Source organism: Lontra canadensis, unplaced genomic scaffold (assembly GCF_010015895.1).
Source record: "Lontra canadensis isolate GAN:19392208 unplaced genomic scaffold, GSC_riverotter_1.0 scaffold53, whole genome shotgun sequence".
Lineage (NCBI taxonomy): Eukaryota > Metazoa > Chordata > Mammalia > Carnivora > Mustelidae > Lontra > Lontra canadensis.
In genome coordinates this window covers 3238724-3382902 of record NW_022631047.1, presented here as the reverse complement: position 1 = coordinate 3382902, position 144179 = coordinate 3238724, and the positions used below count along the sequence as shown (strand labels likewise).

The 144179-nt window shown below is 37.7% G+C and overlaps 1 protein-coding gene across 2 annotated transcripts; it reads left to right on the top strand.

The window, feature by feature from the left end:
- The first annotated feature begins 76284 nt into the window (after positions 1-76284).
- LRIG3 (leucine rich repeats and immunoglobulin like domains 3) lies at positions 76285-124788 on the top strand. 2 transcript variants are annotated; one of them, XM_032874621.1, is made up of 19 exons: positions 76285-76659; positions 82309-82380; positions 82598-82672; positions 105677-105808; positions 106364-106507; positions 107522-107665; positions 107981-108124; positions 108533-108676; positions 109615-109695; positions 110641-110712; positions 113176-113247; positions 113730-113893; positions 115919-116239; positions 117747-118028; positions 119168-119620; positions 120409-120567; positions 122392-122535; positions 122635-122910; positions 124130-124788. In XM_032874621.1, exons 1-19 carry the CDS (start codon positions 76412-76414, stop codon positions 124372-124374), a joined length of 3372 nt encoding a protein of 1123 aa, XP_032730512.1. In that variant the 5' UTR covers positions 76285-76411; the 3' UTR covers positions 124375-124788. The 2 variants fall into 2 exon arrangements, with proteins under 2 accessions (XP_032730512.1, XP_032730513.1); XM_032874622.1 differs by lacking the exon at positions 82598-82672.
- Positions 124789-144179: the final 19391 nt, after the last annotated feature.

The following is a 144179-nucleotide window of genomic DNA, read 5'->3' as shown; positions in this document are numbered from 1 at the left end:
TCCACATAAGAATTAACTTATTATTGGATCAAAGTGGATAAAAGAGTGTTCACAGAAAATATCGTTGTGTTACTAAAACATTCTTCAAAATATGTTAAATGTAGATGATAATACAAGCACGAATAGATGAAACTGTGCTTGATGGTTACTATGTAAAGATATGTAGAGGAAAGGAAATTAGGGGAGTGTTAGCAAGTAAGAGGTTTATTATCCCAACACCACACATTTGCTTTATGCACTGGAAAGTCACAGACAAAAAGCAAGCAGCTGTAGAAGCCCATCATGCTGATTTAATTAGCTTTGAAGATGTGTTCTACGATCTCCATGTTGTGCAACTGTGGAACTTCACTCAGATGAATGGCTGAAAATATACAGCCACGCATGCTGCTCTAATTCAACAAAATTGAAATTTGTAAAAAAAAAAAAAAAAAAAAAAAAAAAAAAAAAGAGGGAGCCACCCTTTCTGTGACTACCAGCCATCTTCTTTCTCTCTTTTAAATGGGTTTAAAATAAATGTTCTCATAGAGAACAACAATAATAACTGGTGAGACCAATTTTCATTGATAGGGTGGGCTCAAAGCTATCTTGTTCTGAGGATTATTTAAGCAAATTCATTCAATTAAATATGGTATCATCACATTCAATTTTGATCTTCCATTTTTCCAACATTTCAAAAAGAATTATTGATAATTTGTTCCTTAAATATAAATGAGGGGAATCTTTGCTACTAAAAACATGACCCACAAAGCCAGATTGAGAGCCTCCACAGCCCCCCCCCACCCCACTTTCTGGCCAGCACCAGCCTATTACCAAAACTGTCCTTTTGTTTTTTAATTTGAGAATATTTTTGCAATTTAACACTGTCATGATCACACTTTTGAATTGGCTATTGCATCTGTAAGTCAGATAATCAGAACCGAGCATGAATATACATATATATATATATATATATATATATATATATATACTTGGAAAAACTGTCTGTATTAACTGCCTATTTTTTTTCTAAATTCAGCCTAACATTATAAATTTATTTAAAGAATATTTTGCATTGTATTTAACTAACCTGCCAATGCTTATACATCTTCCTTCAAGCTTAACTTGTTACCCAGATGTTTTTTGTGCCATTTATTGGTCTAAAATAAATAATAAATACATAAAGTCAAGGAATGTCAATAGCAAACTTATAGACAAATACGAAATTTGAAAAATGGTACAATGGAACAGCGCAGAGCTTCTAAAGAGGATATATACCAAAGTCATAGAAGAACCATAAGTTTTTTCTGATGATCTCAAATTTCAAAATGACTCTAGATGAGAAATGATCTCCCTAGAAAACATAGATGCTAGTATATATGTCAACATGTCCTCTTTGAAGTTTCAAGTTGAGGAACCTCAGTGATCCCTAACAAGTCACATACTGGGATGTGATTCACCCTGAATGGATTCACCCTGGATGCATACTTGAGGTTATTTTTCACTTAAAAATTGAAGCATCATAAAACTTGGTTTAAAATATTTAGAAATTGTGCAGCGGTTGATGCCAAAATGAAGTCCCCCTTTGCAAACGTTCCCAGGAGAGCTTTCCATTAACAGAAGATACCCCCTACCTAGACAAGTCTCTATAGCTTCTGAAGGATTGACACACCCATATCATAGTACATTTTCAACTCGTTTGTTTACAAATGATGGAACTATACAAGTTGCACTTTCTTCACTGTATTTCTTTTAGAGAAAAAAAAAATGAGAAAAAAAGAGAGACTCTAGACCAAGATGGTGACATGGGAGGCTCCTGAATTTCCCCCCTCGCATGGATACACCAAATGTACAGCTACACACAGAGCATGTTCCTCTGAGAAAAATCCAAAAACTAGTTGAATGACTCCTACACATCCAGCAACAGAGAAAATATCTACATTAAAATGGGTAAGAAAGGCTGAGACACAGTATCACCATAAAGCCCATCCCTAGCACAGCAGCACACTATCAGGAGAAAAACCCCATCTTCCAGCTTCTCCCTGAGGGGTGAAGGGTTTGAACCACATATCTAGCACCCCTGCCTTAAAGGTTGTTCCCTAAGAGACCTGAACCTCAATCATCTAGGTCTGATAGACCACAAGGCATTCTTGTATTTTTGTAATCCCACAGGATTACAAAAAACCAAAAAAAATGAAAACAAAACAAAACAAAAAAAAACCTGCTTAAAAAAACAAAACCCTGCAGAACTATAAACCCAGACTCGAAGCACAGAGGAAGCAGACAAAAATGCCCATCTCCCAGTTCCTCCCTGGAAGGGGTTTGATTACATACTTTCCCAGCTGCTGCCTGAGGGTCAAGCTTCCAATCTCCCTGCATCTAGGTGCTGACTGCCATCCTCATTTTGGGACACTGACAGGTCTTGGCACACCCTTAACTACAGGGCTACACTAAGAAGAAAGACAACGGCTTGGATAATCACCAAGATTTGAAAGGCAGCTGGAAGTTTGGGCCAAGTTGATTGACGACGTTCGTCTCCCATGTTTATCTAATGTGCAGAAACCAAGAGAGTCAAGAAAATCAAAGAAACAAGGAAATATTTTCCAAAAAGGGAACAAGATATATCTCCAGCAAGCAATCTTAAAGAAACAGAGATAAGTGATTTATCCAATAAAGTGGTATGGTATATGATTGATATCTATCTATCTATCTATCTATCTATCTATCTATATCTCCTGAAGGGCATTCTGCTAAGTGAAATAAGCCAATCAGAGAAAGATAAATACTGCATGGTATCACTTATATGTGGAATCTAAAACAAACAAACAACACACACACACACACACACACACACACACACACACACACACACGAGAAAGCTGTATTCAGAAACAGAGGGTAGAATGGTGGATGCCAGGAAGAGCCGGGGGTGGAGGAAATAGGGAGAGGCTGGTAAAAGGATAAAAACTTTCAGTTACAAGATAAGATCTGAGGATTTAATATGTAATATGGTGACTAATGTTGAGAATATTGTACCGTATAATTGAAATTGGCTAAGAGGGTAGATCTTAAGTGGTCTTATCACCACCAGCAACAAAAAGAAAGGTAAATATGTGAGGCAATGGATGTGTTAATTAACTCAAAGGTAGGAATCCTTACACAATATATGCATATATCAAAAATCACATTGTATACACACTGTATAATTTATTACAATTTAATTTGTCAATTATACCTCAATTAAAAAGATAAAATATGCTGAATTCATTATTACTCTCTGAAGTCATATTCCATATGATTTTCTATATAAACTTTAACATTTTTATGCCATACATCCAATTTTTGCAAGAGGTATACACATTACCTTTGCGAGTTAAAAAAGAAAAATCTACTTCCCATTCTTTAATTTCAAAGATTCCCAAAAGTGTTAATGCTTTTTCAAGCCACTTTAAAAATGACCTCAAATCCCCAATTTTTTACTCTTTTAATTGTAAGAATCAAGGTCAACATCATGAATTATTTTAGTAAGGAGTTGTAGAGATTCCTACCTAGTATCTAAATAAATATTGTAAGAGTACTTGGGTGGCTCAGTCATTAAGCACCTGCCTTCGGCTCAGGTCATGATCCCAGGGTCCTGGGATTGAGCCCCACATGAAGGGGGGTCCCCTGCTCAGCAGGAAGCCTGCTTCTCTCTCTCCCACTCCCCCTATTTGTATTCCCTCTCTTGTTTTGTCTCCTTCTAAGTAAATGAAATCTTTTTAAAAAATAAATAAATATTGTAAGTTAAGTATTGTATTTAAAAAAATATTTATGCAAATGAAATCATCTGGCACAGTATGTACAGTATATGCAGTGTCTACTCTTTCTTACCTCATTTCATTGACTCATCACAATTATTTTGAGATTCATCCATGTTCTTGTATTTGTCAACTACTCATAACATTTTATTGCTGAGCAGTATTTATTATATGACTATTCTACAACTTGCTTATCCATTTATCTGTCAATGGACATTTAGGTTGTTCCTAGTTTTTGTCATTTAGAAATAAAATTGGTTAAAAAAATACTCAAGTAGATATTTGGACATATGTTTTCTTTCCTATGGGGTACAATTCTTAAGTATTGTCTGAATCATATGGTAGCTATATATTTTAACTTTTTAACTGCCAAATTCTTTCTCACCATGCATTCCTACCACATCCTGACCAATACTTGTTAAGGTCAGTGTTTTTATTTTTGGCCATTCTAATATGCCTGTACTGTAGTCTTTTTGTGATTTTAATTTGCATTTTAATTTGCATGACAGCAAATGTTTTATCATGCCCTTGTGTGTAACAGATATTTTATTTGGTAAAGTATCTTCAAATCATTTGCCGACTTTCATCTGATTGCGTGTTTTCTTACTACTGAATATTGAGATTTCTTTTGCATATTCTGAATCAAAGTCCTTTATCAGAAATATGCTTAGAAAATATGTTATCCAAGTGCATGGCTATCTATTCGTTAAATCTCTTAATGGTCATTCAAAAATCAGAAACTTCTAATTTTATGACGTCCAATTTCTCAATGTTTTGTTTTATAAATTTTGCCTTAACTATCATATCCTGGATATCTTCGCCTAATCCAAAGTCACAAAATTTTTCTCCTACATTTTCTTTCAGGAATTTTATAGTTTCAGATTTTACATTTTGAACTATATTCCATTTTGAGTTTTTTGTTTGGTGCCAGGTATGGATCAAGTATTTTTTTGCATATGTATATCCAATGGCTCCAATGCCATTTGTTAAAAAAGATTATCCTTTCTTATCCTTCAAAAGCACTGGTTTGCCTTTACCTACTTTACCTTGACAGCAGTACCACACTGTCTTGATTACCACATCTCTATAATGAGTTTTAAAATCAGGTAGTTTAAATCCACCAACTCTGTTCTTCTTTTTCAAAATTGTTGGAGCAATCTTGAGATCCTTCCATTTACACATAAATCTTAGAATTGGCTTGTCAATTTATTTTAAAAAGAAGTCTGTCAGAGTTCTGATTGGAATTCACTTCTATCTACAGGTCAATTTGAGGAAAATGTGACAACAGCGAGTCTTCCAGCCTATTCGCATGGTTTATCTCTGCATTTGTCTCTTTTCCCTTTTTATCATTAGTTTGTCGTTCTTAGCATACAGTGTACAGATCTTGTACATTATTGTTAGATTTATGCCTAACTGTTTCACATTTTATGTTATTATAAATGACAGTGTTTTCTTGATTTCAAGTTCTGATATTAGATACAAGTTTATAGAAATATAATTTGGTTTTGTATATTGATCTTGTATCCTACAATTTTATTAAATTTATTTATTAATTCTAGTAGCTTTTCTTGGTAGGCTTCTTCAAACTATCTATATAGAGAGTCAAGTAATCCATGAATAAAGATAGTTTTACCTCCTTCTTTACAATCTATCTTTTATTTCATTATGATGTGTCTTGGTGTAGTTTTCTTCATACTTCTTTGCTAAGGATTTTTTGTGCTTTATGGATCTATACAGTTATAGTTTTCATCAAATTTGGAAACTTTTCAGCCATTATCTCAACAAATATTTGTTCTGCCTTCCTGCTATCAGGGATTCCAATTACAGATACATCAAGATGTCTGAAGTTGTCCCATACCTTAATGATTCAATTATTTTGTTCATATTTATTCCCATGTCTCATTTTGGATAGTTTCTATTGTTACAGCTTCAAATTCAGTACTCCTTCTTCTGATCTGATCTACAAGTTAATTTTATCCAGTATATTTTTCATCTTAGAAACTGTAGTTTTCTTTTCTAGAAGTTTGATTTGGGTAATTTTGTGCTGGGTAGTATTAGAACAGCATTTAGTATAAGGTTGATTATTCCTAACTAATGAGGCAAGACCCTTCCGAGTTCTCTAACTTGTGCCCTGTGAATTGTGAGGTTTTCCCACCTGACTGGTTAGACCATCTATAGCCCTATGTGACTGCCAGTCACTCTTCCCTCTGATACTCTCAGATGGTTCTTCCTAAGTCTCAGGTATTTTCCTCATACCCTTGTGCCCACCAATACTCTGCTGAATATTCAAATGGAACTCTCCTCAGATCTGTGAACTCTCTCTCCCCATGCAGCTCTCTCTCCTTTGGCACCCTGTCCCCTGAACTCCAGCTTTTTTGATCCCTTCATATCCCAGCTCCATCTCTCCAACACAGGGAGTCCACTAAGTTCTGCCTGAGTTCCTCTATCTGTACAACTGGCCTCAAAATTCTCTTAAGGCAGATGAGCTGAGACCATCCCAAGACTCAGACTGTGAGTTTTCCATCTCTCAAGGAACACTGCCCATCACTGTCTGAGACTCTATGTTTCTCATATATTTCATCTTGTTTTCTTGTTTCACATACAACTGTTAATTCATCCCTGGTTACTCTATCTTGGTTGGGAGCAGAAGTTTTGAAAGTATAATTAATTTGTTAAAGCTTCCAACTATTTTTTAATTATGTATATGTATTTATGAACTTAGATATCCTTTTATCTATAGGAAGGTATACTATCTCTAAGTATGAAAAAAATTTCTTATAGGAAAACTTACTTAATTCAACAATGTATAAGGACCACATTATAAAATTATCTAACACTCCTTCTCCACCAATTCTTTCTTTAATGAAGTTGTGCAAAAATTATTCATTCAATATTTACTCAGTTTTCTTAAGCTAAGCCCTTCACTAAAGATTGGAGAGAATGAAACCATACAAATTGGCCCCCCTCCCCATGGGGTCCTATCCTTTGTTTTCAGGAGAACAAAAGAATTGCTCTTGTTAAGAACATATTAAAGCACAGTTTTAACTATTTCCTGCCAACAAGATATACCCGTACAGCCCCTACATTATTCTCTTAGGGAGAAGAAAAGTAAAGCAGCCTTCCATATATATCACTAGCCATGTCACTTGAAAGTTTCTCATATATTTTTATTATAAAGAAAAGCTTCAAGTGGACATAAGAAGTGTAAGTTAGGAAATTCTTAAGGCAAGCAAATGACTGTGAAAACTCTAGTGTCTCTATGTATTTTCAAGACTCAAGAACAAAATAGAGAGAGAGAAATCTACCTCACCAAGCTAAGAAAGCATGTGAGCAAAGGGTGTCACCTTTTTCTTCCAGAAGAGTAGAATTTCAAAGCCTTAATGTGGTAGGGAGGAGTAGGGAAGGAGAGGAGTCAAATGATACCACTGAAGTTAAGTGGAGATGTGAGAGGGTGTGAATAAGAAAACTCATTTTGTATTACTTTTCCCTACATTTCCTTCTTCCTTTCTTTCTTTTTTTACCAAAAGTTTCATTTTTGTGTTCTAAGATATTATAACTTGCATAATAAATAAGATGATGTGAGCAGGAATTAACAAGTCTATTTTTACTCATTATGTATATACATACACACACATGTATGTGTGTGTACATATGCACATACACTTTTCTGATATTTTAATTTCATACTTGGAATTACAATGATCAGATACATCATTTATACCTGAAATGAGATTATTTTTATAGAAATTTCCCATTATTTTTGGCAAACTTAAGTTTGAAATTTAGTAACATCACTTGGATACACCCTAGAAATTAGTATGTTTAGTTTTCTTAAGAGTAAAACAGGGCAGTATCAGTGAATGGTGTGTACAGAATCATATATAACATCAGTAACACAAATAACTCTAGGTAGGGAATATTTGCTTCCAGTGATGGGAGCATCAGCCACAGCTGCAGTGTGTTTGAAACCAGAGCACCGGATATCAAAGGACACAGCATCATGCTTGATTTGTTTAGAAAACATATTACTTTTTCAGCAGTTCAATTAGAAAATGAAGTTAATACATTCAACCCAAATCTGAATCATTTGAAATCCCTTCCTTCCTTACCTCATCTCCCATCTAGGAGTTAAAAACAAATAAACAAACAAACCACAATTTCAATCATAATAAATGTATACTAAGAATTTTAATATGAACTACTAGGTAAAATCAATATTAACCAGAGAGCAGGGCTATATTACCCGAATCCCACAAGGTGAAACTTATAAAAATGGTTTAAATTTACGGAACTCCTCCTCAGTGCCTACTAATTTGTTTTGCACCTAGAATGCATGACCATATGATTTTAGACAAAATGCCTTCACAACCACACCATGGATGATCTTCTTTTATTAAGCAAATCACAATGCTGAGGATTGGAAAATTAAAGAATTTGTGTGAGTCACTTAAATTTTTTGAGTCGTTTACCTGCTGGACCTTAATGAACTTATTAACATATTGAAATACTTGGAATTACATAATTATATGTAGTCTTACAGTAATCTTCAAGGTTTATGGTAACATCTTAGAATCCTTTCTAATTCTGAAAAGATGGATTATGTGTAAGTGTCTGGCATACTGTAGGCATTTACTCAATGTCGAACATTCTGATGATTCAGTGAATGAATACCCTTTAAGAGCAGTGACTGTGGCTTTCAGGCTCTAGCCCTTTACATCTGCTAGGCAGGTGATATTCCTAGCATTGTTATATAGAATCTAAGTACTGGAAGATCTTTTAGAAGCAGAGAAAAATCACACAACTTCCTCCTTCTTATTATCTTAACAAAATCCATAAAGAGTTCCAGACATTCCATACTCATTGACATGTTCATTTATTTGCCAAATATTATGGAGCTTCCACTAAATGTTAGACATTACACTAAGTCCAATAAATATAGAATTAATGAAGTGGTTCTTAGCAGTAAAAAATTCACCATTGATTGAGGAGACACAAATCTAAGCTAATAATTATGATACCAATGTGTATCAGGCCGGAAAGAACACATGTAGTAGATTCAAACAGGAAGAAGTGATTAAGTCCAGATAGGGAAATCAGAGACTCAATTATGTAGGAGTGGAAAAGGGGGAGGCGATACTTGAGCTGGGGCTTAAAAAAGGAATATAATTCTGTTCATTTAAAAAAAGTATGATGTAAAAATTATGCAATATTATAAAAATAATTTAAATCTAAAATTTTGTATTATATGAAAAAAGGTAGAGGGAAGAGATCAAAGAAAGTAAAAGCATATTAAACACCATCCCTTAACTATGGTTACACAAATATATGATTTTATTCAACTTTGAAAACTAGCAGAATAGAGATTAAACATAACTTTGAATAATTTAAAGGAAACCACTTTACAGAGATTATACTTTCCAAAAAGAGCAGAGGATATAAAAGCAAAGAAAACACAGACCAGACAGAAAAAACACAAAAATTTACAAGCAGCAACAGAGGAGAGATAAATAGAAAAATATAAAGCAAAGAACAACATGACAGGAATATATTCATTCAAAACTTTACAAGCATTAGCTGTATAATCAGACCATGCTAAAAGATTTGTGAATTGAATCAAAAAATAAAATCCAACTAGATGCTGTTTACAAGAACCAAACCTAAAAAATAAAGTCACAAAAATCCAAAAGGAATGAACATATACCTTTTAGGCAAATGCAGAATAAGTCTAGGTGTTCCAAAATTAACACCAGGAAAAAAAAAAAGTAAAAATCAAAACCATTTAGAAGAGTGAAATTTTAATATATAAAGGGTAAATTTACTGTGTGTGCATATAGAAGTGATACATGATTTTATGCTATAAATGATCATTCCTTAAATATTGTTAAACACAAGGAGAAATTACCAAATCACAATAGTACAGGAGATTTAGCATTGACAGTTATTCTTTTTTAAAGTTATTCTTTTTTAAATCTGTTTTAAAGATTTTATTTATTTATTTGACAGACAGAGATCACAGGTAGGCAGAGAGGCAGGCAGAGAGAGATGGGGAAGCAGGCTCCCCGCTGAGTAGAGAGCCTGATGCGGGGCTTGATCCCAGGACCCTGAGATCATGATCTGAGCCAAAGGCAGAGGCTTAACCCACTGAGCCACCCAGGTGCCCCAACGATTATTCTTGAACAGATCAAAGTTCAGGAACATTAAGTTTATGTTTCAATATGCCATAATGAAATTAACACATATTAAAAATTCAAGTCCTTATAAAAAGTAGGAAAACTATCTTTGAGGGAAGAAAAGTGTTATTGCATTTAGGGAGGATTAATTAAAATTTCAAAAGGCAAACCTCTAATAGTCAAAACCAAACATGAATATAGCGGATAATATAATTAAAAAGGTTGATCTCACATACATGCACACATATCAGACTGTGTACTGCATCATGTACAGAATATCTGTAAAGAGTAATAATATGTTAAGTCACCCATGCTCTAGATTAAACCACTGATAAAATCACCCATACTTACATACACTTTAGCAAAGTTTTTGGAATGCAAAGACATGAGAATATTTCAAAAATAACCAAAACTAAAGAAATAGGTGTCTTACAACGGAAAATGAATTTGCGGGGCACCTGGGTAGCTAAATAGGTTAAGCCTCTGCCTTTGGCTCTGGTCGTGATCCCAGGGTCCTGGGATCGAGCCCTGCATCGGGCTCTCTACTCAGGAGGGAGCCTGCTTCTTCCTCTCTCTCTCTACCTGCCTCTCTGCCTACTTGTGATTTCTGTCTGTCAAATAAATAAATAAAAATCTTAAAAAAAATAAATTCTATAAAAAAAAGAAAATGAATTTTCTGTCACTCATGTTTCCCTGCAGCTGTGAATTTCTCAAACAGGAGGAAAATGGCAAGACTAACTGAATTCTATATGCAGTGAAGAGGATATATAGACAACAGACACTATCAGATAAATGAAAGAGAATTGAAACATACAGCTTTCTTAAAAAGGATCACCTGGTAAGCAATAAACAGTTTGCATATATTATTTCATTTCATCCTCATACCATCCTTACAAGACAGGTCTTTGGTGCCAGTTATAAAAGAAGAAACTGAAGCTTGGCTTAAGCAGCTTCTTCAAGATCACACATCTAATACGAGGTAGAGTCAGGATTTCAACCCAAGTCTGTTTGATGCCAAAGTCCTTGATCTATTTGCTAGTTTATATAATTCCCCATAGTAGTTATGAGGATATTTTTCCATGAAAACTTTAACCAACGAAATATGACATTTCATGATAATCCAAGGGCTCCCTCACCACCCTCATAATTTTCTAACTGCGTGTCTCTCAGGGCACCCATCACCATTCTTCTTCCTTTTATTGTTCTTCTTTTGAGCATCAGGGGGGTAGAATTGAACATGGCACGTATCACCATTAGATCATACGTGTCCTTCTGATTCATATTATCTTTTCATCATATACTATCCCCAGTCCCATTCCTTTCCCTCCTACATGAACATCACTTTCTTTTGTTAATCCTTCCCTCCAATCTACCTTGCGGATGACTACATATGGTTTCTACAAATGCCTTGTCTCTTATGAAGACTTCTTGCTTTGTTTTTTGTTTGTTTTACTCAAATACATGGTTCCTATTAGCCTAGAAAATCTTTTTCTTGTTCCATTACTTTCATTTTAGTTAACAAGTTAATAATTGAAAAGGTATTCTGATAGCAAACACTAAACCCTAGACCTCTAATGCTCCTTACCAGTGGGAAAGAAAAGCCAGAAGACAAATACAAGTGAGTTTCTGAACAGGGACTTTTCAGCCTACTGGCTACTTTGAGAGTAATGGTATTGGTCATATAGTCTAGCAAAACAAGACCATACATATATATACATACACACACATACATATATACACATATACATATATATATGTACACATACACACGTGTGTGTGTGTGTGTGTGTGTGTGTGTGTGAACCGGGGGGGGACTTTCTTTGCAGTGTTTAATAATATTGTCTTGTAATATTTGAAGATTATTAGGAAGAATAGGAGGTGGTGAGTAGAACGCAATATGCTAACATATTTCTAATAAGTTTCTAACTTCCTTACATTCATTTATCAGAAGTCTACTTCATTTCTCTCCTCAAAATCCTCTCAGCTTCACGAGACCTTTTCCATAACATCAATTAATCTATTCTTTGCTTACTGTCCTTCATTAAAGCATATATTAGACTTAGTTGTGTTGGAACTATCTCCCAACTAGACTATAAATCATCTTGGCCATTTCTAACACAGGGCCTTATACATAGGTGCCCTATAAACACTTGTGTAATTGAATAAATTAGTACTTAAAAGTATCTTAATGTATTTTATTATTTTAAAATATTGAGAATGTGACCACCATCATAGGAAAAACATCAAGATAACATACTAATACATTGTGAGATCATTCAAAGATAGGTGTTATATATAACATTATATTAGTACATTATATATATTTTTTAAGATTTTATTTATTTATTTGAAACAGAGAGAGAGAGATCACAAGTATGCAGAGAGGCAGGCATAGAGAGAGAGAGGAGAAAGCAGGCTCCCCGCTGAGCGGAGAGCCCGATGCAGGCCTCGATCCCAGGACCCCGAGATCATGACCTGAGCCGAAGGCAGAGGCTTTAACCCACTGAGCCACCCAGGCGCCCCAAAAGTATCTTAATGTATTTTATTATTTTAAAATATTGAGAATGTGACCACCATCATAGGAAAAACATCAAGATAACATACTAATACACTGTGAGATCATTCAAAGATAGGTGTTATATATAACATTATATTAGTACATTATATATTTATAACTGCCATGATTTTAATAACTCAATACTGCCTCTAGTTTCTATGGAATTCCCTTGCTTTGAAAGTATTTATCTTTTTAGCACACTAATGCCTTTGTTCCTTTTGGTGCTAGTTTTTATAATCCTGTGTATTATAATATTACTATAGACTAGATGTTGATATCCCCCCAAAATTCATATGTTGAAATCTAATCTTCAATATGATAGTATTTGAAAGTGGGGCTTTCAAAAATGAGGGCAGAGCCCTTATGAATGTGATTAGTGCCCTTATAAAAGATACCCAAAAGGTGCCCTTAGCCCTTCTGCCATGTGAAGACACAACCAGAAGACAGCAGTCTATCAGCCAGGAAGCAATTCCTTACCAGACATCAAATCTGACAGCACCTTGACCTTGGACTTTCCAGCCTCCAGAACTATGAGACATAAAAGTTTGTTGTTTAAGCTATCCAGGATTTTCATCATAGCATCCCAAATGGGCTAAGAGAAGTGTATAAAATACTTGTATCACCCATTCTAAATATTTAATAGCTGGAATTTTAAATGGTATGAAACTTAACTTTGTATTTCCATGAATTTTATAGAGCTTTCCCATCATGATTTCTTCTAAAAATAAACATTTTTATTACATAGACAAAGATAGGTAATACTTCAAAATATTCATTCTATTTGATTGAATATTTTATTGTAAAAAATATTTCATTAGAACATTGAGTCGATTTCCTTGCTGTAAAGTTATCTTTTGATATCTGTAGTACATTTTAAAGAGAGATTCTCATGTTCAAGTTATTAAATCCTTTCTTAACCACAGATTGCAGATAAAATGCTTGTACAGATTTATCTCAGAGAAACAGAGCTGCTTTCCTCAAATTTTTTAAATTACCAGATGAACCAGATGTTTAAATAAACATATGTGTCTTGAGACATTGCCCAAAGTTCAAGACAACCTGGTCTGTGTAGCATTGTAGGAATGTATACTCTTCATCAACAAATGCCACTACATCTGGTTCTGCAAAGAACTTGTCTCTGGGGATACATGGAAAGAATTTTTTTGAAATAAAATATTGAAGGAGAAAAGGAAAAAAAATAACATCAGAGAAGTTTGCCTTTGCAATTTGAATCCCTAGTCATTCTGAGCTTTACTAGAACAAACCAAGGTCTTTATCGTCACAGAGCAATTACAAAGTTAGTGTAGACTGTTGGTTAGTGTAGACCTTTTAGAGCCCTCGATGAGTAACAACAGCTAAATACACCTAAGAGACTGGTAGCTGAGTCTTTCTACTGAAGCCAGTCAGTACCGTCCAGGACAGCCCTTAAGGAGAGTTTGAGCTTAGAAACTATAAAGGCCAGGCAATGCTCACGTATACTTCTATTCACAATTTTGACTTCTTTGAATTACTCAGGCATTTTAGGTCTCTTTACTACAGTCCCTCCCTAAGAATGCTCTTGATGGGGGCTGAATCAAAATTCTCACACTGCATGTTTCAGTTCACCCTCCTCTCCGCCTCACTGTGAAGAATTTGTTTTAAAAATTAAAGCCTGAAAAAGTTTGTTCTCCTGAAGCACGGTTATACTCTGTCCAATTTGATCATGGAAATTAACAAACTGACCAAGATTCCCTTTCCATCAGAGCCAAATCTGAGGCTGAATAATCGTAACTATTTAGAGTCTAATCACCTGCAAATATTTTTCCTACCCCGCACGTGACTTTCTACTTCTGCTTATATTCCTCTTCATCCTTATTTTCTATGGCTATTTTATCATTATTATATTATTTATAAATATGTTAAATAGCATTAATATTAAATATATTAACTATTATAAATTATAGATCTGTATTATAAATTTATTAATTTATAATATATTATATATCATTGATGGTATTAAATATAATTATTATAAATAAATATGTTACCACTATAAGATGATTAAAATACTTTATGGGTCAACATGGCAAATAAGTAAGAAACTAAGTGCTTATAATTGATCTCTTTATCCACTGATTAACCCTGATCCTCTGATTAATTTCATTATCCTCTGTCCCTTCCCAAGACTTCCTCACCTCAGTAAATGGCTCCATTGTTTACCCATATCTTGTACCAAAAACCTAGGAATCATCTCTATTTCTTCTCTTTTTATCATCACCATGTACAATTCATCAGTAAATTCTACTGGCTCTTCCTCAAATGATATCCTGCTTGGATTTTTTTTTTTTTTTTGAATTCTCCTCTCCATCTCTATCCCTTCTGCCCTGGAATACATTTTATCATTTCTATTCTGGATTACTACAAGAGCTTACTAACCTCTCTCCACTATTCTCCACTTATTTTACTCCAATTACTTTTTCTTTTTAAGACTTTATATTTTTAGAGTAGTTTTAGGTTTAAAGTGAAGTTGAGAGAAAGGTACAGAGGTATCCCTTTTACCTCCTATCCGCACATATGCATAGCTTCCACTATTTTGAACAACCTCCACAAGAGGGGTACATTTATTACAATTGATGAGTCTACATTAACACACACTGCGATCCCCTAAAGCCCATGGTTTTTGTTGTTGTTGTTGTTTTAAAGGTTGTATTTATTTGAGAGAGAGAGAGAGAGCAAGAGAGATGGAGAGAAGAGAGTATGAATGGGGAGGAGAGGGAGAGCACGTTCCCGCTGAGCAGAGAGCTCGATGTGGGGCTCAATCCAAGGACCCTGGGATCATGACCTGAGCTGAAGGCAGACGTTGTAGCAACTTAGCCACCCAGGTGCTCCAAGCCATGGTTTACGTGAGGGTTTCCTTTTGGTGTTGTACATTTTCTGGGTTTGAACAAATGTATAATGACATATCCAGAGAATTTTCACTTCTCTAAAAATCTTTGTGCTCCATCTTTTCATCCTTCCCTCCATCCACAATTCCTGGCAACCAAAGATCTTTCTCTCCATAATTTTGTCTATTCTAGGATGTCACATAGTTGGAATCAAACAGGAGTATAACCTTTGCAGATTGATTTCTTTCACTTACTAATACACATCTGAGATACTCCTATGCTATTTCATAGCTCAATAGCTCATTTCCTTTTAGTGCTGAATAATATTCCATTAACAGAATGTACCAGAGTTTACCCATTCACCTACTGAAGGATATTTGGTTTCTTCCAGGTTTGGGCAATTATGAATAAACCTAGCCATAAACAACTGTGTGTAGGTTTTTGGGCAAACATAAGTTTTCAGCTCCCTTGGACAAATACCAAGGGCTGTGATGGCTGGATGATATGGTAAGCATATGCTTAGCTCTATAAAAATTGCCAAACTATTTTCCAAAGTGGAATATTTTGCATTCTAATCAGCAATGAATGAGAGTTCCTGTTGTTACACAATTATCTTTTAATTAAAATGATCTTTTAAAACACAAAGCAAATCTTTATCTTTGCTGTTTAACATCATTCTGTGGGGTTCCACTGCACTTTATATAAATTCAAAGCCTCTTTCTCTAGCCCACAAGATGTCACATATCTAGCCACTGCCTATGTCTGTCCCTCCTATCACCATGACCCAACCATATAGGAAATCCTTTCTTCCTCAGACATGTCAAGCTTATTCTTATTTTTCTACTCACTGTTGCCTCTAGCCAGAGCACTCTGACCCAGATTCTCTTACAGCTGTCCCTTTTTCTCAGATCTCACCAGCCTACCTTAAGTGCTATCTCCTCAGAGACACTTTTCCTCACCTATTCCCTACCCCCACATCACCACCATCAAATATTGCCTGTTCCCATAACTTGCCAGTTCTTTCCTCAGTTCTATTTTCCTCACTGCATTTATCTTCATCTCTGTCTTAATATATGTATTTATTTACTTTTTGCCTTCTGATATAAGTTTCTTGAAAATAATAGCATGGTCTTTCAGGAGAACTGCCTCATCTCCGTATCCAAAAACACACATACGAGGTGCTCAATAAATATTCACTGAATTAATGAATATTTAATTTTCTTTTTTTTATTCTTTTTTTTTAAAGATTTTTTTTTTATTTATTTGACAGACAGATCACAAGTAGGCAGGGAGGCAGGCAGAGAGAGAGAGGAGGAGGAGGCAGGCTCCCTGCTGAGCAGAGAGCCCGATGCGGGACTCGATCCCAGGATCCTGGGATCATGATCTGAGGCAAAGGCCGAGGCTTTAACCACTGAGCCACCCAGGTGCCCCTGAATATTTAATTTTCTTAAGTGTAAAGCTCAACTATTGGAACTGGACCACTGAGAAATAATAAAGAATAGTAAAACACACTACCTTCTAAGAACTAAAATCCATTTCAAGGAACAATGTCAATACATACAACAGAATTAAATAAAAATACAAGGACAATCTAGGGAGGGCAAACACTTTGCCGCTGTAAGTAAGCATGGCAAGTTCAATGAACAAGTGAGAAAAGCAGCCTGTCTGAAACTTGCGGTGGAGCAGAATTTGCTGCTCCTTGAATGCTAGGCTGAAAAGTGTGGCATTTAATCTTTAGGCTGTCCAAGAGGTGGACAGACTATACATGTTAAAAATCTGGCTCTACATTTCATTTTCTGTGTTATTTTCTCTGTTTCTTACTTTCCTTATTTACAAAACAGTAATGATAATACCTAATTCATTCACCCAATGTTTTGAGAGTGTTAATCGGGTATTAATCTGGAAAGAGTTTTATTTCTGACTTAAAAAGACAAGGATCTTACCCTCATTGAGTTTCCCTTCTAATAGGATATCATTATAATAAACATATTACGTGTGTTTATCCAGTGAGATACACATGGAAGGGCTTAGCACAGTACCCAGTACCAAATAACTGCTCAAAAATTTAGCTATTATAATTGTATCTACAATTGTATTAGAAAACACTGTAAGCTATGGAGCAGGAAAAAAAAATGTTGAAAGCAGTGTTTTAGAAAGAATCATCTATTGGAAAGAAGTAGAAATGATTAGAAAGAACTGAGATTAAAGGCAGGGAGATCAGTTATGATTTTTGGAATTTGTATGACCTCCTATCATTCTGCCAAAAGTAAGTATAATTTCAAAACTATATCCTCGATTTTAGTAGGATTCTGGTAACTTTCTTTAAGTTAGTTCAGTTGTCTTGTTCTTACCAGTAATGGATTCTGGCAATGAACTTCATGTTGCTAGCACACTTAGGAGCAAAAATAGATAATATATATTGAAAAGACCATGCTGTATCTCAGCGAACTCTCAATTTTTACTTACCTACTAATCACAGGTGTCTAATATACTAAGTACTGTACTGGGTATTGTCCCCAAATTAAATAATTTCTGATATCTGAGAGTTCAAATGTTAGTGGAGAAGAAAAATATAAAAGCATATTCTTGGAAAGTGGAGGGGAATTTAATACCACAGTCCCAAGGAGGAGTGAATGGCTGTCAGAGAAGACTTCATAGGAGGGATAACGGGATATCCAAGAATAAGAGCTTGCCAGTCATAAATGGAAGAAAATAATGGCATACTTTATTGGCAATAATGGTTATCATTAACATTTGTTGAGGGCTTACTATGTGTCAGTTACTATTCTAAGTGTTTTACAAGGATTAACTGCTAATCCTGATAATAAACCATGAAATGGCTACTATAGTTATTCCTCTTTTGTAGATGAGGAAACTAAAGCCCAGAGTTAATAAGTAACTTGCTTGTGAATACATAGCTATGATGCAATAAGAGGTGCATTTGAATCCAAGGAATCCAGTTCTAGAACCCAGGCTCATAATCATGCCATACTCTTTCTCTACAGCACAGACTACATTCCACTAACCTCATATCTAATTAGTGTTCTACAAACAAAAGTAGGAGAAACAGACAATCCTCCTTTCAACCTCTATATCCAGCCACCCCCAGTGTGGACGGTTCCTCTAACACTGATTTCCCACATGTTGTGAAAGCAGTGGGTATAATCTCCTTACCTCTCCCTTGGTCATGGGACAAACACATAAAAGGCTTTTGTGCCACAATCAATTAGATCTGGAACAGGATATCCATCCCTAGGAATCACCTGCTACTTCATCTATCAATGTCACCAAAAGTATTGGTGACCTGAAAGAGCAATGTCAGGCAAATAAATACTTCAAGAATTTGGGAGAAGCCCAGTTTCATCAACAGTTTTCCTTTTCAAATTGGTACAAAGCAGAAGTTAGAAACTCAGTCATTCACAGTAGGGGTGTTGCCTGACTGGGCGTATTGGAATGTCAGACATGAGAAGGGGACTTAAGGCAAACTATGACTACCTTGGTTTTTATTGGGGAAGTAAACCCTCTAACAATCAAGGGATAAAAACCAATCTTTCAGGCTGTAGAATATAATTTCTATGTTATTAAAAAATGGTCCTTCTAATTTTTCTTCTAAGGGGGTGCACATGCACGTGCGCGCAGACACACACACATACACACACGAGGAAAATTTTTTTATAGCTAAATCCAAGTACAAGGACTTCCTAATATTGCACAAAACACCTGCAATGTAATCTAGACTTCACAGTTACTAATATTTAGATCTATCCTAATGTGGGTCTAATATCGAATTTGTTGAACTTAGACTAAAATAATCAAGTAAATTTAAACTTCAAAAATCAATTAAATGTTGCCTATTTCTAGCAATTCCATTTCCATGAGAAATACATCATTTTGTAATACACTCCATGAATAGGATACTTTATATTTGTATGTATGTTTCCAGAGTAGCAGTAAAGCATAGGGGTTACAAGAACAGATTTTTGAGAGAGAGTGACTACATGTGAATCAGAGTTCTTCCACCAGCTAGCCACACAACTCTGAACTAGTCAGTTGGCCCTCCCGAGCTTCAGTTTTCCCTTCTGTCACCTGGTGAATATCCTATGCCACACAGAACTGTTGTGAAGACATATAAATTAGTGAGCACATGTAAAGCTTATAGAGCACAGGCCAGCACACAGTGATTCTCATTTAGTGTCCACTATCACTTGCTAAATTTTTTTTCACACAGTGTAACATTGCTCTTCGTATTAGCCAAGATATTTTAAGCAAAACAGATACAAGCCGTCCTAGTTGTTTTTTTTTTTTTTTAATGCACTATGTGCTTATGGACTACATTTTATGTTTGTGTGTATATGTTTTAAAAGCCTGATTACACACATGCTTTCTATCCTGATTGTGAATTTGATAATGATGTACATACACCAGACTTTTATGACGCATATTATAGCAATATGGATGAAAACAATACTGATGAATTGGTGAATCAGTTTGCTGGATATTGGTAGAAACTTGCAAATAAGTAGGTAAAAATATAACAATCAAAAATACAATATGTTACTAGGCAATAATAACAAACAAAAATGCATAGATAAATTCAGATTGAAAACACAGCTTCTGCCTGTACTATTATTTAATAGTTGGAGAAATGCAATCCTGTGAGTCTAAATGGTTTGCCTATTATGACTGTCCCCCTTCTAAAGAGTTAAAACAACTTGCTCAAACTGTCAGTATTTATTTATATAAAGTACATATGTATCTTTTTTTTTTTGCATTACTTGAAATACAAGTCATACTACAAACACTGTGCAGTCACTGGCACCCCCTGGTCCCCTTCCTGGGCCCACTGGCTAACCTCGAGAGCTCCGCTTCAGTTGTACTCTCCCTTGGCATTGGACCCAGCACCCATTTCATCACTCAGCTCTAGAGCTCAGCCTCCAAGGGATTCTACTCCACTATTTGTTCCAACAAGGAAAATAACCCTATTTGTCATAGACAAATTGAAGAGTATTAATAACAACATAACCAAAATGTTGGAGAACTTGTAATCATATCAGAGAAGCCCAGATAAAGACACAGGGTTGCTTAGTGTGAAAAAATGAGGGGTTAGGTATGCCTGTTCGCTTCCTTGGACTCTGTGAAAGTCTGAGATAAGGAAGAGGAATTAGGCTCACTGTTATATTACTCCCAGATCTAGACCTACACTGGTGACTAAACCCTCGACGTAGAAGAACTTGCTTATAATCAGAAGTTGAAATAGGCTCTTTGAATGGTTCTGAGACTCCTGTCCTGAAGCTGTATCAGCAGGGGCTAGACAACAGCTTGTCAGAGATGCTTTAGAACCTATTCCAAAGCTAGTTGGATGGGGTAGCTGCTTCTATAAACCATGGAACATAAATAAACAGGAATAAACTAAGGCTCACAGAAATTGATTTCCATGAGATCAAAGAGAAGCTCCCCAATAGCAAGATAAGTTTTTCACATATCTAACCTTGAAAATTTAATAGGCTCCCAAATGAGCATATATAGAGCGTACAAAGCATTTTATATACTGTTGTGGTTCACTGTGTCCCCAAAAAGCTGTATAGAAATTCTAGTCCCCAGTACCCATGTTTGTGACTTTAATTTCAAATAAGGGCTTTACACATATATTCAGGTTAAGATGTGGTTATACTGGATTAGGGTGGGCTCTAAGTCCAATGACTGGTATCCTTATAAGCAGAGAAACATCTGAGAAACACAGATGCAGAGGGAAGAAAGCCATATAAAGACAGAGGCAGAGACTGATATTACATAACCACAAGACAAGGAATGCCAAGGATTGCTGGTAACCACCAGAATCTAGAAGAGGCAAGGAAAGATTCTTCCCTAGAAGCAGCATGGCCCTGTCAGCACCTTGATTTTGGACGTCTAGCCTACAGAACTATGAGGGAATTCATTTCTGCTATTTTAAGCCACCTAGTTTGTGGTAATTTGCTATGGCAGCCCTAAGAAACTAATACACCTGCTTTAATTTATTCTTTATGGCAATACTATGAAAGGTATTATGATCTGCAATGATGGATAAGGAAATTAAGATTGGAGAGGTTAGAAAACTTGGCCAAGGTCCTACATTAGAAAACAGCAGGAACGGAACTCCACCCAGATCTACACTTCTCTCACTCCTGTTCCCTGCTCCAGGCTACTAACTCCAACAATGCACACTCACCCAGAGAATATCACACACAGTATTGAGGGCATGGGTGCTATCTGAGTTATGCAACATAGCCCCAGTTTCTACTTCAGTATTCTCACCCATCCCAGAGGAACCTTTTGGCTACCATCTGGAGTGAGCTAGAAGTTCTTTCTGTACCTGATTTGAGAGGGAGAGGTAAGGTCTAGGAATAAAAACAAAGTGCAGATCCACTGTGGGCTTCACACCAGTTACATTCCTGTAGTTGCTTCCTGGGCAGCCATACCTTTCCTCTCATCTCACATTTAATCACATACAAGATATTTTATTTGCTGAATTCTGATTTATCGGAAAGAAAATATAATCAAAAGTTCCATAATGAAAACTTCCAATAAGGAGATACAAAATAGTAGCTTGTGCAAATAAATATTCACAGCCGTTAGCTTAAAAATTCAGGAAACAAGGCTGAGAGAGCAATTTGAACAATTCTGAACAATTCTGAAACCACTGCTCGTTTCCATTGGAGTCAAAGAGCTGGTCTAAAAGTGTCAGAACTCTTTGTTACATCTTTAAACAGATTTCTTAAACCATGCAGAGAGAAAGCAACAAATAAAAATAGAATTATGCATGAACTTCTGAGGAAGTTTGATGGAGGCTGACACGCCACCTCTCCCATGTGGCTATCATCTGGATGCTCATCTGCTCCTTTGCCAAGAGAAGGAGCTTTTGGCATGAGAATTTGTTGACTGGTGGTAAGCAGCTGCCAGGCAAGCCTCCAAGTGGTTACCTGCCCTACTCGAGCGGAACTTTTAAAATGTTTATACATACATGCTAATAAAAACTAAAAAGTACAACGCACCCAGGTACTTTTAAAAGTCATGGAAATACTGTGTCATTGTACTCAGGGAATTGCTAAATTTTATTTTTGAAAAAACAATACTTCATTAGCAGTCATGCTGAAAGAATTTATGTGTACAGATATACAAAAATCGGATTTGTCCCTAACAGTAAATTACTAATATGGTCTCAAATCTCTAGAATACAGTTGTGAAGAAAGATATATGTAGAAAGAGTCACTCAGCCCCAAAAGGAACCACCTCAACTCCTAGGAGAAAGTGGGATGGTTTGTTTCAAAGGTGACTCCCCTAAGCTGGAGGTGACTTCTGCTAGGGTTCAATTTCCCCATCATTTATTGGGTAGATACCTGGTGTCTTGAAGCAGCTGGGGTTATAATGGTGATCAAACAGCAATGGTGTAGTGAGTGGAGAAAACCCCAGCTTTGGAATCAATTTCCAAACCCCAAAGTTCGCAAGCTGCCCTGTCCCGGCAACTCAGCTTTAGCGTCCATTTCCTCATCTGTGCACTCAGTCATCACACTAACCTTACGGGCTGTGCTGAGCATTATTCCCAGATGACACATGAATGTAAAGCACCTAGCCAGACCCTGCATGCATCAAGCTTCCTCTTTTCCTTCTCCAGTTCTCAATCCCTCCTCGATAGTAACCTCGGTTTTACATGCGTCTTCCTCTACTCCCAGCGCCTCCACATATCAGACACACTCCACTTAAGCAAGTCTTGTGTCCTGTCTGCTGGTCCCTGGGGCAGAAGGCTACATACAGGACACATCTAATTCCTTGACCCGAGCATAAAGAGGGAACTCCTGAGAAAAAACTGCTTGTAAGATGGTTGACATTTGTAGGTCATGTTTAAGATTTTGTGCTTTCTCATAGTAGTGACGGGAGACATGAAAGGCTTTGAATGCACTTTCATTTTCAAGTCTCACTCTACCATTGGAGACTGAACTGCAGAGACAGGAGGGGATGCATGGAGACTTTTGCGATAGTTCATTCAAGAGACAGTGAAGTCCTGGGTTGAGGGAAGAGGCAAGTGTCAATGGAGAGAAAAAGAATTAGACAGCTTTAAGGGAAGATTGCTCATAAAATGGTGGACTGGGGACTGATTAGAAATGAGGCAGAGGGAGAGGGAAAAAAGCAGCAGCACATCTATAATTGACAAGAGCATACAACAATGTGTGGCACATAATGGACATTAAATAAATGTTAGCCATTATTATCCTTGTTATTATACTTACTATAACAATATGTTAAAATACACTCAAATCATACATAAGCTTGTTTTGCTGGTAGAAAATTATGAAAGGATTTTTATAGTTTTGCTTCTGAAATTCTTTGGTGAGGCATCTCAGTAAACATAATTGGTTATATTTTATGATAAACATCTTGCTTATTCAGGAATTCTTACAAAAAGGGAAGTCTAAACTACAGATTGTTTCCAAATGTCATGAAAATTTTATGAATAGTAATTTTAACAATTAATGAAGTTGATTTAATATTATAGTCTGCAGACATTTAATTAAACATTGATCAATGTGAGTTTTATGGTTTTCTTTGGCAGATTTTGGAGCACATCATTTGTTTCTAGGACTCAAATATTTTCAAAGGGACTTAAAATAGCTCTCAGGTCCTAAGTCACGTGCCTTTTTTGTGACTAATTAACAGAAAAGCCTGAAATGGTGGACAACTGAGAGAGAATAAAGTGAAGCCCGGATCATAATATGCAGGATTCTGCTAAAGGGAACAATTTGGAGAAAATGGTATCACGTGATCTAATTTTCCTCAACTGTTATTAACTGGCTCCCAGGCTATCTTGTCCTTAACCTGGGGAGCTTACCAAATATCACTGTAGTCTGACAAAAACCATTTACCCTTTTCATCTTATTTATGTGTAAATAAGGGCTTATAAAATATGTATTTTGTTAGACTGCTTAGGAATCAAAAAACCCTACATATTAATGATTATCCTGTGAAAGTATTAAGTTTTCAAAAAGACATTAAACACTAGCTCTATAGGATAGCATTGTTGACCATGAAAAAACATTAAAAATCATATAATTGGAAAAAGAGAAATGACTTGCCCAAGAATCATGTAGCAGCTACTGACAGCACCAAGGGAGGCACTTCCTGCAAGAGTCTGACTAGCTCTTACAGGTACTGGTGGCTTCAAGAGCAGATGCCAGTCAGGGACTTATAGCCTAGAATCTCTTTATCAACTCACAAGGCCCTCAAAGTGCTCACACTCTTGTTCCATGTGTAAAGGGAAAGCCTTTAGAACTCACTCTGAGAACAAGCTAGAGAGCTAGAAATGATTGAAACAATATGTCAGGAAATTGTTTATTTACCATGAATTCTATTCAAGGAACTCAAATTCATTTAAGAATTTGTATGAAATGTAAAATACTAAAAAAAAATACTCTGCCTTTTCCATCTTTTCCCATGGCAATCATTACCACTAATGGCATTTTCTCAAGGGATTCCCTTGATCATTCATCAGGAATGGCAAACTGATCCTTGATTTATAGAAAGCATAACTATTGTTCTGGGAAGGTCCTACTTGGTACTGCTAGTGAAAGATATTGTAAGAAAAGTGACCTCTGTCTTGATTTTCCGTAGGATGACACCAGTCCTACAGTGTTGGAAAATGAAATACTTTCAATAGCATAATAAAAGAGTTCTAACTACCAGAATAATTTTTCCTTTTCCTTTCAGCTATCACTCATTAACAGTTACTATGTGTCACACACAAAACAAGATCATTTACTCTTTTCAACAATCTCAATAATTATTGTTGTATCACTTTTATAGATAAAGTCTCAGAGAACTTAAAACAATGTATCCGAAGTTACAAAACCTGTAGGTTTCAAATCTTTGTCTATATAATAGCATGGTCTTGCTTTTAAGACTATTCAGTTTAACATTTGAATTACAGGGAATCAGCCAGTTCTCAGGCATCCCTAAAACCACCCCTGTAGTTGGTTTTAAGAATTTAAACATCAAGCTAGAGTTCTGACAAGAGATCCTTGAGTCCCTGGTGTGTTGGTAGTAATCAAAGGAAAGGATATATTTTTTAAATCCTTTGAAGTTTAAATTTAAGATCAATTTCATTCTGAAAATATTGAGAGAATATCTATCAGACCAGACACCATTCTAGATGCTTGGGATATATCAGTGAACAAAACAGACAAAATGATCTCTGCCTTCTTGGTGCTTATCTTCCTGGAAAGAGTGGAGGAAACACAGATAAAGACATAATAAATAAGTAAATTAAACAGTATGTTAGGAGGTGAATAGTAATACTGTTTAAGATGAGACTATGAGGGAAGAAGCAGGGAAAATAGTTGGCCTTACAGAAAATTCCTAATGATTCCCTTAGTGGACACACCAATTACAAGTAAATTTTATGTTTGCTTTAGTGCTAAGGTCATCTGGGTATAGGAGGGACAAGGATAGTTTTGGAAACCACTGACCAAATACTCCTTTGGAAGCACTCTCTTAAGTACATCTCAACACTCCATCACCCTGAACTACCCTGGGGGGGCACAGGAAACCCTACAGCCCAATAATATATAATTCCAAGTACAACACTAGCTACAACCAGCCCATGCCCATCCTCAGTTGTAAAGAAAAAACCCAAAACATGGCATCTGGGTTGGTTGGTCTTATCACCATATCTCCCCCACCAATTTCTCCTTGCTTTGAAATCATGCGGTAGGAAGAACCATTTTTCAGGGACGAGTCCAGGGCTTCTCATAGTCTGGAGTCATTATAGTTCCTCACTCCTGGTTTTTCCCACCCAGCCAGCAACAGTGCAAGGCAGCCAGGATAAGCCCTTCCCATGTATGAAATACAGAGCAATAATGAATTGTGATTTCAGAGGAAGGAAATGGTTTCCTGCCCAAACGCACAAAACAATGCATTTGGCAAGGAACAACATCTACAAGTTATAAAGTACTCAACCATAAAATGAAAGAAAGAATTAAAGCAGACAAAGTTTCATATCACGTATCACAAATTACATCTTTAATTAACTTATTTTAGCTAGCTTGAATTAAAATTTTATGTGCCCAGACAGAGGCTCAAAAATACATCCACAGTACCTTACGGGAATTTTAAAAGCTGTATCTCGAAATTCTTTTTAATGTGAATATTCACAGTACAATGAATACCTTTGTTTTTGAGATTTGTTGCTTTTTTAAATCTTAGTAAAGACCACATTAACATAAAATTTACCATCTTAACCATTTTTGAGTGTACAATAGTTTTAACTATATGCACACTGTTCAGCAACAGATCCATACAGCGTCCTCATCTCGCAAACCTGAAACATTATACCCATTGAACAACCATTCCCTCTTTCATCCCTCCTTCTGACCTCTGGCACAGCCAACTTACTTCCTAGCACTAAGAGTCTGACTGCTTTAGATACCTCATTTAAGTGGAATTATGTATTTTTTGGTTTTTGTGACTGTCTTATTTCATCTAGCATCATGTCCTAAAAGGTTCATCCATGTTGTAGCATTTGACAGGATTGCCTGGTTTTTAAGATTGAATCATATTCTATATTTTTATAAACAATTTTTCTACACTGTAATATAGGTTAAATGTTTAAACTTCCCACAGAAAGTTATATTTCTGTAGGAAACTTCTAATTGTCCAGCGACATACTCTTCAGCGATATCCCACTTCACTTCCTAAACCAAAAATCCCACTCTGTGCTATTTTAAGTTTTAAAATATAAGCATTTCAAAAGAGATTTTGACATTTCCCTTTCCAGATGCCCCAAGGGTGAAAGAAATAGGCCTATAGAATGTGGGGAGCGTAACTGAGCATCTCTTACGTGCCAACCTCCAATTAAGATGGCACATTAACTTACTAGTATTTGAATAAATTGTATTTCAATGGAGAAACACATGAGACAAAGTATTATAAATACTAACTGTGGTAGATCAAAATAAAACAAAACAAAAAAACTGAGATAGAACAGTCTTTTCCCCTCACAGTCAAGATTTACTGAAACCCAATTTTATCAATGACTGGTTGTTTTCTTTAAAACCAGCTAGAAATGTTGACTTTACATAAATGAAGAAATTCCTGTATTGTCATCAAATATGAACTTATCAAAGTCATTATTTCAGATACTTTTAAAAAGACCAGGTAAACATTAATAATTGCATACATGCATAAAGAATTCATATGAGCAGACATTAGCAGTAGTGGAAGAATTAGACATTGTGGTCATGAGGTAATGCTTGGAGACTCCACCATTTGGGTTTAGAATTGCTGTATTTTTTACTCTTCTGTTCTAAAATACTTTCAATTATTTACATTTGGAGGACATTGAACACAAGTGTCAACCTGCTCCCTCATCAACTTTCCATCAGAGCAGCTAATAAGTAAAAACTAGGCAGAGAGAACTTACACTGTTTGATTCCTTTCTTTCTCTTCCACACGCCAGCTCTTCCCAGACGGATCATGATTTTCACTCCTGGATGAATTTTTCAACTTCTCCCTTTACCTGCAATATTCTTCTTTGCCCTGCTTTTACCAAACCCTTACTCATCACTCAGAACTCAATTCAAAAGCTACCTCTTCAGGGAGCTTGACTCAAAAACCTCAGAAAAAATTAGCCTCTGTTTCAGATCTGTCCCTTTCTATTAGAATTATTGACTTGAAAATCTATCATTCCATCACACTAAATAATTCTTAGAAACAGGGACTATTGCCTTCCTTATTTTTTAGTTCCAGCAGTTATTACAGTATCTAGCTGATGTACGCCAAATGGTCTCACACACATACACAGATTCTGCTCATTCTTACCATACCATATCCAGTCTCTAGCTGCAGTTTATTTTACCATCTGCAAGGTAGAGTAATAAATATTTACAGTAAAATCCTTTGAAAGCCATACACATATTTTGAAAATATTCGTTAAGGTACATTAACGGGGAATACTATAGGAAAAAGTCTGGATCTTTCAAAATATATGTAGATGTTGACAATAATTATCTGATATTTGATAAATACCCCTTGGGCACTAGGCACTTACAGAAGAGCTCTCTCTTGTATATTATAGGAATTTCCCTAGCTCTTTGAGATGTAGCTAGTTAATATTGCTCATGACTAGAATGTGGAGATGACAGAAGTGATAAGGCTGATGGCATTTATTCCATTCAAGAAGTGATGTGCATCACTACTTAAAGACAGGAAAAGGTAATACTAATATAAGAAGGGTATTATGTAACAAAACTCTTTCAAATTCCAAAGGAGTTCCCATGTTAACAGCTATTGCTTAATGTGGTTAAAAGAAATAGTTCAAAATAAATAGTGCCAACCACGTGCTTCCCACGTTCACAAAACTTCCACTTCTTGCAGATGCCTCAGTTTGTCTCTTTTGATCTGATAAAAGTTAAACTCCTTCAACAGTCTTTCCCACTTCAAATATCTTACACAAATCAGCCAGAACAAACAAAAATAAAAAACATAAAAACCACCACCACTGTGACCACGACACCCCCCACCCGCAGGAAACATTAACACATTACCAGAACCATGCTTTGAAAATAAAAAGACCTCAGTTTGGAACTGGAAAAGGGCCAAGAGAGAATGTTCTTAATACCTCTCTCTTCCCCGAAATTGAAGAGAGCACTTTGACTCACTAGCTAATTCGATACAGAAAAGCTAATAATTAGTCCAATCATTTCTTTAACTTGCAGACCAGGAGCTTGATTTCTAGCGATGGTTTGATTTTAACAAAATACCATTGCAACAAAACAATGTGGAATTTTCATGGAGTTCATGAAATGACATTACATCTCCTCTTCAACTTTTCTCTCCTCCCCCTTTCCTTTCTTCTTTCTTTCCCTTCGCCACGTTTGAAAGGAACCTAACCACCCTTAAGCTTGCTTTCCTCAACAAGACCATTTCTAATTTTTTTTCCTTGATAGAACTAAGTTGAAAAAAAATAATGCATTACCATGGGTGTCTCCCCCATGATTTGTCCACACTACCTCACCGCCACAGTGCAGGGATACCAGCAGTGAAGTCGTACCAGGGACTGCCAACACCCCTGAAATATCAATACAGTAAACGAGCAGGCATCAAAGGGATCCCTAAATCACACCGAGGACAGTTTTATTACCCATAAAGTAGAAAACCCACACAGAAGAGAAACTGTCCTGGCTTTACTGTTTATTGGCCAGGTGGAACTGATTAAGAATGTGAGAATCTGTGGTCCCAATAATCATGGGCTTCTTGTGTTCAACGTAAGAAAGGGTTTCATATAACCCAGCAACAGCACAGAGCATTAGGCATTAGTGCTCAAGAAATGCAAACTTGGAGCTATTTATACTCAGGACTGGGCTAGACAGGCTGGCTCAGGGAAAACAGTATTAAGAGTGTAGGAGACAGAGAAGTGACTCTCAGAAAACACAAATAATGCACAACAGATTACAATTCCCTTGCAAATGAATGTAAAGATTACCCCAGGTGAGATTGGCAAAGGCTACGTTGAAATGATGGGTAGCTCTTAACCAAGCCTGGCTTCATCTGAAGTCCTCACTACAAAGAAGGAGGCCCAAAACTGCATTCCCTGCAGAAGATACCTTCTTGTCCAGAGGCTGCTTTACCAGATGTGGACTGGGGAAAGGTGCTGCGCGGGAAGAGCCACAGCTTGTAGTGAGATTGGAGAGGAGCGGCAGTTTCCTACTCCTTTCCTGGAAGAAAACAGCCCTGTTTTATGAAAATCCTGAAGTAGAAGAATCCAGAAAGACAAAACAAATACAACAGGTGGTCAATATACATTGTGTTCTTTACTTTGCATAAGGTTCTACGGCAGCATTGATTGGAGTGTGTTCCTAGTACATTTTACAAATGGTTTTATATTTGAAAATGATATGTACTTCTGCTACCAAAGGCATCCATTGAATAATCTAAAAACATATGTGAAGATAATGTGAAAAATGTATATATGTTTATTATACAAAGCAAAGCATGACTAATGAAGATCAAAAATCACAATAAAATTCCCAGACAGCTTGATAGTTTTAACTAAATTAAGATACAAAGAGAATAAAGCCGGTTTACAGATTTAAGTAGAAATTTGCTTTTCATGAAATAATTCATCCTATAGCAGGTAAAAATTCTTATTAAGGTTCCAATTTCAAAACTCCAGTAATATCAATTGATATTTGACTAAAGACTTTACAACTTACTTCATTAATTATAAATGATTATGAGAGAGAATCTCTAAACTCTACCCTAAATATGCAGATATAATTTAAAATAAAATTTAAAATAAAAATAACTCTCTTACTGAAAGAATTAAAGCTAAAACTCTAAAGGAAATATGAGCACATAATATATGCAGAAAAAAAGCACACATGTTCATAAATCATGTACCAGTTATCAATAAAATAAATGTGGAAACACAGCAACTACAATTAGAGCTAACAATTTGATTACTCTGGTATGTCTTGTGCCAAAGGAAAAAAAAAAAAAGCCAAATCTAACTGTATCAGTATGCATGAGAAACCATTCTCTCACAGTACATGTGTGATTACTTACAGTGTAATTCTTCGTGACTCTGAGTATCAAAGATCATCAAAAGAACGATAAAGCAAAGCAAGAACTTTTCAAGCATTTAAGTAGACTCTCAATGATGAGTCCTAAGTCGGACTTTACATTTAGAGTTGAATTTCAGAATATCCAAATTCTATTCCATTTTAAGCAACTCATTTCTCTCAATGATCACTTTCAACTTTAAGGATTAGGACATTCCTGGAACGAAGTAGCCATCTGCTCCCTTCATATTATTTTTCCACTGTGCACATATAGAGGATTAGGCATGAAGTCATGCAACAGCTGTCTAGTCATGCATGTGCTATAATCTAGAGGAAATGCATTGCCCACCTGCAATGCAGCAGTTAACCTGCAGTTAACAAATGGTGTCTAACCAGGTTCAGTGACAACATAATGAAGAGCTTAAAAGGTATGCATACATTTGAAAATGGGGGTGGCAATGGAATAACAACTGAGACTAATTTAATTTATTAATGTCTAGATTTCTACTTCAATAGACAAGTTGTTTTGGGTTTTATTTTAAATAACTTTCTCTCAAGATTTTCTGAGATACATAGCAATTTGTCGATACCTTTAAAATCCTAAAGCTTCATTTAGAAAGTTGATTTAAGAGAGGAAATTTTCTACAATTGGCAAATGGGTAGTAAACCTGCTCAGATACTGGGGGATCATGAGCCAAAGCAGCAAAACGGGAGGCAAAGCCTCCTATGGAAAAACAGTTATGTTTGTCGAGTCAAGGTCTAAGCTGATCACAAGTCAAAACACAGACAAATCAGGAAGGGCACACTACTGGCAGGGAGAACAGTCAGGAGCTCCTAACACCTGATCACTTTGCACCCAGAGAGGAGGGTCTTCTCCATCTTACCCGCCTAGCAATGAGCCAACAACACTCCATAGACCTGAATTTAGGAAGGCCTGACAACCATCCTGCTTGCTACACTCCCATATGCATACTCAGTACTAGAATGTATTTCCAGAGGCCCTGAAGTATTTGCACCTGCTGGGAAGGATCTGAGCTTCTAGAAGACTGCCACCAAAGAGCTAGGAAGGGGTCATCTTGCATGACCCCATCCCCAAGCCCAATTTGTTCTCCACAGGACGATCTGTCTTACCAAGTGCAAATCTGACCAAGTTCTGTCGATTTTTAGGAGCTTTCAAAGCTAACATTTTAAAACTCAAATTTTTTTCAGGGCACCTGGGTGGTTCAGTTGGTGGGCATCCGACTCTTTATTTTGGCTCAGGATACGCTCTCAGGGTCCTGAGGTAGAGCCCTACATCAGGCTCCATGCTCAGCGGGGGGTCTGCTTAAGATTCTCTCTCCCCCTCTGCCTGTGCCCTTCCCCCCACTCTCCCTCCCTCCCTCTCTCTCTCTCTCTCTCAAATAAATAAATAAAATCTTAAAAAGAAAATAAAATTTTTCCCAGTTAGGTTTTTCATCTTTGCCTGTACTAAGGTGCCCTGCATACAATCCTATAAATATTGGTTACAATCCATTATTATTATTGTTAATATTGTTATTAATATTATCATTATTATTTCCTACCTTCCCCTGTTAAACTGTCAGTTTTATAAAGATGCTACTTGCTCAAGGGCATCTGGGTGGTCCAGTCAGTTGAGTGTCCAACTTGTGATTTCAGCTCAGATCATGCTCTCAGCAGTCCCCTTCAGTGGACCCCACATCAGGCTCTGTGCTCAGTGGGAGTCTGCTTGAGATTCTCTCCCCTGCCCCTTTCTCTATTCACTCACTCTCCCTCTTAAATAAATAAATAAATAAATAAATCTCTTTTTAATTTTTTTTAAAGATAGATTTATTTATTTATTTATTTATTTATTTGACAGAGATCACAAGTAGGCAGAGAAGCAGGCAGAGAGAGAGGAGGAAGCAGGCTCCCTGCTGAGCAGAGAGCCCGATGCGAGACTGGATCCCAGGATGCTGGGATAATGACCTGAGCTGAAGGCAGAGGCTTTAACCCACTGAGCCACCCAGGTGCCCCTCTTTTTTTTTTTTTTTTTTTTAAAGATACTGCTTGTTCAATGCTACTTCCCTAGTATAGTATCTAGCATATAGTAGACACCCAAAAATAGTTGTTGCATGAATGAAACATGTAGCACTTGGCTACTATTGCTCATCTCTATGTTATAAAAGTTATATTTGGAAGAGGAACATTTGCCCTGGAAAATTCAAGAACAATACTTTAAAGGCTATTTTCTTTCACATTTATACATAATATAGATAATGAGTTATATTACATATAAGTACATACATATGTCATACTTAGAAAGATTCAAGACTGCTGGGGCTTTTGCCCTTTGTACGTACATAAGAAATCAAAGCCTTCCCCTTCTTGCCTGTGTGACCTTATGAACTTGGCATAGTGACATAACCTTCATGTCGTGTTAATTAGGCAAATGAAGCTGCTAGGATTGCCACAAATTACTCCTGGTGAGTGAATGTTCACATCAGTGAGGTCTTTATACCAACAAGAAATAAGGAGCACTAGAAGAACAGCATAAAAATACCCTTGTTTAGATCATTCTTCAAAAGATTGCAAGATTCAAAACACCAACTTAGAGACAAATGCCAATTATTGGCATTTGTTAGCTTTGCATTCCCACTTTCCCCTTTCCCATTACAATTTTAAACTAAATCTGTTTATATTCTTTAGGTTTCTCTCTATACCACCACCACCCTCCTTTTTGTAGTACAAATCGATTTCCATGTGCTACATGTAGCCAGGACAGGAAGACCTTCAGCTTCCCTCAGCTTTCTGTGTTCTGATTATTACAAACTACTCCAGTGAACTGGATTCCCTTGACCTTTAACTTCCCTCTTCCTAGTCTCCAAAATAGAATGACTTACAGATGAAGCAAGGCTGAAAAATTGCAAACATTTGGGTGCTAAGATGGCTGAAGCTTCCCCCAGAGTAGTTCAGTGCATTGTGTTTTCCTGTCATCCATTTGATTTCCAGCCCCTGATCTGGCCCAAAAGACAAAAGGAAGCCAAGGAACTTAACAATAAAAGCTGATTTCTTTTGTTTTTATAAAAGAAAAAGATGCTAATACATCAAAGTTTTATTTTTGGAAAATTAATTCACAAGCACCTTGGATTTCAGGTCAATAAAATTTATTCTTATTTAAAAAAAAAACCCTCAATAATTAAATGAAACAAACATTTAAAGAGTACTTAATTTGTGCAAATCACTACACTGAGTACTGCGGGAAGAATGCCAAATAAATAATACATAGTTAATGCTATTTTCAAGATTTTACTCCAGTGGTAGGGAGAAACACACACATGAAAAAAAATTCATATACTACCACTGAACAAATTTACCTATAATAGAGTACTGTGCATTGTAAACACAAGAATATACATACATGTGTATGCACATTTGCACACATATGTGTATGCATTAGTGCATGAGGAAATTTTTCTATAATTATCACAAAGTCCCTACAATACTCCACATTACTATAAAATAAGAAACTCAAGAATAATTTGCTCAGGGTCACACAAGTAAACTAATGTGTGTCAGGGATGGGCTTTGAAATTCAGCCTCCCTAATACCAAAGTCCATGCTCTTCCCACACAGTATCCAGTCATCAATACTGAACATTATAAAAGCCCAAGCAAAGTCAGATGAAATTGTAGGAGAAAAAAAAAAAGACAAAACAGAAATAAGCTACTGTTAACATAAAAATGAGGAAATAACTAATGTTTATGATAATTCAAAACACACACACACAAATCTATTTATTCCCAAGTTTTTAACATTTACCAAGCCAAATAGAATGCTAAAGAAACAAGAGGGGGACTATTCTCACCTTGCACATTTCAGTTCACACTAAACAGAAACTGGCCCCTCAGAATTGTGGTGCCAGTCATTCACTGTCCCATTCTTAATAAGTTATTTGAAATTTTACCATAATTAAGTATCCCTAACATAATAAATAACTTTGACCTAATATAAATTATAATGGATGCTCATGTAATATTATTTTGTGTACTAAAATACTAATATTCCAATGAATATAATGTTGCTCATCTCTCTCATAGGGGTACTGAGGACTCCAAAGTTAAACAGTATCATTTTTTTATATTTTAAATAGGCCCACCAATCAATAAGGGAGGCCATAACGTTTCCTACCACAAAAATCAGGTCTCTGTTAACACAGAAAAGTTAGGAATTGAAGTCCTTACCTGGAAAATTCAAAAGAGTCTAGGGAAGAACACATCAGAGAGACTATGAACCCTGACAGGTTCTCAGGGTTCATCTCAGCCACAAGTGTACATAGGTCAGACACTCAAGACTTTCAACACTCACATGGATTCTCAATAGAGAAATCTCCATGTGGCCATTCCATCAATGATTCCAAATAAACATCTATATATACCTCTTCCCAAGTAATTACAACAACCTGATCAACTTAAGGACAGAATAAAAAGCCAGCACATTTAAGAAGTTTGAAAATAATCTTCTAAGACCAGACCATGGCTATTTGGCTCCCTAAGACTAAGCTTCAAATGTTGATTCTCCCACTATCTAAGGCTAGAAATTTTATATATAGTGTTCAATGGCTCAGAATGCTAGGAACCAGAGTGGATGTTTCCAAAGCAACGATTTGGCCACAAAGAATGACAAGGCAAAGGGAGGGGGAAAAATAAGTTCTCCATGCCCCAAAATTCACTTTCAAAGCAAGGATTCCCTTCAGAGATACATCAATAAACATAAGAGCAAATCCATGTTTTAACCCTAAGCATGTGGCATTATCTCATGTTTAAGCTTCCCCAAAATACCTAGTTTCATGTTAACACTAGTTTTCCTTAAATGAAAAGCCTCCTCAGAGGAGTTGGAGCATGGCAGCCACCCAGTCTCACAAGAAGATCCCTTAGTGGAGGAACTATATTAGGTTGTTTCCTGACATCTCTTGTAGCAAAGGTTAGAGCGCAAGACATATTCCACGCTGGGGCTTCTACCAAGTTGACTTGCCATTACATGCATCTACTGATAACAAGGAGGACCTACAGCTTTGAACTGAGCAGCGAAAGTACAAGTGCAAAGATAAACTTTTATGGACATATCATAGCCTAGTGCTAGAACCCGTGTTTCAGAAAAATGAGAGGATTTGTTTTGATAAAGGCTGAACATTTACCTTCCCACTCCAAGGCACATCCCCTTAGACAGCCAAGTTACCAGTTTGGTATAGATCCTTTCAAAGTATTCTTCTAGACATTTGCATACAAATATGAAAGCACCAAGTATGTGTGATTTTTAATAAATATCGTATCATTTATTCTTATTTAAATGTCCTCTTCTTACTCAATGACATATCATAGGTGCATTTACATGTCTCCAGGACATTATAGTTTCTTTATGTTTAAACACTCCTACTGATAAAACAAATTAAGTTTCTCAGTCTTTCAATTAACCGCTCAGTGAATATCTTTGCAAATGCTTCCTTGTTCAAATCTCTCTGATGTCTACTGAGAAGTAAACGGGTGGCTCAAAGGTTATGTGCAATTAAATGTTAATAAAATGGAGCCACATTGCTCTCTTGACTGTGTGTGTGAGTGCCTATTTCCCCACACCCTTCTCAGGATATGCTATTAGCAAATATTTAAAGCCTGCCCATCTGGCGGTTTAAAAGTAGCAGCTAATTTCTCTTTTATATTTTCTTGATTATTAATGAAGTAAAACATAATTCTATACATTTTTTGTCTATCTATACTTCTTTTTCTACACATTGACTACTTGTATACCTGTCCCATTTTTCTACTGGCTGGTCTTTTTCTTAGTGAACTTTTATAGTTTTTAAAATTTAAAATACAGAGAGCACAACCCTTTGTTATATTTTACAGATAGTTATCCAAACTTTCACTTGTTTTTCTTTTAACTTTAGGATTTATTTTTTTTTTTAAGATTTTATTTATTTATTTGACAGAGAGAGATCACAAGCAGGCAGAGAGGCAGGCAGAGAGAGAGGAGGAAGCAGGCTCCCTGCTGAGCAGAGAGCCCGATGCAGGGCTCGATTCCAGGACCCTGAGATCATGACCTGAGCCGAAGGCAGCGGCTTAACCCACTGAGCCACCCAGGAGCCCCTAGGATTTATTTTTTAAATTGATTTTCAACTTATTTATGAAAGCCTTCACCAGCTCAAGATATTAAAGATATTATTCTATATTTTTTTCTTGAATTTTTAATACATTTTATTTTCATTCTTTAAATGTGGGGAATAGAAACACAGTTTGTATTCTCAAAATAGAGTTATCCCATAATGCTTGAAGTGCCATATTTATCATATGTCAAATTTTAATTAGATATTATCCATTTTTGGAGATTCTATTGTATCTCCCTGATTCATTAGTCTAGCCCCACACTGTTTTAATTACTATTAACTCTTTTTATTCCGTATACAGTAGAGCAAGTGTTTCTTTCGTCTTCTTTTAAAAAAATGTCAATTATTGAACATTTTTCCCTATCAGATTTGGCTTGTCAATTTCCATGGGGAAAAAAAAACAACTGTGAAATTGTAATATAAATAGAATTTATTTTAGAATGTACTTAGGAAGAATGTTTCATGATTGAGACTCTATATCTATGATCATTATGATAATGATATATCATATCATTATATGGTTCTGTATATTTAGATCTACCTCTCTAAGCCTTTATAAAATTTAATTAGTTGAACTTAGTTTATTGATTTCTCATTATTAACATCTGATAATATGGTTAATACTAGGCTATCTCTTACTACTGTTCCATTACTATTCTTTTTCAAAAATTTTCTACCTGTTCTTATCCACTTACTTTACTAAATAATATTTAGCATACTTAAGCTCTAAAATAAAAACTGTATTTTATCTTCCTCATTATGAAAAGCACACATATTTCAAATGGAAGTAAGAAAAGACACTGGGAGAGTACATCTCAGTAATCCAGGAAAAGTTTGTGCAGAGACAGAAGATTAGTATGTGACATTGTTTGGTGATTAACTGTGATGTTGGGAGCACAGGTTTAAGGGTGGTAGATAACGACAGGTGGTCAGACTACACAAATGCTCCCAGATGACTTGCATGTTCTAGAGGATTTGACCAAACACTATGTCAAATCCAGAGTATTTGACTATGTGATGGCACAAATTTAAACTTAGAGTTCTATCACTAGCATAAAGTCACCCTAAGTTTAGATGTGATTTCAAATTTAGAGATTCCTAGAATAGATGTGGGATGCATGCTCACTGCAGGTTAGGAGTGTGCTGGGTTAAAGGATCTGTCTTAGGAAGGATGTGCCAAATTAGTAAATGAGCATCATCAGAGAATGAATCAAGTCAGGTGGATGGGCTTTTCTCCTTAGTTATAGAAATTAGAGAAATAAATGCCCCAAGGATTAGCAAATAAATCTTATCCTGAGTAGCAAAAGCAAATGAATTTTGAAGAAAGGGAAGGGTGAAGAATAGAAAGATCAGGGAATTGGGATAAGAGCAGAGGTTTCTGAGAACCACGGGGCAGTCAGAAAAGTCAAGTGTGCCCAGGTAGTCTCTTGCTTTTCCTACTTCCCTCACCCTTCTTTAGGTAATTACTTCTACCTGTATCTAGCCTCTCTTTTCTTCTGCCTCCCATTGCTGTTTGCTCTGACACTGCTCAAGAAAAACACCTTTTTAATTTAATTCTTCTAGAAAAAAAATTCCTGGTCCTTTGTTATGGACCATGTTCTCTGCTAGATGGCAATAAGTGGTAATCTATCTATTAGATGAAGAGATCTTACTAATGAAGGATTTAGTTCTCTGATGCTGCTTCTTGAGACTTTGCAGTTTATCTCAGATCAAATGTCCACATTCAGGGACTCCAGAAGACAATTTTATCTTAGGGAGGCTTTTAGCATTGCTGCAATCAAAATAAGCCACTCAGCAGAGCAGCCCTGGTAGGAATGTTCCTGCAGAAATACTGTCATGAGGGGAAAAAAAAAAAAAACACCCTGAAATCTAAGATACTGTCTTGCCTAATGTAGGACATCTGGTTACCTTATACTAATGTGGTCAGCACATCAGAAAAATAAAAAATGCAGCACACTGATAGCCAAGTTAACTTTGCCATATGAAGCTTAGCCCTGGAATTTCCTGTATTTGTATTTCAATTGCAATTCATTTTCTAGGTTTATTCTTCTCATTCTCATTCTCCCTGAAAAGAGATGAGGGAGGGGCTGAGAGGGAGGAAGGGTGGGGAGGACGGAAAGGAGAGAGTGGGAAAGAAGGAAAGGAAACAGGAGAAAAAGAAAAAGTGTTTAAAAGATTTGTAAAGCAGGTGACACAGCTGATTGAGCATCTGACTCAGTTTCCGCTCAGGTCATGATCTTATGGGTTGTGGGATCTAGCCCTGCTTCAGGCTCCTCACTCAGTAGGGAGTCTGCTTGAAAGATTCTCTCCCTCTGCTGCTCCCCACACTTTCTGTCCTTCTCTCTCTCTCTCTCTCTCTCTCAAAATAAACAAATAAGTATTTTTTAAAAATTGTGAAGCTAACATTTAAAGTTCATTCCCCCTCACAAATGGGGCGGGGTGGGGAGGGGGGAGAAGGTCCTTAACTTGAAGAAGAGCTATTTTAAGCAGTCACTTAAGGAATACCAGCAATCCAAAAGAGTTTATAAGTGTTTTGATTACAGCAAACACCATAAAACACTTCAAAAAAACTCTCATAAATAAGACTCTTAAGTCACCATTATCAGCTTCATCTTCAGAGTCTTTCCTGTCAAATGCTAAGATAGTAGTTTTAGCTCCTCTTTGGTCACACACATAGAAATAAGGCTCAATTTGGACCAAGAGTAAGAAAGAGGGTTTGACGATGCTAAAACATTACCCCAAAAGGCACCAACATCACACTGCACAGTCCATAAGAGCAAAGTCCTAGCTCCCAAATTTCTGTTCTTCAGAACATTTATAAGAAGCTGAACTGTCTGAGATCTACAGAGTTGTGTTCATTCAGAAGTCGAACAGCAGGACACTCACTATTCACTTGTGGTTTCTCCTGTTTGGAATGCAAAATAGCACAAGACTACTTTCTAATTTCATAAAGGGAAGTACTTTAACTACATAATTTTGGATGAAAAACATAATTCTTAAGAATCTAATTTATAAAACAGTGGTAAAAAGTCTTATGGAAAAAGAATTACATCTTGATTTTAATCTATTTTTATAAAGAAGGTTGTTCTTAATTTTCTGAAGTAGACAGGGATGTCTGTGAAATTGCTGGGTTTGGCTGACTGAACCTGGAAACATGCCTTTTCCTGTTTATTAATCCGTGGCCCTAACTCTGCCTCCTTGTTCTTCCTTTTTCTCCATTCGTGTAACAGGCATAATCAGTGTTGTGATAAAGCTTGCTAGTCCTGGCTCCTGAAAACTGACCTTGCCAGAGCTCTTCCTAATTCCATATACAGTAATCTTAGTAGCTTGAAATTGGCCCTTGAGGAAATATTTACACCACCAACATGGGCAAACAATACAAAAATCATAGCTATTCTCCAGAGAGCCAGCTCTTAAATATTTATCACACAACTGACAATGAAGTATGGTCCTTATTCACAGTGTGCTGACAAGTTTAAGATATATTGTTGAAAATGTTTGACTTTGCTATTTCCTATATAGACTGCAACTATTCTGACTTTGACAGTGATCACCGAAGCAGTCCACATGTTTATTTTGTTTATTATAAACCATTAAGACCATTATAGAATACCATTAATGAAGAACTTGATTCCCCATTATTTTTTAAAGCAAATAACTTTAAAATTGGGATTGATCACAGAATAGAATTTAATGTGAAGTGACAAGTGTACTTATTCATGAGACATCTGACCCACCACAAAGTTCCATTTGCCTCTCAGTGTCATGGGGGATTTACTGAAGGTGTCATTAAAGATCCTCAAAATGTTTCTCACCCTATGCCTTCAAGTGTTAGTCAGACCTGGCAAAAGTTCCAGAAGGAGGAGCTAGTAAGTTTGTAGTACAGTTTTGAGTTGGTTGGGTAATTTGCTTCTCCCTCTTTGGTAAAGCAAGGATAACAGAATGGAACAGACCACAGTGGAATGATCCCACCTTTGTGCAGAGCTACACAGTACTCCTATGATCAGGACAAATCTGTCAAGAGGGACTCCTAGAAGGAACTGTATACTTGCAAAACCACAAACCATGGATTTGAGTCTGTTTCTATTAGAGAATTCTCTCCCAGACATTATGTCATTTTATTTTTCTTTTAATGTTGTTTATGAACAGGTCTCTAACTACAGTACAGGAAATGTGTTGATTATACTTATCACAATGAAACTGTTTTCCAAACACTTAGCCATTTTCCTGCCAATAAAAAAACTTGGAAAATCTTGGGGAGATAGACAATATATTCATAAATTGTTCATATATTCATGTATAAGATTATTTTCTACTTCCAATATTTAAATCTCATGACAAAACTATTCTCTCCCTTGAGATTGAAACATTTTATCTAGTTAAGAAACACAAAGACAGAAATGTATCATTTTTTCAAATAAATTATTAAACTGTGTGAGGATACTTACAAGTTATTTTTTTAATATGGAAAAGTATATGATCAAGTATTTCCTGAATATTAAAGGAACTTAAGTATAATATATTTATATACAGTATACTAGCAATACAGAATCATCAGCTTCATCAATATAAAGGATGAAGTCTCAAAAAACTTTTAAAAATATAGAATTTAGAAACTGGATCTTAGAAATCATGTCTGATTTCTTAATGTAATAGACGAAGAAGCCAAATGGTGAGATTTTTTTGGGGGGTGCATACATCTGGTAGGTGGCTGCACCCTTGGTCCTAAATCAAGCATTCTGATTTCCAAGAGAATTTTCCTTGGCACCACAGTCTTTCCAAGGATATATGCTAAACATTCCAACATGGCATCTGCAGGGTCACAGTTGTTCCCCACTTCTCCAAAGGAACTTTAGTCCATTTAAAATAAATCAGTTTATTTGGTATCTTCATTCTTTAAAAAAAAAAAAAAAGATGTTATTTATTTATTTATTTTAGAGAGAGAGTATTCACACGAGAGAGAGAGAGAGAGAGAGAGAGAGAGAGGGAGAGTGTGTGTAGGGGGAGGAGCAGAGAGAGAGGACAAGCAGACTCCACCCTGAGTGTGGGGCCCAACTCGGGGCTCGATTTCACAACCCTAAGATCATGACCTGAGCCAAAAGCAAGAGTTGGATGCTTAATTGACTGAGCCACCCAGAGCCCCTGGTGTCTTCATTCTTTAAATTATCATGAAGCACCTTTATAATACACATGTTGAAATATGAAATCATTCCATTTGCCAGGGGTAGGCATTGTATTTCTGGAGATTTGTTTTGTTTTCCATGCTACAGTATTTATCTTTCACAGTTGCCTTGCAAGAGCTAATAACTGCATTCACTTCTAGTGAACCAAGAGCAGAAACACTGGTTTAAAAAAGAATGAATACATCTAAAGGGTGCCTGTCTATGTATCCTGAAGTTATGACAATAAAGCTCCTTACAGTTTGGTCACTGCCTCAGGCCAGAAGGTAGTTCTATACCTTCAAATATCAACATTTCTCAAAAATTCTGAGGCATTTTCTCCTGCTAGCATTTCTTCACCCTATCCTTTTAGTTAGAGCTGGCAAAAACTCCAGAAGGAAGGAGAATGGAAGTTTGCACCATTGTATACATACCTTTGCCTTCCCAACCTGAGCCTATCAAACAACTACAAAGTAGCTTCCTTTCACTGGGCAGTCCAAACAAACCAAGCTCAAATTGGAAAGGAGACATGAAAGCTTGTGTTTATAGGTTAAATCCCAATCATCACTTCCAATCACCTGTCCACAGCTTCTGCTCTTGGAGATATGTTCTGAGTCCAGTATAAGACAATATGTTTCTGTAAGAATTAGGATTCACAGAGAAATTAAGCAAAAAAGGTAACTTAACATATCCAAACCACAGTCATAGTTAGAATCACATCACTGCTTTCTCTCAAATTAGATTGCTTTCCACTTAACTACACATCAATTTAATTTTTAGCAACACGAGGAAAAACACAAGAGCAACCCAGTGGCTTTAATTACACACAGCAAAGATTTATTTACAGATGCCTCTTCAGGGACTCTAATAAAGCCTTCACATGGGGGAAAGCCCCCAATATAATGGAGATATCACATTCCAAATTCAGTCCCCATGTCGGAAAACCCTACTACTCTCTAAGTTGGAGGTTATTCTTTGGAGAGCTGGTTTTTTCTAGTCTTTGAATTCTACCCAAATTCAAATTGGGTAATAATTTGAATAATCATCTCATATGTGTGACTTTTTATTTGTGATGTTCACTTATTAGTTTTAGACTTTTAGAGTTGGAAAAGGTCTCAAAGATCCTGCCTAATGCAAGGATTATTTGAGCATTGCAAATAGTCATATAGTGTCTTCTTAAATATCTTTATTGAGAGGGAATATTGTAAAAAATCTTACAAGGGGCCTATTGCAATGGAACAAGAAAATGTGCAGCCCACTGGTACTTGAGCCAAGAGGTGGGCAGGCAGAGCCAATAGTTTGCAGAACAAAGCCAGTGTCCCTGTTCAGTCAGGACATTTGGGGTATAGGTCAGCTTGAGTTAACACAGCAAACAAAGAGCTTTACCAGCTTTAGAGATGCTTCTCCCACTGCCTCTGGGCAGGAACCCTAATTCATAGTCCCACTCATCTCTAATAAAGCCTTCAGCCTTTCTGGTTAGGGAACCTAACCAGAGTACATATCTCATTAAAAAGCCATTCATATACACATACATACATACACACATAATGGTATCTGAACAAAGAGCAACAGCTCATGGGTTTTCCTCATCTTCAAAGCAAAACCAGTGGCTTCACATGACCAGGGAATTCAGGGCACACCCTGGCCTGATTTGTATCCCCTAACAATGAGCTGTACAGGGCTTGAGTACTGAACTGATGACCTGCCAAGACAGGGAAGTTAATTCATAGCCCCACGTACTACTGAATACAGTACCCTGGCCCATATAGTAAGCCTGATCAGAGAACTATAGAGCTCATCCTACAGACTCACTCACAGACTCAAGCCAGCTGTCTTATCTGACTATCCTCAGCCAGTGGTACAGCCCCTATCCTTATCCTTAACCGGGAACAGTTGCCTTGACCAAAAACAGACCATGATAGGAGGCCTCATCTCCTAAAGACATTACCAGCAGACACAACTGGAAACCCAGACTGAGCAAACTGGTGAAGAACTGTTCCTGCCAAAGCAAATCTGCTTAGAAGAGGAGACCAATTATTCAAATGTATAGATCCCAATATAAGGATCACAAAAGTCAGGTAAATATGACACCACCAAAGGAAACTAATAAAACTGCAAAAAGTGACCTTAAAGAAATGGAGATCTATTAACTGTCAGACAAAGAATTTAGAATAATCCCCTTAAGGAAGTTTAATGGATTACAAGAAAATACAGATAACCAAGTGAAATTGAGAAAATAATGTGTGAACAAAATGAGAAGTTTGACAAGGAAATAGCCACCATTTAAAAAAAAAAAATCCACAAAGAAACCCAGAAATCCTAGACCTGAAAAAATATAAAAACTGAACTGAAGGATTCAATAGAGCTTCAAAAGTAGAGTCAACCATGTGGTAGAAAAAAATCAGCAACTTAAAAGATAGGACATTGGAAATTACCCAATTAGAGCAGCAAAAAGAATAAAAAAGAGAGAAGAAGGCCTATGGGAATTGTGGAGCACAATGAAAAAGAAACAATATTCACATCATGGGAATTCCAGAAGGAGAAATAAAAATGAGAAGGAAATAAATCATATTTAAAGCATTGATAGCTGAAAATTTCCTAAAACTAGGGAGAGATATGGATCTAGATATCCCGATCCATGAGGTCCAGAGGCCAAAAAAAAAAAAAAAAAGGATTTTTAAGAGCAGCAAGAGAAAAGAGAGTAGTAGTCATATACAAGGGAAGCCTCAGATTATGGGCAGATTTCTCAACAGAAAATTTTCAGGCCAGGAGAGAGTGGGATGACATATTCAAAATATTGTAAGAAAAGAACTCTTAACTAAGAATTCTATATCCAGCAAAGCTGTCCTTTCAGAAACAAACCAGGGAGAAAAACTTCTCTGAACAAACAAAAGGTTAGGGAGTTCATTATTACCAGATTTGCTACAAGGAGTTCTTTAAGTGGAATTAAACAAACACTAATTAACATCATAAAAATATAAAAAGATATATAAAAATATATTAAATATATGAAAATATAAAATAAAATTTTATAATAAAATAAAAACAATAAAAAGATACCAGTAATGGTAAATATATAGTCACAGATCCTTCAATATGGTAATATTATTGAAAAATTCACTTATAAAGCTAGTTTAAAATCAAAAGGAAAAAATGTAGTATAAATAGCCATAAGGACAATAACATATTATTAGTTATACTATATAAAAATGTAAATTATAACAGAAACAACTTAAGATGTGAGGGGGAGAAGAAGTAAAAGTGTAGTTTGGAAATTATGTTGAAGTTATTATCAGTTTAAAATAAGGTATTGTAAGTTTAAGGAATTTTTTGTAAGTTTACCAGGAACCACAAGGAAAAATCCTGTAGTAATTACACAAAAAACCATGATAAAGAAGTCAAAGCATATAAACAGCAAAATATAAAAAAGACGGAAGGATAAGAAACCAGGACCTACAAAATAATCAGTAAATAATTAGCAAAACAGCAATAATAAGTCCTTACCTATCAAGAATTACTTTAAACATTAGGGTGTAAAATTCTCTAATTAAAAGACATAGAATAGCTAATGGATTTAAAAAAAGAAGAACCACAAGATTCAACAATATACTGCCTACAACAGACGCAGTTCAGCCTTGAAGACACACATAGATTGAGAGTAAAGAGATGGAAAAAGACATTTCAAGCAAATGGTAACCAAAAAAAAAAAAAAAAAAAAAAACAAACAAAACAAAAGAAAACACACACACACACAAAAGCAGGGGTAGCTATACTTATATCAGACAAAATAGACTTTAAAGTAAAAATGGTAAAAAGTGACAAAGAAGGTCATTATAAAATGAAAAAGTGTCAATACATCAAGAAGTTATAAGAATTATAAATATTTAAGCACCTAATATCAGAGCATCTAAAAATATAAAGCAAAAACTAACAGAACTAAAAGGAGATATGAAAAGAAACACAGTAACAGTTGGGAACTTTAATACTCAACTTTCTACAATGGATAGATCATCCACAGAATCAATAATAGTGGATATGAACAACACCATACACCAAATGGATCTAACTGACATATACGAACATTCTATCCAACAATAGCAGAATAAAAATCCTTCTCCAGAACACATGGAAAATTTTCTCAGATAGACCTTATGATAGACAACAAAACAAGTCTTAACAAATTCAAGAATATGGAAATCATACCAAGTATCTTCTCTAACTACAGTGGCATGAAACTAGTAATCAATAATAAGAATAAAACTGGAAAATTCACAAACACAGAGAAATTAAACACAACTCTTCTGAACAACCAAAGAATAAAAGAAGAAATTAAAGGGTAAATTAAAAAGTTTTTTGATACAAACAAAAGTGGAAACACAACATACCAGAACTTCTGGAATGTAGCAAAAGTAATTCTAAGAGGGAAGTTCATAGCAATAAACACCTATAGGAAGAAGCAAGAAAGATCACTAAAGATCATTAAGATCACTAAAATAAACACACTAACTCTACACCCTAAAGAACTAGAACTGGACAATGTAGAAGGAGTACAAAAATTCTTAGAAATATACAACTTACCAGGACTGAATCAGGAAGAAATAGAAAATGTGAATAGACCAATTACTAGTAAGGAGATAAAATCAGTAACCAAAAATCTCTCACCAAGGAAAAGTCCAAGGCCAGACAGCTTCACTGGTGAATTTTATTAAACATGTAAAGAAGAATTAACACCAATACCTATCAAACTCTTCCAAAAAAATCCAAGAGGAGGGAACACTACCGAACTCATTTTACAAAGCCTGTATAATCCTGATGCCAAACCAGAAAAGCACACTACTAGGAAAGGAACTACAGGCCAATATCACTGAAGAACATGCAAAAATTCTCAATAAAATACAGCAAACTAAATTCAGCAGCACATTAAAAGCACCCTGAAATGCAAAGAAGGTTTGATATGAGCAAATTAATCAATGTGATACATCACATTAACAGAATGAAAGAAAAGAATCATATGATCATCTCAGTAGATGCAGAAAAATCACTTGATAAAATTCAACATCTATTGAGAATAATAAATCTTAACAAACTAGGCAGGAAAGGAACATATCTCAACATAATAAAGGCCATATATGACAAGCCCACAGCCAATGAAAGACTTGTTATACTTGACAGTGAAAGGTTGAAAACTTTTCCTCTAAGATCAAGAACAAGATGGGGCGAGAGGGGCATTCTCAACACACCTATTTAACATAGTAGTAGAAATCCTCCTAGAACAATCAGGCAAGGAAAAAAAGGTATAAGAATTGTAAGAAAAAAAAAAAGACATAAAATTGTATGTGTAGATGACATGACTATATATAAGAAAATCCTAAAAACTCAACCAAAAAACTATTTGATCTAATCCAAAAATTCAGGATACAAATTTAACACACAAAAATCAGTAGCATTTCCATATGCTCACAATGAATTTTCTGAAAAAAGAAATAAATCAATTATGTTTAAAATAGCATCATCCTGGATGCTTGGGTGGCTCAGTTAAGCGTCTGCCTTCGGCTCAGGTCATGATCCCAGGGTCCTGGGATCAAGTCCTGCACCAGACTCTTTGCTCAGCTGGGAGCCTGCTTCTCCCTCTGCTTGTCTGCTCTCTCTCTCTCACTCTCTCTCTCTCCTCTCTGACAAATAAATAAATAAAATCTTTAAAAAAATATATTGAGAAAAAATGCATTAAGGGGAAACCTGGGGAAATTCAAATGTGAATTTCTTAGGTTTGATGAATATACCATGGTTCTATATAATGTTTATATGAGATATTACGTTATATAAGACGCTAACATTAGGGGCATCTGCGTGGCTCAGTGGGTTAAGCCTCTGCCTTTGGCTTAGGTCATGGTCTCAGGGTCCTGGGATCGAGCCCAGAGTCTGGCTCTCTGCTCATTGGGGAGCCTGCTTCCCTTCCTTTCTCTCTGCCTGCCTCTGCCTACTTGTGATCTCTCTTTGTCAAATAAATAAAATCTTTGAAAAAAAAAAAAAAAAACGCTAACATTAGAGGAAGCTGGGTGAAGGGTACATAGAAAAGACTGTACCGGATTTGCAAAAACTTCTCAAAAGTATAGAATTACATTAGAATAACGTAGGTAAAAATTATCATATAAAGATAGTATTTCCATTTCATGGTGAAGAATCTGACTTAGGAGAGAGTTAAAGAGTGAATTTTTTAACATCAGCCTATCCTTACCTCTTTTTTTATCTTAGTCACCAACATTTTGTTGAGAGACTACCAGGGAATGAGTGGGCAGAGTCTTGTTTTGACCTTTTTGACCAGTTTCTGCCACTTAGAAACTTGGGCAAATTTCCTAGGATATAAAATGTCAGGGTGATTGGCACAACACGTGAGCTCAACAACTGTTAGCCACCTACTGCATACCCACTGAAATCACAGAAGCTGACATAGCTAATATCCAAGCAGCCACTTAAACAGCAGTTCCCAAACCTGGCTAAGCATCAGAATCAGCTGGAGAACTTTCGAAAAATATAAATTCGTAGGCCCCATCACATGTTTATAAATCTCTCCAGGTGATTCAAGTGTGCAGCCAAATTCGGGAGCCATTGCTTTTTAGTATTTAGATTCACCAAAGGGAGTTCTTTAATAGTGTTCAAGAATTTAAATCTAAAGCTTCTGAATAAAGAACTGCTAGATCCTTTATAATAGGTAACATTATACATAGTTCTACCCTCTCTGAAGGGAGCATTGGAAAGGGGGCATTTCTTTGTTATTTAAGGAAAGGTGCAACTGCAGGAACTTAATCTCCTAATGAATCCTAAGTGCATACTGATGTATTCTCATTGTAATCACTTTGTATTTAATCCTCTCATTTTCATTTTTCAGTTTACCAGAGCCAGGAACATGTCCTTTCATCTAGCTTGAATTTGCTTATTCAATTACTTAGCTGCTGTCATTTTTCAGAAAATGGCCGTGACAAATTTGGGCCCAGGTAGGAAAACCTGCCCGTGACACAGGACAGTAAGAAAACACTGAAGGAATTAAGAGAAAGAATAAAGACAGAACACTGAATAATGACTCACATTTTCAGCTGGGGGTCAATCCTTTGGTTAGTGAAGATGAATATATTTAAAATATCCATACACTTATCTATATACACACATCTCCATACACTAAAATATACATGCATTACTACTTATATTGTGTACACATGTGTGTATGCATGTCTATACATATAAACCATGCACAGATGCACACACATGTACACATGTGTACATGAATATGTAAATGTATTTATGTATATAAAAACCTAGGTAGACCCAAATAAATGGTTCTCTAACTTTTAAAGTGCAGGGAACGAAAGCAAAATAGGAAATATAGGAGAATTTACTAGTGGACAAGAAGAAAGCAGCAAGTTGGTTCAGTAAGACTGGGTCAGGGGATGGGACTGATAAAGCCAGGAGGAACAACAGAAAAGAAGTACTGTATGCAAGAAGACAGCAACAGCAGGTGAGTAACCAAAGGAAGCCGGCCACATTTTCAGCTACTGAGTCTCACCAAGACAATCTTAGACCTACTCACTTTACTGGAACTTGCGTCTGCTGTGAAAATACAGATGTTTGTAGAGAGCTCATCATGCCTTTATTTCATAATGTACCTCCAAATTCCCATATTCGTGCTAAATGCTACTTTAGAACAGAGTTCTGCTTTGTTATTTTATTTTCATGTTATAAAGAGGTCTTTGTGAATTGTGATTAAAAACAACACTGCATGTTGTGACTTTTAAGCATCTATAGAAGCTTTGCAATCTCTGGCCTAATTTCTTTTCCTTCTGTGTGTCCCTAAAAAGCTGCTCTAAGACAGCTTATTCAAAATCAATGGGCAATCCATGTGTGGATTAGCTCCAGGGGCTTCGTACAAAGATAAGGCTGTGGCTTATTAATGAGCAAAGGTCAGGCTGGAGTTAGAGAATGGTTTCCCATTGCTTGGACCCCTGCCTTCTCTCATCACATCATAAAAGCTTCTAAAACATTGGTATTCCCATTAATTAACTTTTAAAGAAGACTTGGAGTTTATTTGTAGATGTGGTAATTCTTTTCCAAAATTAACTTATACTCATTGTAATTTTAAATAGCGTGACATTAAAATGTCTTCATAGCAAGCAATAATTCTAGACTTACGGAAATCTATCCTAAGAAAATGATAAGAAATGCTAAGATTTATGTAAAAGTAATTTAATCATATCATTATTTATAACAACAACAATCTGTAAATAACCTAAATGCAATTTACAATAATCTGTAAATAACTTTAAAGAGAATAACTACATATAACTGGATGCAGTCATATAATGATCCACTGGATGACTAAATTATGTTTATGAATTATTAACATGGGAAATCCCTGTTATAATACATTTGCATAAAAAAGCAGATAGTACATTGCTTCTGCAGTATGATTTAAATTAAATATAAATGAGCATGTATGTGAGACAGCAAAGGGTAATGGTTAAACGTTCAGACCCAGGGGTAAGACTGCTTAAATTTGAATTCAATACTCCACCATTTTACTCTACGTGCTCTTCAGCAAGTTACTCAACCTCTCTGTATTTTAGTCTCCTGTAATATGGGAAGAGTAGTATCACCTACCCTATAATATGCTTGTGAGGATCAAATGAAGAAACCTCCAGAAAGCACCTACAATATATAAAGCACTACTCTATGTGCTTATATTAATTTCTTCATTTGATAAATTCAATAAAGAAACTATTTATTGGTTCATAGTTCTCAATAAATGTTATTATAACTATTGGCATGGTTAGTATTATTATGTTATGATAATGATTAACTTATTTTAAATCTAGGAGAAAAGAAGAGCCAAATGTTTACAGTGGTTACTTCTACACAGTAGGTTTAATATGGGACTATAATTTTCTATTCATATTTTTGTTTTTTTATAAATTTAGGACAAGATGCATACAATCTTTTAAATTTTTTTAAATTTTTAAAAATTATTAAATTAAAAAAAATTATAATTTATTTTTTTAATTTTTAAAAATTTTCTGTTTTTTATAAATTTAGGACAAGATGCATACAAGTCTTTTAAAATCAAAGAAAAAAACATTAAAAAATAAAAATGATATAAACATTAAAAAAATATTGCTGTGATAATTTTCAGACCTTGAAATGCCAAAGTGCATGCACTATAGTGATACTCATTGCAAATAAGACTTACATATAAGAACTTCTAATACACTAGTGTTATTTCTAAGTTAGATATCAGCCATAGAGTAAGAAGGGTTTCCCCAACAGCTAAACTATAATTTAAGCCTGTTCCTGCCCATCTAATTGTTAAAGTTAGACCAACCCATTCCTAATTGATACACTTTATGTCTTCTCTTTGAAGGAATACCCTTAAATACAACACAGTCAGCAAATTGGTTTGTTTTGCTTAGTTGTGCTCAATCTCTAGCATCAAAAAATATAATTACAATGAAAGACAAAAGTCCAAGGAATAGAAAAGAACTCCTAATTCTGAAACAAAATGACATCAACCCAAACTAAGCAAGATTATTACTCCAGGAAAGTGTTGACAAACTATCATGGGATTTAGATACCAACAGTGACACATCTTAATTTGTTTTACACACTGCCACCCCCAAAAGTGTAAATAAGATTTGATAAGACCTATAAGCTTTCCAAGTCTGATTTATTTGTCCCTTTAGTCTAACTGCCTAGCACTCTCTGAAAGGCTTAAATTTCCACTCTGGGAATCCAATGTCATGTTTAATTCAATTGACACATGCAGAACCACCTCCTCGAAGAAAATCTTAAAGTCTCAATTTTCAAAAGAATCTTTTCATATGTTTTATATTTAAATCTATAAAACTAGAACCAATCAAATTCTGGGACAAACAACATACCAGTTCTAAAATAGGTTTATTTTCATTTTTCTTTTCTTTTCTTTTTTTAAGATTTTATTTTTTTAACTAATCGCTACACTCAATGTGGGGTTTGAACTTACAACTCAGATCAAGAGTGACATGTTTTGTCAACTGAGTCATCCAGGCACCCCTCATCTTCATTTATGTATGACTCAGGATACAGTACATCGTGCCATGCAAATGTTAAAGCCGAAGAAGTCCTCCAAGTCAATTCTCCCGACGAAGGGGATAATTAGGAACCAGACTGCTCCCAGCTGGTTTAGAAGATCCCCCGTAAGGCAGGCGGAAATTGTATTTCTGGCAGCCAGCTCCTCTCACATACATTGGTAAGAGAACTTTCAAACAGACCTAAATTAGATCATCCAGAGTAGTAAGAGGATGTTCTTACTGCTGAGGCCCCTACAATGAAGTACAGATATCCTTTTAGAGGAAAAGGGTGAAGAACAAAAAAGCATCCACATGTTTCTCGTAAAGTGCTAACTGTATGCCACAGGATAAAGCACTAGAATTCAGCTCAGGAAGCCTCATTCATAGATCCTGTTGCGTTACCAACCAGCACTAGGACCCTAAACAAGTTACCTCATCCCTCCAGATCTCTTAGTTTTTTCTTCATTCTGAAAATGAAGGTTTGGGGCAATAGATGAAAAATATGTAATATATGCCTTAAATACATATAAGTGAAATTGATTTTTTTCTCTCTACTTCTGTCTCATGGATTTTCACTAAATTTGGAGGATGTTTTGGGGTGATCTGACTTAAGATATAAGCTCCACAGATTATTCACACTGAAGGCCTAGTGGCATCTCAAACGTAAAACATTCTCCACTGCCAAAGGACTGAGAGAAAATAGACTGTGATTTCAAAGTCAAAAGGACAGACAATCTGAATATCAGGAGATGATTATTAATAGAGCTACTTCTTACTTGGGTAATTCCAATAGCTAGCTCAAGGGTGAAAAGTGGTGAGAACTTATTAGCTTGAAGATTGCTAATTATTTTTCTGGAATAATGCCAGTCTATTTGTAACACAGATTTAAGTTGGCATAGAGAGAAAGGGAGAGAACTATTGTTTTAATATGTGTTTGCAAAGCACTTCAAGGTGGTCTGCTCAGAAAAGTAGGTATCACTATTTTGTTCATGGCAACTCCATTCCTACTCTACCCCCAACACCATCTCTAGAGAGCCTACTTTATCAATTACCTCTGTATTAAAGTACTTTCAACCATCTTCCTTCTCCAACTCCTTTTCAAATCTTAAACACATGCCATGCCTCTCTCCCTCAGTCTAAAAGACTCGACACCTTATATCTACCAACATTCTTGAGAAAGTTGTCTGTCTTTACTGTTGCTGCTCCCACTCACTTTTAACCCAACACAACTGGACTTTTGGTCTTATACCCTGACCAAAGTACCAAATCCCACAGCCAAATCAATTATAACATTTCAGTCCTTGTCCTGGCCCTTTCAGCAGCATTTGACGCTGTTTGACCTACTCTTCCTGGAACGTTGTACCTACGACCATGATTTTCACCACCATCTCCACACTGGTCTTTATCGCTGTCCCTGACTTCACTCATATCAGATCTATCTGCTGATTGTCTATTTCTCCCTGGATGGACCATGGACATTTGACACTCAAAATCTAGATTCATGAATTTTTGCTAAATCTTCTTAGCCTCTTTATCCCATCAATCAGTTGTGACAACACCCTTCATTTAGTCACTCAAATTGTGAAGTTATACTGATTTCCTTTCTTCAGCACCTTTCTAACACAGTTCTGCACCTAAATTGTTTTTACTTTCCACATTGACTTCCATTCTCAATGTTCTCAATAACTCACAGGGCCAATAATAACTGAAATGGTCTCCTTGCCCCCAATCTCACCTGCTCAAATCCATGGCTCATACTCAAGTCTCTCAAGGTTCTGTCCTTGGCTCTGTTTTCTCCCCAAAACCTTTTTCTGAGTAATTTCACACTCTCAGAATTGTAGTCATTATGCATCAGCAGGTAGCTCTTCTATGATAATCACTAGCCCTAAATTCTGTTCCAAACATCAGTTTAAAATTACCAGTTTTCTGGTGGATATTCAGCATATAACAAACCTAATGACAAAAGCTTAAAAGATTTTTTTTTTCCTCCAAAAATCTCTTCCTCCTTCTCCTGCATTCAATATTTGGGTTAATTGCAACACTCAACAATGTTTAAACTGAACTCAAGGGAAGAGTCCTCCCTAACCTGCTCCTCCTCTTATTTTGGAGAAAACATCTCATTCTTCAGGAAAACTAGGAATCACCTTCACCTCCTCCTTCTTGATCATCAAGCACATACACAGGTCAAGAAGCCTTAAATGTCTCTTTCAAATATATTCTTGCTTTTCTGTTTTGGTTTTTTCTTTATTCATTCTTTTCTATTATAAAAAATAATTAAATTACATTATTTAAAATGTATAATTAGAAGAAGAAAAATAAAATCTTCATAACTTGATAAAACCATTTGTTGGCATTTGATGTATTTTTGTGTTTTTTAAAGAGTACCTTTTAAAATATAGCCATAATCATACATGCAACTTATACTCTGCATATGCTAATTATTATTTTCATCACTTTTCTTTATGATGCTATATAGACTTTATGTTATCATCTTAAATGGCTGCAATAATTAACTTAGTGCCTTGTTCCTCATTTATTTCACAGCTTCCCTAAAATAAATTCTTTGGGAACATCTTTATTCTGATACCCTTTGTTCTGAACCTCCATAGGCAGTTGGAAATCTGACAGATATTCATAAAACAATCTTTAGCCAACAGATGGAACATTTAAAGAATATTTTCTTCAGCTTATCTAAATTACAACAGGCAATGTTTCTTATCAGAGCTTACGTATTTACCATTGGTCACCCAGAGGACATAGATATTCTACTAGGTCCTCAAATCAAACTGATCAAGAATATTAGTATCAAATGAATACTTAATCCTGGTGTCACAGTAGGATCTCCTACACTGGGAGTCATTATGTCTTCTCTTACTCCTGAACCACAGTGAGATATTGAAAATATAGGCTATGGAATTCAGAGATCTAAATTCAAAACCTAGCTAATTCATTCACTTAACTTGTGATTTTGATCCAATTTATTTAGCTTCCTGTAGCCTCAGTTTCCTCCTCATAATATGGTGATAACAAAGTAACTCCTATATAGTGTTGTCAGGAAGGTCAAGAGATGATACGAGAGATATAAAATTCTTGTCAAGTTTCTAGGGTATCCACAAGCACTAAATAAAAAATATTGGCCATTATAATCATTTCTCAATCTTATGGAGTTTGGACTCTGTCATTTATGTTCTTATTGCTGTGGAGTTAATAAGCCTGAGCCTAGCTCTCATTTTTCACTTTATTTACTAACACACTTGGGTTTTCCTGCCTGCCATATTCCTCAATCCTTCATCACCGAGAGATTGTAAACAGTCTGCGTGAACAAGGATTTCAGTTCAGTCCACAGTGCACCTTTTCTTCTGTCACCCATCAGAGAGAGCTACGGGTATTGTAACCATCAGATCCGCTTTCACAAGGATGCTTATCCTACCAAACCAACACTGAGATTTGCTCCTCTCCATTTAACTCTCAAAAAGCAAAACATGCATTCAGATCATTTGTTTTAAGAAGTCATAAGACATTCAACTGGATCTTACCAAACTGAATTTTTTTAAATTGCTATGATTGAATGTATCCATGCTTTTTATCTATGTAAACATTACATTGGTCATCACCTATTTTCTCCTAGTTTTTGAAGGAAGTTGTGATACTGCTGTGGAATTTTTCTAATGAATGTATTCCTTGGCAAGAATGTCCATTATTCCATGTATATTTATTTGATCTTTTCCTTTTCTCATTATCTAATTGGATTGACATATGAAAACGTAAGAAAGACCAAGTGAATGACAACAAATTATTAGAATTGATCAGCCTACCACTACCCTCCATGCATCCCCACAAATTTCAAAGACTAGCTACCTCTTCAAGAAAATCTAACTTTTCCTCGTATGTAAAACATACTAAAATCACCTGCAAAGTTATTCTTTATACACGTTAGTTTGGTGATTAGTAACTTAAATATTAAAATATTACAAATATGATAAATAAAAGATCATCTACTTAATCAGTTTAAAAATTACTAGACAGATTTTTCAGGTTTTTCATAAAGATGCAAAGTTTCCATTTTCTTTGTCTTTATTTTCTTTTAAAATATTTCTGAAGTTAATTTCTTAGAGTAGCTGTGTATAGCCCCAAGCATTAAATAATCGAATTCAAAAGTCAAGTGAGACTGAAATAGTATCTCCATAAAATATAATTAATAACTTAAAGGCAATATTTCAAGTTTCACCTTGAAAGTTGTATGTTTTTCTCCCAAGGCAATGCATATTTTTAAAATCTTAAAGTAATCTCCATCCATGGACCTAAGACATGACTTTATTGTTCTTACTATTAAATGGGGGAGAAAAGTTTTGAGCCATTAAAGACTGAATGTTCCCTATAAAAAAATAAAGCAGGAAATTCAACTCTTATCACCACAATTTGGGTTGTATAGGCAGTTGATTTAAATTATTCACTCTAAACTGTGACAGTCTTCCCTCCTTTTGCAAGGGGTCTTACTTTCCTTCCTTTCACACACTCTATTTTTTTTTTTTTATTATAACTGAGCTTCCCACAGGAAAGAGATGCTCACAACTCAGAATTTAAATGCAAGTAAGCCCAGCTTTTACCCATTTATCTCTTGCAGAAGGCTAGGAGTGAGTTGTATATGTTCAATTTTTTTTCTCTAAGGATACACCCCCAAATCACAGAAATGTGAGATATGTTCTGTGAAATCATAACTAGTCTTACTCAGTGATTGTGCCCTTTCCAAAGTCATTGAAAGAAAAGTAAATGTCTCAAAGTATGAACTAAAATAAATCCAGTTGTATTATCCAACATTTCTTTAAAGTGATGGAGGAAAAAAGCAATACCAGCAAAGCAGCAAAGCTGCAAAGCCATGTGGCTGATATTTCCACTTGTAAAAATATTATTATAAATACACCCAGATAATGTTAGAGGAAAAAATTAACCAGTTATTTCTTTATTTTTTTTAAAGATTTTATTTATTTATTTCACAGAGAGAGATCACAAGTAGGCAGAGAGGCAGGCAGAGAGAGAGACAGAGGAGGAAGCAGGCTCTCCGCTGAGCAGAGAGCCCGATGTGGGACTCGATTCCAGGACCCTGAGATCATGACTTGAGCTGAAGGCAGAGGTTTAACCCACTGAGCCACCCAGGTGCCCCTGGTTATTTCTTTAAAAAGACCTAATTATATTTATCAAAATATCATATTTTCATTACTTGTCATTTACCAAGTTTTTATTGTGTGGAATGCAACACAGTAAACACCTAAGCATTACATTAAGCCCCACAAACACCATCTGAAATAGATACCATTACGCCTATTTTACAGATTAGAAACTCAGCTTTAGAAACATCAAAAACGTTGCCATAGATCACTCAGAATTGAAACCTGGGCTCTTAACCACGTAGTAAGATGATCACATTTCTGCCCATGTTTCTATGTTCTAAGCAGGTCTATTTGTATGGAGCCAGGGGTTGGTTTGTTATTCATTAATGTTAACATGACCTATTCTTTCATTATGTCAAAACAAATGCTATTCAAATTTACTTGGGGATTTTTTATAACAAATATTTGTTTGTTTCTTCTATTTTGTGTTTATTGAAGTAAACATTTCTTTTAGGCTCTTCTAGGGGAAATTACTTGGTTTACTCAAAAATTCTTCAATAGTTTTTCCTTTGTTTTCTTAAATATTTATAACAAGTGCTCAGAAAACATAAAAGAGACCCAAATTGTCAACAATATCATAACAACAAAAGTTCACCTAGCTTATCCATCCATCCCATTCCCTCTACCCAAGTCCTTTATATCTTTCCCTACACATGCAGTATTCTTAACTAGTCTGCCTAATACTTCTTCCTCCTCTCTGGTTTGTCCTGAGTACCAGAGTAATCTTCCTGAAACATTACTTAACTTGATCACATACTACAGTTTTTGTTTGTTTGTTTGTTTGTTTTTTAAGTAGGCTCCATCCCCATCATGGACCCCAATGCAGGGCTTGAACTCATGACCCTGAGATTAAGACCTGAACTGAAATCAAGAATTGGATACTTAAACAACAGAGAAACCCAGGTTCCCCAGTTACATACTAGAGTTAAATTGATATTTTATTATAAAATACCACATAGACAAAGGTAGATAACATATATATTTAGCATTTAAAGAATAAAATGAAACCTAACCAAAAGATCTACCAAATGAGTTAAGAAATAGCACAGGGGCACCTGGGTGGCTCAGTGGGTTAAAGCCTCTGCCTTCGGCTCAGGTCATGATCCCAGGGTCCTGGGATAGAGCCCCGCATCGGGCTCTCTGCTCTGTGGAGAGCCTGCTTCCTCCTCTCTCTCTGCCTGCCTCTCTCTCTGTCAAATAAATAAATAAAATGTTAAAAAAAAAAAAAGAAAGAAAGAAACAGCAAAGGCCTAGTATGTTAGAAGCCCTTATGTAGCCTTCCCAGATCATATTCTATCACTCCTCAAAGACATGGACACTAACCTGCCCTTTGTATAATCATTCTATTGCTTCTCAACTGAGTTTTGTCATCTTATACGTGATTCTAAAAAAAGGTGTGTTTAGTGTTGTCTCTTTTGAACTTTATTCAGATGGGTTCATACTGTCTTCTGTGGTGACCTATTCCTTTTTTTCAACACTATAATTTTGAGATGCATCCATGTTTTCACCTCTAGCTGTAGTTCACCCATGTTCTCTGCTATACAGTATTTCTTTGCATGACTACTTTAAAATAAATTTATCTGTGTTATTGGTGACATACATTTGAGATTATGCTCTATTTTGCTATTATAAACATCTTGATATGAACATTCCTGCATAGGCCTCCAGTGTACATGTGCTGGAGTTACTTTATATCACATATATAGAAGTGGCATGTACATGGACTCCTGGGTTTATAACTTTAAAACATATATGCCCATATGACTTCTCTTTTCTCTGTTATCAGAGGTCAGCAAACTACAGCCTATGAGCCAAATGAAACCAGCTACCTGTTTTGTAAATAAAGATTTATTGGAACACAGCCACCAGTTGGTTACTTAGTGTCCTTGGCGGCTTTCAGGAATCAAGCAGAGCTGAGTTGTCACAGGAGATCTTATAAACTTCAAAGCCTAAGATATTTATTATCTGGTTCTTTACAGAAAAGTTTGCCAACCTTTATATTCTTGTAAACATTTGGAATTTTCTGACTTTAAAATCCTTGCTAACTTGGTGAATATGAAATGTTTCATTGTGGGTTAACATACAAATATCCTAAATTGAATTTTATTTAATTACTAATGATAGTTACCATCTTTTCATATGCTTATGAGCTTTTCCTGTTTCCTCTTACATGAAACATTTATTCATGACAATTGCCAATTTTTCTATTAGGTTTTATTGGGTTTTCTTCCCAACTTTCTAAGCCAAAGGAATTCTTTACACATACTAGATAGCAAACATTTCTCAGTGACATATATTGGAAATATTTTGTCCCAGTCTCTGGCTTATTTTTTACTCTCTTTATTTATGGTTTCTTTTGCTAAACAAAATTATTTATTTTAAATTCCTATTAAACATCTCAAGAAATGCTTCCATACCCTAATATCAGAATACAAAAATATGCTGTTATATTGTCTTCTCTGAGTATCTGTTTCAAATATTGCATTTAAGCCTTTAACCCACCTTAGAATTAATTTTTGTGTTTGGGAGGAGACAGGGCTCCAATTGTATTTTTTCCACAGGAATTATCACTTTTCCCAGCATCATTTATAACATTGTTCCTTCTTTTCCCACTGATTTACAGTGCCTGTTCATCCAAAGCTCACACTCCAAATAGGAAAGGATCTGTCTAGATCCTTTATCTGGTCCACTGTCTTTCTTCTGTGACAATACACACTGTTATAACATCTGGTTGCGCAAGTAACATCACATCGCTCATTTCTGCTCTTCCATGTATATTTTAGAATTAGTTTATGCAAGTCCATGAAAAATCAAGTTGGAATTACTTTGAATTTTAGACAAAATTCAAAAGAATTCACTTTTTTGTAATATAGGACCTGAGAACATGGTATATATTACCCCATTTAGATCTTATTTAATATCTTACAATAAAATATAATGATTTTCTCCATAAAAGGCATGCATATTTTGATAGGCTTTTTTGTTGTGGGTAATGGTGGGTAGTTGTTGTTATCAATTTAGGGGATATTAGAAAGAACATATTTTTCCATTTTATTTTAATTACCTCTCCTGATTTTTATTGGTACTCGGATATAGAATTGAGTTCTGTATTTTGATTTTTATATGAAATAAACTTGTAAATCTCCCTTACTAGCTTAACATTTGTTAGAACCAACGATAAGGGCATCTTTGGCTTATTCTGGATTATTAAAAACATGCTTCTTACATTTCACATTGAGGAGAACACTTGCTGTACACTTCTGTGTACAATATTTTTCATGTTAAAGAAGCTCCAATTTATTCTTAGTTGGGAAGATCTATGATCATGAATGAATGTTGAATTTTGTCCAAATTTTTTTTTACTGCTTTCATTAATATAATTAAACACTTTTTCTCAATTAATGTGCTAATGTAGTAAATTACATTAATTGATTCTCTACTACTAAACCATCTTTTATTACGAGTATAAACAATCTAAATCATTTTGAGCTCACTTCTGTTGTATTTATAGCTATAAAACCCATACCAAAAGTTAGTCCAGTTTCTACATCAAATTTTTATTTATAGTATTTTTGTTACCAATTAGTTCTAAATAATTATAATTTCAATTATGATTTTTTAAAGTCAATTAGTTCTCTGAAAATGTGTTTCTAAGTGTTTTGTTTTTCCTCCTAGATTCATACTTATTATTAATTTCTAACTTCACTGGATTTAGGAAATATGAGCTGTATTATATCAATATTTATTTTCTAATCGTGAAGTATAATGTTCCCTGAATGTTAAAACAGATCAAACTTGTTAACTGTACTGTTCAATCTTCTATCGCTTTGCTGATGTTTGTGTCTGCTTTGATTTATCAGTTACTGAGAGATATATTATAAGCTCTCCTAGTGCAATTTGAGACTATGTTATTAGATGCATATAAAAATAGAACTGTGATGGGTGCCTACCTGGCTCAGTCAGTAGAGTACGCAATTTTTGATCTTGGGGTCATGAGTATGAGCCCCATGCTGGGTGTAGAGATTATTTTAAAAAACTAGAACTATTTCATCTGAGGGGTGACCTGAAGCCTTCATATTTAGGAACGTTTCCTGACTTTAAGTTTACTTTTTTCTGACAATAAAATACTACACCAATTTGTTTTGTTTACCACTAGGTGGTAAACAAACTTTTTCTGTCCTTTGACTTTAAATCTTCATCCAAATATTTTAAATACATATACCATGAACTGAACATGGCTAATTTTTGTATTTGGTCTAAAATTCAACCTGAGATTTACTTTTAAATTGGAAAGTTTAACTTTTTTACATTGATTATGATATGACTACTTCAAAGTTTGGATTATTTCTATAATCTTCTTATGTGCTTTCTACTTTTTTAAATCAAACTTTTAAAAACAAAAAGAGGGGGTGCCCAAGTGCCTCAGTCAGTTGGGTGTCTGCCTTTAGCTCGGATCGTGATCTCAGGGTCCTAGGATAAGGCCCCGTGTCAGGCTCCCTGGTCAGTGGGGAACCTGTTTCTCCCTCTCCCTGTCACTCACCCTGCTTGTGCCCACTCCCTCTCTATTTCTCCCTCTGCTCTCTCTCTCAAATAAACAAATTAAAAAATCCTTTAAAAATAAAATAAGAAATAAAAACAAAAAGAAACTCAAAAAATTTTTCCATAGGCAAGATACACTCATCACAGAAAATAAGAAAACACAGATAAGAAACAAGAATTTTAAAATTCAATTAAACTTTTCATATTCCTTACCTTCGTGTATAGCTGCCCAAAATATTATTATTTTTCATATGTTCAGTTAGATTGGGTATGATGATATCTGTACACATATTTGGTGTTAAAAGATTTTAAGGATGAAAATTACACTACGAAATAATATTTAAGATTTCCTTAACAATATAGGTTAGATAGGAGGAAAGAGATTAACATCATAAAATGTAAAATAAAAAGAATGCTGTAGTTTTTTGAGTATAAGATAAAAGCATGGTTAAATGGACATTTGAGCACTCAGCACATACTTACCTTTGATAAATTTGTCACTAAAGTAAAAGCCAAAAAGTCATACAACGTTTAAAAGCAAATCTTCATATCCCCACCATTATTAATGTAAGACAGTGTTTTAAGTCATAATTCAAGCATAGTTTAAAGTCATTGAACCTTGGCTCTTTAATGATACCATAAATCTCAGTTGTGCGAAATAGAAATCAGTTTACTTTTGCAACATCTTGACAAGTGATTGGAAGGTGAATTAGTTAACCTAAGGTCTATTCACCTACATGTCATCAAATTAAATTGTGGCAATAGTTTCACTGAATTAACCAGTTGTTTAAATGTTGCATAAATATAGCCTTAGTTTTAAAATTAAGACCTGGCAACATTTGTTTTGAGGGTTGCCAAGTCTGGGCTATTAAAGGCTGTTCCATCCCAAGAACTTTCCACTTGTAGCTGTCAAAGATCTTTTTTCTTAATTAAGCCAAAATAGCTTGATGTCTGAGTTACTTCCTGATTGCAAATTAAGTGTCTTTGGAAACCACTCTGCATCTCCCAGGCCTAGAGGCCAATCCATGGTGTTCTTAAGATTTATGTGCACTCTATTGGGGAAAGTAGGAGGGGACAGCACAAGGAGAAAATGCACTGGACAGTGGAGCAGGTGTTACTAAGAAGGACTTAACCACAGGAGGATATGTTCCCATTGCAGGGTCTGTCCCTGCCAGGGGCAGTTTCTGAAAACTGTCAGGACAGCCCTGTGTCCACACTGCGAGGAGCTTTTAGAAAGGCATTCGTATCCTTACCATGCAGAATGTACCATCCCAGTCCTGAACACCCACACTGATCTACAGTCTGTTCAACAGCCTAGCTCTTCTGAACTCAGGGATCCACGTACTTCTCTGAAAATGGCCACATACCACTTTTTTAGACCTGATACTCAGCATCCCTTTTATTTTCCAACTCCAAGTTTCTTCCTTTCCCTTCTATTCATTCCAGCACACACACATACATACAGCCCTTTTCAGCATATAAAATGTGTCCGGTGCTAGGCACATGGCTAAGTTCAGGGGATATCATGAAAAATAACTTAGAAATAACGTATGCATTCTCAGAGCTCATGAATACATAAGCTCAGAACACAGATACAAAAGGCATTTTCCACATTCACTTTAAGCCTTCGACCTTCCTGGATAACCATACTTCCCCATACAAACCTAACCCAGGAGGCTTTATTCTTGCAATGACATGAATAAACAATTTTTCTGCAAAATGTGGCGAACCACGGCCCAGACAGACAGATGTCTCGGGCAAAGGCAGCAATCTGCTCAGTCACCTCGTATCAGATGTGGGACATACAGGTGAAGGACTCTGAACATAAGCAGTGACTTCACTTTCTCTATACTAAATACAGCTGCTTCTATTCAGCTGCTGGGTGTTGTTTTCCTTTCCCATTTTGGAAAACTCTCTTCAATAAAAATTCAATGGTGAATCATCGAGACCCCACAAGGAGAGAATTGTGCTCTGTGGAGGACACCTGGGCAGAGGGCCACCATGGCAGCTGCCCACAGAATGGGTCTGCTGGGCACACAGCCATCCCCTCCAGGCAGGCTCTGACCCAGGTTACAGTAATGCTAACGATTTGCTTTAATCCAACCAAAATAAGAGCAGGCAATCTTAAAGCTTTTAAAGAAAAAAAAAAAAAAATCTAGCTCTACCTTTGACCCAGGCTATTTTTCTTCAAATATTTAAAGTTCAAAGGCACCATGTGCTTATACTTTTATTTCAAACCAGAAAATCACCCTTATTGTACTTGATCACCCTCTTATTTTAATCTGCAGACTTGCTTAATAATAAAGTATGTACTGCATGTTAGCCTAATATATGATGTATATAATAATATCAGAACCTCTTTTTTCACTTATTAACTAGGAAATACATAAAATATTGACCTTGTGAGTAAATGTCCTTAGGATCCACTTTTAATCATTATTATTTTACTAAAGAGTTGCAAGGTGAGGTTTTAACATGGCTCCTAGGAGAATTATACCAGTCTTTATGGAACACATTGCTCACAGCTGTGGTGAAATGGCCATCACTAAAAATCACAGCGCTTTTTATTCCATGTCAATGACATCATTGGTATAACTCAAGTATAATTCACATGTGGGAAGCAGTTGTCCACCAATATGAAATTATCCTCAAATTGAATTCTAAGTGGGGGGATGGAGGACTGTAACAAAAGGAATTTTATTAGTTCATTTGCATTAATCAACATTATTTCTCAAACATTGTAGATAATATTATCAGAAGCCATACTTCCCCTCCTATAATAGATGGTACTTTTCAGATACTTCTTAAGGTATTAAGAGGAAGACACCTTTCTATAAGACCATTGTACCACTGAAAAGTCTTCAGCTTTTCAATTATACACGTTCTGAAGTGTCCATTCCATAAAGATAGACTTTCTGTCTAGAAATGTGACAGTGAGGCAGTTAGTGTCTAAAATCTAAACTGGTGTCCTCTGAGAATCTGATGAGAAACCTGAAACATGTAATGGGAAGAATTTCGCTAATAGGTGGATTAGTACACAGAGTATTTAGATCCTTATTGGCATAGAAGAAGAAACAAGGGACAAAGGCCCATTATTACGTCTGTTGTCTTATCCCTAATATTGACTTGCTTCATGATAATTTGAATGTCACTCTCTATCCTTTCACTGGGCAAAATTAATTTTTAGATTATTTTATAGGATGAAATGAGCCCCAAATTGCTTTTTATCTAACAACTGTAAATATGTATGCCCACAACATGGGATCAGTCAATTATATAAACCAATTAATAACCAAAATAAAGAAACATATTGATAATAATGCCTTAGTAATAGGAGACCTCAACAGTCCACTCATAGCAATGCACAGATCATCTAAGCAGAAGATCAATGAAGAAACAAGAGCTTTGAATGATACATTGCACAGAGGGACTTTGTAGATAAATACAGAACATTCCAACCTAAAACAAAAGATACTCATTCTTCTCATATGGAACTTTCTCCTGAACAGACCACATACTGGGTCACAAATCAGGTCTCAACTGATACCAAAGGACTGAGATTATCCCCCGCATACTTTCAGACCACAATGCTACTTTTTACTTAATAAGAACTAACTTCTCTTTAACTTTCTTTCAATCCAAACAGAAGAAAACAAATCTGTTTTGATGGAAAAAATATGACCAAGGAGACAGAGGAGAGGACCAGGTAATGGTACTCATCTGGAAGGGGGCATATTCTGCTTAAGGGCAATATTGAAACTGGAAACACAAAGCTTTTAATAGTCATTGAGACATTCAGCCCCATATACAAACCTCTCATTACGTGACTGCTCTGGAGATACAAACATTCAATGAAGTTTTGCTGATTACTCTGCCATTCCAGACAGTGTTGTAGGCATGGAGTTTTAGTGGTAAAACAGGACCAAGTTTCCATTCTGCCAAGGGGCTACCTTCTGGTGGGAGATATAAGAAGAAAGAAAGAGAAAGGAAGGAAGGAAAGAAGGGAGAAAGATAGGGAGGGAAAAGAAAAAAGAGAAGATAAAAAAGGAAAAGGAAAAGGAAAGGAAAGGAATGGAAAGAAAAAGGAAAGGAAAAAGAAAAGAAATAGAGAGGATGTAATCACTATCAGGTAATGAAAATACAAAGAAGTAAAATAAGGCAAGAACTAGAGCTTATCTAGGGGCAGGGAGGGAGGAAAAGGAGGTTATTTTGAAGTTGTGGAAGGGAAGTTTCTCTGGGAGGTGAAATTTGAGCCAGGGGTGATCAAGGAAGCACAGCCCAGGCCTGGCTGAATGAACAACAGTTGAAACTATCTTCAGGTGAGTATAACCTTGGCATGTTCCAGAAACAAGAGAAAGAGACTAAGCATGGTGCTGCCAGAGGAAGACTGATACAAATCAGAGCAGAGAGGTGGGAGATAAGGTTGGGGAAGGAAGCAACTCCTGTTGGCCCTGCAGACCACATCACAGGGAAAACTCTGGATTTAATACCAAGTGTGAGAGAATCTGCAGATAGATTTGGAACAGAAGCATAGAGGAGTCTAGTTTATGTTTAAAAAGATTTAGGTTGCTTTGTGGAGAACTGATAATAGGGATTCAAGAGTGGCATCAGAGATGGGTAAGAAGTTTGTCTATTAATCCAGGAGAAAGATGAAGGTAGCTGAAATAGGGTTGTGGGAATGGAGGGGTGGAAACTGGTGAGAATCAGCATATATTTCAAAAATAGAACCAACAGGACTTGCCGAAGTAAGAGGTGAGCTGCAAATTGTGAGAGAAAGAGAAGAGTGGAGGAGAATCCCCAGTGAACAGGTGAGAGGTGGTACCACCAGCTGAGATGGCAACTCGCAACAGTTCCTGGTCTCAAAGACTCAAGGAACTTGCGTCATAGGGAAGAAACCAACACACACACACCTGACAAGTGTTGTAACACAAATACACTCAGGAATTTCCTGATCTCTGGATTTTCCATAACTGTAAGTGCTTCTTCTTTTGCCTTTTGCATAAATAGGTCACTGAATAGTGCGGTCTGTTGAGATACATGGTTTTTAATATTGGCTGATTGTATAATTGGTTTGTACAGTAACATATTATTTATAGTTACGTATCATATAAATGTCTATTGCTTGTCACCATAGAATGTATCCTTCTTGTCCCTGTAAATATATAGGAAAGTATGTTTCTTTTTTGCCAGATTTCCATACTGGTCCTAGGCAACCATGATTACTCAAGATAGAATCATAATCTTCTTTTCTGTACTCCATGAGATTCATCTATATTAGACAGAGAAAAGTAGGAAGAGATAGGAGCTTCATGCACTCATGGTAAGGGTTTCATCACCCATGGAAAGAAAGTATATAAGAAAGGCCACATAGTAATAGGAGAATTAAACCCCCACAATTTCAGAGTGGCAACTTGCAGATTCCCAAATTTTGGAGGGTGTGTTAAAATGCAGATCACCAGAACCCATCTATAGAATTTTTTATTCAGTACATTGAGAAAGGCCAAACAGTCTTTTTGTTTATTAAGCCACCCCTGGGTCTGATACTAAAGTTATATTGATTACCCTAGAGAAACACTATCATCTATAAGTACCCTTGTTTTATCCTGTGCCTTCTAAATAGTACATAGATGAATCATATCCAGTATAAAGTTTTAGAACCAAGGATGACAAAAGATGAGAGATGTTTTAAAGACTGTCTCACCTAAACCTTTTATTTATTTATTTTTTAATATCAGAGTTTTAAGAAACAGATTGCTCTTAACTTCGGATCTAGTCACACATAAAACACATCTTAAAGAAGTAACTATAGTTACCAAATAAAGATTGCCTTAGGATATTTCAGTTATTTTTAATGGAGGCAAGCATGCTACATTTGAGTGATTTTATAAAAGGTGATTTAATTTTTTTTTTTTTTTGCCTAGGGCAAAACTTTAGAAAGGGCTTTTGTGACTGCAATCAGTATGTTCAAATTATGCATAATTTTGTTTCCAATATTTTCATCTTGGATCACAAGAAGTCAAGTATAATTACTAACAAGATGGAGAAGTCTACCCTCACCTTGAGACATTTAGCATGTACTCTCATTAAAACTATAGGAAAAACTATATATAGGAAAAGATCCAAAGTTACAAGGAAAAGAATATAGTACATTTTATTGTTCCCTTTACAAGCATATCAATTTCAATGAATAATCACAAACTTCAGGAAAATGCTCATCAACTTCTAATGCCATAGAATCCTTTCAGGCAGACCCATCGGCATTTATTATAATTAATTATTCATGTTTTCATTAACTTCCTATGGTATACTCTCATTAGGTGAAATAAAGATTGTGTCCATATTCCTGTTCTTAAGATAAGTCTTGGCTTTTAAAAATTTTACCACTGCATTAAATAATTTAATGCCCTAGGAAAACCTGCTCAAATAAACTTTATTTTTAATAACTTATTTAAGAAATAACTGGAAAAAATCAATATACTTTATATAAATTATTTTTGTGTACAGACTCATAAAATCATAGATGAGAGCTCTTAACATTGGATGAAGTTTGAATTTTGAAGTTGTTACTTCAAAAATGAAGTAACAACTTTTAATACAGGGGAGCCTGTGTCTCTAGCACTTTCTCTTATAATATTAGAAAATATAGATTTTTATCAGAACTCCAGTAAGTTCATTTTCATGGTGCCTCTTATATTACTCAGAATAGAAACTATTTGTCATGGTGGTGGCTTAATAAGTGTAAATGAAGACAATGAGAGTTACTCTCTCATAACTTGAGTTGGGTCTTTGAATGTGAGAAAGACTCTAGCTCAAGCATCACTGAAACGACTTGCAGAGTCCCCTAAAGAAAGGAAGCTTCTGAGATGTTCCTGGGGCAATGGACTTGAAGGACACCCTTTTAAAAAAAGTTGTTTGGGAAACCAGAATTCAAAACTAGCCAATCTGGGACACTTTAAGAAAAATTCTCCGTACACTATTAGAAGACATAGAAAGCATAAAAATTAGCATTACCTAATAAACCAAAAGCTTAAAGAAAATTCTGCTACCACATATAAAGCATCTCAGCAGCTGAAATATAATCTCTAGTATTAATATTTCCTTTCTCTGGGCTTCTCAGACAAAGGTATCCCATTCATGAGTCCCCTAATTAGGTACAGCCCTAGACAAATTGCAAAGAAAGCCAAGCCTGTCTCCTTTTCTGCATCTTTACCATCTTCTGATTAGCAACCACCTAGGTTCTCCTGCAAGCCATTTGGACTTTTATAGGACACTGACTCTAAAATGCCAGTGACACCTTACATGACACTCCTGGAGGTGAGGGTGTATTGACATTGCAGAAGAGAACTTTAGGGAGACAGTCATGTTTGAGCCCATAGTTAATCTCTAATGGTTAGATTTAAAGGAACACTCTGATACTGGGCAGGCATATTAACCTTTATGAATCAGAAAGTAAGGTGACTGATTTATATATCTACATAAAGACAAATAATTTTCCCTAAACTTCGATTAAAGAAGAAAGGAGAAGGAGGAAAAGAAAGGAGAGGCAATGACTATAGTCAGACACCATCAAAAATTACCAGGCAAATTCCATGCATGCTTCCCCTATTGGTTCCAACCTACCAAGGAGACACCCCTTCTCTGGAGCATTTAGGCAGGCTTTGGAAACTTCCTTCTTCTGACTCTAGTGGAAAGCAGTTAGCATGGTGCTTAAGAGAGTACACCATGGAGTAAGACGATTGGGTTGCAAACCCAACTCCGACATGGGAAAATTCTTTAGCATCTCCATACCTTAGTTTCCTAGTCTGCAACATGGGGATGATGTCATACAGGGTGGTAGTAAGTAATAAATGAGGGGACACACAGCAAATGTTAAGAAAATTGTAAGAATAGGGAAAGCTTGACAGGGCTTGAATATCTTCACTTGTCGGGTCCCAGGAGTCTCTTACTTCTCCTTTGCCACACTCACCTATGCAAGGCAAATGACCAGAAAAGAGACATTCTTGATCCTCATGAGGGTGTAAGATAGAGGAACAGTAGTGCTTGTGAGAAAGAAAGAATTGCAATTATTTAATTCACAAAGAAGAAAACTAAGAAATATTTCTAGGAACTGTTTCTATTTTGCCCAAAAGAAGCAGAAAAGCTCATATGACAGAAAGAAAGCAGGAGGAATTTATTTATGTGGGGCTGTAAGGATGAATCCTCTGACTGAAAAAGGTGTTCAAGTCTGAAAGTATTGCCATGGGAGCGGAGGAGGCTGCCTGCTGCAGACATGGTTCTGCCCAGGGCAAGTGGATAAGTAAGGTACCCTTGAAAGCTTCTTCAAGCTCTACGTATATATTTCCAAGGGAATCTTTCTCTATGTGTGTATAAACATAAGAGAAACGTGTAAAGCTTTGGGCTAAAAACTTAAGATTTTAGAACAAAAGTATTTGTTCTGCTTTTACTACGACACAAGCACAGTATTACATTGAAGCTGACCCCATATAACCAAAATTCTTCTTCATTCTCTATTTGAGAATCCTTCTGATGCATAATGACATAGCAAACACTGTAGCTTGATAGAGATCTTTATTTTTACGCATAGAAGCAGAGTTTTAATGCAGGGCACTTGATTTTGAGAATATTCATGACAGAGTCACCTTAATCTGATAGACTTGGGTAAACATCAAGAGTGTAAGAGGATGACTCTGTAAATAAAAGCAATAAATAACTCATTTATGAGGTTCCTACAGTTTGGAAATGCAAATTAATTCTTAGAATACTGTATAGACCAACTGCACATCCAAGAAGTGAAAGAAAAATATTCTTTAGAAAAGTTCTCAGGGGGGATATATGAGTCTTTTCAGTAAACATGCCTAATGATTCTTTTTGACTTCATAGCATAAATCATAACAAATTGAGTTATGCAGTAACTTTTGGAGATGGCATAAGAGACCTATTAAAAATCTCATGATATGTATAGTATGCTGTCATAACACATAGATTAAGGGTCTTATATGAAGGTTATAAAATGTTTTGTTTGTTTTCCATTTTAAGATTAAATATTATTTTCCTCAGGACAAATAGTTGAGGGTTTCCTTAATTCCAATATTCCATTGGTCAAAAACCCCAACAGCAGAATGTTTCTGTAGTGAACTTACTTTATATCGGTGAAACATGGAAAGAAAACAGCAACTTGGGAGTTTAGTAACAGAAACTAGAATCTACACAGGGCTTTGCAGTCACGGCATACTACTGTTTAGCAACGTGTCAGTCTTCACCTGTTTTACAGACCAGCACCATGAGGTAATATACGCCAAAGCTACAATGCATTTGACCTCCCTGTCAGCCTTCTAACTATCTCACATCCTCCATAACAAACTCTCAATCATTTGGATTTCTGCATTTTTGACAGGGTGGGCTATTTTTTATCTGTTGAGATTCCCAGTAGGGTCTTAGTAATATTCTGGCTACAGAAAAAGAAGGGAACAGACATTGAAAGAAGATAATATACCCTGAAGTCCTTAAAAGAATGGAGAAACTGGAGACCATTGAAAGGATCTGTTGCAGGGGAAGGACACACCACTGAGAAAAATCTGGAGGAGGTCATAGCTCTGAGCTCTCACCCTTTCCCTACCCCCACCTCAGGGCTCCCCACTCCCAGTAGTTCCTGGCTACACCTAGGTGATTTCCAGGGTATCTAGTTCTGCCCACAATATGAATTCTGCTGAGAGCACTCATTATTCTAGTGGGTGACTTGAGAAATGGGTAAAATAAAAGATAGGATATGTGTAATTTGTGGTTAAATGAATAGAATGTTCAGATAACATTGTTTTCAATTACAGTAATATCACACAGTTTGCCAACTTGAGAGAAACAGATGGGTGGTCATCTTCATTTTTCTATTTTCTGAAGAGTTAGGACATGTTCACAGGGCTTTTATAAAGTAAGATTCTATTCTCCTGTTCTCTAAGTAAAGCGTGGCACTTTTTGTGAGAGAGGAGGGTTATCTATTTCTTCTAAAATGCCTTAATGAATGGGAAAAGATATGGTTAGGTTACAGAGTACAGCAACATTTGCTTTTGGCATCATTATCTGGGGATTTTTTTGTGCTTTTCTTCCTCCTTTGCCTTATCTCTTTTCCCTTTTCACAGTTCACACTTACACAAACTGTGTCATTCATTGTAATGATAAAGCAAGTACTGAGTGTTTAGCTTTCATTCTTGCCCTGGGATGTTAAAACTGACAGCTTAGCACCTCTATTACTTTTTATCGGTGAGTCATTGCCCTTGCCAACACTCAAGATAAGAAAGTCTCACACTTGCCAGAGAGAGGGAAAAAAAAAACCAAACAGGAAAACTGAAGAGAGAACTGGGGCTGGGTTACACTAACCACAAAACGGGCAACAGAAGGCTGTTTTAGAAAAATGGATGGGAATTGCCATTCACCAGGACAAAGTTGTCTGGGGTGATGTAAGTCATTCCAATAGCCAGTTTTCAACCACCCAGTTAACCAGTGTAAACCTCTGAAGGAGTACAGAAAGCCAGCACTTGATCTCCTTTTAATCCAAATGTTAAAAGACCTCCGTTCAAAATGAATCTGGCTCCTTCACACTAAATCCTTATTTATGAGAGATTAGCCAAAAGAACGGAAAATCAACATTTGATACTACTTAGTATTTGTGTGTGTGTGTCTGTGTGTCTGTGAGTATGAATGTGTGTGCACAGATAAACTACCTCATAAGAAGATCAGAGAACTCAATGACACGTCAAAACTGTTCCTGGACCACTGTTATCCACCAATAAATTCGAGGAGATTAAACAGAGTTTTATGTTCCTTTTCCTCCTCTATTACAAACCATCTTTCCTGACATTCTGCCTCCATTCCTACTGTCTACGTACCTACAAACAAAATGGCACAGGCGTGTAAGGAAACTGCTCATTCAGTAGCCACACCATAGAAGTTCTGTCCTATGGTTCATAAAGGGTTTTAGAAGTCTGGGAAAATAGTACAATGATTTAAAGTTCCCATGTAGAACTAGTTCCCCTTTTTATTGACTGAATCATTGAGGTCATATTGAGATGGAGAATAGCCATATTAATGTGTGCTAAAACCATTTCATGTCATCATTGTTAGCTCTCCCAATGACCATGTGAAATTCTGAGCAAGCATAAGCCACGTCCATAAAATATCCTCTGCTGATTGATTCCCAATTACAATTACTTTGAAGTGAGAGAAGAACTTCAAGATGCTTGCAAAGCAATCCGTGTGAAGAAATCTCCTAATCTATAATTTCTCCCCAGTTATTCAATTGTCTTGTCCATACCTAATCCGATAGCATTGTGTTTTAGTAATTACCTTTTAAGAATCTTTCCCAAGTTTCAAATTCATCATTAGCTATCATTAAGCTACCAAATTCATTATTTGTTACAAGGAATAAAGCTACTTCCGGTTGCACTCGGATTTATTTGGTTAACATAATACTTAATTCACTTGCTTATAGACATAAGCAAGCCTGGAACTACTACAAATCGACCTCCTCTCGGAAGGAGCAACCCTGTAAAGAAAGGACATACTAGGTAGGGGCTGGTTGCATCTAGGTTTCAGCTACTCATAGGTATTAGTCAATAAATCTTACTGAAGGAATTGAAAGTAACAGCTAATCCAGGGAACTGACTTGGAAATTCTAAGCATTATCTAGGAAGTTCCAGAGTAAAAATGGCCAATTACATTCCAGTGAATAGTGGATATGCTGGTAGTGTGAGGGATAGTTAAAACAGGATTCAAGGAAGCCTTCTTCAAAAAGAGGAATGCTTAAGTCGAAGCCCAAACCAATCAGATGGGAAAGAGACATAGGCCCCAGGGGATGAAAGAGAGCCAAAGGCAATGAGGGCAGCATGGGAAAAGAACTGCCAGTAGTTCCTAGAGTAAAAGGAACAGGATTAAATAAAATGAATTAAAGAGGTGATTAGAAGCCAAATACATGTTATGCCAGAGAATTTAAACTTTACTCTGAGAAAAGTAGGAATCAGGCTTTTGAGTCACAAGCTCTGATTTGAGCTTTTGGCTTATCATGTTGAGTGCAACGTGGAGAAAAGACTGCAATGCCAGACAGAGGAGGCTGTAGCAGTAATCCAAGCATGAGCTGCTGGTGGTCTCAGTTTGCATTGTATCTATGGAGATGGATAAGAGATATACATGTAGCTGCTAGCTTCATTAGGACTTGCTGATTGTAGAGGTAATGGTGACAATGAGGAAATATTAAAGGTGAATGAGGTTTCTGGAGTAGTTGACATGGGGACAGAGGGAGGTATCATTCTTCAAGATATCTAACTCAGGAGGAAAAGGAGTAAGGCTGAGGGGTGATGAAATTTAATTCTAGACATGTTACATTTGAATATCCAGTGTGAGATGACCGTGGTTGAATACACAAGTCTACAGTTTAAGAGAAAGATGTGGGCCAGAAATATAGATACGGTAAATATCAGCGCAGAGGTGTGAATAAGTTCACAGAAAATGAAATAAGGAAAGTGGAAAATGGGGAAAGAAACCAAGCCAAACTTCCTCAAAATGGTAGCCCATTTCTCACTACTTCTGTCATATGGGTGATATGTTAATTAGCAAGTTGCCATACTTATACACAAAGGCATGTGCATAATAGCATACTTCCTTTAAAAAACTCCAATGCACTAAGCCTGACTTTCCTTACATGAAATAGATGGAGAAGACTGAGCTGAAAAATCCATACCATGACTGTTCTGTTTCTTGACTCCAAGCAGGCAGAATGATCATTCAAAACCAAGGTGCCGTCATTATAAATATTTCCTAATTGCACATCATCAAAAAGAGTGGTGGAGTTGATACTAACAGTAACTGGAAGAGGATGGGATATCTTACCTAAAGTGTTTTTCACCTTCAAAGTGAGTCTTCTCTCTCCCTCAAGAATGGGGTTGCTTTTACAGGTGATTTGCTACAGTGGAAATTAAAAAGTTAAAGTCTCCACTCTACAAACTATCTCTACTCCTCAATAATGAGCATTTTAAACAGCCCATACAGAATGCTTTGGCAGACAGCATAAGAAACAATGACTGCAGAAGTCCCATTTGTAAAATAAGCTTCCTCTTTTTACCATAAACAAGTTAGTAACTTTCTCTGGGTATATATCCTCACCTAGAGGAGCAGGATGTTCACAGATGAAATCTGGGGTTTCCAAAATCCTGCAGCCCCAGTCACCTGCAAGAATTATGTTAGAACATAGACTTCACTGGGGAAGTCCCATATGCCTGAATCCACCCCCCACCCCACGCAGGTAGACAAGTACTTCTAGCCTGGTAGCATTCTCAATAAGAATTTGTCATCACTCAAAGCCCAGGTAGACCACGGTGCCTATGTTAATCTTTTCCTTCAAGGTCCTAGCTCTCATTTTGCCTTGAAGTAACTGTGACTATTTTTATTATTTCCAGCTATTGCATACACTCTATGACTGCCATCACAACTTATTAGAAGGTCACTTCCCATAATTTCCCCACAGCTCTAGCCAGTGCACTAACGGTGGCTGTTTGGTAACGCAGTATACCATTTCCAACAATTTTATTGTTTTTATTTTTTGAGCAAATATATGACGGGGAAAAAATCGACCAATATTAATTTAGAACAACTGTATTTTCACTGAAACCACTGTTTCATCTGTGGATGATAGGATAATTTCTAATTCTTTTTTTTTTTTTCGATTTGGAATTTAAAGTTTTCCTGATAAAGCTAACTTTACTCCCCTCACGTCCGCTAAAATACCTCCAACTCCGAAAGCTGGCCTAATTTTGTTCAGTTGTTTGCACACTCCCTTTTTCTCTTCAACTCCACTTGATATATGTTTCCCAGGACGTAGTGGAGACTGCTGGCCGCAGAGGCTGGAAAATATAACTCCGAATTTCCTACAATTTCAGCTCCACTTTCTCCCGCGCTCCCGCCCGGGTCTGGAGCCCTGTTGTTGTCACGTGGACTCGGGGCGACCCGGCCGGGCCGGCCAATGGACGCGCGGCAGCTCCGCACACCCCGCCTCCCGACTCCGCCGCGCCGGGACTTTGCGCGTTATCGCGGGGAGGAGGCGAAAAAGTTTCTTAGCGGGCGATAGGGACTTGGGAGCGCCGACGCTGCTCGGACTGCAGCGCCGCCGCAGCTGGCGGTCTTCTCTGGCTCCCCTCTCGCTGCTCCGGGGCATGCAAGGGCTGAGCTGCTGGCGGTAGAAGAAAGGGCTTTATCGGCAGCGCAGGACAAGGGCGCGCACACGCGACTTCGAGCGCGGGCGGCCACTCTCGGCTGCAAGTTGGTGCCGGGCCCCCAGCGCGCGCCGGCTGCGGAGCGCCGGGCAGGGTGAGAGGCCGCAGGAGCGCGATGGGCGCCCCCGAGAAGCTCCGCGCGCCGTCGGTGGCACTGGGACTGCTGCTGGGTGCGGTGCTGGGACGCCTGGGCCCGGCCGAGGGCAGCGGTCGCGGCAGCCCGGGGGCACTGGGGCAGTCTTCCGAGGTCGCCGCCGAGCGCCTGTGTCCCGCTCCTTGCCGGTGCCTCGGGGACCTCTTGGACTGCAGCCGCCAGCGGCTGGCGCGCCTTCCCGAGTCTCTCCCGCCCTGGATCGCTCGCCTGTAAGTATTCTCCTTAGGGCAGAGGGGGACCCGCCTGAGAATCGCGAGGGGCCGGTTCGCTGGGCGCGCGGTTGCCTTTTCTGGGGGAGTTGCTCCTGACCCAGGCCTCCAGCGGTGCTCGGTGAAGATGGAAAAGGAGCCATCGAGGACTCAGTTGCCCAGCCCTCGTGCCTAGCGGGCCGCGCGGTGGGCCCTGGGCTCGCCCCACCTGGCCGCAGGTGGGCGAGGGAAAGGAGCCACTGACAACTCCCGAGGACTAGAGTCAAGGTCCTGAGCCCAGAGCCTGCGGGCCCTGGATTCAAATGCGCGCCCCTCTGGGGGCGGGACAGCAGAGGTGGCAATCTGCGGGTTACTAGAGTTCGCAGTTCTCCCAGAGGGTACGATCCTGTGGCTCAACTACAGTTTCTAACTCATTCAGGCCCCCTTTCCTGTTCCCAGCCAGTAATTGAATGAGCTCCTTTCATTTGAGAAGCCTCCTCACCAGAGTTCTGTCACTGTCCAAGCTATAGTAGACATCGTCTTGTTTTCGCCCCTGTGCTTAATTTCGCTGTAGGAAATTCTGTAAAGCTTCAACCAAATTGTAACACATTCTGGTTCCGGTAAGAAGTTGGCGAAACTAATCAGTAGATATGGAAAGAAAGGAACTAGAGTTTTCAGAACGAAGGGCGTGATTTCGGTAGCTTTGCAGCAAACAGTTTAAGAGAGAGGACTGAGCGCTGTTATGCAAGTTTTTGGATGCGAGCTGTGAAGTCTGAAAACCTGAAATCACTGCCAACTGCGTGGAAGAACAAGGAAGAAAATGTAGTTTAGTTGGAAAGGCTGATTCTTTCCAAATGTCATCTCCTTATTCTCTCCCAGCACTAGTGTTGTTAAAATTGGCGAACTTGTGTAAAATGTAAGCAATTACAAGTTGTGTTTCTTAAAAAAAAAAAAAAAAGTTATCTTGTCTAAAAGAAATAAAGTGCAGTCCGTCCTTGACCCTCAGATTTGGGCCTAGCAGAATTGCAATGGAAATTCTACATTCTTAAAACAATTCTACTAGACTATCCTAACATACTAATAGTAGTAGGAAGTTTGGTTCCATAGTTTAAGAAACTGTCTTTAAATCATTGTGCAAATCAAAATCTTTGTGAATTGTGCGATGGTTAGCCATCAAAATCATATTCTTTGTGTTAATAAACCTTAGTTTATTAAAAAAGTGGAATTATAGAGTTTTAGATTTTCTAATCTCTTAACATGGGATGTCTTGTTTAATAGCTTTTTGGTTTTGTTTTTGTTTTATAATTGAAGAAGGAGATAAGGGCTTTAACCTGAAGCAGGAAGACTTTCAATTAGTTGTGGCTAATTCTGTTCAATTGCCTCTTGTGGAGGTCATGCTGCCTTATTCATGAAATGTGAATGGCTCTATTGACAACATATGGAACTGAACTGGAGGTGAACATGTATGAATAATAGAGAGATGAGAAAAAGAAAATGAATAGCTCTTCCTGGGGTGTGTTTAGAAATGCTTGAATGATTCACCAGAGTTAGCTTATATTAGTAGTTTTTTCTTGTCAAGTAGCTTACTGGGTCATGTCAGTGTACAATATATATTTTGTGCGTGTATTTGGATGTCTTAAAAAAAACTATTAGTCTTGATTAGAAGTTGAGTTAAACCAAAAGGGTTTTGATACCTATTTAAACATTGTCTTAAAAGTAGCTGACCTAATTAAGGATTTTGTTTTGCAGATAATTTGGTGGCACACTAAAAACAAATTACAGTTTATTTGGTTAGCACAATCTTTAATTACATTTCCGCCAGCAGTAAATTGTCTCAATACAAGTCCACATTCCTTAAATATATGTGAAAATAAGTTCCACTTGTACAAATAAGCACTAGGTCTGTTGTCAGAAGCCCCACTGTGATCACTCATTGGACAGCTCTGTCATTCTTGTACTTGTGTGACTTTTAACCAGCTTTGTAGTTGTCACCAAACCATGTGGTCTAAATTCTTTATTGTAAATGTTTCTTTTGTTTGTGCCTAAAGCTCTAGAGATCTCCTCTCTCTGTTTTTGAAAGAGGCAGAAAAACACGTGGAATTGGGCTTTAATTCTCAGTTACTTGGTGTTTGGAACAAGAGGCATAAGATAGCTGTTTCTTAAATTTTACATAATTATGTAAGTATTTAGGTAGACTGTTTCAGAGTTCAGAAGTAAGTAGAAAAATACGTATTGTTTTTTCCCATATCTTAACTTTTTCTCAGGTAATTAAGATAGTAAACCTTTGCCTTAGGACTAATTTATGAGAGCACCATTCAAGGAAACTTTATCTTTTGTATCATTTGTTGAATTTGCAAGTTTTAAAAAATTAATTTCTCTAAAATACGTGTGCATGTATTTTTTTCACTTTATTTAGTTGTAACTTACTGCCTTAAGAATCTCACTTGTGAAAAAAATAGTTTGAGCTGTAAAATAATATTGTAGTTCTTTCAAAGAGTGACTTGTAATACTTTAATGAAAGTGGCTTTTAAAACAGTAACTATTTGAAGCTTTGCTTACAACTGCCTTTAAAGGCAGACTTGAGTTTACATCTAGATTTTGTGTTTACAAAGAGTTCTGAACCCAAAAAGGAGTTGCTTGATGGAATATGTTAGCCAAAAGAGGGAAAAGTTGCTCAATTGCCAATGAGATCTTAATGTATTAAAATTTCACTGGAATTTCAGAATTATTTATCTTATCACGTAGAAATGTTTGCATGAGCTGGACTGAGGCGAAAGTCCGAAAGGTACTTTCTGCTGCTGTGACTTCTTTAGTGTTAGCCGTTATAAATCGTCTGGTCGGTACCAGAATTGGGGCTGGGGTGGGGGTCATGGTCCTCATGGTTTTCACAGCTGTTTTTCTATATTTTCCAGACTAAAACTTGAACGTAGCAGGCTGATTTATGAGTCACTTTGGATCAGTGTCTTAAAACAGCTACAGCCTGGCTTTTTGTTTTTCAGCTTTCCAGATTTCTGCTGAATTAGCAGCTCTGCAGGCCCCAGTGGGATTGATTAAGAAGCTGTGCTGGATTTGCATTTTAAAATTTGACTTGGAAGTCAGATTTCCAAATGCTAAAAGGAAGAAAATGATGGCTGGAACCAAATGTTATAAATTAATTATTTTCATATATATTTGTTTGCTTGCTAATGTGCAGGAGGAAAGATATTTTTTTCTACTATGTAGAGTTTGATTTTCCAGCATTTGGCCAGCTGAGTTCTAGGTAAATAGTTAACATCTCCCCGCCTTACCACTTATCCCATTTATTAAACTCACTACAGAGTTTTTTCAAAAGGTTTCCTGGGGAAAATGTTCATACATGGAACTCTGAAAATGAAGAATCTTCTTTTCTTACTGAACGTTCTCATGGGTTTAAGAAAATACCGACATTGTACGACTTGTTTTTGTTTTTAATGTGGTCTAGCCATAGAAACAGTATAACAATATAGGGAAGATTTAGGAAAATATGACATCCTTTAACTGGAAAGTAATCATTTCTGAAACATAAACTGTATTAAACCTAAATTTAGACACATTAAAAGTTTCATGGCTTAAGTATTTAGCAGTAAAAGTCACTTAAGAAGTGATTTTTTTTTTCTCCCACATAATGTGGTTTTAATAGTACACAAAACTCAGGAATGGAAGTGTGTTGCAATAACTAAAATATTTAAGGTTGCCAGCTCCCGCTTCTGAATCAGAAATGAGTGGTCTCCAGCATGTGCACACTTCTCGGAAGGCAGTTTCTCATTTTTAAAGTCTTTTGTTGGAGAACTCGTTCCATTACTGGTTGGGGGGTGGGGAGTTAAACACCCTCTTTTCTCATAGGATTGCCTTACAAAATAATCCTTAAAATGAAGTTAAGTGTGGTTTTCGTTTTTTTCTAATTAAAAAGAAAACCACCTATAATAAATGTAAATGCCAGATCGGTTCCCCCTTTCCCTTTACACATTGAAACAATAGGGGATGCAGTTTTCTGCTGGTTCAATGTTCTTTCGTTAAGTGGATCCAAATGAGACTTTCTGTTGATTCAGGCTACCTCCCAGGTGAAGGACTCTTTCTGCTGGTTGTTTTTGAAACCCTGTGGGAAATCTGTGACTGTCTGTGGTGCTAAAAGCACACAGGTTTTGTTTGAATCCTAACATGAGTTGTTGGGCTCACGGGTTCCTTGATGAACTCCAGACGGACGTGAGCTGGGTTGGGAGGGAAAGTGTCTGGCTCCAGCGTGGTGAGCATGCACCGCAGTGGTTGTAATTGCAGGATTTTTATAGTTTAACGACTGTGCCAGATTTTTTTTTCATGTTATAACTCTACCAGAACAAATCTACTCATGTCTGTTACTGTCTGGTAGGTCTTTAGGCAAACATGTTTCAAATAAAACTTTTGCAGATTTTTTTTTTTTTTTAGGTGAAATAGAGAAATCCAGGTTTAGTCTCAAAACAAACATGAAAAGACTAAAAGGATCCCTGATTTCTCATTGTTCACTTTGTAGACTGGACGAGGTCATACTGTGTTTCTCTGGGTGTGATGTTTCTGCCTTTCATTTTTGGTTCATGCTTTGCACCAGTACAGTTTGGTTCTCTAAAACGCTGGTTGGTTAAAAGTAAACACTGAAAGAATTCATTTGGTAAGGGTTGGTAAACCTCTTTGGAGGAGAGAGCTTTCAGCCATACTGTTTGTAAGTCTGGTTTTCAGTAGCTGTTCCAGCCTCCCACTTTCAATTCACCACACGGCAGGCACACACTCAGTGTGTCAACACATAAAGGAATGTAAGCGAATGTTCACTGGGCTTTCTTTAACACTGTGGAGTCTTAAATGCCAAGATGGCCTAGTCTAGGAATATTGTATATGTAGGAGTTCTGTTTCACTTTTTTAAAAATAACAATGTCTTATGGAAATTGCTAGTAAGTCCGATGAAGTCTCTAAGAAGCAGATTTATTTAATGATTGCGAAGACATCTGATCGTGGGTTCCTATATAGCCTGCATTGTACGTGGTTTATGTGGCTTAAATTATACATTATATTATCAGTTACTGAGATTTGGGGAATTCAGGAAAGCAGAGTTGTTTTCAACTCTCTCAACACACATACACACAATGATACCTTCAGTAATTTGGTACCTAAACCCAGAGAAACAAATAGGTGTGAAAAGTAATTTCTATTTTGTTGCCTATAATAAGTACACCAATGCTTAATTTTATGATAATAGTAAAAAGGTTTCTTTAGAGGTTTGAGTTTCAACAGCCTGCCTAATGAGCTACTTTTCATAGGCCATGACTTCATCATATCATGTTGGAGGTGAGGAGATGGTAGGGGATGGGGAGGGTGAAGCAAAACAACCATTTCACAAAAGACCTGTTCACCCTTTGCCAAAAAACATCTCCTAAAAATCTGTGGGCTTAAAGCACTTGAACCTACCAGTCTCCTAAACTAATTTTGTCCTCAGAATTTGTATTTTTGAGTTTGGCAATTTGGTTGCCATCTAGTTTGGGAATAGAATGAACCAGATCTTTCTTACATTGTCACTAGTGTCGATAGAGGTATTTCATAAATCCATTCTATCTTGCACATCATTAAACACTACTAGTGATTTTTGGAAACCACTTACAACTTGACTTTTTTTTTTTTTTCTCGTAGGGATTTGAGTCACAACAGATTGTCTTTCATCAAGGCAAATTCCATGAGCCACCTTCAAAACCTTCGAGAAGTGTGAGTCTTACTTTCTATTTGAGATTTGAATAAAATATGCTATTTAACCATAAATAACATTTGGATTGCAATTAATTAAAAATTTTTTAATTTGGGAGGTATTTTTAAATAATTTTATGAAGTTTTTACCTCTGTGATTTACAGATGATCTAATCAGCTCTTCTTTTTTTTCTGTTTTTTTGTTTTGTTTTGTTTTGTTTTGTTTGGGCACTTAAAGGAAACTGAACAACAATGAATTGGAGACCATTCCGAATCTAGGACCAGTCTCAGCCAATATTACACTTCTGTCCTTGTAAGTGAATGTTACTAGGATTTTGCATGTATGTTTGCAGGGACCGTGGGTAGCAGTTCCACAGTTCCATATGGGCTGGAGTTAAGGTCTTAGGAACAAAATATGAATACTTCCTTCTGTAGATAATGGAGAAGGTTTTTTTTAAGTTGTTGGCTTGTTTTCCAGGCTTTTTCTTTCCTAAATTTTAAGTACAATTTTAACAACACACTTTCCTTGTTGCTGTCACTGCTGAACTGGTATCCCAGATTCAGAGAAGCTGCCTTCACCTCATAGAGACTTGGGTTTGATTATGTCCTGCAGACTAGGACTAATTCTGGTCATTACTCAGTGGCCGGCATGGGATCTGTGGATTAGGTATTACACAGTTGCTACTGGAGGGTGATCGGAATTGTTTTGTGAGAGGAAGTGGGAGTTGGTAATAAGACACTGGAGTATTCTCTTAAGTGTGGTACCTGTAGTAGAAATCGAGATTCAGAAACATCAACTCAAAATATCAACTTTATACAGTTAAAATTAAGTATGTGATTGAAATTATAAATACCATTGCATGTTGTTTTGCAAAGATGAGTTTTCACATTAAAATTGTGCTAAATTTTCTGTATTTTTAAGACCTAACATGTTTATAGTCACGCATTGGAGATGTTTTGGCATAATTTTGACTTTTGGCACTTAAGGGTAGCACTTAGAATGTGCAGTATTTATTTCTAAGCTTTAAGTAGCTTGCCACCTTAATCTTGAATAATTTAAAAATATACCTAAGCCACCGAAGTTAAAACATTTTCCTTCCTTAAACCAGTTAAAAGCCCACCATTGTTGGTTGCTTCTGAGAAAGGTGTCATGAGGGTTAAAATTATACAGTAAATTTCAGGAAAGCTGTTCAATTAATTAAAGTGATCACTACCCAATTGCTTACATCTGGTGATTTATAGAGGTTGGTTTTTACTGAGGGCCCAGGTCACCTAAGTCACGGGTGCAGCCGCTGTGTCTGCTTCCCTCTGTTTGAATAAGAACTAAGTGACATTTGATACTGATGTGGTTTTTCCAAAGATCAGAAACAGAAAGGAATAAAAAAAAAAAAAAAGGAGTCGGTATTTGACAAATAAACACTAAATTTCAAAAACATTTTTATGCTAGCATTAATACCTGTTTTCTTTGTCTTTCACATTTGCTTAAGAATTTAGAGTCTAAATGGAATACTGGTTTTGGTATCTTAAACAGCTTTAGCTATTCTTATTTGACCAATGGGGCCTTTCTAATTCCCTGGGAATGCTGCTTCCCCCTGCTGTTCTTACTCTGTGTCTTGGCAGATTCTGTCAGCATGTTCAAGAGAGTCTTGAGTTGAGAGTCATTTTCATGCTTCATGGCTGAGAGGGTCCACAGTGGAATTTTGGAGTTTTGGGTGGGGTGGAGAAAACAATCTTCCCTTTGCCTTGGTGTAGAGTTGAAATCCTAAGAACTTGTAAGGAAATCAGAAACTTCTATTGGGAATAAATAACCAGTGATTTTATACTTCCAAGCTTTCATTTATAATTAGAAAACCGAAATGCAGTCTGGAAAGATGGAAACCTTGCAAAATTTGAACTGTTTTCCCTATTTTCATTTGTTTCATTTTAGTGAGTGCTAAGTAATCTTTACTGACCTTGAATAATCTCACTTTTCTTTCTCCTTAATTTGTTGCATTGCATCTGACCAGGGATTATTTTGTTCATTTTATGTAATGGTAAATACTACTTATTACCGAGATTATGTAGTATCCGCAGAGGGTTATTTATGTGATGAGACTGCTAATTCAATGTGGGTTGTGAAAAATTGTCTTCATACCTATGAAATATGTTGAAAATATATTTCTCTGGCTCTTCTACAATTGTTTTCGCCTGTAGGTGTCTTTGAGTATTGCAATACACCATCATTGTTTCTAAAGCACCGTTAATTTCTGTCTTGTGTTACATAGGGTAGAGCATTTTCTTTTATATAGAAACACATGAGCATCAGAGCTAAAAATTGGTACTTAGGTTCTGAAATTTCAAAAGAAATTGTTCAACTATATACCATGGCTTAAGTTAGAAAATTTCCATGGCACCATGGTTAAATACCATGTCATTTCAAGCAGCTCTCAGAGCTGTTTGACTTTTATTTGATCAAGGGTTTTGTTTTGTTTTGTTTTTTTGTTTTATTTTGTTTTTTAACATTTTGTGGAGAGAAGCAGATTTTTGGGGTCATTTACACAAGTTAAATCATTTGAAAATATGTTAAAGGAAAGGAAAAATCAGTTGGAATCTTGAGCAGAAGATTTAATGTTGGTGCTCCATCCTGTTGCTGCTATGAGCAGTGGGGACCCTTCCCAGCTGGAGGCAGGGAAGTTTACCTGGTGAGAACCTTTCTCCTTGCTCATCTTCAGCCGTAAATGGCACCCCGTGTCCAGAGAGGAACATCTGATAATGTTCAGACCACTTCTGATAATGTCAGTGAAGCCTGGAAAAGTACCAGGGTCTTGGGGTGCCAGGTGGATGAGCATTGAACTCCCCCATTAACAGAGCTCATCTCTCACCTTTTTGGGGATCTGTGAGAATGCAAAAGACCTGAACAGATTTGCTTTCCTTTGAATCCCACCTAGCATGATCTCAGAAGTCAAGCCCCTACTAAGGGCAGGACATGGTTTGTGGGTTTTATTTTGCTTTTTTTCCTCTATCTTGTAGCCTTGCCAGCCAGGATGCTATATTTTAAGGGAAGAAATGCATAAGGTTTGGAATGAACATATAGTAAAACTGTTGCCCTGGCATAAGTAAGTTGATTTTACCGGACGTGGTAGTTTCAGCGTCCTGTGAAGTGGCATGAGCCACTCAAGCATGGGACATTTTTGGAAAACTGTGACGTGAGTTAGGACAGGTTTGAATCCATGAGTCCTATAACATTATTGTTGAACAAGAGAGTTCTCATTGGTCATTAAATAAAGCTGGTTAGGTCTTAGTCTTGACACTGATGGTTTATATAATAGTGCCCAACATGTAAGTACTTATCTATATGTTAGAATTGAAAAAAATTAGGACCTTTAATGTCAAAGGAGTACCCTGATTACTTGTCAAAAAATGTAGATTTCCTGACCCTATCCCTAGAGATTCGGAATTAATGAGATGGGGTGGGGCCCAGGAATATCCATTTTAACACATCTACTTTACCACATCTGATTAGATATTGCATAAATATTTCTGGAACTACTGATAAACCCCAGTCTGTTATAATCAAATAAGCCTTTTCTCATTATTTCTCATCTCAAAGGTAGAGCATTTCTCCCATATCTACCATGATCTTCATAGTCTCTAATTTTTCTGAAAATGGCAATGTCATCCTTCCAGAGTGATTATTATAAATATTGATCACTTTGCTGATAGGACCCCAAAATGTGAGTTCTACCAATGGACAGCCAATGAAGAGATTTAAAACAGAGTAAGGTGATCAGTTTTGCTATTTGACAGTGTCATTCTGGCTTTAGTGTGGAAGATATCCTAGCGGTGGCCATGGGTGTTAGAGAGGGCAGATCACTGTGGGGTAGGAGGGAGGAACCACCAAAGGAGCCCAAGAGTGATGACAGCATTGTGTCACGGCAGCAGAACAGTGATTAAAGCAAAGCTCAAGTTGGATGGCTTAGAATTATTTGCTGCCTCTTCCCTTTGCTAGGTTTGAGATCTTAGTCAAGTTACTATCTGTGTTTCCTTATCTCCAAAATGAGAATTATAACAATGCCCACCTTATAGGTTGCTGTGAGGATTTGGAAAAATAATGCCGATAAAACCATTGGACATATGCTGAGTGCTCAGTGACTATGAGCTGTGATCATGATGATGACGGTCATGCACTTGAGGGAAATTCATTGAATAAATGAGCAGGGCATTTTAAGGGCTGGGGACACAGCAGTGAACAAACCAGACAACTTGCTCCTATGAAGTTTCTATGCTAGTGAGGAGTAAAAGAACAATGAGTGACAATTTTTTTTAAAGAAAAAAAGATCACTTCAGTTCCTTGGTACATGCTGTCAAGGAAAAGGAAGGAGGACCAGAAGAGCCCTTTAATGGGGCTGGGAAAGGCTTCTGAGTATTATCCAAATCCTTCTATGTACTTGGGTACTGGTCTAAGGTGGAGATTCAGCAGTGAACAGACAGATGAAATCCCTGCCCTCACAGAGCTGCCTTCTCATGGAAGGAGAAGGACAAGTCAAGTAAAAGATGTGGTCAGAAGGTGGTGAGTGGTAGGGAGGAAAAAGCAGCGAGGAGGCAGAGGAGTGTGTGTGGCAGAATAGGGGTTGACAGTTTTAAATGGGGATGCAGGGAGTTTTAAATGGGGATGCTAGGAAGGTGACGCTTGAATCGGCGAAGGGGGAGGTAAGGGTTGTGTGCAGCACCCTGGGGGTGAAGGTCATCTCCTTAAGCCTCCCCTACCCTCTCCAGGTCCATCTTGCCTCTTATGTCCAACTCTTACATGGCAATGAATGAGTTTGTTTCTATTTTTCTCCCATGCTATACTTTGGGGCTTGTGGCTGACTCTCATTTTCCCCAGCACTAAGTGCAGGTGTATGGCATATAGCTGGAGCTAGGTATAACAATTAAGGAATATTTATGGAAAGCCACATGCACTTAACATTATCCAGGCAGGTGTATTTGTCTATGCTACTGGCTAAAAATTTATAGTGGAAACAAAGCATGCCTATATTTTACTTAACTTATGTTCAGCTCTGCATGCATGGTAAATAATAGTAATAAATTATAACAACAGCAACAATAATAAGTAAAAGAAAGAAGTGATTTAAGTAGGGAAGGGATTCAGTTCACCACTCTCACCAGTGAACAGGTTCCCTGTAGTGTGTTTGAGATGGAAGTGTGTGGGAAATAAAAGTCCCCTTTTGTATTTTCCTTTTTTCAGTTTCAGTATCTCAATACACCAGGGATGATTTTTGTCTTCAGAGATACAGATTTTTCATAGATCCTGTGTCCAGCACACATGTGAACTACTTTATCGGGTCCTAAACTAAAAATTCAAAACAAAAAACAATAACAAAATACAAAATCGATCTGGTCCAATACTGAAGAAAAAACTGACCCTCTAGGACTCAGAGAGGGAAAGGGAAGGAGAATATGTTTGCATACGAACACTTTGCTGGTGTTAGGAGGGATCTCTCAGGGTGTGTTAGTGATAGATGTTTTCCCTCGTGCATTCCAGGGTAGAACTCAGGTCTTACTGAACTATCAGTCCCCTAAGATGCCCAGGCCAGAATTTGGCCCAGAGGAGGTTCTCCTTCAATATCTGAGCGGACGAGAGGAAGGCCCGAGCTGGAAACAGGGCACACGTGTTGTTATCTTGTCTCTCGCTAGTGTCTTGTCTGACCTCAGGCAGACTTAATTACTTCTGCTTTATCTGTAAGAGCAGTGGGACATGTCTGCGCCTCTATCTCAGGTAGTTCCAGTACAGAATCGAATGGCAAAAAGTACAGGTGAGGACTCTGCAAAGTGTGAGACACAACAGTTGGATCCGAGAAGGACAGCAGGAGTTAGAAACCTTATCCTGGCAGCAGCAGGTGAGGGAGAAAGAACTTTGCATCTGGACTGGGTTATCTGGAAAACTTTTGCTCTCTTCAAGTAGTTCAAAGAGCTGGTAAACTCTCAGTTATAATTAATAACGGAGCAACATTTCTAGCCCAAGGGCTTGTGCGTCTGTAAGGAGGATTTTGAGCTGTTCTGGGTGCCCAGCAACACCACCTACTATGTGCTAAGTGCTGGGGAGCAAAGGAAAAGAGAACTTGGCCTCTGCCCTCAGGGGGCTTTGAATAATGAACAAAGGGAAGATGGACAATACAGACATGCTCCCCGTAGGATGATGCCCTGGACGATGGGGAGATGCCCAGCTGGGCCAGTGCAGAAGAGCGCTGCAGCTTCCGTGTGTGCGGAGGGCAAGGGTGTGTGAGGTCTAGAGAAGGAAAGGACATGCGATGCATTGGTTAGAGATGCACTTAGCTGTTTTAAAGGTTTGGGGACCAAGTGACATATTTCCTAAGCAGAGGAATGAAATGACTACATTTCACTGATGCACAGAATCATCTTCTCTCCTTGTTTGCAGGTAGTCATTAAACCATGTTCATTTTCAAAATCAAAGGCCATGAAGATAAATAATGTGCTTTTTTTTTTTTTTTTAAATCATAAACAGTTATGACTTGCCAAATACCTGCTATCCAGCCATCCTTAAAACTGTCCCAACTCTGAGCCTTGCTCTGTGTTAGGGCCATATCTTTCTTTGTGCCCACCAAAGGAAATTGACCATAGGGCGGGTGTCATATAAGTGTTGACTTGTATGTATGATATATGTGTGATGTATGTATGAATGAAAAGGGTGGGGTTGGGCGAGTGATCAGCAATCAGATCTGCAGTATTCTCTTATCGATGTATTGACCCCAGCACCATGGGTGGGAACTTCATCCATAAGCATGCATTTTTCATTGAACATTTCAAAAATCAGCCTAATAAAAAAACCGGGAGACAGTGATTTGAGAGGCTATTGCTTGGTTGTATCGCACCGAGTTTATTTAAATAATTCATCAAACTTACTTTGTGACTTTTTTTAAAAACATATTGATATTTTAATAGTCACAGCTCAGAGACACAGCTTCATACAGGGAAGGCAAAGTGTTACGTTTTCAAGTGATGATGTAGATAAGTAATTTTGTAACTATGTGGTAAAGTTCAAATAGTTGTTTATTTGTTTTTAAACCAAACCTATGTAAGTCAGCTTTTGAAAGGAGGTTACCATTGCATCATATTAATTAGGGAAGTGAGGAGAAGCTTTGGTCAACATTAGAATTTAAGTTTCTGGGGAATCAGGGAGCTTTGTTCTGATTAAGATGGTAAATCCCATCTTCACCCATTTGTGGGTATAGATGAGCCCATCGAATTTGAGCCCCTTAACTGAAAAGTTCATCCCCCAAATGTATGCCCCACTGATGTGGACGAGTGGACTAGTGTCTTTGTATTTAAAGGATATTGCATTAGAGGGCTGCAGCCTTCACCAGGATAAACAAACCAGATGTTATGGTGTTTAATGGGAATTAGCTCATAAAGCTCAAGTCTTACAAAATAAATACATAAACATCATAATACGATAAGTTGTATTCTTTCATTGGATTTTAAAGTGTTTGTACGTGATTTGCACATAAAAGAGTTTACTGTACACAGAGATGTATTCTCTACCCTCTATGTTTATCTTCACAATTAATCATAAACCAGTTCCCACAGTACAAGTTTGCTGGGTGTTCAAACTCTCAATTTAGATTTGAAACATAAATTTGTAATCCTGCTGTGGTGCTTTCAACCCTTGAGGAATTTCCCACTGCTCTTAGGTCAAGAGTAGAATCCGTCCCAAGACCTCTAATGGTCTGGATGATCTGAGTCCTCTTTTCCAGTGGGTTTCCTATAGACGCCTTTTTCCCTTCTAACAGTGTGCTAGGGTGTTCTGTGTCAGGCCCCATTACAGACTTTTCTCTCGGCCTACAGTACTCACCCTTGCCCAGCACTGTTTTCCTATCGCCCTTCCTTAGAGTCCACATTATTATCATACACATGGTGACATCTGTCAATTGTGTATCTGTGATTCTTTCATGTCCCTTTCCCCCACCGGAATGAAATTTCCTGAAAGCTGAGAGCATGTGTGTTTTCATAACCCTAGCATGTAGCTCCGTGTCTAGCACTTGGGAGTTATGCACGGTTATTGAATGAATGACTCAATGAGTAGCCCAGACCCAGTTAATATTGTATATAGTTAATTGTAGAAAAAACTATTCAGTTAACCTTTCTGTTTGTGCCCCTCCATATACACTTAAAAATCATTTTCATGACTAAAACTTGCTTTTTCCAAGGTAACAACATTCTTAGATACGACGTCATGAACCAGTGGACGACTTTGTTCAGTGGCCGTTCTCGGAGCCCATAAAATGGTTTTGAACTTGACCTTCCAGCATAGCTTGCCAGAAATTCTCCTGTATGACCAGTGTCTATCTTGAACCTGCATCATTTTCTCATCTCTGCCTTGAGTGTCATGCTGGCCATTTTGTCTGCTGCTTTGAAGGTATCAAGTGCAGCTTCTACCAGAGACATTTCTGTGATGAGCCAAGCTTGTGCTGCCAAGACAGACAAAACAGTAACGTTACAGCCAGTTGCTTTTCATGATAGGGGTGGCAGGAGTCAACATGTCTCTCTCCCGGCCTAGTTCCTTTGCCTCCTTCTCGTCCTCATTTTAGTATCTCTGCCATCTTCCACAGATGAGAGGCTCGGGGCTCTAGTTGGGTAGAGAGACCAAAACAATGAAACAGGCTGCTAACCAGTACCACCACTTTTTTCCTTGGCTGAAAGTCACTGAAGTGCTAAATTCAAAAGATGAAAGGAAAGGCAATTATAAGTATAAGCACTTCCTTTCTAAAATCACCTGCCCGACAGTCTCCCTTCCTCCCTGTGAAGCTTCAGCTGGCAGATAGAGCAGTCTCTAGAACGAGGTTGAAGGCAAAATGAAATATCGAGGTAATATTCATGCTGCAAGTACCCTACATCATAGGATGAACATGGTGTGCATTCTTGGACTGTCAGTTTTACTGTGCATGAGCAATTTTAAATGTTTTTATTCCAAAACAAACATTGGAATAGAATCAAAATGAGCATTTATTTTTTAGGGGAAAAAAAAAGATGTTTTTTGAAGTTAGTCACTAATTGCTGTGTAATCCTGCACAAGACACTGGTCTAGGAATAGAGGCAGTACTTTTTAAAGATGAATGGATGTTTACAAAATCAGGAAATGTAGTCAATTGTATAAATCCCTCTTTCTCTTATTCTTCTCCTCCTGTCTCTTTTGCTTTCACTTCTTCACCATCATCCCCATTTATGTATCGACTAAAGGATGAGAGGAATTAGCAATGGTTTAGTAGATGGTATAACTGGTCAAAACCAATTTTTTTGTTGGTTTTGTGTATCTGCTTGCAATCCTGGTAACTTAGAATGGGAAGAGACATTTCTCCCTGTGGAGAGATTTCTGGAAAGAAGAAGTTATCAGCCTCCCTTTGAGCCTTTTCTGGGACAAAAGCTTACTTCTTGGTGACGCACTGTTCCATTGTGAATAGTCCTAATTACCGGGACTTTTTGTTAAGCTGTACTCTTCCCTTACCTTAACCTATTGTGTCAGTTCTGTGTGTTGGAAAGAATAACTTTGTTATATTTTCTGCAAATTAATACCTATAAGTCTTAAAATTCAAGGTTTTCTTAAAGCCTTCTCTTTTTCCTGGCTCAAATCCCAATTACCCTTTCCTGTGTGATACACATCTAGACCAGAGCTTTGCAGTGGCACTTTCGGCAGTGATGGAGATGTTCTATATCTGTGCTACTTGCTGTGGTAGTTACTAGACACATGGATATTGAACACTTGACATGTGGCTAGTGTACTGAAGAATTCCATTTTTAATTTTATTTCATTTAAATTTAAGTAGCTACACATGCACAATGCAGGTCTAGACTCTTAAAGTCCTCCCATATACACTTCATCTGGCATGACAGTGTAAAATATAGCACCCAAACAAGATATGCTAAGCTAAATAAGTCTGTCAGAGAAAGACAAATACCATATGATTTCACTCATATGGGGAATTTAAGAGACAAAAACAGATGAATGGAGGCAAGAGAAGAAAAAATAAAATTTGATAAAATAGGGGAGGCAAACCATAAAGGACTCTCAATGATAAAAAACAAAACTGAGGGTTGATGGACAGGAGGAGGTGGAGGGATGGGGTAACTGGGTGATGGGCATTAAGGAGGGCAGTTGATACAATGAGGAGTGGGTATTACATGCATCTGATGAGTCACTGAATTCTGCCTCTGAAACTAATAATACACTATCTGTTAACTACATTGAATTTAAATTTTAAAAAATATGGACATAAATGAAGCTTAAAATTATGTTAACCTTTAAGGACCATGTTGTATTATTGGCTCCTATCGAGCTGTGGTCAGCCAAGCTCCCCAGGTCTACTGTCATTTTCATAGGAATTGCTTTCACATGGGCCTTTTTAAAATGATTGATTAAAAACTCAAAACACTGCCTTATCCCAGCTTATTTCTCTGGTTGCTTCTAGACCATCATTTGAATACGTTGAAAGGTTTGGGATGCTGATTCATCTAATAGATGCACTATACGTGTAGTTTTGTGACATTTGTACTTGATTATTCCCACCACTGTCCTTGCTCGTACAGATGTTGACCCCACAAGGGCCACAGTCTGACCCAGTCACAGCCATTAGCAGCTTCCTTTTTTTTAAAATTTTAATTCCAGCATAGTTAATAGTGTTATATTACTTTCAGGTATATAGTTTAGTGATTCAACAGTTCCATATTACCCAGCGCACATCAAGATAAGTGTACTTTTTATCCCCATCATCTATTTACCCATCCCCCACCCACCACCCCTCTGGGAGGCATCAGTTTGTCCTCTATAGTTAAGAGTCTGTTTCTTGGTTTGTCTCTCTCTTTTTCCTTTGCTCATTTGTTTTGTTTCTTAAATTCCACATATGAGTTAAATTGTGGTATTTGTCCTGCTCTAACTGACTCATTTCCCTTAGCGTTTTATACTCTAGCTCCATCCATGTCATTGCAAATGGCAAAATTTCTTTTTTATGCCTGAGTAATATTCCACTCAATGTATGTATGTCTGTGTGTGTATATCATCTCTTTATCCATCTCTCGATGGACACGTGGGCTGCTACCATAATTGGCTATTGTAAGTAATACTGCAATAAATATAGGGGTACATGTATCCCTTTGAATTAGTGTTTTCATATTCTTTGGATAAATATCCAGGAGTATAATTAATTACTGGATTGTAGGGTAGCTCTATTTTTAACTTTTTGAGGCACCACCACACTATTTTCCACAGTGGCTGCACCAGTGTGCATTCCTAATAGCGCACAAGGTTTCCTTTTTCTCCACATCCTTACCAACACTTGTTTCTTATGTTTCTGAATTTTAACCATTCTCACAGGTGTGAGATGCTGTCTCATTGTAGTTTTGATTCACATTTCCCTGATGATGAGTGATGTTGAGCATCTTTTCGTTTGCCTATTGGCCATCTGGATGTCGTCTTTTGAGAAAGGCCTGTTCGTGTCTTCTGCCCATTTTTTAATTGGATCTTTTGGTTTTTGGATGTTGAGTAATATAAGTTATTAATATATCTTGGATACTAACCCTTTATCAGATAATGTTGTTTGCAAATACCTTCTCCCATTCAGTAGGTTGTCTTTTAGTTGTGTTGATTGTTTCCTCCCCTGTGCAGAAGCCTTTTATTTTGATGTAGTCCCAATAGTTTATGTTTGTTGCTGCTTCCGTTGTCTCAGGAGACATATCTAGAAAATGTTGCTATGGCTGGTGTCAGAAAAATTACTGCCTATGTTCTCTTCTAGGACTTTTATGGTTTCAGGTCTCACATTTAGATCTTTAATCCATTTCGAATTTATTTTTGTGTATGGTAAGGAAAGTGGTCCAGTTTCATTCTTTTGCATGTTATCTGTCCAGTTTTTCCAACACCATTTGTTGAAGAGACTTTTTCCTGTTGCTTATACTTACCTCCTTTTTTGAGATTAATTGACCATAAAATTGGTGTTTATTCCTTGTGTGTGTTTTGGGGACAGTACCATACTGTTTTGATGATTATAGCTTGTAGGATATCTTGAACTCTGGCATTGTGATAACTCTAGTTTTGTTTTCTTTTTTTAAGATTGCTTTGGCTACAGGGTCTTTGTGGTTCCATACAAATTTTAGGATTGTTTGCTCTAGTTCTGTGGAAAATGCTATTAATATTTTAATAGGGATAATATTAAACTTATAGATTCCTTTCAGTAGTATAGATATTTTAACAATATTTGTTTTTCCAGTTCAAGAGTACAGAGTATCTTTCCATGTCTTTTTGTTGTCTTCAGTTTCTTTCCTCAGTTTTTTTTTTTTAAGCTTTTATTTACTTATTTGACAGAGAGAGATCACAAGTAGGCAGGAGGCAGGCAGAGAGAGATGGGGAAGCAGGCTCCCCGCTGAGCAGAGAGCCTGATGCGGGGCTCGATCCCAGGACCCTGAGATCATGACCTGAGCTGAGGGCAGAGGCTTAACCCACTGAGCCACCCAAGTGCCCCTTTCATCAGTGTTTTATGGTTTTCAGAGTATAGTTCTTTCAATTCTTTGGTAAATTTATTCCTAGGTATTTTATTATTTCTGGTACAATTATAAATGGGATTATTTTCTTAATATCTCTTTTTGCTGTTTCATTATTAGAATATAGTAATGTATCAGATTTCTGTACATTGATTTTGTATCCTAACAACTTCCTTTAAAGATTCATGTCACTCTGGATAAAGATAAAGATAAGGGATGTAAGCTCACTTGCCTGTCTGATCATCATCACCACATTATCCATGTCTTTTTCACAAGAACAATTTAAATACTTGGTTAAATGTGATGTTCTTAGTCCATTGGTCTGTGAACCATATCAGAAAATAACATTAATTTAACCTGATGTGTTCATACAGAATTAATCTTCTGCATGAGATCTGTTTATTAATTTGAGGTTCAGAATAATGATGTGTTTTCTGGTTTGTACTATCATCTTGAATGAAAATCCTTTGTATAGGCTAATTTTTCATTAAAATATACAAAGCTGAGTTGGGTGAATTTTTGGGTGAAAAAATTACAGTAGCTCTTTTGAGGGAAGGTTTTGTGGTTTATTTTGCTTTTTAGAGAAAAACCGTTTTATTCATTGATTGGATTTCTGTTGAAGACTTCTTTTTAAGCCTAGTGGGCTGAATATATTCATTTAACTCTGCTCTTTCTTAAAACTCCCTTAAAATAGAATTAAGGTCTAAAAAAATATACACAGAGAGGAACAAAGATAAAATAGGAAAGAAGACAGTCCAAATAAGAAATGTCATAAAAATTTTGCAAGCAGATGAACAAATTATAACTGACTTAAAAGAGAGAAAATGGAGTGGATCCCAAAAGCAGCAACTTGGTTGTTTTGTTTTGTTTTGTTTTGTTTTCAGCGGAACCATTCTGAGTTCAGAAATTCAAAGCCTATAAAGGTATAAGGTAGGACTGAAATTGAGGGAAGACTTAAAACTCTTTTATAAGAAGCAATGAGACCTCCAAGTTTCTCCTCCATACTCATCCTCCAAAACTCAAAGCCTAGTGACTGACGTTAGCAGAAGATTAGAAGTTACCCTCTGGAGAGTTGAAAGACTAAGTCTCTAGAATTTGAGACACAAGCCAAGCTGGGCAAGGAAGGGATGAGGATTGAGGGTAGCATATTCTGCAGTCAGGGAAATTAAATCTTATCTAAACACTGAGGATGACACTTCCTTGCCCCAGCTTATTTACCTGTGAGCCTTCCTAGATCTTAGCAATCATGCTCGGACCCACCAGACTAGAGACTGGAAGATCAGAGCAATAAGACATGTGGAGATCCCATCATGAAATAGGTCCCCTCTCTGCCACCATGGTGGGACTCACCAGTCAACAAGTCTATTCTGCACACAGTCCTCAGTAAACTTTTGAATGCTTTTTATTAAATATGAATGGTTAGCCCAGTGATCGCCAGACTTGTGTAGACATTTCGAATAAGATCAAGTGTTTACGGAGTGTCTGGGTGGCTCAGTCAGTTAAGCATCTGACTCTTGATTTCAACTCAGGTCATGATCTCAGGGTCAGGGGATCAAGCCCCATGCTGGCTCCATGCTGGATGTGGAGCCTGCTTAAGATTCTCTCTCTCCCTCTGCATCCCCCCACCCCTCTTCTCCCCCTCTCTAAAATTAAATAAATAAATACGATCAGTGTCTGAAATAAATGGGGAAAGAGAACCGGAGACAGTGGAAGGGAAGGGGAACCTCTGGAAAACCTAATACGTGCAGAAAGAAAAGAGATGTGATAGCCACAAAGCAAGTAAAGAATGGTAAATCATTAATAATAATAATAATAATGAATATTGAGAAAATAAGGATGAACTTTTGAAAGTTAAAAATATAACAGACTCTTTAAAAGGTTAACAGAAGTGTCGAAAGAAAGTCGAAAACTTTATCCAAAAGAAGAACAGAAACACAAAGGGATGGAAAATGGGAGAGGAAAAAATGAGAAAATAGGAAAATCAGGCAGAAATCTATTCCCTACCTTATTGGAATTCCACAGAGATGTATATGGAAATAGAAGGGAGGAAATGATCAGACAAACAAAAATCCCAGAACTAAGAAATACACGTTTCTAGGTTGAAAGGGCCTACTGAGTGCCAGCAGTTGAAACGAGGCCTACCACTGGAGATAATACTGGGCAGTCTCAGAATACCAGGAGCAAAGTGTAGCTCTGAGAGGAGGAAAACAATAAAACAACATAGGTGACCTGTGGGGATTGACGGTGGTTCTCCTCGTGTGTTGCCAGTGACACCTGTATCACCCGGGAACTTGGTAGAAATGCAGAGTCTCAGGTTCCATCTAACCTGCTAGAAGAAGTCCCTGTCCTCTGGCTCTGATGTCTGCCCACGTTTGAGAAGCATGGAGATGGAGAATCAGAATGGTTTCTGGCTCTTCTGTCAGTACTTCCATGAATGCTTCGGATAGGGTAAAACAGTGTCTTCAAAATCCTAGGGGAGAATGACTTCGAAATCCTGTATGCACTCAAACTGTCAATCCTATAAAGACGTTTTGAAACATGGGGGCTGAGGGGAGCACCTCTGTTCATGGTTACTTGGAAAGCTAGTGGAGGATATGGCCCAGGAAAATGAGGGAGTAAACCAAGGGTGAAGATGGGCAGCCAGGCAGTGGGACTCCCAAAAGAGGTCCCCCCCTAAAGCGAGGCCAGGTTCTGCAAGAGGCTCCATTTTCTACATAATGTTTTCCTGAAGCCTTTCTGGCAATTCTGATCTTCTGCAGGGCTTGTCATCCAAATCCAGAATCACAGCTCCTTAGGCATGCCTGAGATCATTGCATTCAATGTCCTCCTGCTTGACAGGTGAGAAAATCAAGGTCCACAAAGTCTAGTAAATCAAAATACAACCAAGAAGAGAATCAAAATCCAATCAAAATCCCCTTGCTAGGGAACTATGATTGGAATTGTTGCTTCAACAAAATGGCAGTTTTGCTTTTTTTTTTTTTTTTTGGCTGGCAGCTGTAATGGTCATCCCATTTTCTGATGTACTTATGCATTTTGAACCACACTTCAGATAAATCCTTACCAACCAATCTAAAGCTTGATCTAGAATTTCTGGATGAAGCACTGGTCACTTATGGTTTCAAACCCATTCACTGAACCCCGAGTTCTAGGGGATCAAAGATGAATTAGTCTTTCTGTTCACAAGCAAATCACAAGCCAGATGGGAAATGCAAACTCACAGCTGAACTATAACAATGGTCCGGCATATGAAAAAATGTATAAAAAGCCTCTGCCTCAAAGAGAAAGGGAAAACTTCTAAAGTTTACTAAATTTGGGCACCTGGGTGGCTGAGTTGGTTAAACGTCTGCCTTCGGCTCGGGTCATGATCCCAAGGTCCTGGGATCAAGCCCCACATCAGGTTCTCTGCTCAGCAGGGAGCCTGCTTCTCCCTCCCGCTCTGTCTGCTGCTCCCCTTGCACGTGCTCCCTGTCAAATAAAGAAAATATTTTTAAAAAATACTTGACTAAATTAGAATTAATTTTTATTGTACATAAATTATTTCAGATTAAAATACTTGCTCAGTAAGTCTCTTTGGCATCTTAAATTTTAAGTTATTCACCCTTAAATTTCCATTTCCATAAAGAACTAAATTGAATTCACGCTTGGGAATCCAAAAGAGTTGTTTTCTTTGTGACGAAAATGGGGTTTTGACCCCTATTTCTTTTTTCGTTTTTAACCTGTATTATAACCGGCCCTATTTAGGGCCCTGATCATTGTAGGATGTTCGTATTAAAGTATTAATGGCCATCTTTATCATGTTCTTGATCCAAAAGACAGTTATAGTCTATGTTGACCTGGCTTCTAGCGACAGAATGGACTCTCTGCTCCTTACAGTGCCCCATCTGCTGTTTAGTATTGTTAGTTCTTAATCAAGAATCTTTCTCCTTAAGGGGAACCCTCCTACACTGTGGGTGGGAATGCAGGCTGGTGCAACCACGCTGGAAAACAGCACGGAGGTTCCTCAAAATGTTGAAAATAGAACTACCCTATGACCCAGCAATTGCACTGCTGGGTATTTACCCTAAAGATACAAACATAGTGATCCGAAGGGGCACGTGCACCCGAATGTTTATAGCAGCAATGTCTACAATAGCCAAACTATGGAAAGAACCTAGATGTCCATCAACAGACGAATGGATAAAGAAGATGTGGTATATATACACAATGGAATACTATGCAGCCATCAAAAGAAATGAAATCTTGCCATTTGCGACGACGTGGATGGAACTAGAGGGTATCATGCTTAGTGAAATAAGTCAATCGGAGAACGACAACTATCGTATGATCTCCCTGATATGAGGGAGAGGAGATGCAACATGGGGGGTTAATGTGGTAGGAGAAGAGTAAATGAAACAAGTTGGGATTGGGAGGGAGACAAACCATAAGTGACTCTTAATCTCACAAAACAAACTGAGGGTTGCTGGGCAGAGGGGGGTTGGGGGGGGTTATGGACATTGGGTAGGGTATGTGCTATGGTGAGTGCTGTGAAGTTTGTAAACGTGGAGATTCACAGACCTGTACCCCTGGGGGAAAAAATATATATATATATATATATGTTTATAAAAAATAAAATTATAAAAAAAAAAAAAAATCTTTCTCCTTGCAAAAGTTTCCTCAGTTGGCTTTATTCTTTGATGCCACAGTACCAGGGGACCAGTCTGAACATGTGTTCTTTTAGTGAAACTTCTTAATTATCTTTTTTAGAAAAAAAGATGAGCAAAGAGAGTTTATTTTTATCTGCATGGGAGAGGTTCTTTTGCTTGCCAAGTCTCTCTCTTAAAAGAAGCCTAATATTATGGGGTGTTAGTTATTCCAGCCAAGGTGGTTTTCAAGGAAGCATTTTGTTGGGGGACAAAGGTTATTGTTGGAAATGTAAGTGACCTTTAAATGTATTTGCAAAATGTAGTGTTTTCTTTAACAACTTGTAATTCTTTTATAAATGGGTGCTGAAGTGGTTGCTTGCAAGTTATATATAGAAATCAGTATTTCCTTGGGGCTGGGCTGACTGACCCAGTCAGTACAGTTAATATGCCTTCTCTGTAGAATGACTACAACTTCAGCCATTTGTTAGCTACACTAACTGAATTGGACTCAAGGGGTGCGGTTAGTGATACATTCTAAGAAGGAAGGGCATTGCAACATACAAAAAATGGTTTCAAAGTAAGCTTCGCTGCCCACACCTTCGCTAAATGATCAGTGCCACTCACACATAACCTCTTATATGCCCAAGATGGCACATCTTTCTTCACATATCACAGTGGCAAAGCCTTAAGCTGCCTGTTATTGACAGGTATTTCTTATTCACCAAGAAGCTGCCGTGTAGTTGGTGTAGGAATTCCAGTGTGAAAAAACCTGATATTCTAGTTCCTCACAAAGAATATTCCACTCTCCTTTTAGACTCAGGAAATAAACTGACACCATTTTTATGCACTTAAGTGTCCATGAAATTCTTTTGAGACTCTTACGCTTTGTGGAGATAGCAGTGAGTCAGAAAGTAAAACCAATCATCATCTTACCAAGTGATCATGTCACTAACCTCATAACTTTTATTTTGCTGTTATAATTTAGTCTGGGTTTACATTCAGTGCAGGCGTCCAGAGGATCAGAACAACTAAACATAGTCTTATCTATGGGAATAACACACTTGTCCGTTTTCCTAGTGACAATAGACATTAAAATGGTCAGGAGCATCTCACACCTGAGCCAGCTGGGATCCCAGTCCGCACCCCATGCTTTAGAAGGCCTTCCATGTCAGCAGCACACACAGAAGTGGTAATGGAGAGTGGATGGGAACTCTAGTGGTGCCAAACTGGGTTCCAGTGTCCAAAGGTTCCAGAGCTGGAAACCTGAGCCTGTATGTCAGTGGGGGCGAAAAGCACAGCGTGTGCTCTGGGGAACCAGATGCAGAGTACTACTTTACCCCCAAAGTGGATCGCTAGGCAGAAGGTCATTGTTATCTCAACACACTGTCTTGGTCCTCCGCACCTCCTGGTGCTCGTGCACCTGGTCATGCCTGTGTTTCCCCTACCAGTGTTTCTACCCACTACTTCCAGAGCACACTTTTGTGTGATATAGTCACCCCATTCTGAAATCCTCTGTCCTCCTCCCCCAGCTGATCTTGAGATAAAGGCCCAATGCGTATGAGGTGTATAGGGTCCCCCTTGACCTACATTCCTCTCCTCCTGGCTACCTCACTCCTGGACTTCATATCTCCCTAGTCTTCACCCATAAACTCTCTACCCCAGCCACAAGGCTTCCTTTCATTTCCTCAGAGGGAAGCCTTGCCTTCCTCACACTTGCTTCTGCTTGGAACGCTAACCTGTCTTCTTGCCATGGGAAGTTTTGCTGACCGCTGCCACTCCTTTTTAGGAGGCTGTTCGTTCTTCTCCATTGCCATCTTATCACGGTAGTTATCACGGTGGTGACCCCTTTCATCTGTCTGCCTCTTCCCCCCGCTAGAATGTAAACTACATGGGTTCAGGGACCGTATCCATCTTATTCCTTGGTAGATCTTTAGCACTCTCAGAGCAAATCTCACCATAAGAAAATGCCAGGCTATGTTTGGCTCTGCATTTTAAAGGTATTTGGCGAAGTGGGTTACAAAAGGGGAAATTAGCAACATAGTTAAACCGTTGTAGTTGGGCCCAAGAAGCCAAGACTGAGTGAAACTACCTGGGACTCCTGTTTTTCCTGTGGCCTCTCAGATGCCTGAGGAAACCGTCTGTGCTCTGACAGCCCAAGCCCCCAGGTCGGTGTGTGTCCACAAGGGACTAATTATACCTGACCTCGGCACTGATTTGACCATGGAACACCTTGTACTGTCAACATACACAGATGACCAAAATGTTCGCTGTCCTTTTGGGTTGGATTTGCACAACGTTGCAATGCCTTCCGATACTTATATGACTTACATATTGTGATTTTTGAACAATGGAAAGATGGTACTTCCACATCAAGTCATGGAAAAAAGTATTCACTCAGTTTGTTTGTTTGTTTTGTTAAAGCATTGCACATCCTGTCAAAAATATTAATTAACCACAGTGCTTTCAGTGTGTTCATCGGTTTTGGCATTTATCCATATTTGGAGAAAAATTAAAGCTGGAGTTGAATTGAATCTTTATCTTTTAGAAACAGCTATTTGTGACCAACTCTATTAGAATTATGTTTATTTTGAGGGTTTTAGGTGATTAAAAAGATCTTTCAATCTAGTTTTTAATGGAGTTGTCTCCGTTTTTAGAAACTCTTGCGTGATACAGAGCAAGTTTGTTTTGTTTAAACTGGTACATATCACGTGGTTATTTGTCAGTCTCCAAGAGCTAATATGAAACTGGTATTTGGATTTAATTCAGTTCCATTAGAACAGAGTTAAAATTCTGTGATACAGGGACTATTATCCTGGCAGTTGTAAGGGATTTTTGTGCGAGGAAGCAGGGCTGACAAAGAGGGCACTGTGCACACTCCGTCTGTAACAGAGCACTTTCACACTGCAATTTAGGAAGTGTGCAGTTCAGGAAATTGCTGGCTTTGGCTGGAGCATACTTTAACTGCAAGGAAAATTTTATTCGTCACTCAAGTAATTGGCAGTTTTAATACCTTGTTCATAATTACTTAATAAACAGACGAACATATAAACCAAAGACTGTATGGCCTGTTATCTAACTCGTGGCCTTATTTGACCAACATGATAGACACTTGTGGGTCTCCCTCTCCCTCCCACAAAAAACCAGTTTGTTCCATTTATTGCAAAAATCTAAGGCTGAGCATTTTCTTTGTGTTGTTAAATGTTAAGTGTGGCTCTACTAGCCTCAGACAGCCTGGGATGCAGAGTTTGATGGGAGGTGGTGACTAGGGACAGGGGAGGGCAATGGAGAGAGGGGAGCATTTCAGGGTTACTCTGCTGTTTGTGGGAGGACATCCTGGTAATGCAAACATTTGGGTTATGTGTTTAAGAGAACATTTTTGTTCCCTAAAGTGTGGTTTTGTTTAACCCACACACCCTGACCCTAAGGCCCTGTGGCTTGTCTCTTGGACTAAATCCATCTCCGGGATCTAGAAATTGACTAATTGTCTCGCTTGCATTACCCTCTACCTCACAACTAGATCAAGGAGTTTATACACTGGCAAATCCAGATGTGGGAAATGGTCAAAATCAGAGGTCATGGCTGACTTGACTCTAAACAAAGTCTGTAAGACTTTATGGGAGACTAAGGGGCTTGATATTTGTTACTTGTAAATAGGACTGTTAAACTTTTTTTTTTTTTAACATTACTATAATCACAGACAAATTCAGCTTTTAAGATATGCATCACCTATGCCTGTTACCTTGTATAGGATGACATGAGAACATAGTTAGATTCCCAGATGACCTGGATCAAAAGACATGATTCCCTGCAGTCCTTAAAAGTAACATACAGAGGGTTTTGACAGTATTTTGAGAAGTTTTGTTAGGTTATTGTAGTTTAAATAGAAAAAGTCCAACCTGTTTTCTCCCTTACTGTTCTTTCTTGTGGGAAAATCAGCACCTGACATTGGCACATATTCAGGAAGTTGGTCTTCTACTCTGGTGCATGGCAAACATGTGCACACCCCTCGGTTGTCTCCCTGGGGTACAAGCAAGACTGAGGAGACCCTGTTTCCAGGGCATCCTTAGTGTTGGCTTGGTTATGGCTCCATGAGGCAGGGTTGATTCCCACATTAGTTTGAAACCAGAAGTTCAGCATTTCTGCAAGAGTGGGAAGTCGTGGCCCTTTCTGGGAGGTGGTGGGAGTGTGCATATCCACATAAGAACTTAACTGCCAAATATATTTGACACTATATTCTATGAAACTAGCCTTCAGCAATTGCTTTGGTACGAATATGACCTCGTGGGTCAAAAACCCTAGTTTCCTAATTTTACAGTTGTCTATAATACCTCTATGGGGGAATGTTACTGTGATTAAATGCCAAATGATATAATATATGAACAATCCTTAGTCTCAGCTTGACATTTAAGATGTTCTCCACGTTCTTAGATTTCATAAACGGTCCAAGACAGAGGGGTAGAGACCTATCTCCTTACTTCAGAGGACCTCAGAGTATGGCAGAGAAGACCAGCAGTGTGAAAGCGCTGTGTCAGAACGCAGCATAAGATTTTGTGAAAAATATGCATGAGGGACTCAGAGACCTTCTGAGATGGTGAGAGGCCTGTGTGCTATAATAATGCAAAAGAGCTTAATAAATTCTCAGAGCACTATAGAAATACATTATTGGTCGAAAGATACACACATGAGGTATATTTCCTAAGTTCTCTCCTTAAATGAGGCTTACTCTTAGACTATGTATAAAAACAGCTGCTTGTGACATATCACGTATAGAGTTCTGCCTAGAGCCTCCACATTGTTTGATTTTTCTGTGGATTATAAAGAGACCTTCTTTGTAAGTGGAGTCTGTTTTCGTCCTGTCCTTCCTACGTTGACATGTTGTTTTCCCCTGCCAAATGATGCTCTAAAAACTCCAGGCTCCCTGATCTAATGTGACAAATAAGATGGCTTGCACATCAATTTGATTCCTGTTTTCTAGCAAGATTGTCATTTAATGTTGAGTTTCCCCTTGAAAGCTGTTGTATTGATGACCTTTGAAGAGATTTGACTTGCCCCCTTTTTGTTTTGTTTTGTTTTTCATTTGTGGTCTAGTATAGGGCTCACCAAGGGAACTTTCAGTGATGAAATGATCTGTATGTGCACTGACCCATTTGACAGCCACCAAGCACATGTGTGTGTTGAGGTCCTGAAATGGGGCTCCTGTGATTAAGGAACTGAATTTCAACCTTTCATTTAGAGTACTACTTGTGGCTACCATATTGGTCATCGTGGTCTGGTGTTTAAGACTATTAATGTCAAACCTTATTAATCTAATTAACTAGAGATTATTTAGACTGGTGTGCTTTTATGTAATACTTTTATAATATTCAAAGCCCTGGAGCATATCCTCTGGTTTTGAAGACTATGGCAATACCTTGAAATCTGCTGTTTCTTAAAGAAAAAGCTCTCTAGCATGGCTTAAAAAACAATCCCGATCTGATGAGTATTTTAAATTCATTAGTACCTGTTGTGTGCATAATCTCCAGGAGAAGAATTAGAAATAGGTTAGGACTCAAGGAAAAGAATAGACAAAGGAGGCACCTGGGTGGCTCAGTGGGTTAAAGCCTCTGCCTTCGGCTTGGGTGGTGATCTCAGGGTCCTGGGATTGAGCCCAGCATCAGGCTCTCTGCTCGGCGGGGAGCCTGCTTCCTCCTCTCTCTCTCTCTCTCTCTCTCTGCCTGCCTCTCTGCCTACTTGTGATCTCTATCTGTCAAATAAATAAATCTTAAAAAAAAAAGAATAGACAAAGACCACATCAGTGCCTGGAATGCCAACTCAGTGTTAGTCATTTTATTAAATGGTATCTACCATTTAATAAAATGATAAGGAAGAAGGACTGGTAACAAAAAGAATGTAAAAATCAGATAACTTTTAAGTGCTTAGCATTTGGGTAACCATAGCTGTTAAACACACCCAGATTTATATAGGAATGTTTTTCATACATTTGAATATTATGATTTACTATTTAAGGTGACATTAAAGTGACATAAGAATTGCTGTTTAACTTTTAAAAGTACAGTTTAGAACAATCAGTTTTCCATATTTTGAAGAACAAATTAGGAATATAAATTATTTTACACCTTTCAGATTGTTGTATTATTAACCCCGTCTTCTGTGCTATCTTTAAATTCCAGAGCTGGAAACAGAATTGTTGAAATATTACCTGAGCATCTGAAACAGTTTCAATCCCTTGAAACTTTGGACCTGAGCAACAATAATATTTCAGAGCTTAAAACTCCCCTTCCATCCCTACAACTCAAATATCTGTAAGTCAAGTCTTCTTTAACAAAGATATTCACCTATGATGACAATACCATGTCATAATAATAAAAAAATCAACTTTAAAATGTAATGAAATCTGCCTTTGTTTTTAAACTGCTGGTGTATCAGCAGTGTACCTTTAACTTTCTTCTTGACGTGTAATTTGCTACAAACCCAAATAACCACAGTCTTTATTTTGTTGTTATACTTTCCAATTATAAAAAATTAGACATCCTTTGTTAGAAAAACTATGTGGAGCTAAAAGTGCTTCTTTAGAAAATTAAGCCACTCTTTGTTTCATTAATAAATGAATTTTATAAAAATTGGATAAGTATCTGAAACAAATTTTTATACCCTTCAAATATTCCAGTCATTCCTTCCTTAGCAGTATGTGTGAATCGTAGTCCGCGTTGGTCCACAAGGACCTAAAGACTTAATTTTTAAGTGTCCATTGATACAAATGATGGTTAGGTTCTCTGGAGATTACAATGCAGGGAATTTATGTGTTTTAACTTTCCAAAGAGCCAGAAGGAGAAGCTCATCTTCAAACTTTTTAACAGGTATCTCAGTAACAACCGAGTCACTTCAATGGAACCTGGGTATTTTGACAGTCTGGCCAACACACTTCTGGTGTTGAAGCTAAACAGGAACCGACTCTCAGCTCTCCCACCCAAGATGTTTAAACTGCCCCAGCTACAACACCTGTAAGTAAGATGTTCTCTTAGACGGTGTTTCTTCACCTCCTCTAAACCCTTGGTGTCTGTTGCCTAAAATCCACAACGTGACCAAAGAGGAGATTCGAAGCAAGAATGTGGCGCTCTTCCCATTGAGAACTGGAGTGGCTGAATTTCTGAATCAGAAAGAGCCTTCGCAGCCACTTAGTGCAAACTCCTGCCTGACAGGGCAGGTTAGATTGTTACTGAAAGAATGAACAGCGTCATCATTGAACAGTCTCCATACAAAGGCATCACTGTGGCCCTGGCAAAATCATGGCGACGCCCAACAGCTGTGGTTTATGAAAATAATACTGACAGCTCCAGGAGGCTCTGATAGCTTAAGTGGCTGCAAAGAGCTGCTCATTAATAGTGGTGGAATGATCTGTGAACAGGCTCCTACAATATAGTGGTTTTCAACCTTGGCTGCACATTATAGGCACTGGGGAGCTTTTAAAAATCCCAATGTCCAGGCCACACCCTACACCAATTATATTAGAACCTCTGGGGGGTATGATCCAGGCTTTGGTAATTTTTAAAGCTCTCCAGGTGATTCCAGTGTGCAACCGAGGTTGAAAATGACTGCCTTGAAGAGAAAGCATTAAACAGAAAAAAGAATTTTGAAAGAGAGAGTAACCAACTTTTGTAAGCAGAATAAGCTTAGAGGCCCTACCCCTGAATAGATCTCATGTTTTAACATAATATTCAGTATACTAACTCTAGATCATTTAAAAACAAATACACTGAGTAGATAAGTGTTTTAAAGAAATTGAAGTGTAGTCTAGTTTCAATATTTCATTTTTCCAAAAATACATCACACATTTCAGGAGGAAATTCACTCCCTGCTAATAAATCAGAATTCTTCTCAATAAAAATGTTTAGAAATTTAAAACATTCTATGTAATTTAACATTTGCTGGTTTAACTGTATTGTGGTAATGTCACATTTTATTACTACCGCCAGAATTTTGTCATATAAACTATTTAACTGTTCTATCCAATGCAGTGAACTAAACCGCAACAAGATTAAAAACATAGATGGGCTTACATTCCAAGGACTTGGTGCTCTAAAGTCTCTGAAAATGCAAAGAAATGGAGTAACAAAACTTATGGACGGAGCTTTTTGGGGTCTGAGCAACATGGAAATCTTGTAAGTGTGCTTATCACAGTTCCTGCTTTGATCGTACAATCATGGAGTGCTCAGTGAATATGCCGTAGCTTTGTTTGAGATCCTATGTTAAAAATCTCATAATTTACAGTCTTATAACTTAATATTCAGTTTTGTGTCAGGTAACATGACTGAGAATTTATAAGCCCATGGTATCTTTTGCTGATGTCTTTATACAACAAAAGCTGAACGTCTCGTAATAATGGGAATATGTAATAGGTTGTAATCCTAGGTCTCCTTTGCAGAGACTAGATAATGAGCTTGTGATCCTGCTTTTGATTCTTCTTGTAAATGTAGGCAGCTGGACCATAACAACCTAACAGAGATCACCAAAGGCTGGCTTTACGGCTTGCTGATGCTGCAGGAACTTCATCTCCGCCAAAATGCCATCAGCAGGATCAGCCCCGATGCCTGGGAGTTCTGCCAGAAACTCAGCGAGCTGTGAGTTGCCTTTTATTCTCCTCAGGTCCAAGAGCAGGGATCCTGCATGAGCTTCTTACCACTGATCTGTGAAATTTTCATAACAAAGTTTCCAAGGTGACAGCTTTGTTCACATGCAACCTAGTCATATTGTTGTTGTGATAAGTTGAAGCCAACTGTGCTGTTTGAGTTCGAGACCACATGGGCTAAATCAGTGATGGTTTGTTTATTTTCAAATAAAGAGCAATTTTTTTTAACCAGTAGGATTACAAACAATGTTTACCTAAGTATTATTAAGACGGCAGAGTGTTAAAATAAGGATTATTGGGGTTACGTATATTACCTGTTGTTTGAAAACAAATCATTGTGTTGAACTGGAGAATAAAGGCTACTATTTATTTTTTATTCTTTTTTTTTTTTTTTTAACAGGGACCTAACTTTCAATCACTTATCGAGGTTGGATGATTCAAGCTTCCTGGGCTTAAGCTTACTAAATACACTGCACATTGGGAATAACAAAGTCAGCTATATTGCTGATTGTGCCTTCCGGGGGCTTTCCAGTCTAAAGACTTTGTAAGTTACACATTTTACTCTCCATGTATGAACCTAATTGGTTCCTAAATGTGCCCACTTTTCTCCAAGCAGATTTCCTTTGTTGTGAAGGAAATATGTACAGCCTCAGAAGTAGTGTCTTAATCTTTCCCAGATCAGTTTGATTAAAATCAGTCCATTTCATCCATATGTGTTTCTTAGAGAGATTAAAAAGGACAGTGATCAGATTGGTTTGGTGATTACACTTAACCTTCTCAGATCTCCAGGAAGTTGGTAACTGCTCAAAAGAGAAACGATTTTAAATCAACTGATTTTTCTAAAATCCACTGATTTTTATAAATCCACCAATTTTTATAAAAATGCAGATTAGAAATTACGCAGAACAAAAAGATATACAAGGGGAGCAAAGGAAGATGCCTGTTTGGTATACCAGTTATATCCAGGCTTGAACTCTGTCCTCAGAGGAAGAAAAGAGAGTTGGATTAATTGACCTTTGAAAAATCTCTGAAATGTTAATTTTAATGTTGTGCAATGGGCTTTTGGTTTTTGCATGGTCAGAAACTTTTGCTCTGTTCACTATTTGAAGCATTACATAATTGGAAGACATGCTGTGTGCTTTGGCTAACTCCTACTTGTGTGGTTGGATCAGTGGTTTTAAAGTTTAATGTATTTTTCAGACTGTTCAGGTCTTTCAGAATTTAGTCATCTTGATAGAGGAATTAATAGGACAGAATCAACTCTCCTGATTTTGAGCAAAAACTTAGTGTTGGGAGAGAGAAAGAGTTTTCTATTGTTTTGAAAAGGGTGGAGATGATATGGGGGATTATGAGGAATTTATTACGAATTACATGCCACCTGGGTGGTGATCTTGGCTTTCTGAGCATCTCTCTAAGGAGAATGCTTGTATCTTTTGTTAAGTATGTGGTATGAGTTTCAATAACATTTCTTCTTATAACTAGGGATCTGAAGAACAATGAAATTTCCTGGACTATTGAAGATATGAACGGTGCTTTCTCTGGGCTTGACAAACTGAGGCGGCTGTGAGTAGGATTTGCTTCATGGTGGCCTCCCTGTCTGACCTACACCCGTTGAACTCCCTGTCTGACCTACATCTGTTGAACTCCCTGTCTGACCTACACTCATTGAAGTCCATTCTACAGGTTAAGATTTGAGAGAGTTTAGAACTAGAGGCTGAATCTGGTTGCTTCCCTTGGCCATCTCCCCAGATGAGTGTTGCTATACAAGATGGGTATTAATTCGCTTTTCTTCCTTGGTATGGCAGTTTTATTCAGCACTTTGGGGAGATGTGACTTATTTTAACATCCAGACAAGAATTTTAAATTGTTTTGAGCACTTAGAATCTTGGGCTTATCACTGTGTAAAAGGACACTTCCTAATTTCACCATTTTGAAACTCTGAGTGGTCCATTCTGCTCACAGGACTTTTTAAGTGACACGATCCAGTGTCCCCTGATAATACTGCAGTGGGCACTGAGCAATACAGGCAAAAAACAGGCTTCTGTTTGGCCTTACTGTGGCCTTATGTTTTAAGTTTTCAAGTTGAGTTCCATGTAGCCCAAAACTTCCGTGAATGATAAAAGTATCCGTGGGGAAGGAGGGTAAGGAGAAGATCTCCACTATTATCTGCCTCACTAATTACAGTTCTGAAACCATTTACCTGGAAGGAAGTTTCTACCTCTTAAGAAGACTTTGAAAGTCACGGCTTTAATTTAACTGCTGGAGTAACTTATTGAATACCTATATTTGCTGGGCTCTCTGTTGAATTCTTTGAGATCATGCTGAACTGTATTACTGAAATAGATGGCATGAATACGCTTGTGCCCGTTATATCATTTAATTGAAGAAAATAGAATTATTCACAGTGATTTCTTTTTTCCACAATGATTTTAAAAGAGATTCTTTTCATGAGAATTCCACCCCCAAATGTCTTTAACTATTCCAATGTAATTTTTTTTCCCCCCTCAGAATACTCCAGGGAAACCGGATTCGATCTATTACCAAAAAAGCCTTTACCGGTTTGGACGCATTAGAACATCTGTGAGTGACTGGAATTTAGTTACCTGAAGGAATCTAAGATGGTTATCTATTTATGTGTCATGAAAGATAAACTAGAATGTCATTTTGTTGGCATTCTCTCTGTACCATGAAGTATATTTTCACATCTGTTTATCTTCTACCTGTTTATCTATGTATCTATATCTATATGGAAGTATATAGGTATACATTTCCCTTTGCATTTGAGGAACTATACTTATTGGGTTTTCTTTGAGTTATTTTTCTTAAGTAGTGATATATTTAATTTTCAAAAACTGACACTTTATTGTGCACTTACATCAGGCATTATGCTGGATATTTATATATAGTCTCATTTAATCCATTTAATCATTATATATATATAATATATATATTTATATATAGTTTCATTTAATTTAAGAAAATTTTCAGTAGCTCCTATTACTTTTATTTTTAATTAAAAGAAGTGGAGGTTTTGAGTGTCCACTGATTCTGTTGAACAGTTATGATGGATGACTTGCATTTTAAAGATTAAAAAAGCAGGGGCACGAGGGTGGCTCAGTGGGTTAAGCCTCTGCCTTCAGCTCAGGTCATGATGCCAGGGTCTTGGGATCGAGTCCCACATCGGGCTACTTGCTCAGTGGAAAGCCTGCTTCTCCCTCTCCCACTCCCCATGCTTTTGTTTCCTTTCTCACTGTGTCTCTTTCTGTCAAATAAATAAAATCTTTGCACGAAAAAAAAAAAAATTAAAAACAATTCCCCGTGATCCTTAGGAGTGACATTAGGAGGGTGGTGACATTACTTTCAGACTTGTATTAGTTTGTCATTGCTGTTGTTTAATTATAAAACATACAACCTGTTTTTCTACCTTCGTTCTTTCTCTTGTTCGGTTTTGCTACCAGCCCATCAGCTCAGAGTTGCCTGATGCAGGACTCACACCAGGACTGCCTCTGCTGTCCATGTCCTTGTGCCGCGAGCTCTTGTCTTCACAGTCTCTGCGCCATCCCCTCTTAGTAACTGCTGGCACACATTTTTGAAATGACATTTAGGGACGCAGGTATTTCCAGTCACTAGGAGGGCAAGCTAGCTACCCTGGATAGGAGTCAAGACCCGCATGAGCACTGAACCAACCAACTTCTTAACAACTACGGGAATATTTACACTTGTACAGCAAAAGTACAAAGTGATACAAAATATCTCCACTCTGTGAGGGAATGCTTATAACCAAAAGTTTTAATATCTATTAACCTGGACAAAAGAAGTTCAGAACGCATTTGGGCAAACCCGCATTTGCACTGTGTATTGAGAGAGACAATTTCATCATTATCTGCAACCATCTTTCTGTCTCCTGACTCACTTATTAGTTTAAGGAAGGTTCGAATTGCTAGCCACGCTGACAGACGCATTCAGGCTGGAGTAGGATGATTCTGCAAAGCAGAATTTGGAAGGGCGGACCAGTGTTGCTGGACTCCTTGAAACAAATTATTTTCAAAGGGAAACTAGCCAAAGGGTTTGTCATCTGACCCTTTCCATTTCTGGGAAAGTGGAATTAGTAGATCAGTGGAGTATTAACCTCTGCTTCAGTTTTCAAAACCTTTTTGACTCTCCCAGCCTCTTTTTCTGCCCATGTTTGGTACCTTCCCTCTGTCCTGTGTTGCCTCTCATCTCATTCAAAATCCTTTTTGTATACTCTGACCCCATAAAAGAAAAACAGAGTAGTAATCGTTGTGGAGACTGCTTTAATTCAAACTGTTTGTAAGCACTAGTTAAAAATAAAGTCAGCCTGGAATATTCTCTGGTTTTATAAATGTCCTGCCCGAAGTGTGTTTTAGCAAGTACATCTGGTCTGAACACCTTGCTGTCTCTACTTATGAGTTGTGTGTGGCAGAATGGGCTACTGACCAAGAGCATAGGTGTTGAAATGGAAAATAATTGAGTTCATATCTTACCTGCCCCTTTCATGCCGAACAAGGTAGTAAAACCATCTTCTTTTGGGTTGCTGTGAGGAATAAATGTAACACTATGTAAATGTAAATCCTTTAACCCAGTGCATGTCATAGAAAGTATTTTATATATGGTGGGTTTTTTAAAAAGCGTAACTATGAGAAATTTTACTTGTGTATTTAAAAGTTACTATTGGTTACTAATTTGAGTATTGAGAAACAGTAAAATAATACAGCAGAACAAACCATGTAACTACAAAAAAAAAAAAAAACAAAACACAGCAGAACAGTGTAGGCCCTCCTGAATCCAATAACATAGACATGAGGATATAAAGCAAATCTTTTTTACTATAAGAGATCTGCCTCTGATACAAATATTCGTGTTCTTTGATTGAAGCTTCCTAATGGGTTCTCTGGAGTTGCCTGGTTGGTGCATTTCAGCACATGGGGTAGTTTGGCGAATGGGGTGGGCAGTGTGGGCCCAGCTTTTGCCTGAGGCAGGCAGTGACCATAATTCGCTCTAATGTATTTGATTTATTTTCAGAGATCTGAGTGACAACGCAATCATGTCATTACAAGGCAATGCATTTTCACAAATGAAGAAACTTCAGCAATTGTAAGCTTTCCTTTTCTTTCCAAGAGTTTCAAATGAAACCTGGTGTCAGGGGGCATGTCAGCCTAGATCACATGTCTATAAAAAGCATCTAGTGCTTTCTTAGCTTGTTTTTTATACCAGAAAGCAAAGGGAGTTGGCGATCTGTTCCCTTTGTTGAGAAGAGAAGTTTCTTTCTGTTTCTGTTAACAAATTTGCAATTTAAATGTGTGGGACCTAATGTGGTGCAAGGCCTGACCAGGGTAGCAAGCCTTCAGGAGTGAGGTGTTTTCAGTATATCAGCACTTCTCCCTCAGTAAGTCAGAAACAGCAACAATATGGTGCTAATACGTTTCGTACATTTTAAGATGGACTCGAGAATATTTATTGCATGGGGTGTGTATTTGGTTTCCACATTCATTGCTTTGTTAATATTTACTTGAGTTAGTTTACTCATAGAATCTGCATTTCATATAAAACAAATTGAACATAATTACTCTCCTCAGGCATTTAAATACATCAAGCCTTTTGTGCGATTGCCAACTAAAATGGCTCCCACAGTGGGTGGCGGAAAACAACTTTCAGAGCTTTGTAAATGCCAGTTGCGCCCATCCTCAGCTGCTAAAAGGAAGAAGTATTTTTGCTGTTAGCCCAGATGGCTTTGTGTGCGGTGAGTGTGACTGTTGCCTCTGTCTTCATTCTTCTTTTTTTCCTGCCAATGAATGGTCTTGAATAAGCTTATGTTGCCTTGATGAATCTTTTATTTCTGCTGAGGTAGATGAAAATGGTGTGCTGATGATTTTAATGTTACAGATGAGAGAAAATGTCCTTAAATGTCTCTGTTTGGACATCGAGGGGGGGCGTTGATGGAACGAGAAAGATGTTGGATCTTGGGAGCACTGGTGGGCAGTCGCAGCCCTCCCTTCTCCCTAAGTCTCTGTGTCTGCGTCTGTGAAGTGGGACGTGTGCTGACTGCCCTTCCCACTTCCGGGCTTGTGGAGAGGCTGAACTCACCCATGTCAGTGCTGTGTATTGTGGTATGAAGGGAAAATTATCAGTTCATAATTTACAGGCTGCTAAAAATGTTGCTCCTGGCAGTTAAAGCATTATAAGTAATAGGAAGTTTGAATTTATTATCAGTCAGCATAAGGTCCATTGTTCTAGCGTGAAGAATCTCAGTGCTAGAAATCTCAAACCTCAAATCTCACATAGCTAGTCAGCAGACTGGATCAAAACCCCAGGTTCTCCTCTCCCTGGTGTAGGCTTCTGTCGACTACACTACACTGCTGTTTACTATTCACTGTCATGGAGACCTTTGTAAAAATAAATGCACATGTAGAACACAAAATCAAAGTTTGCTTAAATTTTAGTGTGTGTGTTAAGATATTACAGAACCTAATTTTACGTTGGCCTTTAAAAATTTATTTGAAACTGCTTTGCCTACGATTGTCTAGTCAAGTACAAGAAAAATATATTTTTTTAGGTTGCAGCATTACACAGTGCCAACGGTTTCTGGAAATAAAACGTCTGATGTAGCTTTTGGATCTAAATAAGCTTTTGGCCTTCATCTAGAAGGGCCCGAGCCGTGCCTTTCCCATGGTGCTTATTTTGCAGTTCTCTAGTCCCAAGATAAGAACGCTCTATTCTTTGGGGACGTGTCTACGGTATCCTTGGATTTTTCTTTCAGTCCCTCAACTGTGAATCTAAACATTGATTTATCAGATGAGAAATTTAGAGTAGCCGTACAGAAGCAGAAACCATCTTGATGACAGCGTGGTATTGGACATGAGCCGCACTGGAACGCCCAGAGCCTTCCCACAGCCCATTCACTCACACGCACACACCCCCCACCCCGCACGAACACGCACAGGCATGCAGGCCACCGGGTGTCCTTTCTCCAGAGCATGCAGATAATACATTTTGGTAGATCTAAACTGTTTCCTTCTGGGTTTAGACCATCTCCAAGAAACTGCAGTTCAAGAAAGGTAACTTTTCCAAAAAGTAACAGAGAACTAAAAATGAACGTTTGGAATGAAAGAGTTGCCCAGCTTAATTATCATGTCGTTCTGACAGTGAAGCGCGGCGGCCTGGCCTGACTGACGGTCTACCCTCAACCCCAGGCTGAAGCCAGGCTCTCACAGGGAGTTTGAGAGGGCAGAGTTATTTGTTTCAACTCGACCTAAAGATTATTGCTCTTTAATACGGGTTCTGTTTTTAGTGAATGGGGTGTTAATTGCTGTCTTTGGTGATACTGATTTCTTAATTTTGCTGTGGCTTTTTTGTGGATAACATGGAAAAAATTGCAGTTCCGACTAGTAGCGTTTAAAGATGATCCATGAGTTAGAAGTTTCTTAGCTGATTTCTTCTCCTATTTATGTGTAAAAAAAAAAATAAAAGCATAAAGGGCCTAGGATAAACTATATTATATTCCAGAATAATAGTCTCTCAGTTAATGATTGATAAGTAGGTGCCAGCCCCTATTTGAAGTGAACAAATTAGTTTATAACTATTATTAGTTATAGTTTATAATTTAGGCCATCATTTCAACATGAGGATTGGTAGTCCATCTGTGAAACGTACACCGAGTGTAAAACCTAAGCACTCACTTGTTTGGGGTTTCTTGGTATTAAAAACTGAGTAGCATTTGGACTGTCGAGCCTTAAAATCATTGTTTCCTCCTCTCCCTCTTGAACAGATGACTTTCCTAAACCCCAGATCACTGTTCAGCCAGAAACACAGTCGGCAATAAAAGGTTCCAATTTGAGTTTTGTCTGCTCGGCCGCCAGCAGCAGTGATTCCCCAATGACATTTGCTTGGAAAAAAGACAATGAACTACTGCATGATGCGGAAATGGAAAACTATGCACACCTGCGGGCCCAAGGTGGCGAGGTGATGGAGTACACCACCATCCTCCGGCTCCGCAATGTGGAGTTTACCAGTGAAGGGAAGTACCAGTGCGTCATCTCCAATCACTTCGGTTCATCCTACTCGGTCAAAGCCAAGCTTACAGTCAACAGTACGTGATCTAACTTTTCCGTTTGCATTTAAAGACACCTTTTAGATTGGGTTTTTCTCTCTCTTACTCCTAACCCTGTCTTCTGTTTGTAGTTCCCCACCTCACCCTTCCTTTCTCTGCCTCTCACTCTGCAAAACTAATATACTTGGAATCTGCATCAGCGGGGACTGCGTTGAGGACCCCACCATGGTGGGTAGCACAGAGCCGAACGACACACGGGTTGTGCTTCTTGGGGAGTTCACAATGTATTCGTCGGCTGTGGGAGGCTGTGAAGCATTACAGCACACCACCTTTAATTCAGAGATCTGGGTTTGATTCCTGCCACTCCTGCATACAGCTGTGTAACTCTTATCAAAGTACTTAACCATCCTGTGCCTCCATTTCTTTTTTTTTTTTAATTTATTTTTATTTATTTTTTATAAACATATAATATATTTTTATCCCCAGGGGTACAGGTCTGTGAATCGCCAGGTTTACACACTTCACAGCACTCACCATAGCACATACCCTCCCCAATGTCCATAACCCCAGCCCCCCTCTCCCAACCCTCCTCCCCCCAGCAACCCTCAGTTTGTTTTGTGAGATTAAGAGTCACTTATGGTTTGTCTCCTTCCCAATCCCATCTTGTTTCATTTATTCTTCTCCTACCCCCTTAACTCCCCATGTTGCATCTCCAGTTCCTCATATCAGGGAGATCATATGATAGTTGTCTTTCTCTGATTGACTTATTTCGCTAAGCATGATACCCTCTAGTTCCATCCACGTCGTTGCAAATGTGTGCCTCCATTTCTACATCTTTCTATTAGGAAAAATCGTACATATCTTATAGAGATATGATAATTAGATAAAATAATTGGTGTAAAGGATTAGCCTGGAATACAGTGAATGCTCACCAAATGCAATAAATATTAGTTGCTGTTAATAAAAATTATAATTGTTTGCTCTGTGTGACCTGAATACATTTTTTATGACAGGAACCTTACCATTGTATTAATTAATCATTTGTACTTTCCATGGTAGATTTTGTATATGACTCATTAATTCTACAAATGATTGCTGAGGACTGACACACAGAACAATTTTGAGTTTAAAGTTGTAGGAGAAAACACATATCTAAAGTCATAGAATGTTAGAGCCAGAAGGGACTTGAAAAAAAAAAAAAAGATGAAGTGAGTCGTCAGGGTACAAAGAGATTAATTGATCTGCCCAAGATCTCACAGATAATTACTGAGGAAACTAAAAAGTAACTAGAAAATAGGAGAAAGACCTTCAGTTTGTACAGGGGATGACCTGTGTCTTGGCCTGGCTTTATCATTTCTGTACCTGTGTGTAACCTTGAGGGAATCTCCTTATCTCAACTTCAGATTCCTTCTCTTGTAATCAGAAATAACCCCAGCCTAACCTACAGCAGGGGCATTTGTTAAGTATATATTTAAAAAAAAAAAAAATGAAAATGAACCTCTAAAACTCCATAGCACTAATGCCCTCATTCTTTCTCTGATTTCAGTGCTTCCGTCCTTCACCAAGACCCCCATGGACCTCACCATCCGCGCCGGGGCCATGGCGCGCTTGGAGTGCGCTGCCCTGGGACATCCAGCCCCACAGATAGCCTGGCAAAAGGATGGGGGCACAGACTTCCCCGCCGCAAGGGAGAGACGCATGCATGTTATGCCCGAGGATGATGTGTTCTTTATTGTGGATGTGAAGATAGAGGACATCGGGGTTTATAGCTGCACAGCTCAGAACAGTGCAGGAAGCATTTCTGCAAACGCAACTCTGACTGTCCTAGGTAAGCGGCTGTTGTCAGATTCTGGGATAGAAATTAAAGATGCCGGCTGACTCAAAGGCCCTAAGTGTCAGGAGTTACAAGGGTGAGAGGTAATCCATAGGACGCTGCCCTTCCCTGGAGAGAACAAATGGCGTTTCAGGAATTTTGAAGTCAGGAGTGCATGACATCTCAGCCTGTGGCCGGTGAGATGATTCTGCTTCCTCTGTTCCGAGGGGAAAAGTAAATACTCTGTTGCCTCCACTTGCTCTGCTCTCCTCTTCCCATCACACAGGCGCTACTGATTGTCTTCACACTATAAAACACATATAAACATACAGAACATGTTAGCAGATTGGGAAAGATCTACTCTATTTTCTAGACCTACCCTACCGTTCTGGAAATCAGAGTTTGTCTTTTATCTTTTGCCTGAACAGGAGCTTTTAAAAAAATGTGAACATGTTAATCATACGTGTTTCTTATGAGTTAAGCAAAAGTCAGAGGTGAGCAAAGTAACCCGTGAACACCAAGTAATAAACGTCCTTTCAGAATTTATGCATAGGTTTGCACGTCTAGCACTAGAAAGTTTCCCTTTAAAAATTGAAATGTTCTGACTTTTTCCACCCATCAATATACCCCCCATGCTTGAAATTACTTTTTTTTTTTTAAAGATTTTATTTACTTATTTGACAGAGAAATCACAAGTAGGCAGAGAGTCAGGCAGAGAGAGAGGGAAGCAGGCTCCCCGCTGAGCAGAGAGCCCGATGCAGGGCTCGATCCCAGGACCCTGAGATCATGACCTAAGCCGCAGGCCGAGTCTTAACCCACTGAGCTACCCAGGTGCCCCTTGAAATTACTTTTATACATTTGACTAGAATGTTTTGCATTGCCCTTCTTCCACCATTCCCAATCTTGTCAAGAGTGTGAGAGATTTAAAAAACAGTAAACATTATCCTTAATAGGTGGTGTAACAAATGACAGGCAAATAATAAAATGAGATACTGAATGTCGTACCCGTGTTTCGGCTCTCACAGAAGCATGCGCATGAATTTGTGGACAAATACAGTGTTAGGTTCCAGTGTTAGTAAATTCAAGTGGTCAGTCTTACGATATGCGAAACCTGATTTCATTTAGGAGATTGAAAACATAACTTGTCCTTTCAGAAACACCATCATTTTTGCGGCCCTTGTTGGACCGAACCGTCACCAAGGGAGAAACCGCCGTCCTGCAGTGCATCGCTGGAGGCAGCCCTCCTCCCAGACTGAACTGGACCAAGGATGACAGCCCCTTGGTGGTCACCGAAAGGCACTTTTTTGCAGCAGGCAATCAGCTGCTGATCATCGTGGACTCTGATGTCAGTGATGCCGGGAAATACACGTGTGAGATGTCTAACACCCTCGGCACTGAGAGAGGCAATGTGCGCCTCAGCGTGATCCCCACTCCCACCTGTGACTCCCCTCAGATGACCGCCTCGTCATTAGATGATGATGGATGGGCCACCGTAGGTGTCGTGATCATAGCGGTGGTTTGCTGTGTGGTGGGCACGTCGCTCGTGTGGGTGGTCATCATATACCACACAAGGCGGAGGAATGAAGATTGCAGCATTACCAACACAGGTGTGTAAACAGAAGCTTGGCACGGCGTGCTGGAGTCGTGTGTGCCTGTGGTCCTGGGGTAATTTTCTTCCAGAATGTGTGTCTCACAGCCCGAGGCCATGTCAGAAGGGTGACTCATTTGTTTCAAGCGGCAGGAATATGGTTAGCTAAAAATAACACCCCAGCCCAAAAATAAAGCTGATGTTTAAAGATTAACCCTTTTTGTTAAAACCTCATCAGAGTATCCTGTTTGCTACGAGATATAGTCCAAAGCACAGTGTAAAACAGTCCCACGCCTTCACACAGAGGTGATGGAGAACAGGAGCAGCCCTTCATTTACGAGGTCTACACTCTGCCGTAATTCTCTCTCTCATCACATGTTGCCGTGTGCGTACGTGTGCAGGCGTCTAGGGAGGATTCTGTTACTAGTGGGAGCAGGCTGTGACCTGATATGTGCCAGCTCTTACATTGATGAATATTAGGTGAGAAATATGGCAGAAATCAAGCTTAATCCAAAAGCTTAGCTACTACCCCACAAAAATTCCTAAGGCTTTATCTCTTGAAACATCTGTTTTTTTGACATTTGGGAAGGGCTTCCTATAGAAGGCAAAATAGAAAATTGGCTTGTGCTTCCCAGAGCAGCGAGCCCTAACCTTCCTAACCTGAAGACTAGACAGTCAAGGTGAGTTTTCAGGAGTAGATTTATTTGATTTGTACAGAAACCAAGACAGTATAGAGTGTTCATCAGGGAAGGCTGTGGGGTATGTATGGTCGGTCTTGGTTAACAGAATGCTGTTGTTGGATTATAGATGAGACCAACTTGCCGGCAGATATCCCTAGTTACTTGTCATCTCAGGGAACCTTAGCCGACAGACAGGATGGGTACATCTCCTCAGAAAGTGGAAGCCACCACCAGTTCGTCACGTCTTCAGGAGGCGGGTTTTTCTTACCACAACACGACGGCAATGGTAAGTGTTTAAAAGGAACACAGGCTGTAGCTGTCTCAAAACAATCTGATGGAAGGCTCAAGTACAGTATTAATTTTCACAAGCAGTCAATACATTCATATGTTGAGCTGGCCCAAGCTCACTGGCAAAGCTGAAATTAAATACTATTATGCCATTCTCTTAAATAGCAGAAAAATCTTTGCTTTGGATAATAAGAGAAGACAAGTAGGAGAATTAAAGTTTAATTTCTCCATCCAACTTGATACTTTTCTTTACACTATAAATGTTCTTTGGCCCTGAATGTTCTCCTTTCTTAAATGACATTAACTGGTTTCATGTAAGGTCTTAAAAGTCAAATGATTTAAAATTCTGTTAGGGAAATCAAATTCTGACTCTTGCTTTAAGAACTGCGTGGTTTTAAGAATAATCATGGGGGCGCCTGGGTGGCTTAGTGGGTTAAAGCCTCTGCCTTTGGCTCAGGTCTTGATCCCGGGGTCCTGGGATCGAGCCCCACATCGGGCTCTCTGCTCTGCGGGGAGCCTGCTTCCTCCTCTCTCTCTGCCTGCCTCTCTGCCTACTTGTGATCTCTGTCAAATAAATAAATAAAATCTTTAAAAAAAAAAAAAAAAGAATAATCATGGAGGCACCATAACACAGACACACACACACAGGCTTGGTTTGGTTCAAGACCCACTTCTGTCACTTACTATGTATCCGTGGGCAGTTACATAGTACTTCCTTATTAGGTTGTTGTGAAACTAAATAAAATGCTATGTTGGAAAACTGCATGGTGCTTGGTACATATGAAGGTCTCCAAAAGAGAAAACTATTGACATTCTTTTCAAACATTTTACCATCTTTTCCCACAGGCATTTATTGAATGTGTGCTCTGTGGTGGACTCTATAGTTGAGAGGGAGGAATATGTGCTCTCAGTCTCATAGTGTAAGCAGTGGTGAAATGAAAATTGCAGCAAATAATCACAAAGTGCTTGGCAAGGCAGTGATAGAGGGTGTAGAGATAGAAGATGTGCACATACAGGTGGGTGTTCTGGTTAGACTCATTTGGTTCCAGCGTTGTTCAAATGTAGCAGGGCTGACGGAAAAGACATTTAGGAAAGTTTAAAGCGACAGAACTGGAACATAGTAGTGCTATGTTGCTTAGACGCTAGGGCTGGGGATTGGTCTGCTCTGAGTGCTCGAGGGGCCAACGGCACTAGGGATTGCATCTTACACAGTCTCTTCTGAGACCACTCAGTGCCCAGTTCCTGCTTCCCAGGCACATGGCCCATTGCAATATCTCTCGCCTACACTACATCTCTTGTCCTTCAACTGCTGTGGCCACTCCTAACTGGCGTGTCATTTCTGAGTTGTTTGGCTCAGATACTCACAACAGCTTTTTTTTTTTTTTTTTTTTTGAGCTTCTCTTTGATCTGGGCATTCAGAGATGATTTGTTGAATGCCACTTCCTGGTCCTGCTCATCTGACCTGGAGGGAGGGGGCAGTGCTGATGGCACTGTGTGTTTCAATGGGTGCTTTGGCTGCAGTGTGCATACACAGATCAGTCTCTCTGGGAAGCCACTGGGGGCCAGTGCTCTGTGAACACATGCAGTTCAATGGTTCGTCACGTCCTGTCTTTGTAAGATGGCACAGATTTCGTCAGTTACTAATCCGTAGGCCTCAGCAAATGTTTTAAAACCCTACTATAAATTTCTCCAGTTTTCCCTCTTACATGCTGTTCAATGCAAACTTTTTATTTACAAACATGGAAAAATCCCTGAAGTGGAGAGAGTGTTGTAGGGTACTTGAATCACATTAATTCGGTGACTGAAATGTCTTGTTTTAAAGGGACGTGCCATATTGACAATAGTAGTGAAGCCGACGTGGAAGTCACCGTGGATCCATTCCTTTGTCCCTTTCTGGGCTCCTCAGGCCCTGTGTATTTGAAGGGGAATGTGTACGGCTCAGATCCATTTGAAGCCTGTCATACAGGTATGCGGTTTTCTTACCTGAGCTCGGTTCTGTTTTCTGGAGAGAATTCCCAGAGGCGCTAACTCTGTCTCTTTCTGTTATTGTCCCCAAATGTAAAAGGTTGTGGCCCTGACCTGAGAACAGCCTTAATAGACCACTGCGAGCCCAGTTACATGAAGAAAAAGGAGTGCTACCCATGTCCTTACCCTTCAGAAGAATCCTGTGAACAGAGTGTCAGTGACATAGGATGGCCTTCCCATGTGAGGAAGTTAATCAGCTCTCCTTACTCTCAAAATGAAGGACCTGGAATGAAAAGTTTGTGTCTAAACAAGTCCTCTTTGGATTTTAGTCCAAGTCCAGAGCCAGCATCCGTTACTTCAAGTAATTCTTTCATGGGTAAGTTTATTAAATTATTAGACACCTTGACTCAGGACTCCTATTCCAAGTTGCATGTGGGAAAGCAGTGAGTCTCAGATGCCAAACTTGTGAAAATGTGTGTTTGTTTGTTTGTTTTTAATCATGTAGTCATGACATCCTCTGAGTTAGTATACGTGTTTCTAAAGGCAAAGTCAGACATGGGGGATTTTACTTGATTATGTGTCTAATCCGTAACTAAGCCTTAGATGCTTTCTGGTTAACTCTGTGTGTGGCATCATCTAGAAGACAAGTTTTGGGAGTGACTTAGGAGCTCCATTTGTCACCCATGTGGAAAAAGTGGTTTTGGGCTACAGCAGCTCTTGGGGTGGAGTTGTATGCGCTGCATGATTGTGGTTTGGGATGTCTGGTGGCTCACCCTTTGACCACAGTCAAAGAAAGGGAGGGTGGACAGCATCCCACCTGGCAACAACTGCTCGTCAGCCAAGCTGACTGCTTTGGCGGAGAAGACTACCAGAGCCTTAAAACATAAGTTGGGGGTGGTAGACAGTGGCTAGCGCCAAGACTTGCTTGTGAACTTTTTTGTCTGTACATGGGGACGGTAGATGGAAAAACTGAGATCATCATTTCACTGAATGGAGATATGGCAAAATGAACCACAAATTATCTTGTGTTAAAAAAAAAAAAAGAATTTTAAAATATTTTACCCAGCTTTTATGAAATTTTATGTTTTGTCACAGTATAATTTTTTTATATTCTTTTTTTTTTTAAATGCAAATATGTTTTATGTGACTGTGACAAGAGTTTGAGTCCGTTAAGTAACATTCTGCCAGTAAAGAAGAAAGGGCAAGGCACAAGGATTATTTTGAAAGACACTTTCCATATCCAGGCACAGTTTACTTATAACCAACAATCCCGATCTCCTTCATAGAGAATTGCGGACTGGCAAGAACTAAAGCCAGGATTTGGAAGAAATTATATTGGGGAACTTCATTGCTCAATGATTACTATTACTATGAGTGATGAAATGAAATAAAGAGTGGACGTATGTATTCATTCCCCAGCTCCATTCTGTACGTTCTCTCTCCATACCAGGAATGCACATACACCTGATACTGTAAATGGCTTATAGAACCCACTTATGCGTGCTTTCGGGCTAAGATGCTCCTCCATTTGAAATGTGTTTTGAATTAAATGCTAGCCAAAGGACCTATATGCTCAAGGGGTTTCTTCCTTTCAGGAACATTTGGAAAGCCTCTGAAGAGAGCTCATCTGGATGCCTTTTCAAGCTTTGGACAGCCAGTGGGTTGTCAGCCAAGAGCCTTTCCCTTGAAAGCTCGTTCTTCTCCAGACTTGGACTCTGAGTCAGAGGAATGTGGGAAAGAAAGGACAGATTTTCAGCAAGAAAATCACACGTGTACCTATAAACAGACCTCAGAAAACCATAGGACTCCACATTTTCAGTCTTATGACTTGGACACATAGACTGAATGGGAGCAAAGAAGAGCTCAAACATACTACCTCAAGTGGACTTTTATTTAAAAGAGAGAATCCTATGTTTTTTTAATGGAGTTATGAATTTTAAAAGGATAAAATGTCTTATTTATACAGATGGACCAAAATCACAAAATGTTATAAAAATTTTATACGGAGTAACTTTCATATAAGAATACCTTTTTAAACTATTTTAACTTTGTTTTATGCAAAAAAAAATCATATGTAAATTAATGGTATGAATCCATGACTATTTTATGTATTTTTATAATGCCAGATTCCTTTTTATTGAAAACGAGTACTAAAGCATTTTAAATAATACCTGTCTTGTACCCTTTTTAAATAGAGTTCACTTAATTTTATTTTGCACACTGCATTTAATAAAATGTGTCATTTTGATCCCAAGCCCCATCTATACAATTATAGTTTTTATTGTTTTCAACACATTTTCGGCTTAATAATTTCATATTATCATGTCTCAAGTTGATGGAATTATACTCAGCACATTAAAATATGAGCCGAATAAATGACCATTCTGCCTATCACACAAAGTTGGGGTAATACAGATTCAAATCAGATTAGTGTATGTGAAAACACATTATAAATGAAAAAGAGCTGCGAAGACTTGAGGTACGTTAATTTATCCCTAACTTTACAAATAAAAAAAGATTTGTTGATATAGACTGGTATAATGCAATACAGCCACCATGGCTTAAATCACCGTTCAAGCCATGTTTCTTTAATTATAATAATGCCTTATGTGGTCTAATGCGTTGTACTTTTTTAATAGTTTCACATTCACCATCCCTTTAATTACAACAAGAGCATGGTTTATTGCACATTTCTATAGTTAAAATGGCTATGACAAAGGTGGATTTTCATCTACTGTTCCCCATGATAATGGGATGTTGATGGAACTGTTGGCTATTCTTACTGATTTTCTGCTGGATGAGCAGTTCTAATAGAAAAGGCACTTTTAAACTATTCTGCAACATTCTTTAACAATTAAATTATTTTTCTAATTTGGTCATCCTGCTCTACTTGTTAAAAACTAAGTATCAAATCTATTACTTAAACTATTTAAAGTATTTGTTTTAAACAGTATTTAGATAAAAATGGCATTACATGACTGGCATATATACATGCACAAAATGAATGTAGTCATTTTTAAAATTAAGTGACATTGTTTCAAGTAATTGACATAAACTTAAGTTTGATAATTCAAATGATTTTTTTAAAGCAAATTCTTGTCTACATCTGGTTTAAAGACAAATCCATTTGCCCAAGAGAAATTAAATACATGTGGGAAGAGTTAACATAGCACATTAAGCTTTAAAATCTTACCTTAAGAAGGTGTGAATTTATGTCATTGTCAGTTCTTTGAGTTAAAGTGAAAGCAGATATTAGAAAAGCAGGTTCCTCTCAGGGGAGGTGGTGATGTTTTTCTGCTTTGTGAGTGTACAGCTTTGTTGTTTGTGAGCCAGAAACCTGGATCCCAGATTGCAGTTAAGATTTTCCTTCTTTCATTTGGACACCAGAGTCCAGGAAGTTGATCCTTCCCTGGACCACCGCTGACTAAGTGCAGAGAAGTGATTTTGTATGCTTTGACTTTATCATCTTGCCAGATTCTCAAAATCTTATTGTTAATTTGTCTTCATTATTGCCAGATGTGATGCAAGCATTGATAGGATTCTATTCAATGTTTATGAACCCCTTTTAAAGGATTTAATTTTTCCGGACTTAACCACAAGGGTTTAAATCATTAACACTTGAGATTCAAAAATTAGATTAACTTTACATCAATATCATTTTTCCCTTTCACTGTGTGTGCTAAAACCTATGGATAACATGTATTTTATGTTATGTGTTTATATAAACACATAACATATGTTTATGTTATATATTTTTATGTTACAGGAGGAGCTCAGTTTTTCATGGATATATAATATTGAGATTCCATATTAAAATGCATCTACTAGGTATTAAAGTGTCCTAAAATAATACAGACTTCAGAAAAGAGTAGATAAATATCAAATCATTCGGCTTATTTATGAGAAGAGATGCCTAAAATTTCAGTTTAATCTTTCTATGCCTTTTGATAGAGACTAATTCATGTACAACATTTCCTTAAATAGATATTCACCAACTTTGGCACTGTTTTTTCTTCATTATCAGCACTAATGATAACATCATTAATATGTATAAAGAGTCTGTTTTTTAAGATGTTGAGAGATGACTATTCCTTAATTGTGGCAGGCAACATTTTATAAAATATAATCTCTGGAACATTTACAAACTTATTTTCACAATCTTCTTACAGGAACAAACCAAAAGGTATTCCTCAGAATAAAGCCATTGGTACTATTTTTTAAAAACTTGGTACGAAAAAAGAAAGTGATGTGGTATTTGTACACACCTGAGGGGTTTTGGTCTTTTTGATTTAATGTGATAGGAAGTAATTCATAGCCAATATTACAATAGATGTGCTACGGTGGTATTTTTCAAAGAAAATGAGAACCAAATGTTACCGCAGAGTGCCTGTTCTGTGCCTCCCACTCTTGGAATCTTCAGTGGCTGGACTTGTGTAATAGGATAATTTAGAACTCACAATTTTTTAAGACAGCATTCTGTTAACACATTGAATAACTCAGTGTCCTGCCAAAAAAAAACTATTAGAGTCTTCAAAGAGAGGTACAGTTTCTTTGTGAATTGAATAATTTCAATATTCTAGAAATATCCAATTACCAGAACTTATCTTTTCCATGAGGCATTTCTTAAACTAATGTATAAAAAGAAAGTCCTGAAAGAATCTCAAGAGGTTTTAGATTTGTCCAAAAATGGCACAGAGGTACTTCAGTTGGGATTTTCTTTTAAGAGAGAAGAGGTTTGGAGTGCCTGGGTGGCTCAGTGGGTTGAAACCTCTGCCTTCGGCTCGGGTCATGATCCCAGTGTCCTGGGATGGAGCCCCACATCAGACTCTCTGCTTGGTGGGGAGCCTGCTTCCCTCTCTCTCTGCCTGCCTCTCTGCCTACTTGTGATCTCTGTCTGTCAAATAAATAAATAAAATCTTAAAAAAAAAAAGGGAGAGAGAGAAGAGGTTTTGCCAACATATATTTACTGAGTTATCCCAATATTCGGGGCCATTTTTTTTTTTTTTTGAGAAATCTGATAGTGATGTGTGTCTTTTAGTAAAGATGCTTGATTTTACTTGAGATATATTAGGATAAAAAACATGAAAGTATATTGTAGATTGAAATGTGTACCATTTCTCAAATTCTCACTACTGTAAAATTGCAAGTTAATTTCTTATTCCTACTGTATTTAGTTTCAAGGGTCTGAATCCTATACCCTCCCATATGGTGATTGATATGCATGAACACAGAAATTATAACCAGTATTCACATGTAGCTTTTTATTGGAATTAGATTTTTTTAATTAAAGAATTTTTGAGAATGCCTTTTAAGGAATAAGGCAAAGCAATTCACAACTGTTACAGTTTCACTCCTGGATTGCTATAATTTTCTCATATCCTTATTGGGTTTCATGGTTGACTTTGGCTTTTAACAAGTTTAACTTTTTTTTAAATCCTGTTTGAACATAACACCTAAAGCCTTCATGAGATTATTGTCATTGTTTTGGTAGTTACTTTGATGTTTCTGCATATGATTGTGTTTTGATCTCAGAGTTGAAAACTGATAGCACACTATCAGTTGTCAAACATTTCATATATACTTAGTCGTATATTTTGAATAGGTGATGTAGAAACAAAAAAAGTGGTCCTTGTCCTAATTATCAGTGGGACAGGAAGCAAATTCATAAATATTTATAGTACATTGTGTTAAGTGTTATAGCTTAGTAGGGCCCCTGAAACTGACACTAATTTTGTCTCTAATTCTAATTGAACTACCTAGAAGTGTTACATGCACTTCGCTCTGCATGTCCTTGAGCAAGTTGATTATCTGGGTTTTTCCATCTGCATCCCAGAACAGTTGCAGTTCTGGTACTCCCTTCCATGTTTAATTATCAGTAATCACCACTCCTGTGGCTCTGGCACCTGGAAGTCCTCAAGATTGTTTATGCCTCCCTTCTTAGTCCATTGCCACTGCCAACTTCGGACCCGTCTCTGTCTCTCTCATCAGTATCTTCTTGCCCTTTGTCTCTGTCTTACCCAATTCATTGTTTCACAGAATTATTTTTCTAAGGTAGATATGGATTTGTTACTTTCCTGTTTAAAAACCATTGATGGCTACACTTTAAATCCCAGTTATGGTGTCTAAGACCTTTTACTCATTGATCCAGCCCACCCTTCAAGCTATACCCCATATGGAACCCCCACCTGTCAGCTTTTCACAGTACAGTACGGTACCCCTGACCACCCCCTGTGCACCTCTGCAGCTTTATGTTGACCTATGTGCAGCTCAAAGTTGAAATTTGGCAACAGTACACTTGGTCCTTATGCATATTGTCTCAGTTTTGTTTCAGAAACCTTTGAGTATCCACTGTGATATGTCCTATCTTAGATGTCTGGGCTATTAACATACAAATATTAAAATAAATATTCTTCCCCAAAGAAACTCCTAGACGCACGACAAAATTATTCTCCTGAGGTGGTTTTTTTTTTTTTTCCCTTTGTTAGAATAGAGAACCTCTTTCAAAAGCAAACCTTTCCTTTTTGTCCCACACATAGCAATGTTTTCCCATAGAACTTTATATGAATTGTCATGAGAAAATCAGAGGAAAGCTGTTACTTACAAAGCCAGCTGTGATGTCACTGTAGGAGAAATACTAAGAACACTTAACCTATATGTCAATAGGACATCTAGAAAGAAAGAAAGAAAGAAAGGAAGTCAAAAGATCTGTATTTTTTTTTTAAACAATCACCAGATGATGTGGTCTAACAGTTGGTGGGAATATCAATTCCTGTTCAGTTTACTAAAAGTAAACAGATGGCCAGGTGTGTCACAGATTTTTTTTTTTTTTTTTTTGGTTGGTTGGAACTGCACATATGGCTGCCCAGCTACTGAAAATATCTCAGTCACCTTGCGTTTAGGTTTGTCTGTAGCCATATGACATCTTTCCCCAGTGGAATGTGAACAGAGGTGTAAAGCACTGTGTTCAAGCCTGGTCAACAAAACCTTTACATACACCCTTCCATGTCCTTTTCTTGCAGCTATCCGATTGGAAAGCCATAGCCAAGAACTACTCTTTCTTGACCTCACTTGTAGAAGAGACTGGGTCTCTCAATGGCTATATGGAGTATGGTCTCCCCACCAACCCAGAGTATTTGCTTTGAAGCCTAACTTAATGTAAGTGAGGAAAAAGTTTATTGCACTTGGAAAATTGTATTTCGAGTTTACTTACAACAGCTTGTTCTGCCCCAACTTGAAATAGTAATTTTAATGTGAAGAACTGCCTAAGATTCTTATTGACGTTGTTCTTCATTAATTTATAAAGCTCCCTTTTAAAAATGAACAGTGTGGCCTCAGTGAGCAGCCTTAACACAGATGCCAGGACCTGGGTCCCACTGTTGTGGCAGGTCACTAAGCCTTTGACCCCACTAGAATTTACTGAATATTTTATTGCAATAGTATATCCTGTAGCTGTTGTCCTATTTCCGTCTCAACTGTAGATGCAGTTTTAAAGAAAGCTTACTGAGTATACTTGGTCATCCAGATTTTTGCAACTTTGTTTCAGGGTCTTTTAGCTCCTAATAATATGTGAGTTCCAGCAATGTGTTAGGCTCTGGGGATATCAAAAATGAATGAGGCATGGCCTGGATCACCGAAGAATTCTTGTCCTGAGGAAGTCAGACCCTGATAAAATGATTTTTTTATGGTAAAGTTCACAATAAAAGTAGATATTAATATAATCAATTAGTGGATGTGATTTGCCTTTCTCAGGACGCAACTGGTTATTATCTGATCACTACCAGAAAAAAAAGGGCTGTTGCCCACATAGCTTGCTCTTTTGAGTGGCCTTATAGTCTACATATCATATTACATGGAAGCCAATAACCAAAAAGTTCTTTGTTAGTAATAATAGCAGCTGCATAGGAAAAGAAAAGCCATTAAACCTATGCAAAATCTCATTTGATTAAATGAATTTAATCAGTAATGTTTAAATTTTATAGCTATGCATTTATAACTTTTAAAACTTTACTGTTGACTTTTTTTTTAATCTGAAAACTGCTACTAGCTTTCCCATTTTTTTTTTCCTCATTGAAACACCGATTATTGAAACAATTATTTTCAGATGTCAGACACGGAATCACAAAGGCAATGATCCCTAAGAAAATAAAAATTAATGAGGTGAACCCTATAATAATTTCCTGTGGCTCAAGAAAAGGGAGCCGAATGGAGCTCAGCCATCTATCTGAGTCAAGAAGACAGAGCTGGGAGTCTAGGATACTACATAAGAGAGGATGACACAGAGAATTCCAGACATCTGCAGAGGGTCCCCTTTGAGTCTTCAGTTGAATACCCACTAGCACATGCATGTGAGGCAAATACCCAAGGCCAGGAAAAGAAGCATCCAAAAGGATTAGAAGGAAATATTCCTGAAGTTCCCACAGGGCCAGTAGTTTTTCTACTAACCAGAGTGGAAAACCTTATAATTCCGTGGGCATCAGGTGGGGTATTCAGGACCTTGCCTCAGTCATGGGGCAAAATTAGCCCTGAAGACTGTTCTGGTCCCACCTAAAAGAATCAAGGCTCAAAAGGATCAGGCTACTTCCAAGTAACTTACCGGTCTTTGAAAACAAAACTCAAGAATATTTACAGAAATACCAAAATATTCAGCACTCAACAACTTCAAATCCATAATATTTGATATAGAATAAAAAAATTACCAGGTGTGTAAAGAAGCAGAAGAATACGACTTGTAATAAGGGTTGGGGGGTACTCCATGGCTAAAATCATACCTAGAAATGACATGCATAATAGAACTAGTAGACAAGATATTTAAAAAATTATAACTATATCCCATATAGAAATAACATATATCTTCTTATCATTTATCAATGAATACAATGGAATGAGAGTTTAGTTCTCGTAGGAGAGTCAGAAAAGATTTAACAAAGGAGAGAATATCTGAGCTAAATCTAAACAGATGAGTAAGAAGTGGCAAAAGAGGGAAAGGAAATTTTATGCCCTGGGAATAGTAACCATTATCAAAAAGAGGTAAAGGTATGGGGTTGTTCAGGGACCAGTGAGTGGCCCCCTGTTAACGAAAATGTAATTTATGTGGGGGCTGTAGATGCAGCTGGAGAGAAAAGTTGCCACCCCTCCATGGTAATCTCTTTGCCCTGAATTTATCAGTATGGTTATGTGAGTCCTATAAAGCAATATTTATCTTCCCTCAGCCTCACTTCTAGATTATCATTTCTCCTATTTTTCTCAAACTTCTCAAAAGCATAATTCCTCTTCAATCTGAGAGAGAGGAATTTGCTCAAATTCGATTGAAATTGCTTTTGCAAAGGTCACCAATAGGGATCTCCAGTACTCCAAACTTCCAAATTTCCTCGTGTGTTTAGGTTCTCACTTGACTGACCTAATACATAGTTACATGATCCTTACTTTCTGAATCTCTACATTCTTCTTCTTCTACTCATGTTCTACCAATCATTTTTTCTTGGTTTCCTCCATGGATGCTTTTTCCACGGCACACTCCTTAAAAAGCGGTGTTGCTCAGTGCTTAAGTCGATTGGAGTGTCCAGTATGACTCTATCTATTCTATACCAACTAATTTTCTACTTCCTTTGTGTATCTTTTCCAATCCTGTCATTTTCCATTTTTTAGTGTGATTTGAAAAGTATAATTTCACTTATCTGAGGTATCCAAAGTAATCAAATTCATAGAAACAGAAAGTAGAATGATGGTTACCAGGGTTAGGGGGAAGGAGAGCTCTACTCTAATAAGGAGAGTTTCAGACTCACAGTATGAAAAAGTTCTGGAGATCTGTTTCATAACAAGATGAATACACTTAATGCTATTGAACTGTACACTTAAAAAAGGTTAAGAGGGGGCGCCTGGGTGGCTCAGTGGGTTAAAGCCTCTGCCTTTGGCTCAGGTCATGATCCCAGGGTCCTGGGATCAAGCCCTGCCTCCGGCTCTCTGCTCAGCATGGAGACTGCTTCCCTTCCTCTCTCTCTACCTGCCTCTCTGTCTACTTGTAATCTCTGTCTGTCAAAAAAATAAATAAATAAAATAAAAAATTAAAAAAAAATGGTTAAGAGGCTAATTTTTTTTTATTAACATATAATGTATTATTTGTTTCAGGGGTAAGAGGCTAAATTTTGTTGTCTTTTTTGCCACAGTAAAAAAGCATCTTTTATAATCAGAACGTACGAAATTTTTCCCCAGTATGGTTTTTAGTTTTTAGTAGAGGAGTTCAACTGTTACCATTTGAGGTTGCTAATATATTTGGAAATATTTTTACCATTTTATTTTGTTCTGTTTCCTATGCTTTCTTCATTTTTCCCTTTTCCTGACTTCTATTAGATTGCTGAAATTTTTCTTGTTCACTTTTCTTTTCCCTTGCTAATTTCAACATATTGTTTGTACTTTAATTCTTTGGGAAATAACTACTAAAATTTTAACATGCATTTCTCTCTCGTATTTTTTTCTAACAAGAGGTGAAGTTTTCTGTCCTTCTTTTAATGCCTTCAGCACATTTTTCCTGCACACTGAGTTCCTACCACTTCCTACCACCCCCACAATCTTCAATGTTGTTTCTAGAATTTTCTTTCACATGAGTTATAGATTGCCCAACATAATTTTACCATTCCTTCATTTTTGTCTTCATATTTGATTTCATTAATTTTGATTTGTTTTTCTTATCAATGAACTCTATCCCTTAAAGTTCTTTTAACTTGTTGAAAGGTACATTTTCATGGCATTTATGAGTCTAGAAATATCTTCATCTTGTCCTCACTCTTGATTGTGGGTTAGCTTGATATAGAGTGTTCTCTTGGCATTTCAGAGATAGTGTTGAAATAAATTCTAAGTATAATTGTTATTCTTTTTCTGCTAATCCATCTTTTCCCTCATAAATTTCAAGACTTTTTACTTTATCTTTTATGCTTTTCAGTTTCACTGTGATGGGTGTAGATGTGGGTTTGTTTTTGTTTACCATACCTGAAACAAAGGATGAACTTTTAGTAGGAGAACTCTTGTCCTCAAGTCTGAAAAATTAGTTTCTAGAAAATTGCTTATTTGCCTTTCTGTTTTTGAATTCTCAAATTCTTTAAGATGAAATTTAGAACCTCAAATTATCTTTTACATTTTTCATTTACTCTCCTGTGTTCGTTCTAGGCAAATGTTCAATAATGTCTGAATTCTCTAATTCTTTGACTACATTCTGGAAGGTCCTTTTTTATTTTTTTTTTTAAGTCAAGGACTCTGTCTACATATACACGATTGCTAGTTGTGTCTGTTTTTAACCACTTCTTCTTGAGTTATATCTGCTGGTTGGCATTTCACAATTTTCTTCCTTGGGTCCTCCTTTTTCACATATAGATTGTTCCCTATTTTTTAATTTTTTTAAGACTGACACAGTCTCTTGCTTGCCAATACCATTGACTGTTTCTTTGAGTTTTAGTTTTAGTTATGTGCTTTGGAATTTTCATTTACAGGTTTATAATTTTTCTTTGCTCCCTTTAGGACCATTTTTTTTAATAGTGTTTTTTATGATTGCCTTGGGGGCACAGCTGAACCTCCAGTTCAGAAGCAGTTCGTATAGTAGAAGCTATGGGTGATACATGGCACTTAGCAAATTCAGTCATGGCAGCTTGGTTCAAGCCCAGTGTATCTCATTCAAGCATTACAAGTGTGTAGGTTGACAAACACTTTCACCCTGGTCAGAAGTCACTGTTTTTTCCATTGTATTTGCAGGTAGAGAGCCCTGCCTCAGTGTCCAAGTTCATGCAGTGAGTCTGGCTACATTTTCTTTGACACCTGAGGAACTTGTGGCTCTTGGTCAAACTTCTGGTTGTAACTGCCAGTTTTCTAACTTAGAGCTTAACAGAACAAAAACTAATGATGTACTATATATTGGCTAATTGAATTTAAATTAAAAAGAAACAACTGTGACTTTAACCTCTGGTGTGTGTGTGTGCGTGAATCTTATACACATAGGCCCATAGATGTATGTACAGATGTTTATATTTGCTAGCTGAAGATGGAAACAAGAAATCAAAATGTCATCCTGGCCAAAAAGAGGTTTTCTAATTGAAGTTAGAAATAACTATCATGGAGAAACGGCAGAAGACACCAAGTTCTAATTTTTATGATTAGATAGATTATGGCATCATTAATTGAGCTATAGAACATGACAAGTTTGGTAGAATGCAATGAATTTTATTTTATACAATTTGAGGACCTTATTAGAAAACCACATGGAATGATTAGCAAGTATGTTAGTCTAAGTCCTGAGAAGTAAGAGATGAAGAGTTTATAGAGGGAATAAATAAAAGAGCCAAAAAGCAGACAAAAGGGTAACATGGGATTAACATTGAAGCCTCAAAGAGTTTTCAGGAGGGTAAAAGAAAAACAAAGAGGAGAAATGAAATTTAAACTGCAGTAATTGCCTATTATTCATTCATCCAGCAAACATGCATTGACCACTTTTTCATATGTCAAGCACTGTTTCACCAGCAGGGAATGCAATTACACACAAAATGAAAGTTGCTGCCCTCACTGGCGTACTGTGGAGGACAGACAATAAGCCAAATAAATGAGTCCAATACATGGTATGGTACATAGTGGCAAATGCTAAAAGAAAAAGGAAGGGAATGTGCTTAACTGTGAGACAAAATTCAGGATCATTTGAGCTAAGTGCTGAAAACAAGTGAGGGATTCAGCACTCTTGGTATCTGGGGGCAGAGTTATCTGCATGGGGCGGAAATAGTACAAGTGCAAAGGTGTCCGAGCAGGAGTTCACAGCAGGCAGGGGATGGCCAAGGGCGAAAAGAGCAGGAGAGGATGCCAGAGAGGTCACACAGTTCAGACTGTGGGGCCTTAGGGGTCATCGCAAAGACTTTGGCCTTTTCCCAGTGCAGCAGGCATAGACTTTGAAGGGTTTTCACCAAAGCAAAGATTTCTATGTTAGCAGGTTCATCTAGTATCTGTGTTGATAATAGATAAAGAGGACGAGAGATTAATTATGTGACCATTTTAATAATCCCAGCAAGATGGCCTCTGGACTAGAGTTACAGTTATGAAGGTAGGGAGGATTATATTGTCTACCTATTTTGAATTGAGAGTCAGCAGGATTTGCTGATGTGTTGGATGTGGGGTATGAGAAAAAGTAAAGCCAAGAATGACCATAAGTTTTGGTCTGAACAACCTGAGAAATGGAGGTGTCTGATCTCAGAGGGGGAAGACTGCAGGAAAATCAGGTTAGAAGAACATACCAGCCCATTTTGGAACCACATCAATTCTGAGTGACAGAAAAGTGGTAATGTCAAGCCAGCAGATGGATATACAGGTCTGGGAAGAATTTATAAATTCAGGAGTCATTAACATAGAGATAGTTTTTAAAGTGCCCAATTCAACATTCTGGGACACAGATTCTGTTACTATGTATATCAACCTGATTTTGAGGACCTGTATTACTGGCTCTATGATGCCTCTCTAACTTGGCTTCTGGAATCCCACCTGTCTCTCCACATCCCATGAGAACACTATAGGCTCAGAGAGGATTTCTAATTACCATTACTTTGTAAACAGAAGTCACATTATAACCACAACAGTGCTGTGACCCGGATGAGGCATGATTCAGGCACCCAGTTACCCAGGTGTGAATGACCATCCTCATGCTGTAGCTGAAGCTTGCTAGGCACTCTGTGACCCAAGACCATAGAGACAGAGGCCCACAATGACCAAGTGCTGCTGTGACCCATCCCCATGCACACAGGCAGAAGAAAACGAGCATACTCTGGCCAAGATCTACTATGACCAAAGCACACGGTGCCACAACAAAGATGTACCATGCTGAGAGGGGTTCTGTGGCCGGTATGCTGGGACCGAGACGTGTGGAGATCAAGGAGCATGTGGCACAAGCATGGTATGACCAAGATGCCTTCTGACCAAGGTGCCAAGTCTAGGGAGTATAAGTGAGGCAGGTTGTGATCAAAGCATGTGGTACTTTGTGACAAAGCATGCTATGAACAAGGTATACTATAACCCAGGCACATGGAAATCAAGGAACACTGCTAACTCTGTGAGCTCTGCAAGCCAGGCACGCTGAGCCCAGTCCTGCCACGAGGACCTCTGCTGACCACCAGTCATTCTCTGAGGGCAGTAGAAAGAGGCAGGCCTTTCCAAATTTACTCTCAGCTGTAGTTGCCCCATAACTGAACGCCTAGACAAACCTAAGGAACCCCTCCCTTTCATGATACAGCTTTGTGGTCTCCACACTCACAACATGCTCATTTCCTATCATCTTCGATCCCTGCCCTGTACCTCTTGCAGAAGCTTCACGATGGCAGTGTGTGAATTGTTGCAAACTCATATAGCAACGGGGCCAGGCACATAATCTCAATGTGTGCCATGAACCAGATACGATGCATCAGGAGGTGGCAGGGAGTGTGGTTTCCATCAAGGATGCTAACACCTAAAATCATATTGTCCAAGACGCTCTGGGAGCACTGCTATTTGGGAGCTCTTGTCTAACACATCTGTACCCAAGATCCAATGTTGTAGAATGAGTTTCTTGGGCATTCCCTATATGGTCCCTTCTGCTGATTTCTCCAGTCCCTCAACTTGGACCTAACCTTAATCCAGGTGTTTCTAAATGAGTAGTAGAGATTTTTGTTTCTAATCCATGAGAAGGGGAATCAGAGTGTAAAAAAGAGCCATTAGAGCTAACTACTTTATTTGTAAATGAAGGCTGACAGAGGAAAACATATTGAAGGCGTTTCTAGGTTTTTTTGTTTTTTTTTTTTAATCTACAACTCCCCACCCCGTTTCTCAGGGGGTCAGGTGTTCTTTACAGTTAAGCGATAGGGCCTGGCAGGGAGAGGCTAAGCTCCCCAAACTTTTCGCAAAGTAGTAAAAGTTTATACTGGCCTTGTTAACATCTGTAATTTTAAACATGTTGCCTAAAAATAAAACAAAAGGAAAACCCAGTACCTTCGTTCGATTCTGTTTGCAAGTCTCCAATGCCCACAGGAAACTCAGCAATTGGGTAGTCTGAAGTGGGCCCAGGCTCAACCCCACCCTCCACCTCATTCCTACAGATGCTAATATAAATCAATTAGGGGCTGACACAGCAATTGGCTGCCTGACAAATGTTCCATAATAATGCAGCTCAGGAGAATGTGGAATTTCTGAGCTGCTGGTTATAACGCTTTCAATATAGCTGTAAATTCCACGCCATGTCAGCACAGGTGGAAAGCTGAGTCGTAAATAAAATGTTTCCCCAATTCCTAAAGAGCTCCCCAGATGATTGACCAAAGCAAGTTGTGATTTAATTTAACCACTTAAACTTTCTGGGAGTAAAAACCAGACTTTCATCAAATTCAGACCAAAAATGGGGGAGGGAGGAGAGACTGTGTGTGTAGAGAACAGAGGGACGGAAGAAAGAGAAAGAACACTGGCAGCCAACCATTAAAATGAGCAAGAGCCGCTCCAACTGAAGCAATTAGAGTACTCATTATTTGGAAAATAGTAAAAGAAAAGACCATGGCTAGACATGTGCTCAGTTCCGTGGGAGTAATTAAAGGAGGCACACCACTTCTCCCCCTCTGTGGACCACAGCATGTCATGCATGTGGTGACTTAAATTTTCCACTGTATTTTAATGGCTAATGATGGAAGCACTCATGATTCATATGGCTCTACCAGACCCTTCTTTCACTTCAAGGAGCCTCACGGTCTTAAGCCAATTACCTTAGTTGAGTGGGGAATGAAAGGAAAACTGTAGTTCTCATGAGTTTTCTCTGGGAATCTTCCCAAGGGCAGGTACTTCTTTTAGTATTCTCCATAGCTTTTAACATAACTCTGAGAACATTGTAGACACGTCAATGTGACAGTGAGGAATGAATAAAATCGAAGGGGTGTCCTCAATGATGCAGGGTTTCAGGACCCACAAGATATGTAGGACACTAGTAGCAAGTTTAGTTGAAGACCTAAAATCTGAATATACCCCAAGTGCGACTTTTTAAAAAATGAAGTCTCATTACCTTGTCATCTCCGCTCTTAATTCTCTACAGTTTAAGAAGTCATTATGTCCAAGTATCTTTCGATTATTTGTGGGAAGGATAAAGCCTCCTAGAGATATAAGTATTAGAACATATTACTATCTGAATTGATGCTAATGCATACTCTTATTTTCAGAGGGTTGCTAAGCAGAGGGAAAGAACTCTTATTGCCAAGATAGTAATTGGTTTTATTTTTATGTCCTTCCATTTCACATTTTATCTAGCTTCCCTGCCAAAGTTATGAATATCTACGTATGTGAATAGATGTGTGTTTGTGTAATTCTGGGTGTGCTCTTAGGATACTTCTATTAAAGATACTAAGTATCATAAGTGTATTATCAAATTCCTCTCTATGCAATAGCCATAGAGATATTGCAGAGGAGCTGAAGATAATGTAGTCTACTATTTGCAAATGATTAACACTTTTCATATTTGTGAATTGCAGTTATGCTTACTTTTCTGTTCATGGGATTAACTGTGACTTTCATTGAGGACATCAGGAATTCCCAGTGTATCTGATTTCACAAATACATATAAATCTCCTAACCCTTGACTTGCACTTCAACCATCCTAATTCACCAAGTATTTTTATTATCAACATTGACAAGACCAAACCCCTATGAAATAGAAGACCTGAAGAGTGACTCTTCTACCCATCTAACTCTATAAACTCAGTTCCTCTGCTTTGCTCATCATGCACTATGATCAGCAATCTTTATATGTGTTATGCTTTTTCTACTTCCTAGGTCTTATCACATACTATATTCCCTTTTCCAGAAGGTAAGTCCCCTGCCCATTTGATTAACTCCAACTCATTCTTAACATCTCAATTTCCAGATCCCGTTCTCCCAAAAACTTTTGCAGACTCCCTAGATAAGATGAGCACTCCCAGGCTCCCTGGTTTTGTTTTTCCCTCCCACACTCCTACCTAGACGATCATTTTAACTTTCTCTCTCCATGAGCCTCCCCAGCTTCATCAATCCCCTGTTCTCACTCAGCTGATTTTGTTGAGGAAACAGAAAAGCATTTTCACAAACTCCACCACTACCCACCTATACGCATCTATGCCCAAGTAACTTCATGTCTTTCTAGTTATTTTGGAGGACCTGTCAGTTATCCAGTCAAATGCCAGAACCTTCTGTTCTATTTCCAGCTTATGCATCACCTCAGATCAATACACTGACCAGTGGTCCTCTGCCAGGAGTAACATAACCACAGCTTACACAAGTAAAGATCCAGGTACCTGCTGCCACCACAACTGCTGTTCAGACAAGAGGTCACTCAGGGTACTGCTCCGAGCTTCCAGAATCACTGTGGGTAACAACCCACTGGCAAATTCCCTACTCCTTTTGATGCATGCCCTTCTCTTGCCTCCTAGCCTGAGTTTTCAGAGGGGAGGTGTGAACAATTGAGCAAATCCTGCTCTGTGTGGGGACTTCCTAACTTCTCGGATACAGCATCTCTGAAGATGTCCTGCAAGGACAAACAGTTGTGACAGTTGGTCACAAAGCTGCGGTCAGATCGGTAATATTCTCTCATATTTGTTTTCATTCCTTCCCTACCGCATGCCCTTTATCCTCATTCCTGTTCCTTGTGATTTTGCCCTCCCAATAAAATGTTAACATATGAAGCTTTGTTTTTCTGGAGGACAGCACTAAGACCCTCAATCTTCCCTTGCCTTTCAATGCCCGTGATCTAGTAATTTCTCCTCTCCTACATCATCAATGTTTCTCTCTATTCTGGATTTTTAAAATGAGGATACATACCAGTGTTATTTCTCTCATATTAAAAATAAAACTCTGGATGCCATCTGGACACCATGTCCTTCTCCATATGTTTCAATTTTCCTCCCCCCCCCACCCCCCGCCTTTTTCTATTTTTTAAACCACAGAACTCTGGAAACAGTTGTATTTAACTCCTCAACTCCGGCTCTTTCATGGACTCGCCCCCTTCACATTTCTACACCCACCTCTTCTCTAAAATTGCCTTTGTTATGGTTTATGGTCACCTATGACTTCCATGTTTCCAAATCTAGGGGCTACTTCTCAGTCCTACCAATACCTGATCTACCAACAGCATTTGACAGTTGGTCGATCCCACCTCCTTAAAGCATTCTCTTCTCTTGGTTTCCAGAGTGTTTTCCCTCTACCCAAGGACGGCTCCTTCTCACTGTTCTTTGGTGGTTCCACCTCCTACTCCCAGTCTCTTAACATTGGAGCCCGAAACTCTCCTCGTATCTGTCTATACCAAGTCTTTCTGACTACTATCCTATCTTATCGCTTTGAATACCACCTAAATGCTGATGATGCTCACGTCTGCACCAGCCCTAATCTCTGCCCTGAACTATTTCTCTGTCTCATTTATGTCTCCTTTTAGGCGGCTTTCAGGCATCTCAGCCTTTACATGTCAAGCACTGAACCTCTCTCTTCCACCCTCGAAATTTGCTCTTCCTATTGTCTTCCCCATTTTCTTTAAGGGCAACTTCATTCTTTACTTGCTTATGTTAAAAAAAAAAAAAGGTCATATAGGATCTGAATTATTACCATTATCTAGTACATTCTCTCCTCCCTCACTACCTCCAACCACATGGACTGCTTACAGACCTTGGAAAGCATCACCATGCTCTTACTTCAGAGTCTTTGCCCTTGCTGGGCCCTCTGTTTCTGCCCGACTTCCCCTCCTCTTCCTTTTCCTCTTCCAAAATGCTCCTACCCTAAATATTCACATGGCTTATTCCTTTCACTCCATTGGGTCTTCAGGCAAATATTATTTTCTCTGGCAGGCTCCCTTTATCTTTTATCTGATTACAGTTGCTCCCCCACCCTTTTTCCTGCTTTAGGTTTTCTGTACAACTTCTTGACATCTTACCTACATTGTAGTTTATTTCTTTCTTTTATTTATCTCTCTTCCCTCACTATAGTGTAAGCCCCACCAAGGCAAGGATTAGTAGGTTCCTGGTTATATCCTCAGAGTGTGTGGCAGCACCTTGTACATAGTAGACACTTTGTAAATATCTAGTGAGTAACAGCATGCCGTCCCTTCCCTCATTATAACATCTGCCCTACTCTGCAGCCAACACTTGTTACTTTTCTCTCTGCTTCGCCTGAGGGAGCAGTTTGCTAGAGCAGGTTAGAGCCTTTATTCTTTTCTGTAGTATCCCCTGAGACCTAGCAAAGCACTGGCATGGAATTAGATGTTCAATAAATGTTTGTCAGAAAACCAAATGCAATTTTTCTATCACTAGTATGAGTTACTAATTCATATGCATTTAGGCGGGTGATTTACTAAAGTTTAAATGATGTCAATGGGAAAGGCAAGAAGTTGCCTTTTGTCTTAGCTCAGGACATTCACAGCCTTACCTTGGTTTTAAGAACCATTCAATCTAGTTAGTTACAAATCGATGAACAAGGGTTGGATTGGCCCTCATCACTTGGATGCGGAGCAGCTGGGGAGATAATGCTCCTCCCTCTTCCCATGTTAGAATTTGAACCACATAGATATCTAAAACCAACTTCCCTTACATGCCTGTTGCATTCCCCATATCGTCTTTGTCTTTTTTTTTCAAATGTTATATTTATTCCTAGCAACATCCACCTGAATTAGAGATAAGGAAACACATTTTTCAGGTTTATTTCATGTTTTACAATTTTTTTAAACTTAATTTTATTTTTTCAGTGTTCCAAGAGTCATTGTTTATGCACCACACCCAGTGTTCCATGCAATATATGCCCTCCTTAGTGCCCACCACCAGGCTCAACTAACCCCCCATCCCCGTCCCCTCCAAAAACCTCAGTTTGTTTCTGAGTCCACAGTCTCTCATGGTTTGTCTCCCCCTCTGATTTCCCCCAATTCACTTTTCCTTTCCTTCTCCTAATGTTCTCCATGTCTTCTTTGTCTTTTTAAGGAAAACAATAGCAATGCACTTATTATTATTGTTCTTATTATAGAAGTAATCACTCTAAACTTTAGAAACAATTGTTAAGAAAGAAAATTCAAATCATTTGTCATTTCTTTTGTTCAGTGATAAGCCCGTGTGTGTATCATATTCATGTATTATCTACACACAATCTGATCATATTTTTGTGCCTTGTTGTCCACATAGAGCATCATATATACAAATTATATATATAGGATTAAAAATAATATATCTGGTATATATACAAATATATATTACATGTATATACTTAACACATGTATACTTTTAAAGAATATAATTAGATTTACCGTGGTGAGCATTTCACAGTATATACAAATAACAAGTCATTATGTTGTATACCTGAAACTAATATAATGATATATTTCAATTATACCTCAATAAAAAGAATACCTGTATCATAATTTACTTAACTATTTTCATATTTTTGGACATTTAAGTTACTTAATTTTTCCCTAATGAAAACAATATGTTAAAAACATTACTCTTTTTCTCAGAACAAATGTCTAGAAGAGAAAATATTAGATCAGAGGATTTATACATTTTAAGGCTGATATATTCTTTTGAAAGAGTTCATCAGTTCATACTCAATTGGCAATGTACGTGAGAAACTAATTTCCCAGTCCTTCCTTACCAGAAGTATAATGATGTCTGTAAATTTTTGACAATCTGAAGAGTAAAAAAAATGGATTTCCATTACTATTTTAATTTACATAAAAATTATCCCGTGTTTGCTATAAAAAAACACTTTTTAGAGCACTTAAAATGAATTATATTATATTATTTGATCCTCACATTAATCCTATAAAGTAGACACTATGAGGTATGCCCTATTAATACTATAATAAGACCTCATGGTCTTACCCACATGCATTACTCAGAGGCACACAGGTCTGCTCAAATGTGCACCCCACTGTTGACAGGGAGCAGAGGTAAAGATTCCTCGTGCTTCAGTGATTCTAGTCAGACAGAGTGGCAGTCACTTGTTGAGAAAGATGTCAGATATCTCAGAGATAGTTCTCACCTTCAATATCTCCTCAATTTTTGGTCATAGAGCCGGAAATTTGCACCACTTCTTGAGTTTTGACAGCTCTTTTTTGGTTATTCAAAGAACCTCTGGAAGAGTTCTCAAATTCAAAAGGTGGTGCCCTCTCAGTCACGAAGACAACACAAGTGTAGGATACAGGTATGCTGATGCCTTCAGCAAGATACACATTCTTCCTTATCTGAATCCCAGCTCACCTGAAACCTCTCTTACACAGATAAGGGTACGCTAGCCTAGATTAGAGTGATTTGTGTATCAGGTCTCTATTTTCCCAGAGTAAACTCTGGAACACAGTTTTGTTACCTGGTCCCATGCCTTTCAGAGTAGTTACCCAAGGTATGTGAGTTAGTTGAACTATAAGTCAGTGTTTGGGGAAGTTACTAAAGACAATAGGAAAACCAGCTTCCAAGCACAAAAAAGAAAATAAAAAATATTTTGTCATCCCTTTATTTTTGTCCTGCAGAATCCATGAAAGCAAAATGTATTTATTATTACTCACAGTTTTCCACGATCATGCCCCAAAACATCTTCTGGTGGTTGCCTCCCATTATTCCAGAACAACTTTAACATCCTCTCCAGTGCGGTAGAGGTAGGAATCTATCACTGATTCTCAGTATA

Bases quoted from the DNA above. Each gene is read 5' to 3' on its own strand.
- LRIG3 (XM_032874621.1), top strand. From the start codon at position 76,412: ATGGGCGCCCCCGAGAAGCTCCGCGCGCCGTCGGTGGCACTGGGACTG. The intron at 82,381-82,597 runs GTGAGTCTTACT...GGGCACTTAAAG, and splicing joins CTTCAAAACCTTCGAGAAGT to GAAACTGAACAACAATGAAT. The intron at 106,508-107,521 runs GTAAGTAAGATG...TATCCAATGCAG, and splicing joins CTGCCCCAGCTACAACACCT to TGAACTAAACCGCAACAAGA.